Here is a 144,179-nt window from a genome sequence, read left to right as displayed (position 1 = left end):
ATATTTCTTCAACTTTCCTATTTCTAAGGTCACTTGGTCTGATTGAAACAGTTTGAATAGCCGATTGTATGCAACGCAGTGCTCGTGCGCGAACTAGCCACTGCGATCAGGATTGTGATAACAAAGGCTACGCAGACCCATGGCAGAGTGATTGACAGGTTTGTGGGTGGTGACGGGGGTGGTCGTGTGAACGCACGCCAGTGTGTTGGGACGGCATTGCAGGGGCATGCATTAACTATTCACTGTGATACCATACGCAGCCTGAGGCCTCATAGCGTGCGCTGAAGTATACAATTTCTGAGTGCGGTCTGACTTGCCTTACTGTGCGTATGTTCAATGTTACTTGATGTTACCGATTGTTTAGCTGTGTTGTTAAAGTATACGGATGTCAGTAAGGGGAAGTGGGCGTCCTTATGTCAGAGTGCGATCGCAATGCGAATGCAAACATTTACATATCACCGCTCATATTAGCAACTGTGTTGCGTGCGTATAAGCAGAATAGCGATCCCTGCTGAAATTGAATCAGGCCTTAGCAATGATACTTTATGCTCGCTGTGAACCTGATACTAGTATTAGAGGAAAAGTGCTGGATATTATAACTGTGTTCCACTATCTCTTTTTTATAGTGGCAGACAGGCTTAAAGAATTACACAGTCTATCCTTAAAATGGTTGGGGTCGTCATCTAGGGTAATAGCTGGCTTGTCACATTTCACTCATCCAGGGGTGTCCTGCGCTCTGGATTTGAATCGTAGTATGTTAGGGACCTACCCTACAGAGGTTACCTGGATATGGTGGGTAGGCCCATAACCTTGGCCAAGATAATGCTAAAAACCTCTATTGATTGCAAAATTGTATTGCATTTATATATTATTAATAATTTGGAGTTGTGCACCTGAGATTTGTCTGTTTTTGTGCCTGCAATTTGTCTCATCAGGTAGCACCTCCCATTATATATATAAATTCAGGGTGTGCAGTCCAGAAATCTTTCCCATACACTCATCCAGATAATCCTAGGTAGAAGGTTTGCTTCTCTGGTACCTGTGCTGCTTGTGCCAAAACTGACATTAGAGAAGAAAACAGGCAATAGAAGCTACCTTGGGTGTAAGATGTTACCTCAAAGCTCCCGCAGTTCCTGCGTTTCTACACTTGCCATGAGTCTCCTGCAGCAGCTTAATGGCTGAAGTACCTTCTCTCTGATGACAAGGAGGAAAGTTGAAGCATGACAGGACCAGAATATTGTCCCTCCAGCTGATTGACACCGCTATCTCACCCACTCCTCTGCTTCAGGGGTGGTCTCAGGGCTGCAGCCCGCCCTCCTTCACTGCTAGCCTCTCAGTGGCTGTTGAGACTCTGAGCACTACCCAGCGAATCTTCCTGTCTGTCAGGACATTAGTGCTGTCCCCAGTTAGCTGCAGCTGGGTAGCAGGTAGACAAGAGTACTTCATGTCCAGCCCTTAACTCTAGGCGGCAACTGCACTGCACCTCTATGGGATGGTGGCCCTGTTCAGCAGCACTGGTTGAATGCAGTGGCGTAACTTCATACCAGTTGCTGGGAGGCAAGATAAATGTTGGTGCCCCCCACAAAAATGTAAATTTACCACCCCCCCAACCCATGCCAGCCCCAGCCCCTGCCACCCCCTATGCAGTTCCTCTTATACAGTGCCCCCAGTAGTGCCCCATATACAGTGCCCCCAGTAGTGGTCCCCCTATGCAGTGGTGCCCCCAGTAGTGCCTCCTATTCAGTGCCCCCAATAGTGCCCCCAGTAGTGCCCCTTATACAGTGCCCCCAGTAGTAGTCCCCCTATGCAGTGTCCCAGTAGTGCCTCTTATACAGTGGCCCCATTTACAGTGCCCCCCTATGTAGTGCCCCCAGTAATAGTCCCCTTATGCAGTGCCTCCAGTAGTGCCGCTTATACAGTGCCCCCAGAAGGGGTCCCCCTATGCAGTGTCCTCAATAGTGCCTCTTATACAGTGCCCCCCTATGTAGTGCCCCCAGTAATGGTCCCCCTCTTCAGTGCCTCTAGTAGTGCCCCTTATACAGTGCCCCCAGTAGTGGTCCCCCTATGCAGTGCCCCCAGTAGTGCCCCTTATACAGTGCCCTCAGTAGTGGCCCTTCCTATGCAGTGGCCCCAGTAGTGCCCCCTTATGTAGTGTCCCCAGTAGTGGGTCCCCCCTATGCAGTGCCCCTTATACAGTGCCCCCTTATGTAGTGCCCCAAGTAGTGGGTCCCCCCTATGAAGTGCCCGTTATACAGTGCCCACAGTAGTGGTCCCCTTATGCTGTGCCCCTTACAGACAAGACACACACAGATTACTTACATTAATCCCAGTTCCTGCACCCGTCATCATCTGCTCCTCTCTCCTCCCGCTCTGCATTGTCTCTCCCATCACCACTGCGGGAGCTGGAAGGCGGAACTCGTGAGTGAGCTACCCCCCGGCTCCCTCAGTGGATACAGCAGCTAATGAGAGTCTGTTTGACTCTCATTGACTGCTAAAACAAACACATCGCTGGCGGCGTATTTGTTACTGATCAGCGGGCAGGGGGGTTTCTACTTAGAAACCCCTCCTGCTTGCGTGAATATGCCCAGATGGGCCGCGGCAGTCACATGCTACGTGATGTCTGCGACCATGGAGCACTCCGGCAGCAGCAGGTCATGGAGGTGGAGCGCCGATCAGTGCTCCTCCTCCATGTGGCTCATCTGCTCCCCAGCAGCATGTGGATACGGAATGGCCGGGTGACAATGGAGCCGGGTGTCCCCTTCAGGGCTGGCGCCCGGTGGAAAATGACTCCATTGTCTCTGGGAGTTCCGCCACTGGTTGAATGGCCCCCGAGCCGCCCCTATTCACTTGATGACAGGAGCCTTTTACCAGCACTGGTGTCCTGCTCTCTGACCATTACCTCATTCTTCCTGAACAACAGCTGCTCACTTCCATCTATCACTTGCCTGACACTGGTCATGTGACCTGCTCCTGACCTCTTAAGCAGCTGCAGAGACTGCAGGTAATTGTCTGTCTGTGTAATGACAGACATGCACTGTAATGCAATGCACACTGTCAGTCATAATATCTTGCATAACGGGGAATTACATATGTATGCAGAGACCTGAATATGATCCACGCCAACTGAAAAGAAAATTAATCTTAAAATCCATCCAGGTACTTGCATGGATATGGACTGTCAGTACAGCTGCAATGTGGAAGCCGCTACTCTGCCTTTTGCGCAGCCTTACAGGGCTTTTTGGGGCTGCAACCAATGCAGTCCCTAGAAGCTGGTGTTACGGGCATGTGTGGCACCACCGCCGCTCATACCCCGGTCCCAGTGCCCACTGCTGAACACTTCCAACAGATATTAGTCTGTAATACCACTGTCCAGCTCTTATGGACTTGATACAATACAAATGAGTTGGTGACCAAGCAGAGACAACATATGGATTTCTACTGGATAAGGGGACAGAAACATCTGGTATAGGTAAGTATGTGTGAATGGGTAGGTGTATGTAATAAACTTATACTGGGCACGGTGTGTGTGTTTTGTCTTTTTTTAACTATTTATTTTTCAGTGAAATTACAGGTGCCGCATGTCTGCTGGCACTTGTAGTTCCACAAGTACAAAATGGCAGGCATGCTGGCACTTGTAGTTCCACTGTAAAGTACAATAGTGTTACATTATTTGGCCCCCCTATTACCCCCATACCCACCAAGCAAGGGGTATGGAGAAGAGCCCCAGGCTTCAGCGTAAGCCTGTGGTGCTCGGGAGAGGGGGGACCCTTTTTGGGGGGGTCCCCGACTCCCCAATATCACCGGCTTGCGCTGACCGACTTGGGGTGTAATGCTTTGGACCTGGAGCCCCGGTGATTGGGTCTCCGGGCTGTGGCATTGCACCCCGGTCGGTTGGGTCTGGTGCTGGTCTTAAATATAGGGGGTACCCCACGTCGTTTTTGCCCCCTATATTTAAAACCAGCACTAGTCCCTGCAGCCTTGTGTTGGTTTCTAAAATTACGGTGGAACCCTACACATTTTGTCCCCGTATTTTTAGAAAACACCACTGGCTGGCTAGCCTGGGGCTGGTTTGGCTTTTGGGGGGGACCTTATGTCATTTTTTTTCTAAATTTTTACAATTTATTTTTTAAAGGTTAACAAAACCGTGAATTTTCGGAAAATATTCTAGGGATGCCCCCTAATGATGTCTAGACATGGGGGATCACTATGGGTACCCCCATTTTTAACTCCTGAAGGAAGTCGGGGTTTCTAATAGCCGCGGCAAGTGCATAAATGCGACTTTGAAGAAAGTGGTGCAGAAGAGCATTTAGAATTTTTTTTTGCGAAAAATAACTATGCCCAGCAAATTTGGGGTACTTGAAAATGGGGGTCAGCATATTTTATAGTTGCAAAAGAGACTTGAAAAAAACGTGAAAAACCCACTTGCGCAAGGAGCTGCAATGAAAAAAACACCTGGGCCATACTTGGGGACCCCCCCAGAGTCAAGTTCACTATTTTTTAACTTTGTTCCCCAACATTTTTTTTTTGGCCCCCAAATTCAAAGTGCTTTTTTTGGGGTGCCCCGATTTTTTTTTTTGACACAGATCGTTTCAAGGGGTCATTCTGAAGGGTGCAGGCTATTTTTTTTAAACCTGCACCCCTAAACCCCAATTATGCACTTTTTTTCGACACCTATTCAATGGTGAAAAGTTATCACCTTTTTTTATCAAAGACTTTTCAAAACTGCGATAAGTCTTTGAAATTGAATACAGTGTAAAACTAAAACCAGTGATATTAACGCAAAAAAGTTAAAAAGTGCGATATTAACGCAAAAAACGATGTTATCGCACCCATATACCCCTGTATATCTTTCACTACATATCACAGTTCTTAGTAAATACGGTTACTAATAGTATTTGTTTTTTTCTAACCACCCCCTGTTACCTGCCCCAAACACTGACTACCTGTCACTCACTTTACGAGTGAATCCTCTGTGTGAGCATAATAGTATTCAATCACTGTGGGTGCGCAATGCAACTGACACTCATGCACATTGGTTAACAATCGCTCAATGTGCGTAAATATCGGCATTGCGTCCCGGCTGAATCAGACCCAAACACATGTTGTTACTCAATGCCATTGTCCATCCCCATTGTTCAGTTAATAATTTCCATTCATCTTGTATCATTGTCAATGCATATCTTTTACACTTTATGGTTACTTCAATCTCAATCAGCTCACTTTCCTTGTGGCAAGCTGAGGTCCCCGTCGGCATAGGGGTTACAGATGATGTGGACAAGTTGGAGAGCAATGAAACTGTGATACATTTGCAAATTATTTTTACAAAACTATTACAGATGGGGGTAGAAAACACTCTGTGAGCATGTGACAGCCAGTAACCATATTGTGATGCCTACACCTTACTGACACATGAGAGAGAACATGACTAGAAGATATTAGTTCTTACAAAAAGGATCATTCGGCTGGACTGGGAGTATATAGAAGGACAAAAGGGTCAATGGTGTGATGATGGAGAATCATAGACCCCTGACATTACTGGGATCTTTAAATCATGATTGATGCAATATATACTAGCCCATCCATAAAAGTAGCCTACGCTGGAATTTAAAGATTGGCTTATATAGTCATTATTCAAATCAAACTCTTCATTTACTATATTTAAGTACATAGTTAGTTTTATTAAATTATAAAACTGCACTAGGAGTGCTTTCTTGTGTTACTAACTTAATTTCACAGATCGATCTGCTGCTGCTGGTTTTGGATCTTAAGCAAAAGAGAAATAAGCTGTTGTGCTGCCAACTTTTATATTATTTACATTTCTTGAGTGCTAGTTTTATGTGTGTGGGTTTGTGTATTTTATGTGTACATCTAACAGGGAATGATAGTTCCACATTTTGCAATATATGTTAAGCTGACAAACTCACGCCAAAGTATCTAGTCGGTCCTAGGTAAAAAAAAATCACTCAGAAATGTGAACATGACAATTGCTATGCTCTTTTTCTATACCAGATAGCACTAATACTGCTTTTGCACCGAAATTCCGGGTGTGACCCGGAATTGGAACAGATTTCCAACCAGGATCAGACCCGGAATTTCCCCGGTGCCAACCTAGGATATTCCCGAGTCGGCGCCGTTCACACCGGAGCCAAGTCTGCATAGACCTGGCTTTTCCTGCATTTATTTATTTATTTATTAACAGTTTCTTATATAGCGCAGCAAATTCCGTTGGCATTGAAGTGGACACTTGGAGCTGACGTCAACTCCAAGCACCACTGAAGCCGGACCAATCGGCCGGCATGCAGCGCGCTCCAGGTCATCGTTACCCGGATCGAGCCGTTCACACTGCAAGGTTTCACGGGTTACTCCTGTGTTAAACCCTGCAAGTTACCTGGGTTGGATTGCCGGGTCACTTGACCCAGCGATCCAACCCTCTCCCCTTTTACACCAAGGAGCTGCCCGGGTTAACCCTGCAATAACCTGAGATTTAGCTCTGGTGTAAAAGGGGTATAACATTTTAAACATGTTGGCTCTGCTTTTTATCTGGTTGCAGGCCTTCCTGAACACAGCCTTAAAAGTAGGTTTCTCCCCAATAGCAGCTAATGCATTAGACACCTATGGAATCACCTGACACAAATTGGAATTAATGAGTTTAAAAAGGATGCAAGAAAAATGTGACCACAAAAAAGTTGCATAAACAAAAAGCATTGATCCACTGATTTCACCACGAACACAACTAGGGTACAAGAAGTATGTGTCCACTTTGTAAAACCAAAAATCATGGTTATGGTGCGTACACACGTAGCGATAAAAATGCACGATTTGAACAATAACGATATTGTTATAGTTTAAATCGTTCAATTTTAAAGTCACCGATGACCAATGATGTGCGGCCACGTATGGACGATAGCGATATCGTCCATCGGCCGTGCATGCAGGTCAACTTGCTTGATGTCGTGCAATTTACTAGCTATAGTTGTCGGTGAGTAGGTGGTGTGCTGGATGATCGATATGATTGATATCGTCTCAGTCACGCTGGGTATCCCGCGCAGTATGGTGAGGACATATCCGTAGATGCCATACCACATACCTGGTGCGAAATTCACCACTGGCTGCTGACGGACCTGCTGCAGGAGGTCCTTGTATTTCATGGTCTGTGGGCTGTTTGGGTACATCTGATCCTCTGTTTGGTAACTTTTCTCCCAGATCAAAGTAGTCGTCCTTGACTACTAATATGAGTGCTTCCAAACAAGCCAACCATTCATGCAATATGTTAACTGCACACCATTATGGTGCTCCCAGTTGTATGGATAGTACTTAATAACACTTGGCTCCCCCACACCTGGAATCACTAATATTTCTTACTGCCATTATGTTGCTGCTGCAGCAGCCCTTTGAAAGTTTTCTCTGGAAGTATTCTACCTCACCTCTTACTGTGGCTTCTGGGTAGCTGTCAGAGCGCTGACTGGGAAATGCTGACCAGAATGGGGAGAAGGATGGGTTCAGATAATAGTCTTAATTTGTATTTTACAGGAATACAGCAGTGCAGGAACAGGCATAGCCAGGAACAATCAGAATCTATAATTAATTGTATTAATTCGCTTGCTTAGCTTTTTTTTTTTTTTATAAATTCTTTATTTCGAATGTTTGCATGAACCATACACAAGTCTATGAGCAATAAATGAAAATAAAGAGGAGAGGGCAAAAAGTAAAAAAAAAGTAAGGGAGGGTTGCAGGAATAATAACTGATTCCATGAACAAAACCCCTTTAATGTAACAGCACAAAATACTGTAAACAAGAAAAAATATAAAAAGAGGAAACAGAAAGCGAGAAGGGGTATTTGAGAGAAGGAAAGGAAAGGCAGGGGTTAGGGAAGGTGATCTAGGACTGGCAGAATAACTATGGAAGTCAGGGAAAGACAATCACCAATGAGGTAAATCTAAAGAAAACGTCACAGTCAACACCACAGCTTTTTATTAATGGCTAGGAGTAAGAAAGGAGCTAGAAGGTATAGGATAGCCCAAAATCTCTGAAGCCAAGGCTATAATTTAGTCCAGAAGAGGGTAATAAAATGTGAAATAATGAGCCCATTTCATGAAGGCATCTCCAATAGTGGTACAGTGGGAATATACTTATATATGATGTTAGAGCAGCAACACCATCTAGTTGACACTTCATATTGTGTCTTAAGCACCTCAACACTGAATGAGTAAGTGTTTTAACAACCTGAAATACCCGATCCAGTATCATTCTTGACCCTCTCAAAGCCAGATCCTATTGTGCCATACAGGAATGGGTGTCAGTGAAAAAAAGCAAACTTGTATGAGGATTTAAATATGCCAGAAATTATGTGAGTATGAGCCATCCTATGTCTACACATAATCACCAATAGAGGTAAATCCCACCACCAAGATGCCTCATATGGAAGACAGAAAATGATGGAGTTGGAGGAAGTGCCAATGGTCCTTCCCCATCAGAGATTGCTCAACTTGTAGTTCTGTGAAGGAATTAGAAGTTTTAGCTTTAGCAACCAGATGTCCCACTGTTTCCAAACCTACAGCCATCCATGATCCAAGTAGAAATCATAACATTCAATGTACCAGGTGATTAGAGGATTGTAAAGAGTTGGAGTAAGTGGTAAAACAACAGAGAAGATACCACTCTTAGTCAAATCTGATCTCCATACATCCAGTGTTGGATCAATACTAGGATGAACTGATCTAGGGATTTTTTGACACCAGGGTAGGTATTTTAGGGGAGTTCGGGAAGAGGTCCCCTCCAACTGCATCCACTGCTTTATTTTGGACCCCTTGGGTCCAGGACCCACTGCTATAATTTGGTCATAGGTCAAGATCTTGGGAAGCTGCTACCCTCCTGGAGTTTATGTCTACATACTGTTGCACTGAATTTTTAAATCTAGGTTTCCTTCCTCTTCACATGAAAAGGTGAATAACATTATGAAAATTGGCCAGGAAACTAGAGGGTACTCTTACAGGGTCCGTCTGCAAGAGATAAAATATAATTTTCATTCAACCAGACCCAAAGCTCCTTATGGATAGGACATGGTTAAGAGGAAAAATTTGCTTTATGTGACGCTTCAGAAAATTCCCAAATAATTAGTGTGATAGGAGTGACATTTGAAAGCAAAATATAGCTTTAAAGATGTACTCATTCTTTCTGAGGCAAGCAATAAACAAAATGAAGTGGCACTTTTTTATTCTTATTGGGCCTGACTAGCCCTTCTCAGTGGCAGCTAGAAATAACCACTCATTACAGCGCCTGTATCTAATCTTTTGGTATTTCTTTCTGAGGCAGTAATGTTTAATGCTGTAAACTTGGTGTAATTACTCTTAAAATGGGATAATAACTAAACCAATCAATTTTTTTTATCAAATTAGGACGTAACCCCAGTCTATGCTATCAAAAGTCTTCTTGGTAGAGAGGATTGACATGGGAAAAAAAGAGGTTGGACCCATGAAGGATTAGATCAATTACCTCTGTGGTATTATTCCTTGTCTCATGTCCAAGCACAAAGCCTACGTGGTCCTAGTAAACCAATGCTGGGAGGAGAGGCTTGAGGTAGTTAGCTATGACTTTAGTTTACATCCACATTAAGTAGGAAAATGGGGTGGTAATTAAAGCGAATGGTTGGGTCCTTGCCCTCCATTTGGAATGACTATTATGCAGGCATTAAGGGACTGGACAGAAAAAAGTATTTTACTCTGAAACCGCATTTAAGATTTTGGAGGAGTGTACCCTGGAAAGTTTAGTAATAAATAAAAAATAACCTGGGTGGGATGTACTAAGCATTGCAATAGCGATTCAGTACATCCCGCCTGTCTTCGGGTACATACCGCAATATGTACCAAGAATATCGCAAAGGACATCTCTCCCGATAACAGCTGTCCTTTTTGATGCTACCGGGCAGAGGGACTTCCAGGTTTAGCATCCAGCAGTCCACCTGGCATCCTTCTGCGCATGCGCAGAAGAACGCGGGCCACGGGGGCTCATGGGAGGGATCTGATCGGATCCCTCCCTAGGGGAAGCATCCCGAAAAGAGGCCCATAAGCTTCTATTGGGTAACACAACCTTCAGGGCATCAGGATGAAGCTGCTTTGTACATATGGGGAATGTGGTAAAACCCCCGAAAATGGCATTTTCGGGGGTTTTACCGCATTTTCCTATTTAGTACATCTCAGCCAACCTTCTAGTATGATATTGTGGCGAAACTCCTTGATGGACTGGTGACAGTGATAGCTGTGAACAATCCAGAGAGCAGCATGTGAGAACTGTTCGCATTGGTGCTTACAGAAGTGTATTGTCCAATGGAGATGAAATCAATAAGTGGATACTGATATTTCCTGACATTCATCGACTTCACAAGATTGACACGCATTTACTTTTTAAAGCTAAAACTGAAGTAGTAAACAAAATTGCAGACTACAAGAGGGGAGACTCAAACAGGTCAGAACCTGAAGATCTTGAGATCTGACAATGGCAGGGTATATGAAAATAAAAGTATAGCAATTTTCTTGAAGAAATATGGTATAGAGCACCAGCTAACCATTGCATACATGCCAGAACATAATGGTCACAGTGGGTGGGCCAATTTTACAATTGTGGAGAAAGTGCAAACTACTGTATGCAGAGTGATGCAGGCCTAGAAAATAGTTGTTGTGCAGAAGCAGTGTTTAATGCAGTACATATAAAAAAAACTACATGCCCACAGTTGCTGTGAAAGGAAAAACATTGCTAAATGCGTGGTCTGGAAGAAAGCCAAGTGTCAATCATCTCCGAGTCTTTGAGTGCAGAACATATACACACCCAAAGGGAGGGGTGGGAAATGGGCGACCCTCCAGGTGCTGTTGAACTACACATCCCAACATGCCCTGCAATAGATTTAGCATGGCCCAAAAGCAAAACTGTGGCATGGCATACTGGGCTGTGTAGTTCTACAACAGCTGGAGGGTTGCTTATTGCTCACCCCTGGCCTAAGGAGAACAGATATAAAGTGTAACCCTATCTTAACTGCTTTATTTACAATTTTAGGTCTGTAACCTTTACTTATAAATTGGTCTTTGATTGTGTTTTGCTTGTTTCTGAAATATATTACCATCTGTACACTTTCTCTTGACCCTTTTTAGTTGTTGTGGAATATTATGTGGGCATATTACCATAAATCCATAAATTGAGCTCAGAATTTTTTATACTAAAAGTCAACTTGATATTAAATTGATTGTTATTTAAGTAAGTTAATTATTTGCTATCCCCTTTCCAAACTGAAAAAGAATGTACCTTGCCCAAAATGCTATAAACCTCTCATACTTTTTGTTGCTCCAGATCTATGCATCTTAGCAGAAGACCATAAACATATTGTCATAACTGTGGGGCAATGCAAGTTCCCATTTCCGTGCCAGGCTTTTGCATGAAAATTTGTTGTTACATAATAAAGTCTTATTGGTAAATATAAAATTTATGTCTTCTTGTAAGAGCGTAATAATGTATAATGAGCAAATGTTGTAAGTTACTAAAAGATAGTTATCTTTCCATTAAATATATTTTTTAAATAATTTAAAAGGGTTATTGTGTCTTTTATATATAACTTGATCTTAATTATCTATGGCTATAAGTAGTTGCCAATAAGATGGGCAATGGCATCAATAGAATCAATTTTGTTGAAGCCTCTATGTGTCTTCCTAGTCTTTTGACAAAATCATTAGTAATTATTTGGTAGTATATGAAATATAATTTATTGTATAGTATAGTATATTGGTAGTATAGAAAATAATGGAATAGTTTGGTTATCAATCATGAAATTGTTGTTCCTCTTTTACAGTTGTTCTTCAATTTTCACAATAATTTCTAATTCATTAAGTTGTCAATAAATTTCCTAACAACTATGCAGGTTTGATAATAATGTTATTGTTACCGCTGTATTTCTTATTAAAGTTTCTTCTCTCTCCCTTTCTCTCTTTTATGTAAAACACGTACTATTAAATGTGGCTTTGTTCCTAAACAAACTTTTATTTTCCATCTTTTCCATTCCCTTTACCCCCTTATTAAAAAAAAAGTTTTGTTTTCAAAGTGTGTTCTCTCAGGAATTTCTGGATATCAATATAGGTTTAAAAGTTGTTCTTTAAAAAATATCAGTGGTAATAAAAAAAGATGAAAAACCATTGGAGAAACGTGGATACAGAAAAAATTTTAACTAACTTGAGATGAAGTGATTGTAATATTTGAAAACATGTAACCCCAATGGTTTGAATGCATCTTTTAGTTGAAATGTTTTTAGAATAAGTTTCCAAGGAATTCTTTCCATTTCTGTTTGTAACTGTTTATGTATGCAATGGGTTTAATGCATATAGCATGATGTTCTCTTTAATATAGCACAGTATACACTAATTTCATATAATTTCCCATATAGTATATTACATTTCAAACTATATGCTGTTGTAGATATTTAGATACATGCTATCACAGTCAAATATATTACAAATGAAAAAGAATCCTGCACTAAGAGATATAAATCATGGTAATCATGTTTAAAGGAAACTACAAACATTCACCACAACCAGGGTAAGGTTTAATACCTAGCTGTAATTTGCAGGTATTACCCACTAATTCAAAATATATGCACTAAACTCAGAAGAAAAAAGGAATCAGGGCCTGATTCAGAGCCGCTCGTAAGCGGCTGCTCGTTCGCTCCGAGCGATGTTCGCACATCTGTGCATGCATATGGATCGTAATGCGCATGCGCCAACCAGTCAGTGCGGTCGGAAATCGAGTGTTCGCAAAATAGCGAGTGCCTGCTAATTTGAGTGACAGGATGAGGCGTTTGTGGGTGGTAACAGGGGAAGGTGCTTGAAAACGGGGAGCTGAGATCCGAACGTAGGTGTGCCAAAGGGTCAAAATGGGCGTTTTAAGGGTGTGCATAATTAACAAAACAGCGTCATCGGCCACGTCACTTGGTTGTCTCTTAGCCTGAACTGTTCGCATGATTGCGGTAGGAAAATCCAACCACAAGCACTGCGAGCGGTTGAGACGCCTTTGGATGTACTCGATTAATCTAATAAATAGCGGAGATGACGTAGGATGCGAGCGGCCAGGGGGCGTCTTTACAAAATAGCGAGCGCATGTTTAGTTCGCTCGCTCAGACATAGAGGCATCAACAGACCACAAAGAGCGAGCGCTCAATTTAAATAGCTGGCCCCTTTTTCTGAACGAGCGAGCGCAAATAGCGTCCGGCTCTGAATCAGGCCCTCAGTTTACAGTGGGGTGCACTCAATCCCTTCTTAAATTAAACTTTATTAAAATAAACTTTTATTCGGTATGCTTTTAAAACACAGGTATTAAGTCTCTGAATGATATGAATTGTAACCATATGTTCATATTTTGGTATGTAATAATTAATCACAGTTACAAAATAACACCCATTCTCCACTATGAACTGTATCAAACAGATTAGCTACTTGGATATAGTTAAGTTACCTGCGTCTGAAATGCCGGCTGCCAGAATCCCGACGCGGAAAGCCCAATTTGGGATTAAAGATAGGTGTAGAAATACCGGCGCCTATCTTTATCCCGACGCTGAGATCCCGACAACCGGCATCCCGAGCGAAGGTAAGCGGGGACAGGTTAGCATTAGCCGCAGGGGGGAGGGTTAGGTTTAGGGACCCCCGGGGGAGATTATGGTTAGGCACCCCCAGGGAGGGTTGAGGTTAGGCTAGGGGAAGAGGGGGTTAGGATTTGGCACCATCAGGGGGGAAATTAGGGTTAGGCACCCCTCGGAGGGTTAGTTTTAGGGTGCGGGAAGGGGGGTTTAAGGTTAGGTATCACCGGGGGGAGGCTAGGGTTGGGCACCACCAGGTTAGTGTTAGGCACTACAAAGGGAGGGTTAGGGGGGAGACAGGGGAGGATTAGGGTACTTACCAGTCTCAGTCAGGATGTAGAGCCTTCGGTCTTCTGGCATCTGTATTTCATCCGGTGGCTAATCAGCCGCCGGCATTACATACTGATTCAAATCTACTGTAGACAATTTTCTACTGAGAGCTCACTATTCTAAAGTGTATATCATATTACACATAGATAAACCTGCATATTAAGTGTAGTTTATTTACATTGACAATTCTTATCATATGTGGATGACATGTAAGGACTAATGACTAATGATTCTTTTTACTTATAGAATGATCATATCCGTCATTTCTTATTCCTGCATTTTCCTTCCAAATCATACGTGCTTCTTACATATAAATATAAAGTGTTTAGTTTTCAATAAAGGATTTTGGATATATGCTTAAAGCCTTGTTAGTTTAGGGGATTTAAATACAGATGTCCTTTTTTTTTAGTTTTTAGTCCTGCTTATTAGACAATATCCAGCCGCATATAAAGATTGAGACATCTGTACTGTGAGCTATCAATGACATTATAACTGGAAAAAAAGAGGATACTGTATGTATTTAAATCCCCTAAACTAACAATGTTGTAAGCATATATCCAAAATCCTTGCGTTTGAAATGGCAGGTGGAGTGGCTCCCCTATTTGAATTTTGAACTGCACCGCAGCCCCACCTCTGGAGCCACCACTGGTTAAAATTCATATCACTCAATACCAGAGACTGGGAAACAATAAAATACATACACGTAAGACTTAAGCTGGCCACACACTACACCAACTTACATCCAACCAGCCAACTAGTTGATTGGTTGGAATGAAAATCTGGTAAGGTATGAAAGCAAATGACAATCAGCAAATTGCTCCCAAATGCCGGAAAATGAACAAAAACTGTTGTTTGAACAAATTGTTTAGATCAAACATTTAACAAACTTGTCAGAACGACCATTTTCATCTGTTTTCTGGCATTTAGGAGCAAATTGCTTATCATCATTTACTCCCATTCCTTACCAGATTTTCATTCCAACCAATCAACTAGTTGGCTGGTTGGATGAAAGTTGGTCTAGTGTGTGGCCAGCCTTATTCTATTCTCTTAACGTAAATTGTAAAAAAATACCGGGATGGATCCCTTCAATAATAATGCTCTCTGGTGATAGCGTTAAGCAAGCTTCCCCCTATTTCACCTACTCAAGCTTAGCATTCCCTACCTGCTGACTGGAAGAGTAGAGCCAGGAGTAAGGTTCCGTGATCAGCCTGTGTGTCTGATAGACCACAGGCTGATCTCAGTTAAAAAAAAATCTATACAGTGGCCCCAGTAGAGCCTCTTATGCAGTGCCTCCAGTAGTGCCCCTTATACAGTGCCCACAGTAGGGCCCTTATACACTGCCCCCCAGTAGTGCCCCTTAGACAGTGGCCCCAGTAGTGCCCCTTATACAGTACCCCAAGTAGTGCCCCGTATACAGTGCCCCCCAGTAGTGCCCCTTATACAGTGGCCCCAGTAGTGCTCCTTATACAGTACCCCAAGTAGTGCCCCTTATACAGTGCCCCCCAGTAGTACCCCTTATACAGTGCCCCAGTAGTGGTCCCCCCTATGCAGTGACCAAGTAGTGGTCCCCCTATGCAGTGCCCCCAGTAGTGGTGCCCCCTATAAATTGCCCCCAGTAGTGGTCCCCCTATGTAGTGCCACCAGTAGTGCCCCTTATACAGTGCCCCCAGTAGTGTCCCTTATACAGTGCCCCCAGTAGTGGTCCCCCCTATGCAGTGCCCCTTATACAGTGCCCTCAGTAGTGGTCTCCCCTTTGAAGTTCCCCAAGTTCTAGTCCCCCTATGCAGTGCCCCTTTTACAGTGCCCCAATAGTGGTACCCCCTATTCAGTGCCCCCTATACAGTGCCCCCAGTAGTGGTCTCCCCTATGCAGTGGCCCTTAAACAGAGACAACAAAAATAGCACAAAACCTACCTGAATCCTCGCTCATGCGCCCACCGCCATCTGCTCCTCCGTCCTCCCGCTAGGCACTATGGGAGAGACTCCTGAATTCGCATTGCGAATTCAGGCAATATCACAAAGATTTACTACAAATCCCTTGCAGGGACAGAGCTTGCGAGAAAGCTCTGTCCCTGCACATCCCATCTGTACACTAGTCACGGTATTTTGCAAAAAAATACCATGACCAGTGCCCCGTGCATGCGCCGACCGACCGTCGCTGCTACCCCCCCGGTGCTAAGCCCCGCCCCCATCATTAAGCCCCGGCCCCGCGAACGCAGACTCCCGCGACCCCCCCCTCAACCCCCCTCTCCCTTAATTACACTTACCTGCATGATCCGGGCTCCAGTGATGTCTTCCATGTCCTCCAGTCAGGTGATATCCCATACTGCACTGGGACCCGATCACCTGATAACAGGAAGGACATCACCCAGAGCCCCGACCACCGGTCCCTGTAGTCAGATAAGTAAAATTTGTTTTTACTTTTTTTTTTTCTTTTTTTGACAGTGTATCAGCTTGCGGTCTGTTTAGACCACACAGCTGATTACTGGGGCCGACTCCCGGCTCTGCTCTCCCCATTAGAGCAGGGCAGCAGTCTGATAACCAGGGGAAACCCTGGATAACGCCACCTCCAGGTGGTGTTATTATCACAGGGCTTTCCCCGGTATTTTTTTACAATTTATTTTTAGTAACTCTGATTGGATCACATTTCCCATTACAATAATGGGAAATGCGATCTGCTTACTAAAAATAAGCGATACTTAGGGGTTGGAGTAGAGTTTTACGAATTCTACTCCAATTGCCCTGTAATAACTATAGGTGATACTAAAATAATGTGAAAAGGGTGTGAAAACAAATAATGTTAATAAATAGAGCCATAAGTCCTAATAATATATATAAGAAATTTTAGGGTAGAAGGAGAATTATGATTATGATTTATGACAATATATGTTTATAATTATCCTTATGTTTAACAGGGGAATGGTTGGAGGAAGAGGATAGCCTCTGATTTTAAATATATGATTACTATACTCTGCTAAGAAAAGTGAGTTATAAATTCACAAACACCATATATCCAGGTAATACTCTTGGCTGACAGCTGGTTGCCAGCTGTCACATTTAACAGGTAGTTTACATTTACATTTAGTGACCGCGTGAGCTGGCTCTACACTATGGGCTTGATTCGGAGATGAACGCAATAGCGATTACAGATGCAGATTAAGTGATTGTTTGCCACTGTGCATGCGTATATGCGCACTGCACGTGCATAGCAATCTCATTGCGACTACGGATACACAGATGAATCCATTGCACAGTGAGTGACAGCCTGTCAGCCTGTCAGTGCTTGGGGATGATGACGGAGAGGTGGTCGGAAAAAGACAGGTGTGTTTGTCCATTTTAATGCCGTTTCATCGTGTGCATAAATTATCCCTTGTGATCTCCTTCGCAGCATAAGAATCCTCTGCGTATCAGGAGAGCTGCAGAGTCTGCAGCTGGTCAGACCTGCCACAAGGACAAGGTGGTCGCTCGATGTGCGTCAATGTTACTGATATTTACGCAAGTCAGCGATGTTGCATGCATATGGGAAGGCAACGGTGGGCGTCCTTATGCTCAGGCAAGTTTTTATACCATTAGCATATTTTCACAGCTGCATTGCGTACAAAATCGTAGCTGAAATCGCTGTTTACTCAATATGACCGGGGGAACCAGCTTTTACAACTGGAAGCAGTCACGCGGGGTTTGTTTACACCACATGACCGGGAAAGCTGCTGATCTGGAGTGAAGATAAATATAATGCCATCTCATTTATTAATCCTCTGGGAGAAGTTCTCCTTAAAAGTAAGTTCTTTGACAATGTGTAGTCCATTATACAGAGGACTAGTGCCACCAACTGGTCCACTCAGCATAGATGCTGTTTGTTTAGGTTGTATGACCATGGAAGTCATCACCTGGAGTTAACAATAAGGTAAAGAGGCTGTTGCCTCATACTATTATATTTGATTTTTTTATGTTATGGGTATGCCTCCTGTTTATAGCATAAGGCTATTTTAATGTTTACATGTAGAATGTTAATTATAAACTGCTGCTAATCCGCAGTTATATATTGACACAACCATAGTCAACATACCTTTGAAAAAGCTGTAAGTGGTTAACAGTGAAATGTGTCAATGGCCTCTTCTTACATGGATGACATTACAAAGACTTCTTTGTTAAATACTGTTTCTAATATCCATTGATTACCTGAAGTTTCAATAACGTCACGGTTCTTAAGGGGACCAATCCATCATGCGTTGTAAACCATCACTAAAAAGGACCCCACAACTCTTCATACAGAACTGGTAAAGATTACATTAGAATTAACAGAAATTATCCCAGACTGGTCTTAGAGAGCCCTTGTGCCCCATTGGAAACTGCTTTGTATTTTAAACAGATTTTTTCTGATGTACAAATAATTTCCACAGTCTAATACTATTCATTTTCTACTGTCAGTAATATTTAGTTTTTACGAAATATGTATATTGTTTATAAAAGTATATGGTTGTATGCATGTACAATATTTAAATTATTGTGTAAAATATTAAATGTGTATTTTTTTACTCTATCCGTATGTTGAGTTAGTGACCCTATTGAAGTTCACTCATTATTTTTGCACTGTATTTTTTGTTTTTATCACTTAAGACCTCACCTAGCACTCAATGCTAGGTGATTGTTCTGTGATCCTGAACTAGTGAACACCCAGCAAACATTTTGAGAGGCACATTGGTTTCTGACTTCTGTCACTTTCTGACTGTCTGCTTCCATATAGAATTAATCATGTACAAACTTAACTTGTGTACTGACCTTGGTTTGCAATATATTTGTCTGCTAACATCCCCCACTTTGTATCAAAAATTGCATCTGACCAACTGCCTGTTATTTGGACTTTGCTTCCTTAATTCTTGTCTCCCAATCTTTGCTGTTATGTCAATATGGGACTATCCTCCTATTAGTACTGATGAACAGAAACTACAAGACAGGTGAGCAACACTTACAGACATATATACTATTGTGGTTATGCACCATTTTGTCATAATAATGCTACAGTAAGTGTCCTTGCCACTAGGGTCCTACATTTGAATAGCTGATGGTAGAATGTAGTTGCATGTGACATATGCATGAAAGAGACCAACTACCTTTAGGAACAAGGGGTTGCATTTACCCTTATGGTGGCAATTTAAAAATAACCAGATTTCCCAAGCCCCTTATATAATGGTATCTAGGAATAAGGAGGAAGTAATTACTATGAAACATAAGGTTGTCATACCATTGTGTCAATATATTTATTGTATTCATCATATCTGCCTTTTACCTCTTCACTACAAAGGATGAGGGACTTGTCCTCTATATACATCCTAAAACTGTGGAGGTCCTCTATAGGCATGGTGGCTAGAAAACAGAAACAAAAAAGTTAAGTATTTTCTTACCACAGGTCCTGGAAGGGAGTGTGGAAGCCCAGCAATACGGGTATCGAAGTGAACTTTTTAAAGAAAAAATATGTGCCCTAATCAAATTTATTGCCTGGAGATCAGTGTGATCATTAGGCAATACATTGTAGAGTCCAGAAATGGCAAAACCTGGCTTCAAAAAATTAAGGACCACACACATTAAAAAGATGAGATCCCTTCTATCAGATGAAGGGTTATTATTATACCTATTGTGTGGTGACCACCTGTGATCACCATACAAAATTTACCTGCACTATGTAAAATACACTTTTTCCAGTTATGTGTGGAAGAGCACTTAGTGCCCTATCATCCCCATAATGACACCCGCCACTGTTGGGGCACACACATTTGAAAGAGGAGAGACTTATCACCCCCTCTATCAGCTATTGTCTGGTGTCACCTGCAATACAGATCACCCTGGTATGTTTTCTATTTATAGGGGGAAGAGAGTCCTCGCTTTCATATGATGTCCTCCTTTAGAGGCATATTTATCACAGTCCGCATCTCCGATGAGGAAAGGATATGATAATATTGTCCAAATTATCAATGCAATATTTGAATACATCACAAGGGTATTAAATATTACACGCAGGGACAGAGCTTACTTGAAAGCTCTGTCCCTGCGAATCCTCTCTGCACAATTCTCAGGGTACATTTTGCAAAAAAATACCCTGAGAGTGTAACTCTCAAAGCATGAAACACAAAGTATTTTTTTGTGGTATTTATAAAGTGCTTTTAGTCCACTTTATTGAAATATCAAGAAAAAAACACAAATGTAAATTTTGGTCACATTTTATTGATATGTTAGACTAAAGGGGCACATCCACTAGGCGTTATTAATGAGCAATTGCACGATTACGACATCATAATCATGCAATTGCTCATTAATCGTGCACAAATCGTGCACTGTTATATTGGAAACGACCAGCGATGCGCGCTCCCGCTGGTCATTTCCGACTTCAATCATCGCCCGAATATGCCTGTCAATCTGCCGATAAGGACAGATTGCCCATGTTCGAGGATGATGGAGGGTGCCTACACTGAACGACTAATCGTTCAGTGTAGGCACTGCAGGGGATGGGGATGTGCGCCTTAACAGTATTTTTGGAATATTCAATGTCTTTTGAAAATAAAATAAAAAGAAGTATAATTTGTGTTAGAGAGGTGTGCTGACCCCCGTGTTTTGGTTTTGTATCTGGATTAATCTTTGTGTTTTGGTTTAGCAAAACCACCCTCACATGGTTTTGGATCTGTATTTAAAAATTTATAAAAAACAGCTAAAATTATGTAATTTGCAGCTACTTTTGTTCCTACTGTATTATTATTAACCTCAATATTACAAATTTCCAGTAAATTTCAGTCAATTTTGACCAGCTTACAGTTCACAATATTGTTCACCAATATTGTCCAAACACTGGCTGGTTGGCTCAACTACGCAACAGAGCAGCGGCACAAACACATGGTAGTTTAAAAGACTATAACACATCTATGAAACATTACGGCACCGCAGTGGCAGACAGGATGGCAGTTTAATAAAATATACTGTATGTCCCCATAGAAACCAAAAATGTTTTCATTAATTAAGAACTATATCAGAGGCCCAAGAGTAGTACAGGGACATGGACGTGGAGTATTTATGTAGGAAGAAAGGTAAAGGAAGGAAGGATTTATTAGTTAGTTAATTTAGTTAAATTTTATGAGGGAGGAAATGGAGTAGTATGGCCAGCAGGTCAGCCTCCTAATATTTGTGATGTGGTCGGTAACCCTTTTTGGGAATCCTTGGCTATTAAGATTGTACAGTATTATTATTATTATTACGAATTGGGTCATTCCAGAACAACTATGTCGGTGGCTCTGTCTGGCATTCCCTATTTCTCAAAGCTTCATGACGCAACAGACCCAACCAAATTGTTTTTATTAACTAAAGCATCGAGGGGTTGGGCAAAGGAACGCCTCGTTTCAAGGGATTCGCGGAGACCTATTGATCCAACACTTTTGAGGGAGCTGATAGTTGCAGGGTCAGGAATCGCAAAGGACAATACGAGGCAGCAGTCTTAGTTTAGCAGTCTCATTAGCTTATTTCAGAGTATTCAGAATTGGAGAGTTGGTGACAATAGATAAGAATTCAACATCATCTATTTTATTGTTCAGTTATGAAGTTGTATAGCCGTACCTGATTTTATGCTATATACTGTACATACAGTAGTTTAAAAACTGATCAGCTTGCTAGGGGGCGGTGGATCTCTTTCCTGGCACATGCAGGCGATATCATTGATCCGGTGGGTTAAGACGAACGCTTTAATAAGGTTCGACCCTCAGCCGACGCCCAATGGCTAATCCACACCAACATGACCCCCCTTTCCAAGTTTCAATTTACAAAAGTGTTTCAAGATTGTTTGATTGTTTTGTATCAGTTTGGGATGCATTAATTCAGGATTGAGGCGGCAACTTGCGCAGCAGCTGCAGGCGCTTCCGTTAAAGACTTAGGGCCTGATTCAGACCCGCTCACAAGCGCTATGCGCTCACAAGCGTGCCGATGGCCGGGCAGTGCGCTAGCCCAGAGTGAGCGAGAAATCACTCGCTCCGGGGCTTGCAACAAGACGGGGTGGCTGTCGATGTTGATCGACAGCTCGCCATGTTTTGTAGGCAGGGAGGGGGGGTGGCTGGCCAAATGGAGTGGATCCCGAAGGAATGCCTGCCTTTTGAGGGTGGCCCTACAGACATCACCAGTGATGTTAGTAGTGAGCTTCCGGCTCTATTAGAGCCGGAAAATCACTGGGGCTTGTGGCAGACGAGACCCTACCACAAGGGTCTTGTCACAAGCCCAATGGTGCAATGGTCGCGACCATCGCTACCATCACCTGCCCGCTCGCAAAAGCTGTGGGTGGTCACCCACAGCTTAGCGAGTAGCCAGGAGGCCCGGTTTAAAAGAAAAAGTGTCCGCTTTTTGCGAGCGGCTCTGAATCAGGGCCTTAAAACGGTTAGGTCGATGGAAGTCATCAGCTTACAGGACCTACTTGCGGGGAGATATGTTGCATAGCTAGCAGCGCTTCTTGCGAATTTGTTGGGAACCCCAGGGGCATTATGCCTACTGCTGCTTTGGAGTTTTGAAGGGCTTTTCAGTTTTGCCCTCACCTTCATCTGGGTCACCCAACTATTGTTTTCCTCCCTTGGCTAGGCTGTTTCACATAGGTTTACCAATTCTGATGTGAGTAACCCCTTTTTACAGGTTCCTGGAAATTTCCTGGAAATTCTAACTGTAGGGTATGGTTTGTGTGGCACTCAAATATTTACGGGGTTAATAAGCATCCGTTAGCATTTCAAGCCCCCCAATTGTTAGGTACTAAAAAATTTGGTTGGGTTTCAGGGGCATGCGCAGGGGCGGCCTTCTGGTAGCTTTATGGGCGGCAGAGGCAAGATTTGGGTCCCCTGACTGGTTTGTCATACATTTGGAGGGTAACGATCTGGGCACTTGCAAAGGTGTCGAACAAATAATTGCCATTAAAAAGGACCTGCAATTAATCTGGAGGGTGTGTTATACGGCACCTCGATTTCGTTATGAGGAAGAGAGTTTTTATGGGCCCGATGGGGCACACCTCACGGGCACAGGTCAGGAATTGTTTATTAGGGACCTTTGAAGATTCCTTTGTAGTGCAGATGTTTCCTGATGGTTGGCGGGGCTTGTGTTCTTTGAACCGAGCTTTGGCGGGAAGCAGTGCTCCTGGGCCGCGTACTATTGGCGTAAGAGTGCCTGGGTAGCATTTTCGTTTTGATAGCGGCAAGTTGGTCATCTACCTTAGGGGGGACCTGGCCTTCATCTTAGGGAGGGGTCAAGGATGTGCCAATTAAGGGAGAGTGGTATTGCCCCAGGCCAGTTTACGTTGGGCGGGGATCCGTCCCTTTCTTATTAAGTCATATATGATATGCTGGGCTGTGGCCCCGGAAGCACTGCTTTCTTAATGCCACCATCTTACAATACAATTACAATCTGATTAATACATTTTGGCTGTGTCCTCTTTTAATTCCACATAAGTGTTCGAGTGTTTATTTCTAGTTAGTGGTTGTTATTTAGCATAATGTAAGGATTAAAAACAATGGGTGTCTTATTGCTCTCAATTGCCTCCAGAAAAATGGTGGGAGCAAAGAATATAAAATGAAGATATAGACTGAGGGCCTGATTCAGACCCGCTCGCGAGCGCCTACCATCTGGGTCCGGCTCCACTGACATCACTAGTGATGTCAGTGGCACTCCTGGGCTTGCGGCAGCGAGACCCTACCGCAGGCTCTCGTCGCAAGCCCTTATGCGAGTTGCCAAAAAGATGGTCGCTATGGTCAAGACCATCGCGACCATCTTTTTGGCCACTCGCATAAGCTGTGGGTGGTCACCCACAGCTATGCGAGCGGCCAGGAGGTCACTCCAATAATAGGTAGGACGGTGCTGATTCAGAGCAGGCGCTCTTGTCAGAGCGTCCGGCTCTGAATCAGGCCCATAGTTTGAAGCATTTTTGAATGCAGTGCTTAGGTATAGTCTATGCACAATAATTGAAATTGGAAATGCACCACATGCCTGGCAAGTAGGTAGGTGCGAAAAACATATTCTGTTCTCTTCTCTGTGGTTTCTGTGTTTTGTCTTTATGTAACATGCTGAGCGAATATTTTGGTCTTGATGTGCTAAAACAAGCTTGGTCTTGATTTTACTGTGTCAATATCTTTCTGTCTGTTGTGACAATCACCTGTACAGCAGTCTGAGTTCCAGTGTTGCCCCAGAGCTGAAGAAAGCTGCAATTTTGTAACTAACGCAGTGTATGCCAAAGGGGCATATGTATCAAAGTTTGATGTGAGATAAAATTGTGAGATATATATCACCAACCGATCAGCTTCTAACTTACATTTTGCTGGCTGTGTTTAAGAAATGATAGTTTGGAGCTGATTGGTTGGTGATAATATATTTCACAATTTTATCTCACATCAAGCTTTGATACATATGCTTCAAAATGCTTAACATCTGCTCAGGTTTCTCTGCAGTATATTAATAATATAAATTAACAGAAAGATTATATATGGAGTTTAATTTCCAGAGAGAGGTAATAGTTTGAAGTTACAAATCTAAACTAATTTTCTGCATGACACTACAGCACAGAGCTGAGAAGTTATCTTTATTCAACCCAGTGAGCAAATATGATATTAAGTGTGTCTCACATAATCAAAACAACGCCTCTCTCCTAGGCCTTCGTAATGTAATGAAATTCATGCACTGCTGAATTGTTATAAATTAAAGATTAGTATATGTTTTTGGTTTGGATTAAAATAAAAGGTGTCAGATGATGGAAAGATTTGGCAATTGTAAAGGTAAAATCATGTTAGTCAACACAGAGCATTAACTATTTAGTTTCTGCATGGAATGTGGGCCTGATTCTGACCCGCTCGCAAGCGGGTCGATGGCCGGGCAATGTGCACGCGTGGTATGCGCAGTGCGTATGCGCGAGCCCCGGAGCAAGTGAGAAATTCACTCGCTCCGTGGCTCGCTACAAACGGGGCAGCTGTCGATGTTGATCGACAGCTCGTCCCGTTTTGTAGGCGGGGTGGGGGGGTGGTTAGACAAACAGAGGCGTTCCTGAAGGAATGCCTACGGTATTAGGGCGGACTACTGACATCACATGATGTCAGTAGTGAGCTTCCTGCTCTATTAGAGCCGGAAGCTCACTGGGGCTTGTGGCAGACAAGACCCTACCACAAGGGTCAAGTCGCAAGCCTGAAGGTCGCGACCATCGCGACCATCACCTGGCCGCTCGCAAAAGCTGTGGGTGGTCACCCACAGCTTAGCGAGTGGTCAGGAAGCCGGACTCCAAAAAAAAAAAACGCCCTTCAGACCAGCGAGCGGGTCTGAATCAGGGCCTGTGTGTGCATGTGTGTGTACCACAAAGCAATACCTTATTGGGAACAGTTTGTACAGAGTACCAAAGCCTAGATGGGTACATTTTGGTAAATCTGTATACTACCACCAATAATTTTGTTTTGAGTTACTTTCCCACATGAAGAAACCTTTTTGTTGAAGTAAGTACTAGTGGTAAGTATTGTACTCATCATTTCTTGATGATAATTAAGATAGCACATGGCAAAACTTACATTTGTAATAGAGCACACAATACATACAAGCCATATAAATGTTTACATATATCCAGGTGAAAATAAAACTTTTAAAGGTATCTCGACCCACAAACTGTCACCACTATACATATCATCAGGGATGGAACTACCAGAGACAATGAAGGTGCCCACCTCTGGGCGCCAGACCTGAAGGGGACATCTCCTTCATTACTCCAGTGTCAAGGTCCGTTTCTCAACCGCTAGAGGGACTGTATGTACTGACAACAAAGTTGTCAGTACATACCCTAACCCTTGTTCTGCCATATGTGCTCCGTACGGCTGTCCAGTGGCAGGGTGTAGGGGGCCGGATCACCTGCAGAACCTGAAACATATTGAGAGATCAGTGCTTCCAGAAAAGGGGTGTAGTGTGGGCAGAGTGGCACTAGTGGCACCCACTACACCTACATCACGCCCCCAGTATGGAGGCACGAATCTCTCTATGAGCCTAAGGCTCAGCAGGTGAACCTCCCCATGGTGAGGTGATATCTTTGATAGTGAGGAGGGGACATTGGTGAAGAGGGGGGAGGTGATCTGTGTAAGGTGTTAAAATTGCCCAAATTTTATTTTGAAAATTTATTTAATTTAGTTTGAATTTAGGGCTCGATTCAGACCCGCTCGCTAGGCTATGTTTACATGTAGCCTGCTGATGTTTGCAATGTGCGCATGTGTATAAGACGCAGTGCGCATGCGCGAACTAGTCCATATGATCGGGAAGCGTTCGCACCCTGTACATAGACTCCTCGCTAGAATGAGTGACAGGATAAGACATTTGTGGGTGGTGACAGGGGGTGGTGTATTGAAATGGGGGTGTGGTGGTGTGAATGCAGGCGTGTCTGTGCATCTTAACGTCATTTCAGAGGCGTGCATAATTAAGACGCAGTATCATAATACACGTCACATGGCTGAATTACACACTGAAGCACGTGCAGTGCTGTGGTAGGGTATGGTAAGCCACAAGTGCTGCGTATGGGTCCAATGTTGAAAGTGAGCATCTTGTGTCAGGCTGGTGGGCATCTAAATACATACCGCGATCGCACGGCAAGATACCGCGATCGCACGGCAAGACATAGTGGGCATGCTAATGCCTTGCCTTGCAATTGTGGGATTTGCATACTTTAGCAGCTGACGGCTGCGTGCGAACGCATCTAGTGAGCAGCTCTAAAGAGGGCCCTTAGTTTGAAATGTAATGAAATACTGTACATATATATGGCAGTGGTATAAAAAACAGGCAGGGAAACAAAACAGACACATGCACACAACAAACCCACTTGCTGGTGTTCAACTCCCCTTCCAACTTGATACATTGGACCTATCCAGTTAGATAGTGTATTCAATATTATACACTTTTGCAGTTGTCTAGAGTCCAAGGGGTAAATTTACTAAGATTCGAGATGGTCCCGATTTGGAAAGTGATTCATCTTGCTGGAACTCGCCAAAACTCGGGTGATTTGATCCCTTTTTTTATTCCAAATTTACCAACAGGCGATTTGAGGCTAAACGAGTTTGCCGATGGTGAAGGAGAACGAGATATCTCTCCTGAGTAACTTGTTTTGCAGGAGATTACTCACCCGTGATTGCAGTGTTTTCTCTTTGCAAATCTCTCCCGAGCTAGCAGCCTGCACATATCAGTGAGATATGTGCTTGCTGCTTGTGTGTTAAGACTTGTAAAAAAGAGTTAAATGTTTTTTTTTTTTTAAATGACGTGAGGTCCCCCCCAAAAGACTTACCAGCCCTGGACTTGCCAGCCAGTTCTGGTTCTTAAAATTACAGGGAACAAAATGTGTAGGGTTCCACTGTTATTTAAGAACAAGCACCAGGCAGCAGGGAAAGAGCTGGTTTTAAATATACGACAAAAAAAATTGGCTGTATATTTAAAACCAGCCCTGGACTCTCTCTAATGGGGGACTGATGCCACAGCCAGGGGTGCCCTTTCACCAGGCCCCCCAGCCGCAGCATCAGCCCTGACCGCTAGTCAGCCCAGGCCAGGGATCCCTGGGGAATTGGGGACCCCCCAATAAAGGGGTCTCCCTCTCCAGTGCACTCCTGGCCTAGGCTGATAGCCTGGGGCTATCCCCGCCACCCCTGGGCGGTGGGTGGCTGGTTGGTAGTGTCTGTGTATTGTGTAAAACTTAGAATATTTCACATTGTCTATACAGTGGAACTACAGGTCCCAGCAAGCCACCCTCACATGCTGGTACTTGGAGAACCACAAGTACAAGCATGCGGGGCATTAAGGGATCGATGGTTAATGTAGTTCACCTGTAAAGAAATGTTTAAAAAAAACAACACACCGTGAAAATAAAATTTTATTACATACAGTACATACATACACATACATACTCACCTGGTCCCAGATGTTCACGTCCCCTTGTCAACATACAGTGGGCCTGATTCAGACCCGGTCGCAAGCACTGAGCGCTCGCAACCTGGTCGATGGTGGCCCAGAGCGCATGCGCACGATGGAGCCGGCTCCGTCGTGCGCATGCTTGAGACCCGGATAGCGACGGGCAATCCGTCGCTCCGGGTCTCATACCAAAGGGGGTGTGCTGTCGATGTTGAGTGACAGCACGCCCCCTTTGGTGGGCGGGCCGGGGGGGGTGGCTGCCTGCCCAGATGGAGGCATTCCCATGAGAACGCCTACCATCTGGGGGCGGCCCCACTGACATCACAAGTGATGTCAGTGGGAGAACTTTCGGCTCTGTTTGAGCCGAAAGCTCTCTGGGGCTTGCGGTAACGAGACCCTTGTGGTATCGTCTTGACCACCGCGACCATCTTCCTGGCCGCTCGCTATAGCTGTTGGTGGTCACCCACAGCTATGCGAGCGGCCAGGAGGCCATTCTAAAAAAAAAGACCGGCCCTGATTCAGATGGAGCGCTCTGTCAGAGCATCCGGCTCTGAATCAGGGCCAGTATCCAATGGAAGTACCTGTAAAAAAAGATCCAATACTCACCTTTTGTCTCACGATATTCTCCGCAGTAATCCAGAGGGGCCCGGATACTCTGTATCAACACACAATAGCATGTTGATACAGTAACAATAATGAGAACTCAGGGCCTGATTCAGAGCCGGACGCTCTGAAAGAGGGCTCGCTCTGAATCAGAGCGTTTTTTTTTTTGGAGCGCACACAGCTATAGCGAGCAGCCATGAAGATGGTCGCGATGATCAAGACCATCGTGACCATCGAGCTTGCGACGAGACCCTTGTGTTATGGTCTCATTCATCGCAAGCCCCAGAGAGCTTTCGGCTCTAACAGTGAGCGATGTCAGTGGGGCCGCCCCCAAATGCAAGCGTTCCCTCGGGAACGCCTCTGTTTGGGCAGCCAACCCCCCTGGCCCGCCCATCAATCGGGGCGAGCTGTCATTCAACATCGACAGCTCACCCCCTTTGGTGCAGGAGAGACGGATTGCCCATCGCTAGCCGGGTCTTGCGCATATGCACGACGGAGCCGGCTCCATCGTGCTCATGTGCTTTGGGCCACCATTGACCCGGTTGCGAGCGCTCAGCGCTTGCGACCGGGTCTGAATCAGGCCCAAAGGGCTTGAACTCTCATTATTGCCGGGACGTCAGCCATTCAGCGGCAGCTTACATTAGCGGCCTCTCATTGGCTGGGACCCACGTGGACTTAGCCAATGAGTGGCTACTCCACGTGGGTCCCAGCCAATGAGTAGCCGCTAATGTAAGCCGCCGCTGATTGCCTGACATCCCGGCAATAATAAGAGCTCAAGCCATGAGTTCTCATTATTGTTACTGCATCAACATGCTGATGCGTGTTGATACAGAGTATCCGGGCCCCTCTGGATTACTGCGGAGAACATTGTGGGACAAAAGGTGAGTATTGGAGCTTTTTTTACAGGTACTTCCATTGGATACTGTACGTTGACAAGGGGACGTGAACATCTGGGGCCAAGTGAGTATGTATGTGTATGTATGTAAGTAATAAAATTTTATTTTTACAGTGTGTGTTGTGGTTTTTTTAAACATTTCTTAACAGGTGAACTACATGTACCATTGTGCCCTTAATGCCCCGCATGCTTGTACGTGTGGTTCTCCAAGTACCAGCATGCAGGGGAGGCATGCTGGGACCTGTAGTTCCACTGTATAGACAATGTGAAATATTCTTATTTTTACACAATACACAGACACTACCAACCTGCCACCCACCGCCCAGGGGTGGCGGGGATAGTCCTGGGCTATCAGCTTAGGGTAGGGGTGCCCTGGAGAGGATCCCCAACTCCCCAGGGATCCCTGGCCTGGGCTGACTAGCAGTCAGGGCTGATGCTGTGGCTGGTGGGCCCGATGAAAGGGCACCCCTGGCTGTGGCATCAGTCCCCTGTTGGAAAGGGTCCAGGGCTGGTTTTAAATATACGGGGTACCTCACGTCAATTTTTTTCTCTGTATATTTAAAACCAGCTCTGTCCCTGCTGCCAGTTGCTGGTTCTTAAATTACAGTGGAACCCAACACATTTTGTTCCCTGTAATTTTAAGAACTAGGACTAGCTGCCTAGTCCGGGGTTGGATAGTGATTTGGGGGGGCCTCATGTCATTTTTTTTTTTTAATTAACCCTATTTTAACCATTTACAGAAAGAAACATACACAAATCACAATGATTTGTGTATGTTTCTGACCATTTCGCAGCTCAGGGGGTTGAGAGTTTGAAAAGTGATTTTGACAGAGAGTTTGCTCCTATCTCACCCGAGCTTGTCATCCCAATTCTTGAGAAATTTGAGACATGTATGTTTGAGGTGAAAAGTACTTCCGATTTGGCCCGATGGTGAGTTGATTCAAGATTGCTATCTCACCAGAGTTTTACAAGTGAGATGAGAGAAATCTCTCTCTAACTCACCCGACTTTTGCCTTTAGTAAATTTGCATGCAGGAAAAAAATAAATAAATCACCTGAGATGGGCATCTTGACCTATCTCGATTCTTAGTAAATTTACCCCCTGGAGTGATTTGCATACAGACCACTTTACGTGGTGTCAGAAGTTTGGCTGGAATGACACAAGGTCTCTGGTCTCTGAGGCATAGATCCACTGGTTTTTGACGATGCCCTTGCGGACACATGTATATCATGCTTATGACATATACTGCTGTGCAGGACTCTCAGACAAATCAATAAAGGTACAGGTATATACCTTGCTCAACCTAGCTGGGGCTGTTAATAAAGCAAACACATTTGTCTATTTGGAGGGACAGTATCAAGAGTATCCAGAGACACTAATAAAAAAGTTTGATGAGATATGCTTATCAGTGAAAAATAATGGATAGACATGCTTTTAACACTGTTGTGCAGAACACCTCTGAAAGTATCCAGTCATGCGCTGCCAGATTAAAACTTCTAGCAAATAAATGTGATTATGGTGAGTTTATCAGAGACAGCATAGTTTGTGGAATCATGTAACTCATGCACATTTATTAAACTCGGTCCTCAGGACCCCAAACAGTGCATGTTTTCCAGGTCTCCTCATAGAATCACAAGTAAAATAATTAGCTCCACCGGGGGATCTTTTAAAATGTGTCAGTGAGTAATGAATACACCTGTGCACCTGCTGGGTGACCTGGAAAACGTGACCTGTGTGGGGTCCCGAGGACCGAGTTTGAGAACCACTGCGTTAGAATGAATTAACACTGGACACTGCTATACACATAATTATGTATGCTGCATGAGCAGTCCAATAAAAGTGCAATGGAATTTAAAAGAGAGCCTGATGTATGTGACCTCCAGCAACATGTGCAGCAACATACTGTACACGCTGTGTGAATTGCAGCAGTCGACCATACCCATGAATGCCACAAACCTGCTTTCAATAAACACTGCAATGCACAGCACTACTGTACTAACAACCTAATAAATATGTCACCTGGCATAAACTATCACTATAACAATACACTGCCCTAACTATAACCGACCTAGTGTGAACAACAAAACAGTAACTTGGGTGTGATACATTATGCTAAAGGCTGAACCAGAGCCGTGACTGGGCACATCAGCATGCTGTGCCGGCCATGCCCTCTGAGCACATTACATCATGATGTTGTGCAAAGGTGGCGTGCCCTGCAGCTCCGGTAAGTGCAGCACTGACTGGGCGTCCTGAGGCCTGCATAGAGTGTGCAGGGTTCCCATCTGTAGCATCCACAGCACGCTCCATGGGTGATGCAGCATCAATCCTGGCTACAGGGTGCCATACCAGGAGCAATGGCCATTGGGCAGCGATGGTGCTGCCCACAGAGTTTCTGCACACTGTGCAATGGCACCGGTCACACATAGCTAACAAAGCAACAATATCATTAAACATATATTCAGAAACACAACATGGCAAACTATAACCATGTTCATAGTCCTTAATTCTGCTTAGTTGGCAGGGGACCTTCATACTACCTAATGCCGATTGGCTTGTGTCGCTACCTTGAAAATAGGGGCCTTGTGTCCAGAAGTTGAGATTGGCTCAAGTAGTAGTTTAACAAGGGCTGCATTACTCTAACTTAATGTAGGGAATTTGGCAGGAATACAGGGGGAGAAATTGGTGGTAAAAGGAGGGAGAAACTGGAAGTAAAACTGGAAAAATTGCTGGGGTAACAGGAAAAATTTAAATTTTACTGGCTAACGCCACACCATCCACAGTCTACATGCCAAGTACCCAAAACAATGCTGATGACACAGGCTTACAGTAGTGCCCAAATGTTATGCATGAGCCATGGGACTAGCGCATGAAAGTTACTTGCATGGGACATGTGCTGAGCCCCCAAAATTTTCTTGCACCCCCACTGGCTTCCAGACCATTCCATTTGATGGTCTTGGAGGATTTAAATATATGTGATAGTAGGCTAAGGCCACCTACCATTGGTGGAAGAGGTGACAGCAGGCAGGTTCACACAGCTCTTTTGCTTCCCAAGGCTGTCATTCCTTTCTGTATGACTCACTGACTATTCAGCTTGCCCGGTATCTTTGGCCTTCACAGAGGCGTCTTCCAGCTCTTCGATCCTCCAGAATCCTTCTTCCTCAATACTCTTCTCTCCACTGTCAGACATTGCTAACTCACGGCAGCCAACCGCAGATGATGCGGTTGCTGATGTAGCAAGCAGTGATTGGCTTGCTAGACTCGCAAGACTGAAGACAATTTTCTGTCAGATATCTGTCCTATCTGGCTGGTTGGAATGAAAACCTGGTAATGTATGGGAGCAAATGACAGTTGATCTTATGGTTGTAAACACTGAAAAAAGGACAAAAAAATGTTCAAATTGGATAAATTTGTATGTTTTAACCAATATGTCTGGAAAATAGCCAAAAATGGTTGTTCAGTCTTTGTGAGCAAATGTACGATTGTCATTTACTCCCATACATTACCCGGTTTTCATTCCAACCAGCCAGATTGGACAGGTATCTGACAGAAAACTGTATAGTGGATGGCCAGTTTTAGAATATGCTCAGTGAGTTGCAATTGGCTCACCACCCATCATCTTCACCAGACGGACCAGCGCTGGACCAAAGGAGCCAGATACTGGGACTACCAAGGCTTCCCTTGTTGGGTACCTGTGGCAACCTCTGCATAGGATTGCCCCAAACCCCAGTGCACATATCTTATGTTTGTGATTTAACCTTTTGTGGTTCAATGGCAAAAATAAATGATAAAATCTAAAAATGAATAAGAAATGCTACTGTATTTAACTGTTTAACAAGAAACTTGATTGTCAAACTGTGTTTTTTGGCCAGCAATTTTAGTCTTTCTTTGTATAGAGAATTTTAGTTATAGTGATATATCTTTATAACAATGCACAATGACATATTATAAGATGGACATGCACAGTCAGAACGGGGGGGGGGCTCTCCTTTGGTACGTGAAGTCTCCCTTTCCCACTAACGGCTTTCACTGCTGCGCCATGGGAAAGAGAGAAGACAGATGCAGTTGGGGTAAATGGGAAGGGATGGGGATACATCTAAGTACCTGATTCAAAGATGTACGCAGCAAATTATCCTAATGTCTTGTGTAAATAGACGCCTCCTGCCAGCTTCAGTGATCCGCTGCTGCGTCAGAGGACACAGCCATTGGAGCATTTGCGTGACCATTCACCAATTCTTGCAGCTAGAGCCTGTGAAACTGTTTCGGAAGATGCAGACACTGGTCTCAGCACACCCAGAGAAATAGAGCCCCCACTTTCAGGGACGCTGGCCTTCATTGCCCTTCCCCAAATGGCCACAGCATGTCAATCATTCTGCGGCTTAGAGAGCCTTACGACCGTCGTCGCAGACATTGATCGGCACATGCCCAGTACAGATCCTGCGCAGATCGGGAACCCTCAAGTTTGTGTACATTTCTGAATCAGGCCTTAACTTATCACAGTTATACCTACTGCCTTTCACATTTCATCATTTGCTATTATTTCTTCAGAATGCTACAATACAGCTCTCTAGACTTTCACTTTAATTAAATTACATTAGACGAGCCTCAACTGTGGCTGCTGGCCTGGATAATGTAAAAGCAGTGTAATAGAAACCAGTTTATGACAACAGTACCAAATTAGATTTAAAAATTCATAAAAATGTATATCATCAGATACATAAAATGTTTAATATGCAAGAAGACAGTCTTGTGACAATCACACACTCAAATCCTTCTAATAAGTAATCTGTACATCTTTTGGGTCTGCTAAATTCTCCATCATTCTCTTCTCAAAATAAACTGTTTTTATTAGCACGCATAAGTACTTTATTAGGCTGTTTAATGTCTGTTTTAATATTTCACTGTTTTCTTTGATGTTTTAAAGAACACCTTCTCTTTTGATACTGTTTTTATGATCTTAAATAAAGATTTGTGTGGTTGAATTCAGCATTTATTTATTATGGCTGCAGCTTTCTCTTTCGCTGGTTAGTATACATAATAGGCAAAGATAAAATGTTGAGAGCCTTGACTTGAGGTGCAATTTTAATTTCAGATTTAATGTGCAAACCATGACAAGATACTCAAAATGTTTTTGTTTGTCCATCGCACCGTTCAAATTGAGTACCGAGGTTACACCCCTTTGTTCTGTTTTTGTCTTATATTATCTTGATGGACATTACAATGACTATCACAGGCTCAAAATCCCACTATTATTGCTTGTTATAATTCTGGTGCCACGACAACCACAGTATCCTTTCAATGGACAAAACACTCACCTGCAATAACGATCCAGATGTGTGGAGAATATCAGGGACAGAGACCATCTATAAGCGCTCCTAAATATCCTGTGGACGGGAAGTGGAGAGACGCTAAGAGACTTGCTTGATGTGCTCATATATCCTAACCTTGATGTATGTGATTTATATATTTATATACAGTATACACTCTGCTTTGTCATGGCTCTGTCCTGCCCCCATTGCTCTGTTCCACCCACCACTCCTCTTCCCCGGATCTCAAACTTACCTTATTCATTGTGGACAGGCCTCCTCTACTAGGTCTGTCCCTTTTCCCTCACAGTGGGAGCTGTTGGGATGTGTGCCTAGGCTTCAACTGTGTTCTCATTGAGGAGACGGGGCCAAGTTTCTACAATTATTTATATATACTGTATATATATATGAATAGATAAACTGCCCGGCACTCCTGCGGTATTATCCAGCTGGTCCGGTGCCTCTCCTGTTTAATAATGTATGCCGACAATCGTGGACAGCACTCCGGGTCTAATATCTTATTTAAGAAAATAAAATCTCCAGCAGACTGGGATGCTGGAGATTTTTTTTCTTAAATAAGATATAAGACCCGGAGTGCCATCCACGATAGTTGGTATATACAGCATATATATATATATATATATATATATATATATATATATACAGTCAGGTTCATAAATATTGGGACATTGACAGAATTTTCATATTTTGCCCTCTATTCACCACCACAATGACTTTGAAATGAAATAAACAAGATGTGCTTTAACTGCAGACTTTCAGATTTAATTTGAGGGTAATTACATCCAAATCAGGTGAACGGTTTCTATATGTGCCTCCCACTTTTTAAGTGGCCAAAAGTAATGGTACAATCAACTCAAAAGCTATTTCATGGATAGCTGTGGGCTATTCCCTCGTTATTTCATTATCAATTAAACCGGTAAAAGGTCTGGAGTTGATTCTAGGTGTGACATTTGCATTTGGAATCAGTTGCTGTCGACTCTCAATATGAGATCCAAAGAGCTGTCACTATCAGTGAAGCAAGCCTGAAAAATCAAAACAAACCCATCAGAGAGATAGCAAAAACATTAGGTGTGGCCAAATCAACTTTATGGAACATTCTTAAAAAGAAAGAACGCAACACCAAAAGACCCGAAAGACCACAGAAAACAACTGTGGTGGATGACAGAAGAATTATTTCCCTGGTGAAGAAAAACCCCTTCACAACAGTTGGCCAAATCAAGAACACTCTCCAGGAGGTAGGTGTATATGTGTCAAAGTCAACAATCATGAGAAGACTTCACAAGAGTGAATATAGAGGGTTCACAACAAGATGTAAACCATTGGTGAGCCACAAAAACAGGAAGACCAGATTAGAGTTTGCCAAACAACATCTAAAAAAGCCATTACAGTTTTGGAACAACATCCTATGGACAGATGAGACAAAGATCAACTTGTAACAGAGTGATGGGAAGAGAAGAGTATGGAGAAGGAAAGGATCTGCTCATGATCCAAAACATACCACCTCATCAGTGAAGCATGGTGGTGGTAGTGTCATGGCGTGGGCATGTATGGCTGCCAATGGAACTGTTTCCCTTGGATTTATTGATGATGTGACTGCTGCTGTTGACAAAAGCAGCAGAATGAATTCTGAAGTGTTTCAGGCAATATTATATGCTCATATTCAGTCAAATGCTTCAGAACACATTGGACAGCACTTCACAGTGCAGATGGACAATGACCCGAAGCATACTGCCAAAGTGTCACGGCCAGGAGGGTATTTCAGCATGGCGCTAGGCGGGTCGTTGTGGCGCGGGCTGTCTGGTGTCTGGCGGGGGCTTTGGCTGCACGCGTTGTTGTGCGGGCCTGTTGTCACTCTGCGCTGGTAAGGCCTGGCGGCATCTCCGTTCCATTTGGCATGGGCGCCGCCATCTTGCCTTCTGGCCATGTGATGCGGCTGGCCAATCCTGGTGAGTCACATGTTCCCTCCGGCCAGTAACAGCACGGCATGGGGTATTTAGTAAGGGTCAGTGCCTTCCTTCTTTGCCAGTGTAACGTGTATCTCAGCCTAGCTGAGAGGGAGTTCTCTGTGCTTATCCTGTTCCTGTGAATTCGCTGTCTGCCAGTCTGCCTGTCAGCTCCTAGCTGCCGCTGGACTACCCCGCTTCCTCCATCACCCTTGCCCATACCTGAGTGCCTGAGCCTGCTGACATCCTGCTCATTGCCTTAGTTCACTACCTGCATACCTGGCTATTATTTTCCTGCATCACTACCTGCATACCTGGTTGATTATTTTCAGTCTCACTACCTGCACACCTGGACAGCTCTAATTGTTTCTACTTGGACATTAACCCATTACTCCCACCACAGAACTCTTGTGCACATTTATATACTCCTGGACTTTTATTTACTGTCATGTTTTATGTCTGCTCAAGCACTTATTAAAAAACCTAGTTTCTTATTCAAATCCGCTTCTGTGATCGCTCCTGCTACCACCCCGGGTAAACAAACAACCCAGAACATAACAGTTTGCACTGGCCCCATGGAGCCGGCCACGGATCAGGAGTCAGGAGTGGATTTGCTCCGGTGCATTTCTGGTCATTTAGAAAATCTGGAAAACATGCAGCATCAGATGGCTCAATTTCTGTAAGAAATGTCCAAGTGACAGGATAGTTTGCAAACTTCCTTTTCTACCCCTGTAGTACCAGCATCTACATCCGCATCAGCATCTGGGAATACAGGAGGCAGATAATCTCCCCGCTTACATCTTAATTTACCAAGTAAATTTGACGGCAACCCTAAACTCTGCCGAGGATTCATGAATCAGTATGACATACATTTTACCCTGCAGCCTGACAACTTTCTAACTGCAAGAACTAAAGTGGCTTATATAGTCTCTCTGTTATCCAGCCAGGCCTTAGAATGGGCTTCCCCACTCTGGGAGCGCTCAGATCTGTTGCTGGATAATTACGCAGGCTTTGTGTCATCTTTCAGGAGGATTTTCGATGAACCTGGGCGTACTGTATCAGCATCATCAAACATCATGACACTGAGACAAGGGGTCCGTCCTGTCAGTCAATATGCCGTGCAATTTCAAATTTTAGCATCAGAATTCAAATGGAATGAGGAAGCCCTCACCTCGGCCTTCTGGCATGGGTTGTCAGACCGACTAAAGGATGATCTAGTCACTCGAGAGCTTCCCACTAATCTGAACGACATGATTTCGTTGTGTATCAATGTTGACCTATGCTTCAGGGAACGTCAGGCTGAAAAACACAGAACTGACCGGCAAAGGTCATTTGCCCCCTCCATTTCTACCCATCCCATTCCTTCTCTTATTGAAGAGGAGCCTATGCAGGTGAATCATACACACCTCTCCAAAGAAGAACATCAGAGAAGAATGCAAAAAAACCTCTGTCTGTACTGCGGAGAGTCCGGACACCTGCTGATCTCCTGCTCCCGTAAACCGGGAAATGCCAAATCCTAACTGACCCTGGAGACATCAAGTTAGGAGTTATGAGCCCGTCTCCAAAAATTAAAGATTTCACGATTACCCTAGCGTTGGATCTTAAACCCAAACCTGTCTTTGCTACTGCTCTACTTGACTCGGGAGCAGCCGGAAATTTCATAACGTCTAGTTACATAGATAAATTTCAGATTCCCTGTTCGTCTCTCAACCATGCCATCTCTCTGACCTCTATAGACGGACGCCCTCTAACTAACGGGATAGTCACCAAGGAGACTCAACCAGTATTAGTCCGAATTGGGGCACTTCATTCTGAGTCCTTAAAATTTCTGGTGATATCAGAGGCCTCTTAAGAAATTGTTCTTGGTCTACCCTGGTAGCGTCAACATAATCCCAGGATTGATTGGAGTTCTATGCAGATTCTGTCATGGGGTGCGGACTGTCAGAAATCCTGTCTTCCAAAAATTTGACCTGTAAGAAAGACAGTTCCATTAGTTTCTTCTGCCATTCCCAAGGAATATCAGATGTTCGCCGACATGTTCTCTGAGCAGCAAGCAAATACCTTACCTCCTCATAGGGAATGGGATTGTCCAATTGAATTGATACCTGATAAGACACCACCTCGTGGTCATACCTATCCACTGTCCTTGCCTGAGACTCAAGCCATGACCGAGTACATCCGGGACAACCTGGCAAAGGGGTTCATTCGCCCCTCTACCTCACCTGCCGGAGCTGGGTTTTTCTTCTTTGGCAAGAACGATGGTGGTCTAAGACCATGTATCGATTATCGAGGCCTCAGTGACATTACTGTAAAGAACCAATACCCTCTTCCCCTGATTACTGAGTTGTTTGATAGGGTCAAGGGCTCTGTAATTAGATCTGAGAGGGGCTTACAACCTCATTCGTATCCGAGCTGGCGATGAATGGAAGACCGCTTTTAATACCAGAGATGGACATTTCAAATATTTAGTAATGCCTTTTGGATTGTGCAATGCCCCTGCTGTCTTTCAGAGTTTCGATAATGAGATTTTCCGGGATCTGTTATATGTTTCGGTTGTTGTCTATCTGGATGACATACTGATTTTTTTACCCTCCATGGCTAAACATCAAGAACATGTTAAAGAAGTTTTGACCCGTTTGAGAGAAAACCACCTTTACTGCAAACTGGAGAAGTGCGTCTTTGGTGTGCCCAGTGTACCTTTTCGCGGCTACGTTATTTCTGGCTCCAGTTTGGAAATGGACCCCAAGAAGGTACAAGCAATTCTGGATTGGACCCGACCTCAGACACTGAAAGCCATCCAGAGATTGTTGGGCTTCGCCAATTATTATAGACGCTTCATCAAGGGATTTTCTACATTGCTGGCTCCCATTACAGCCTTGACCCGCAAAGGTGCTAATACTTCCCAATGGTCACCTGAGGCAGAGTCTGCCTTTCATCTTCTAAAACAGGCCTTTATCACAGCACCAATTCTTCGACAACCAGATCTGGACAGGCCTTTTTTGTTGGAAGTAGATGCATCATCTGAAGCTGTGGGAGCAGTCTTGTCTCAACGTTATGAGGACAACCGAGTCCATCCTTGTGGGTTCTTTTCTAAAAAAATTCTCACCTGCCGAAAGGAACTACGCCATAGGTGAGCAAGAGCTACTAGCTGTTAAGTTGGCGATGAAGGAATGGAGATATTTACTAGAAGGTGCTAAGTTCCCATTTACTGTATTTACGGACCATAGAAATCTCCTATTTCTCAAAAACCTTCAATGTGTGAGTCCTCGTTTAGCCCGCTGGGCAATATTCTTTGCCAGGTTTCAGTTCACCCTGACCTTCCGGTCTGGCGCACTTAATCAGAAGGCTGATGCCCTATCGAGATCTCTCCTCTGTGATGATCAATCTGAAAATCAAAGCAATACCCCTGTCTTGGAATCAAGAGTCTTTGCCGCATTACAGCTTCAGCCTCCTATGGGAAAATCATTTGTGGCCCCGGAATTAAGGAAGCGGCTTCTCACTTGGGCACATTCCTCTCGTTTTGCAGGGCACTCAGGCACTCGGAAGACCTTGGAGTTCCTGAAAAGACACTATTGGTGGCCTTCTATGAAGGCAGATATAATGGAGTTCATCTCTTCCTGCTCCTCCTGTGCCCAGCATAAATCATCACGACAAGCTCCAGCTGGGGAATTGCTTCCACTACCTTCTCCATCACGTCCATGGACGCATCTCTCCATGGATTTCGTCACAGACCTGCCAGTCTCTCAAGGTTTCAACACTATCTGGATTGTAATAGACCGATTCTCTAAGATGGTCCACTATATACCGTTGAAGAAGTTACCTTCTGCCCCTGACCTGGCACAGTTGTTTGTCCAACACATATTTTGTCTACATGGCCTTCCTGCTGAAATAGTCTCTGACCGTGGTGTGCAGTTTACTGCAAAATTCTGGAGAGCTTTGTGTTCTGTTCTTCAAGTGAAGTTAAACTTTTCCACGGCCTACCATCCGCAAAGCAACGGCTCCACCGAGAGAGTTAATCAAGATCTAGAGACTTTCTTAAGAATTTTTATGTCATCTTCCCAGGACAATTGGGCTGTCTTGCTGCCATGGGCCGAGTTTGCACACAATGCTTCCTACCACTCGTCAACTAACCAAACGCCATGTCAGGTAGTTAATGGCCTTCATCCTCGTGTTCCCAAATTCCGAAGCCTGCCTGTTTTTGATGTTCCGGCCGTAGAGGACACGGTGCAGAATTTTGCTGCCATCTGGACTCAAGTACGGTCTGATTTGTTGAAGGCATCCTCTCGCTATAAGACCCAGGCCGATAAGAAGCGTAGAATAGTTCCACGCATGCAAGTAGGAAACCAGGTCTGGTTGTCTTAACGGAACCTTCGTCTAAGAGTTCCTTCAATGAAATTTGCACCCCGCTTCATCGGTCCCTTCACCATAACAGAAGTCATTAATCCAGTGGCTTACCGTTTACAGTTACCCCCATACCTAAAAATTCCTAATTCCTTCCATGTTTCCTTATTAAAGCCCCTGGTTCTGAATAAGTTCCATAATGCTCTACCTGCTTCTCCTCGAGTCCAGACGGAGAGAGGAGTTGAGTTTGAAGTCGCCCAGGTCTTGGACTCTCGTCTGCGCAGAGGTCATCTACAGTATTTGCTGGATTGGAAAGGTTACGGTCCAGAGGAACGTTGCTGGACCGATGCTCGTGATGTCCACGTCCCCATGCTCATCAGGAGATTCCATTCTGCCCATCCGGAGATGCCTGGCGAGTGTCCTGAGGCCACCCCAAAAGGGGGGGGTACTGTCACAGCCAGGGTATTTCAGCATGGCGCTAGTCGGGTGTTACCTGTGAGGTCATTGTGGCACGGGCTGTCTGGTGGCGGAGCTGGTGTCTGGCGGGGGGCTTTGGCTGCGAGCGTTGTTGTGCGGACCTGTTGTCACTCTGCGCTGGTAAGGCCTGGCGGCATCTCCGTTCCACTTGGCATGGGCGCCGCCATCTTGCCTTCTGGCCATGTGATGCGGCTGGCCAATCCTGGTGAGTCACATGTTCCCTCTGGCCAGTAACAGCATGGTATGGGGTATTTAGGAAGGGTCAGTGCCTTCCTTCTTTGCCAGTACAACGTGTATCTCAGCCTAGCTGAGAGGGAGTTCTCTGTGCTTATCCTGTTCCTGTGAATTCACTGTCTGCCAGTCTGCCTGTCAGCTCCTAGCTTCCGCTGGACTACCCCGCTTCCTCCATCACCCTTGCCCATACCTGAGTGCCTGAGCCTGCTGACATCCTGCTCATTGCCTTAGTTCACTACCTGCATACCTGGCTATTATTTTCCTGCATCACTACCTGCATACCTCGTTGATTATTTTCAGTCTCACTACCTGCACACCTGGACAGCTCTAATTGTTTCTACTTGGACATTAACCCATTACTCCCACAACAGAACTCTTGTGCACATTTATATATTCCTGGACTTTTATTTACTGTCATATTTTATGTCTACTCAAGCACTTATTAAAAAACCTAGTTTTTTATTCAAATCCGCTTCTGTGATCGCTCCTGCTACCACCCCGGGTCCACAAACAACCCAGAACATAACACAAAGCAACCAAAGAGTTTTTTAAGGCTAAAAAGTGGAATGTTATGCAATGGCCAAGTCAATCCCCTTACCTTAATCCGATTGAGCATGCATTTCACTTGATGAAGACAAAACTGAAGGAAAAATGCCCCAAGAACAAGTAGGAACTGAATACATTTGCAGTAGAGGCCTGGCAGAGCATCACCAGGGATGAAACCCAGCGTCTGGTGATGTCTATGCATTCCAGACTTCAGGCTGTAATTGCCTGCAAAGGATTTGCAACAAAGTATTAAAAAGTGAAAGTTAGATTTAGGATTGTTTAGTTAGTCCCATTACTTTTGGCCCCTTAAAAAGTGGGAGGCACATATAGAAACTGTTGTAATTCCTACACCGTTCACCTGATTTGGATGTAATTACCCTCAAATTAAATCTGAAAGTCTGCAGTTAAAGCAAATCTCGTTTGTTTCATTTCAAAGCCATTGTGGTGGTGAATAGAGGCCAAAATATGAAAATTCTGTCAATGGCCCAATATTTATGCACCTGACTGTATGTATATATATTAGGGGTGTGCACCGGCCACTTTTTGTGTTTTGTGTTTTGGTTTTGGATCTGGATCTTTCTTCGTGTTTTGGATCTGGGTTTTGTGTTTTGGATCTGTATTTTTTTGAAAAAAAGCATAAAAACAGCTTAAATCACAGAATTTGTGGGTTTTTCTGCTCCTATGCAATTATTAACCTCAATAACCTTCATTTCCAGTCTATTCTGAACACCTCACACCTCACAATATTGTTTTTATGGCCAAAAGATTGCACCGAAGTAGCTGGATGACTATGCTAAGCGACACGAGTGGGCGGCACAAACACGTGGCCCATCTAAGAGTGACACTGCAGTGGCAGACAGGATGGCAGTTTGAAAAACTAGGCCCCAAACAGTACATACTGCAAAGAAAAAAAAGAGGTGCAAGATTGAATTGTCCTTGGGCCCTCCCACCCACCCTTATGTTGTATAAAAAGGACATGCACACTTTAACAAACCAATCATTTCAGCGCCAGGGTCTGCCACATGACTGTGGCTGAAATGATTGGCTCATTTGGGCCCCCACAAAACAAGCTGGCAATTAATGTGTCCCTGCACAGACTGGCGCTACGGAGGCAAGATGTCGTCCTCATCCTCCTCATCCACCGATTCCTTGGATAAAACAGGAAAAAGGGATTTAGGTGTCCCTGGACTGCTTACGGTCTTAGCCAAAGTTTCTGAACTTGACAGTAACTTTTTATGAACGCCCTGCAGGTGCCGTATAAGGGAGGATGTTCCTAGGTGGTTAACGTCCCTACCCCTACTTATTTCACCTTTACATCTGGTACATATGGCAAGACAGCTGTTGTCCGGATTTGGATAGAAATATTGCCAGACCAAAGAGGTGGAATGTTTGGTCTTCTGCCCAGGCATGACCGTGATGGGCTTTTTCATCCCACGGACAACAACTGTCTCCCCCAGAGCCTGATTTAACCACATCACCATCAGAATCCTCCTCGCCAACTTCCTCCTCAGTGCCAGCTACACCAGTATCCTCATCCTGTTGTACTTCAACAGTGACATCTTCAATTTGCATATCAGCAAGTGGACTGTGGGTGCTCCTTTCAGCACTTGCAGGGGGCGTGCAAATGGTGGAAAGAGCCACCTCTTCCCGTCAAGTGCTGGGAAGGTCAGGCATCGCAACCGCCACCACACTTGGACTCTCCTTGGGGATTTGTGATATCTTCTTAGAACGCATAGTTCTTCGCTGTGCTTTTGCCAGCTTAACTCGTTTGATTTTTTTAGCGGGAGGAGGGCTTCCATCGTCATGTGAAGCTGAACCACTAGTCATGAACATAGGGAAAGACCTTAGCCTTTCCTTGCCACTCCGTGTCGTAAATGGCATATTGGCAAGTTTACGTTTCTCTTCAGATGATTTAAATGTTTTTTTCAAGGTAATTTTCCTGAACTTTGTCATTTGGGATTGTATGTGCCCTCTACTATGACATTGGGCATCGGCCTTGGCAGACGACGTTGATGGCATGTTATCGCCTATGTCATGACTAGTGGCAGCAGCTTCAGCACTAGGAGGAAGTGGTTCTTGATCTTTCCCTATTTTATTTTTATCGGAGAAAGTTTGGTCCTCCATTTATGTTATATTGATATATACGTGCGGCTAAGGCGCACACAAACACAGAAAATATTTTTTTATTTTTGTTGGAGACTAGAGCACTTTGTGGGTTACACCACCCTTTAAGAAATGAGCCAGCCGGACCTTTACTTATGGGACACAGGCGCACGCTTGGCGCTGCTCCTTCGTTGATGCATGTGCAGCCACAGCGCACACAATTCACAAACACAGAAAATATTTTTTTATTTTGTTTGGAGTGCACTTTGGGGGTTACAGCACCCTATAACGGACAAGCCAGCCGGCCCTTTACTTATGACACAGGTGCACACTTGGCACTACTTTGTTGATGCACGTGCGGCTACTGCGCACACAATTCACAAACACAGAAAATAATTTTTTATTTGGTTTGGAGTGTACTTTGGGGGTTACAGCACCCTTTAACGGTCAAGCCAGCCGGCCCTTTACTTATGACACAGGTGCACGCTTGGCACTACTTTGTTGATGCACGTGCGGCTACTGCGCACACAATTCACAAACACAGAAAATAATTTTTTATTTGGTTTGGAGTGTACTTTGGGGGTTACAGCACCCTTTAACGGTCAAGCCAGCCGGCCCTTTACTTATGACACAGGTGCACGCTTGGCACTACTTTGTTGATGCACGTGCGGCTACTGCGCACACAATTCACAAACACAGAAAATATTTTTTTATTTGGTTTGGAGTGTACTTTGGGGGTTACAGCACCCTTTAACGGTCAAGCCAGCCGGCCCTTTACTTATGACACAGGTGCACGCTTGGCACTACTTTGTTGATGCACGTGCGGCTACTGCGCACACAATTCACAAACACAGAAAATATTTTTTTATTTGGTTTGGAGTGTACTTTGGGGGTTACAGCACCCTTTAACGGTCAAGCCAGCCGGCCCTTTACTTATGACACAGGCGCATGCTTGGCACTACTTTGTTGATGCACGTGCGGCTACTGCACACACAATTCACAAACACAGAAAAAATATATTTTTTTTAGCACTTGGGGGGAGCACCCCTGACGGACAGAGCACCCCCTGGACAACACTACAGCACCCCTTTAGGACTGGGACACTGCACAGGACTTTGGAGTGGACACAGCCCCTATGGACAACTGACTGCACAACACAGTTCAGCCAGCCCCTATGGACTTTGAAGTACTGGACACAGCCCCTATGGACAACAGCAGCACAGCACAACACAGCCAGCCCCTATTGACTTTGAAGTAGTGGACACAGCCCCTATGGACAATAGCAGCACAGCGCAGCACAGCACAACACTACTCTGCACTACACTACACTACACTACACAGCCCAGCCAGCCCTAACTCCCACCCTCCCTCTTTACTGTCCACAGCCGAGTGAGAAAATGGCGCCGACGTGGGTACCTTATATAGGATCCAAAACCCGCGAGACCCGGAAGGCGGGATGATGACGTTTTGCCTCGATTTCAGATCCGAGTCAGGCGGGAAAAGTCGAGCCTGACTCGGATCGGCCTCGGATCGGGGGGGCTCGGGGGGGGTTCGGATTTCAGAAATCCGAACCCGCTCACCCCTAATATATATATATATATATATATATATATATATATATTTATATATAATTTGCAATATCTTTTAATTGTTTTCAGTCTGTTTATCAATGAAAACATACAGTATATTATAAAGCTCCTTTGAAGCCTATGTCTCTTCTCTCCAGTAAGCTTTCTTCAAGAGGCCAGCATTGATTTTTGTTAAGAGTGATACCATTTCAGAGAAAGCAGCTTGGCTGCTTCGCAGGATTCCTCCTTCTGATCCTGCAGGGAGAATTGATTTTTGATTGTCTAGAAATTAGTCCTGTTTTTTTATTTATTTATTTATTTTACTTTCAAAGAGAAAAAAAGCAACAGAAACGATTAGCAATAAAACTAGTTTTAAACACACGACACCAGCTTTATTCTTGCAATTGTGTATGTAGATTGCTAGATTGGGGAATTTAAAGATGATGCCTTATTTCCTCTCTCAAAACTTCATAGTTCTGTACAAATTGCTTTTCTTTTTTGTTTACCATCCTAGTCACGTATTTCTTCACAGTAATCTCAGAGGTGTACCGTTTAGGAACAATGGTCATGTCACATCCTCATTGTAAATACTTTTGTCTGATATTTGTTTTAGGGATAGTTGAAGAAAACGCTGTCTTAATTTGCATCAAGTCAAGCACATCACAAAATCTGTATTCTTTTTAAAGTTTTTAGTTCCTCCTTGTTTGGTGAGCGCCGCTTTTCATATTCCAGTCATTTGGAGTGCTTTCCAGAAGAGACCTCTGCAGTTTGCTCAATGCAGTAGAATTCTAATAATTACCATTAATGTGGATCTCTGCTACGCAATTCTGTGACTACCTTACACTAGTTCCTCTTGTGCCCTTTTTCCTCTAGATTGTAAGCTCTCACATATCCCATCCTATCCTATGCCCTCACATCAGCACTAATTTGTCTACATTGTATACTGTAATCATGTTTTATGTATCTTTTTCCCTACTGTCTCGGTGCTCTGTTGTATCTTTCAAATCAGTAACAACAATAATTATCTATGAGCACAGGATGGTCCAACTTAAGGTTAGAAATGGTTGCTGCTCGTGTTTCAATTACCAAGGTACTTATCCAATCCAAGCTGGCTGTTATTGTGTTTGATCCTCCTCTGTTGCTCATAATTCATTACAGAAGTTGACTGGCAGACTTTCTCACTGGTGCATATTGGTAAACTGCTGTATTGAGCCCCCCAAATGAAGTACTAACATAATGTAAACGGTTATATTGCTTCACCATGCAAGGTGGAATATTTTACTATATTACAAATAAATATATAGGAGTCACACACACATATGTCCTGGTTCGAATACAATATAGATCTCCTGAAATTTTGTGCTAGGAAAAAATTAGAAAATATTTTCTCACATTGAAACTTGTTGTTGAATACAGTCATCACTTGTTTCCTAGAACAACTGATCAAGGCAGATAATATGGATGACTTACAGTATGCCACCTCAAAAGTGACTGAGGATTCTAGTGGAAGGAAGAGATTTGAGCATAGTAGTAATAATCTAGTTACCTTACTTCATCTCACTACATGGACTGTTGTAAAGTATTATTAAGGGATCTATATGTATATAAAATTTAAAATGTTGAAATATTTGTAGCCTGCTGGGATGGTACCTTGGGATGGTCACAAGATGGTGGCAGCGAACAGGGCCGTAGCTAGGGTAGTGCGGCCGGTGCCATCGCACAGGGCACCACAGGTCAGGGGCGCTGTTTGGGCCTGTCATATTTCTGTTTATTATCATTCTTGCTCTTATTTCATCCCCAGCATCTCCAGGCCTCTCCTATCTCTTCCCTGGCCCTTTCCCATGAAGCCATGGCCCTTTTTTGGGTGCATTATGTCCCTTTGAAAAATGAGGGGGGCGCCAATGCTCTTTCTGGCACAGGGCACCAAAAAGCCTAGTTACGGTTCTGGCAGCGGATGTCAAAGTGAAATTTACTCCACACAGAGGACCTCATTCAGAGGCGGTTGTTAGTTGCAAGCGGTCGCTCTGAATCAGGGCGGCCGCTTGCATCCTGAACGACCGCCTTCTTGTCGATCACTAAGCTGTGGGTTAACACCCACAGCTCCTGCGACCGACATGGGTGATGGTCACGATGGTTAAGACCATCACGACCATCGGGGCTTACGACCAGACCCTAAGGTTGGGTCTGGGCACTCATAAGCCCCAGGGAGCTTCCTATTTCTACTGTCTGCTCCCCTCTATGAAGCCATACATGTACAACAGACAGCTGTTTATACTTTATAATGTGACCAGATTTCAGGTCTCCACAACCAAGAAATTGCTACCTTAACCAGACACTACACCCATACTGCGTATTTGTACCTTACATGGGCAAAAGTAGTATATGTAATTAGCATATTTGGTTATTTCAGCCACACCCATTTCTAACAGGTGCATAAAATCAAGCAATCACGACCATAACTAGGGGAGGGTAAGTGGTGCTGCTGCCCAGGATGCAGAGACTAGGGGTTGGCACCATCACTCTCCAATTGGCTCCAGCATTTGGCTTGCAGGGTGGCTGGAGTGGCACCCTGGATCCTAGAGAATTGCTCAGAATCCTGTGAGGTTGCGCCAATTAGGGCACTCAGCTCCTGGCTGGCGGTGGTGTCCCTACCGACTCTTTATGAAATCAAGACATCATTTGTATAGGAGTGGGCCGGCGCAGGGCAGAATATCACTCTATGGCCTACAAGTCAATTACACAAATGTCTGCCCTGCTGCTCTTGTCAACTGTATGTGCTGTTATTTTAAAGTGAAAGCCTCTGAGAGTAACAGCAATTCAGCTATGCGACGATAGTCCACAAAAGCTCATAGAATGGGATTGCAAAGTGCTGAAGTTTGTAGCATGTGAAAAACAATTGGCGGATCAGTACATGAATGCACGGCTACACTGTGACTAGCAATGGCTTTCCATTGGAAGCACTACCTGTCAGTCACACATAGGACAGGTACAGTAGTCCCAGAGGGAGTTTTTTTCTCTCCCTGGGTCAGCCCGTGGGAAGCCACACCCTGCCTTTTGGGCAGCCCTACCTGGCTTCTAGGGGCTGCAACTGATGCAGTCCCTAGAAGCCTGTGTTTTGCACGTGTGCTGCGCCACCACCGTTTGTATGCATGCACCGGGTCCAGCACCAGGCGCTGACTGGCCGGACTGTCCCCTTCTCACCTCAGACAGCAGCAGGCGAAGGGTTGAAGCCACCGCTGGCTGCAACACTCATTACAGAGTTCCAAACTGCATATGGAAGCAACATCAGCAGAAGATCCAATGGCGTATCTATAATGGGTGCAGCATGTGCAGGACACACAGGCCCCCGGGTCCAGGGGGGCCCCGCACCGCACACACTGCACCCATTTTTTTTTTAAACTTACCTGTCCGTGGTCCTGCATTGGATGATCATCAGACTTCTGGGTTTCCCTATGCTCATGTAGAATGGCCGCCGTGGCCATTTACCGGCGTTCTGCGCATGCGCCGTAGACTCTGGGCACGCTCTAGTGCCCGGAGTCTACTAAGGCTCCGGTGGCTGGTCAGTTGCGTCAGTCGGCTGCCAGCCACCATGGAGAGAGGAGGGGGCCCCGCACGGTGAGTGCACATGGGCCCAATCCTCCCTTAAGACGCCCCTGAGAAGAACTGTGTGTCAGAAGCTTCGTAGATTGGATTCCATAGTCGAGCAGACCCTAGCAGCAAGGCTCCAACATATAGCGGAAAGTCTTCCCATAAGAGTAGAGGCTGTTATGACAGCAAAGAGGGGACCAGTTTCATATTAATGTTCATGGTATAGGAATGAGATGTTCAACAATCACATATAGATGTGATGCTCGATGTGTCCATACACCATGTAGGTATTGATGCTGAGTTGAGCATATGCTTGTTTGTGGAGCGTGTCTTGTATTTTCATACTGCTCATGCTCCAGATATAAATGCATGCAAGCACGGGCAATGCAGTTTGGCATTTATTTTAATTGCATCTCTACTTCTAAGTAAAGAGGTGTAACTGGGCTGTCACAGGCTTCTCTAACATACTGTAGGAAAAGTTCAGTTCAGGGCATGTTGATGCAATTGCCTGCTATATACAGTTGGAAGTTAGCATAAATATGTCTGTTTCCAGGTGTATCTTTTACTCCTAGAGTAGTATATGGACAGTGCAAGTGCGCACTGATTATCATCTTGACCAGCATTAAACCAGGCATATAGGTATTGGGTGCACTGCAAGATGCAAATCTGCATAAGGACGAATATTCACATTTTTGTATGTGTGAGCAAATACAAGATTTACATCCAACTCTGCATCAGGTCAAAGTTTCCATAAACCATGAAACCCCTCATCCTTGAAGGTAACTTTTTCTATTTAAATTTATTTAAAATAGAATAAAAATAGAGTCATGAGTATACAGTAATTGATGCTATACTAATATGTGGCAAGGACTTTGGGCCTGATTCACGGATGGTAGCACATCCCTTTGTGACTGCGTCTACGTACGTAGTGGCTTTAGGAAATTCTACAAATGTAGCTGCCGCCAGGATTTGTATTGAGACACCCACTGGGGGAATCACAGATTCACCGCTTGCATACAAAGACGCAACCATCGGACGAACATCGGATGATCATCAGACTTCTGGGTTTCTCTATGCTCATGTAGAATGGCCGACGGAACTAAGAAGCCGGAGCCTTAAAAACGGTGTATGGTATTATGAGACCTTGGGAGTTTGCTTCTATGGGGGAACACACAAAAAGCGGTATAGCTGCGATAATTGTGAGAAGATGGTAGTGTGCCACAAGGTGCACAGATGCGTTGGCATGTTTGTACATTGCGTAGTGTGCAATAGGGTATATGGAGGTGTTGGCACTATTTGGATAGCGCATAGTGTGTAATGAGAAACATACCGGGTGGATTTGGCGCAACCAAATACCCTGTCGCGGAAGTTTGAGACTCACACCAGACTTCCCGATTAATCCCTGCAAGAGGATATGGACTTTATTAAGTGAAGGCCCGTGTCACAGCCCAGAGTAGTTGGTTCCCACCAAGAAAGCAACAGAATGCTTAGCTGGTATGAAGACTTCGCCTGGAAACAGCTCTGATGGAAATGTGTGGCTGTGACCCCCCCAGAAATATGGCTGTGTTTTAGTTGCCACCCAACTCCCCCACTACTACCCACAAATGGCCTATACCTGTCAATTACTTTGGGAATAAATCCTCCCTGAAACCACCATTGCAAGACCATCGTGGCACACGCTCTGTCCGAACTCTGGGCCTTATTCAGAGACGGAGGCTAATGCGATTGCAGCTACGATATCATATGCAACGGAGCAGCAGAATTATGCTAATGTTAGCAAAGATCACCCGAGCATAAAGTCGCCCATTGCTGCCTTCTTATCTGCGTGCGACGACGCATACCTCCGTAAATATCGGTAACATCAAAGCACATCGGCGGCCTTCTTACCCTTGCGGAAGGTCTGACCTGCCGCAGCCTTGGGAGCTCTTCTGACACGCAGAGCTGTGCATGCACTCGCAGTGGCTAATTTATTCACGCCCATGTAATGGTTTCTGATCACTCCCCGTTACTACCCCCAAACGGTGACAACCTGTCAGTCACTTTGTGATGGGATCCTCTGTGCATCTGTAATTGCAATGTGATCACGGCTTATACTTACTGTATCCAAACAATCGATCGATCTGCGTGAAAATCGCATTAACGTCCATCTCTGAATCAGACCCTCTGATACATATGCAGTAGAAAAAATATCGGACAGTTGCAAAATCATTGGCATCACATCCATCTCTGTATCAGGCATTAAGTATTGAAACTGCTTCTGTTTGTTTCCAGCCTGACACTCAGTATGAAGCATGTATTATAGATAGTGTAAGGAAAATAAACCTTATAATATTGCCAGTGATATGCCTGTTGGAGTTTAAACACCTTTCTCACAGAAATGGTTAACAGTCATTCTCTAGAAATGTGTTTAATTCTCAGCTGGCAACATTGACCATAAATTGCCATTACATTTGTCTTAAGTGCTTCTTATTGTAATCATTACCGCAATCTGCAGAGTAAATTAGGTTGACTGCTCTTTGAAAACTACAGATTGTTCCATTTTTGGTGTCTAGTCAGTAAAGTGGAGATCGATAAACCTGCCTGCTATCTCTGCTATCTGCTTCTAGGGAATAACCTCAAAATAAAGTAAATGATAAAATTATATTGCCATTTGTCTGCTAAAATGGAAGGCCTCATTTGGTCAACAGTAAATTAACTGGGCAATTCATATCTCATTTGTACTTTCTGAACTTGCAGTAGCTGTTCCTTTCTTATGTGTTGAGCATTTATATCATAATCAAAGAGGATACTTTAGGTGTTTAAAATCTCTACAGTGAAAAATGACACCGAAGGGAAAATTAAATGTGATCAGTGCATATACTATAGGTGATACTAAAAACAATGATGTAAGTGATTATGGGGGGAATTCAGCACAGGACGGAATTGCAAAGCTGCACGCATTTGCTGCATTTGCGATCCCAGGACTGCGACCAGGGGCAGATTGGGAAATTAAAGTGGCCCTGGAAAAAACTGTGGAAGAGGCCCCATGTGCGAGCGCCTTAGGCGCGGCCTAAAAAGTGGGTGTGGCTTAGTTGCAAGGGGTGTGTCCTAATGTAAAATGCCATGCTCGCAAGCCACTCCGCCCATTTTATCATGCTGGGGGCATGCCCACCGCTCCAGGAGCTGATAGCCATGCCCCAGTCCTAAGCACAGCGAGCATGTGAATGTGTATTTTCTTACCTGTATGATTTCTCTGCAGCTGGGAACCTCTGGAGAAATTGATCCTACCTGGACAGACAGAGGCCCTCATTCAGAGCCGTTCGCTGTTTGCGTTCGTTCGTTCGTTCAAAAACAAGGGGTGGCTATGCAAATGATCCGTTCGCACATTGCAGTCTGTTCACACCTCTAAGTCTGAACGAGCGAGCAAAACATACACTCGTTTATTTGATAAAAACGCCCCCTGGCTGCTCGCACCATACGTCATGTCCGCTATTTATTAGATTAATCGAGTACATCGAACAGGATATGAACTGCTCGCTATTCTTGTGGTTGGTTTTTTCAACCGCTATTTTGCGAGCAGTTCTGAGTTTTAAAAAACCAAGTGACGTGGTCATTGACGCTGCTGTATTAATTATGCACACCCATAAAACGCCCGTTTTGACCTTTAAGCACGCCTGCGTTCGGATCTCCACTCCCCGTTTTCAAGCACCTTCCCCTGTTACCACCCACATACGCCTCATTGTGTCACTCAAAATAGCAGGCACTCGCTATATTGCGTACAAATGATTTTCTGCCGCACTGACTGGTTCGCGCATGCGTACTAAAAACCGTACGCATGCGCAGATGTGCGAACATCGCTTGGAACGAGCGTACTGCCGCTAGCGAGTGGCTCTGAATGAGGGCCAGTGTCTTGAGTCGGTATTCATTATTCATGCAGGGGATCACATGGTCCGGAAGCCGCCTGTTTGCGTAGGAATAAAGCCAATGTCATCAACATGCAACCAGAATACATAGTAACAGAAGAAGGCCCCCTTTCTCTCACGTCATGTTCCCTTAGCACAGAATATCCCCACTTCCCAGACAGATCGTCCCTTAGAAAACAATATCACCCTCCCCCACAGACAGATCATCTCCCCCTAGTACAGCAGATGATCACCACAGACAGCTCATCTCCCCCTAGTACAGCAGATCCCCCCTTCCCCAGATCATCTCCCTTAGCACAAAATAGGGAATCGGTATGAAATACCAATGGATGGGGTGCCGGCTGTCAGTACACTGACAGCAGCATCCCGTTGTTTCAAATCCCGACAGGGGAACGGTGAGTACTGCTCCCCTGTCCTATTTACTCCCTAACCCTTGTTTTTTGTACCCTAATACAAACTCTCCCTACCCCGCACTCTAACCCTCCCGGTAAGTGCCTAAACCTAACCCTCCCCCTTAGTGCCTAACCCTCGCCCTTAGTGCCTAACCCTAACCTCCCCCTGTTGGTGCCTGAACCTAGCCAGGGCCGAAACTAGGATTTTTGTCACCAGGGGCAAGACAGTAATTTGGCGCCCCCCCTGGTAATTCCCTCTGCAGCAGTGCCCCTATAGTAATGCCCCCTGAGGTAATGTCCCTGTAGTAGTGCCCATATAGTAATGTCCCTGTAGTAGTGCCCATATGATAATGCCCCATAGCAATGCCCCTGTAGTAGTGCCCATATTGTAATGCCCATATGTTAATACCCCCATAGTAATGCCCCTGTAGTGCCCATGCTCCCATATTAATGCCCTTGTGGTAATGCCCCTGTAGTGCCCATGCTTTCATAGTAATGCCCCTGTATTGTCCATGCTCTCATAGTAATGCCCCTGTAGTGCCCATGCCCCCATAGTAATATCCCTGTAGTGCCCTTACAGTAATGTCCCTGTAGTGCCCATGCCCCCACAGTAATGCCCCTGTGGTAATGTCTCTGTAGTGCCCATGTCCCAATAGTAATGCCCCTGTAGTGCTCATGCCCCATTAGTAATGCCCATTATTGCCCATGCCCCCATAGTCCCTGTAGTGCAGCTTATTAAAAAAAAAAATACTTACCTTGAACCCTGCTCCTGCATCCAGCGGCGTGTCCGGTCCGCCGGCTGCTCGTCAGAACTATGGGGGAAACGTCATGATGTCTCTCCCATAGTGCCCGTGGGTAGAGCCAGAAGCTGGAGTTCGGGAGGGAACTCCAGCCTCCAGCTCCGGCTACACCGTGTCGCTGCAGAGAAGGAGCCGGGCGCCCGCTGGTAATAAATATTACCAGCGAGCGCCCGGCTTGGAGCCTCTCTGCAGCGCCAGGCTGGAGGTCACTGGCACTGGGTACAGCGGCTCACCCGGTGCACGTGCACCTCCAGCCCCCCCTAGTTGCGGCCCTGACCTAGCCCCCCCTGCTTGGAGCCTAACCCTAACCTCCCCCCTCCCGTAGCCCAAACCTAACCCTCCCGCCACCGCGTATGATACTTATTTTGACCCGGTGTCCTTGCGATTTGGATTCCAGCTGCGGGAATTCCAGCGTCTGCATCCCCAGTCATGTTGGGATTCCGGCGCCGGTCTTCTTTTGGTGATTGGGATTCCGTTGCCAGAATTTTGGCAGCCAGCATCCTGATTGTCGGGACATTAACTACATCCCCAAAACTGCCCCTCCCCCCCAGACAGAACATGTCCCCTTAGTACAGAATAACCCCCCCCCCACTCACAGACAGACAGACAGATGATCATTCTCCCACCCCCCCAGACTAGTACAGAATAGCCCCCTGCCCCCCATGCAGATGCAGATTTAGACCTCATCAGGCCCTAAGCAAGATATCACTTTGGGACCCCACTCCCTCAGCTGCATGCAATTTTATACACAGACACTGTCATTATAGCCTCCCACACACACTGCCATTATAGACGCAAACACACAGGGCCCCAATAGCCGCACACATGCAGGGCCCACATAGTCAAACACACACACAGGGCCCCATGGCTGCACACACACACACTGCCCCCATAGCCGCACACACATACGCGACACCCATAGCCGCACACACACCTGCACGACACCCATAGCCGCACAAAAACACAGATGACACCCATAGCCGCACACAAACACAGATGACACCCATAGCCGCACACACACGGGACACCCAAAGCCACACACACACAGGACACCCATAGCTGCACACACACAGGACACCCATAGCCGCACACACACACACAACACATATAGCCGCACACACACACACACACAGTGCCCTTACTGACAGATACCACTTTCTGACACAGATAAAGACACTTACTGACATCTACCCCTTACTGACACAGATACAACTTACTGGCACAGACACCACTTACTGACAGACAGTACTTACACCACTTACTGACAGACAGTACTTACACCACTTACTGACACAGACAGCACTTACACCACTTACAGACACAGACAGTACTTACTGACACAGACACCACTTACAGACACAGACACCACTTACAGACACAGACAGTACTTACTGACACAGACACCACTTACAGACACAGACACCACTTACAGACACAGACAGTACTTACAGACACAGACACCACTTACTGACACAGACAGCACTTAACACCACTTACAGGCACAGACAGTACTTACAGACACAGACACCACTTACAGACACAGACAGTACTTACTGACACAGACACCACTTACAGACACAGACACCACTTACACACACAGACACCACTTACAGACACAGACAGTACTTACAGACACAGACACCACTTACTGACACAGACACCACTTACTGACACAGACAGTACTTACAGACACAGACACCACTTACAGACACAGACAGTACTTACAGACACAGACAGTACTTACTGACACAGACACCACTTACTGACACAGACAGTACTTACAGACACAGACACCACTTACAGACACAGACAGTACTTACAACACTTACTGACACAGACACTAGACACACGACACACAGACTTATTTAATATGCATTCATAAAGCACACAGCCTTCATGACATACACAATACCCAACACCCCCCCACCCCTTTCCTTACCATTGGCACTCACCTTTCTGGGCTCCTCTCTCTGGTCACACACAACACAGAGCAGTGGAGAGGAGGGCTGGCTGTGAGACAGAGCAGATCCTGGCAGCTGTCCAACAATGTGCTGAGACAGTCTGCCGGGGCTGGAACTAGGTAAAAGACCTCCCCTCCTCCCCAGCCCCAATTGTCTCCTCTCCTGGCTAGCGGCTTCCCCTCTAATTGTACTAACCAGGTCCCTGAGGCTCCCAGGCAACCAGCCCCAATTGTTTCCTCTTCACTCTGTCCCCTCCCCAGGCTGTGAAGTTACAGTTTAACTTCACAACCTGTGGAGGGGACAGAGTGGAGAGGAGACAATCGGGGCTGGCAGGCAGGCATGGTGGCCCTCCCCTCCTCCTCCGTGATTCACTTACCGCCGCCGGCCACGGACCAGCTCCTCCTCTGTGATGCTTGATGTCTGTGATGAAGCAGCAGCAGCACCTTCCCCGGGTGGGTGGGGACTAAATGGAAAGCCTCACATGAGAGAGGCTGGCAGGCTGGCTGGCCGCTTTACTAGCTGTGACAGGCAGCCGACGGGCTACCTGTCATGCAAACACAGGGACAGCCTGTGACGTGATTCGGGGGGGGCGGGGCCACAGATCACAAGCGGCCCCACTGACCAATCGGCCCACCGGGATTTATCCCGCTGAATATAACGGCCAATCCGCCCCTGACTGTGACCCAGGTTGCTGGCTGGGATAACCATCGCGACCATCAGTCGCAATAGTAGACGGCGCCGGGCAGCTAAGTAATACCCCTTTTACACCGGAGCTAAAACCTGGGCAGCTCCCTGGTGTAAAAGGGGAGAGGGTTGGATCGCTGGGTTGAGTGACCCGGCAATCCAACCCAGGTAACTAGCACGGTTTAATACGGGCATAGCCCGTGAAACCCTGCTGTGAGAACAGCGCACTCCGGGTCACGATGACCTGGAGTGCGCTGCCAGCTGGCCGATTGGTCCAGCTTCAGTGGCGCTTGGAGATGACGTCATCTCCAAGCGATCACTTTCACTCCAGAAAAGCCGGGTCTATGCAGACCCGACTCGGCGCCGACAAAATTCCGGGTCTGATCCGGATAGGAACTTTGTTTCAACTCTGGGTCAGACCCGGAATTTAGGTGGAAAAGGGGTATAAGCCTCATTTTACGCAGGCTGGATGGCTTGCGAGATCCTGGCTTTGCCACTCCCGGAAAACGGGGTCAACATGCCCCCGTTTCTGGGAAAGCCGGCTGCCCCTGCTCCTTAAAAGCCTCTGCCTGTCAGTCAGGCAGAGTCATAGCAGGGGCTGCATGCGATCACGCACACGCAGATTCACAATATTTGGAAATCCGTGTTCAGCATTGCACTAGCATGCAATGCTGAATTAGCCACGATGATAACAAACATACCTTGAAATGTACATGATTTTAATTTTTAATTCAAATCGCTCAGCTGGGAATTTCTTCTGCCACAAGTGAAATGAGTGTCTTTTGCAGCAGCTGCTTCATGTTGAAACAGTTACAAACAGCCAGAAGTATTTGTCCTTCAACAAAGCTGTTTTCATGAGACAGAAATTGACTTAACTGCAATGTATTCTAAATACAAATATAATTTCTTTTTCCAGGATTACTAATCTTTCTTACATTTCCAAATATGTATCTAAATGTCAAGGCCGTGGGAAATATTTTAGCATTTTAATTAGTCCCGCTTTCTCTATTATTTATCAACACACTTCACATGTATATTGTATACTGCATTAGAGAAAGAAACTCAAGTGTGAATGATGATTATTAAAACATTCTTGTCTGTAAACTCTCTTCCGAGAGTAAATAATTTGTCAGTGTGAAACAAATATATATAGTATTAAAAATAAAAGATTTATGAATCTGTAAATTTAAAAACAGACAGGTACAATCAAAGTACATTTACCAATTAATATGGCACAATGCTCTAGCCTTGTGAAATAGAAATGGCTACGGAGAGTTGGCCACTGACAGATTCAATATTTTAATAAGCAATTTGATTCTAATGGAGAAAGTTCTAGATGCTTTACACCAGGAACACCGCAGACTCACTTTCATTTACTGGGGTAGATGCACTAAGCCTTGGAGAGAGATAAAGTGGAATGAGAGATAAAGTACCAACCAATCATCTCCTGTCACATTTCAAACACAGCCTGTTAAATGAGGTGCAGTGCCAGACTTTTGGAATATGTGTGTACTATTGGCTGTGGTATGGCAGAGTAGTTGTACACACGAGCGGTTGCCCTGAGTCAGTGAACAGTCAAGTACTTAACCAGTGGGGTGGTTTATTCAACAGTAATGTACAGCCGTACTCACAGTTATGCATATATACTAGGGGTGTGCACTGGCCACTTTTCGTGTTTTGTGTTTTGGTTTTGGATCTGGATCTTTCTTCGTGTTTTGGATCTGGATTGGTTTTGCCAAAACCACCCTTCCGAGTTTTGGGTTCTGGGTTTTGTGTTTTGGATCTGTATTTTTTTGAAAAAAAGCATAAAAACAGCTAAAATCACAGAATTTGTAGGTTTTTCTGCTCCTATGCTACTATTAACCTCAAAAACCTTAATTTCCACTCATTTCCAATCTATTCTGAACACCTCACACCTCACAATAGTGTTTTTATGTCCAAAAGGTTGCACCGAGGTAGCTGGATGACTATGCTAAGCGACACGAGTGGGCGGCACAAACACGTGACCCATCTAGGCGTGATACTGCAGTGGCAGACAGGATGGCAGTTTGAAAAACTAGGCCCCAAACTGTACATAATGCAAAGAAAAAAAAGAGGTGCAAGATGAAATTGTCCTTGGGCCCTCCCACCCACCCTTATGTTGTATAAACAGAACATGCACACTTTAACAAACCAATCATTTCAGCGCCAGGGTCTGCCACACAACTGTGGCTGAAATGATTGGTTCGTTTGGGCCCCCACAAAACAAGCTGGCAATTAATCTGTCCCTGCACAAACTGGCTCTACGGAGGCAAGATGTCATCCTCATCCCCCTCATCCACCGATTCCTCACCCTCTTCAGTGTGTACATCCTCATCCTCACAAAGTATTAACTCGTCCCCACTTGAATCCACCACCACAGGTCCCTCTGTACCTTCTGGAGGCTGGTCTCCCTGGAAGAGCTGATAATTCATTTTGATGAACATCATCTTCTCCACATTCTGTTGAAGCAACCTCCTACGCCTTTCGCTGACAAGGTTCCCGGCTGCACTAAACACTCTTTCGGAGTACACACTGGAGGGGGAGCAACTCAGGTAAAATAGAGCCAGTTTGTACAGGGGCCTCCAAATTGCCTCTTTTTCCTGCCAGTACAGGTACGGACTGTCTGACATGCCTACTTGGATGCTGTCACCGATGTAATCCTCCACCATTCTGTCAATGGTGACAGTATCATATGCAGAGACAGTAGACATGTCAGAAATTGTTGCCAGGTCCTTCAGTCCGGACCAGATGTCCAAACTTGGTCCTGCCTGCCCTGCATCACCGCCAGCGGGTTGCTTAGGATACCTAAGTTTTTTCCTGGCAGCCCCAGTTGCGGGAGAAAATGAAGAAGGAGCTGTTGACGTGTCACATTCCGCTTCAGCTGACAGTGTGTTCACCAGCAGGTCTTTGCACCTCTGCAGGCTTGTGTCGGCCGGAAAGAGAGACACCACATAGGCTTTAAACCTAGGATCGAGCACGGTGGCCAAAATGTAGTGGTACAGATTGACCACCCTGGAATCCTGGCAAAGCAAATGAAGGGCTTCATCCACAAGTCCCACATGCCGAGCGGAATCGCTCCGTCTTAGCTCCTCCTTCACTTTCTCCAGCTGCTTCTGCAAAAGCCTGATGAGGGGAATGACCTGACTCAAGCTGGCAGTGTCTGAACTGACTTCACGTGTGGCAAGTTCGAAGGGCTGGAGAACCTTGCACAACACGGAAATCATTCTCCACTGCGCTTGAGTCAGGTGCATACCCCCTCCTTTGCCTATGTCATAGGTGGATGTATAGGCTTGAATGGCCTTTTGCTGCTCCTCCATCCTCTGAAGCATATAGAGGGTTGAGTTCCAACGCGTCACAACCTCTTGCTTCAGGTGATGGTGGGGCAGGTTCAAGAGTGTTTGCAGGCGCTCCAGTCTTCGGCACGCATTTGCTGAATGGCGAAAGTGGGCAGAAATTTTTCGGGCCACCCAAAGCGTCTCCTGCACGCCCTTGTCGCTTTTCAGAAAATTCTCCACCACCAAGTTTATTGTGTGAGCAAAACATGGGACGTGCTGGAATTTGCCCAGATGTAATGCCCGCACAATATTGGTGGCGTTGTCAGATATCACAAATCCCCAGGAGAGTCTAAGTGGGGTAAGCCACTAGGCGATGATTTCCCTCAGTTTCTCTAAGAGGTTGTCGGCGGTGTGCCTCTTACTGAAACCGGGGATACACAGCGTAGCCTGCCTTGGAACGAGCTGGCGTTTCTGAGATGCTGCGACTGGTGACGCTGCTGCTGTTGCTGCGTAAGGTGATACATCTACCCAGTGGGCTGTCACAGTCATATAGTCCTTAGTCTGCACTGTTCCACTTGTCCACATGTCCGTGGTTAAGTGGACATTGGGTACAACCGCATTTTTCAGGACACTGAGGACACTTTTTCTGACGTTTCTGTACAGTCTCGGTATCGCCTGCCTAGTGAAGTGGAATCTAGACGGGATTTGGAACCGGGGACACACTACCTCCATCAATTGTCTAAATCCCACTGCACTAATGGCGGATACCGGATGCACGTCTAACACCAACATAGCAGTTAAGGCCTCAGTTATACGTTTTGCTTCAGGATGACTGCTGTCGTACTTCATCCTCCTCGCTAAGGACTGTTGGAGGGTCAATTGTTTAGTAAAAGTAGTGGTGTTCCTACTTCCTCTCTGGGATGATGAACGACTCCCAGCAGCAGCAACAGCAGCAGCGGCAGCAGGAGGCATAGCAATGCAGGATTCTCCGGAGGAATCCGGGATAGGAGAGAAATTCATGCCAGTGACATGGCCTGCAGGACTACTTCCGATCCTGACTAAGGAGGAAATTGACGAGGAGGGAGTTGACGGTGTGGTTTGCAGGCGCTTGGATACAACAGGACAACGGGATTTAGGTGTCCCTGGACTGCTTACGGTCTTAGCTAAAGTTTCTGAACTTGACAGTAACTTATTATGAATGCGCTGCAGGTGCCGTATAAGGGAGGATGTTCCTAGGTGGTTAACATCCCTACCCCTACTTATTCCACCTTTACATAAGGTACATATGGCAAGACAGTTGTTGTCCGGATTTGGATAGAAATATTGCCAGACCAAAGAGGTGGAATGTTTGGTCTTCTGCCCAGGCATGACCGTGATGGGCTTTTTCATCCCACGGACAACAACTGTCTCCCCCGGAGCCTGATTTAAACAAACCACATCACCATCAGAATCCTCCTCGCCAACTTCCTCCTCAGCGCCAGCTACACCAGTATCCTCATCCTGTTGTACTTCAACAGTGACATCTTCAATTTGCATATCAGACTGTGGGTGCTCCTTTCAGCACTTGCAGGGGGCGTGCAAATGGTGGAAAGAGCCACCTCTTCCCGTCCAGTGCTGGGAAGGTCAGGCATCGCAACCACCACCACACTTGGACTCTCCTTGGGGATTTGTGATATCTTCTTAGAAAGCACAGTTCTTCGCTGTGCTTTTGCCAGCTTAACTCTTTTGATTTTTTTAGTGGGAGGAGGGCTTCCATCATCATGTGAAGCTGAACCACTAGTCATGAACATACTAGGGATCGACCTTAGCCGTTCCTTGCCACTCCGAGTCGTAAATGGCATATTGGCAAGTTTACTTTTCTCTTCAGCTGATTTAAATGTTTTTTTCAAGGTCATTTTCCTGAACTTTGTCATTTGGGATTGTATGTGCCCTCTATTATGACATTGGGCATCGGCCTTGGCAAACGACGTTGATGGCATGTTATCGTCTATGTCATGACTAGTGGCAGCAGCTTCAGCACTAGGAGGAAGTGGTTCTTGATCTTTCTCTATTTTATTTTTATCGGAGAAAGTTTGGTCCTCCATTTATGTTATATCGATTTGATATATACGTGCGGCTAAACACAGAAAATATTTTTTTATTTTTGCTGGAGAGTAGTGCACTTTGTGGGTTACACCAGCCTTTAAGAAATGAGCCAGCCGGCTCTTTACTTATGGGACACAGGCGCACGCTTGGCACTTCTTTGTTGATGCACGTGCGGCTACTGCGCACACAATTCACAAACACAGAAAATAATTTTTTTTGGGTTTGGACTGGAGTGTACTTTGGGGGTTACAGCACCCTTTAACGGTCAAGCCAGCCGGCCCTTTACTTATGACACAGGCGCACGCTTGGCACTACTTTGTTGATGCACGTGCGGCTACTGCGCACACAATTCACAAGCACAGAAAATATATATTTTTTTGGTTTGGAGTGTACTTTGGGGGTTACAGCACCCTTTAACGGTCAAGCCAGCCGGCCCTTTACTTATGACACAGGCGCACGCTTGGCACTACTTTGTTGATGCACATGCGGCTACTGCGCACACAATTCACAAACACACATAAAATATTATTTTTTTAGCACTTGGGGGGAGCACCACTGATGGACAGAGCACCCCCTGGACAACACTACAGCACCCCTTTAGGACTGGGACACTGCACAGGACTTTGGAGTGGACACAGCCCCTATGGAGAAGTGACTGCACAACACAGTCCTGCCAGCCCCTATGGACTTTGAAGTAGTGGACACAGCCCCTATTAACAACAGCAGCACAGCACAACACAGCCAGCCCCTATGGACTTTGAAGTAGTGGACAACAGCAGCACAGCGCAGCACAGCACAGCACAACACTACTCTGCACTACACTACACTACACAGCCCAGCCAGCCCTAACTCCCACCCTCCCTCTTCACTGTCCACAGCTGAGTGAGAAAATGGCACCGACGCGGGTACCTTATATAGGATCCAAAACCCGCGAGACTCGGAAAGCGGGATGATGACGTTTTGCCTCGATTTCAGATCCGAGTCAGGCGGGAAAAGTCAAGCCTGACTCGGATCTGCCTCGGATCGGGGGGGCTCGGGAGGGTTCGGATTTCAGAAATCCGAACCCGCTCACCCCTAATATATACCCTTACTGCATGGAGCGGAGCTTAAGTGGAAAATACGGGTCATCAGCCGGTGACTGTAATTGGGTAAAAGTGCAAGATTCAAGCTGTACCAACAGATGTAACAGAATGGATCTAGCAGGGTCTTTCTGGAGCTAAGTTGGACATGTCCATGTCCCACTACAGCACTCCAATACAGTAAGGAACCACAGGATGGCGCCGCATATGCACAGAAGTACACACGTGACCATCTTGGTTAGAGTTAGCCTCCCTAAAGGAGCCAAAATGAAGTATGTGCAGTACCACTCTCTGGCTTTAACACAGACTAAGTTTAGTGATGGTGCCAGGGCAACTAACTTGTCAGGGGCAGAGGCGGAACTCCCGGAGGCAGTGAAGTCACTGGCCTCCGGGCGCCAGCTGTCAGGGGGGCACCAATCCATCTATAACCTCTGCCAGTGGTTATAGATGGATCTATTCATTGATTGGCCAATCGATGCTGGCCTGGACCTATAGCCCCCTCGGCCAAGCTGGCTCATACTGCTGGCCTCAGCCATGGTTTCGGTACTTGCGTTCCATTTGGAACACAAACCGGAAGTTACCATATGCTTCAGCTAGTGGGCACTTACAGATGCCACTAGCCGGGAGCAGCGATCCTTACACAGCACCAGCAGCTTCCAGCCATGGCCCCCACAGCTGTTGCTGTAATGTCTGCGAATTCCACGCTGCTGGGGATCTAATGGCCTGGGTGAAGCTGTTCCGATGATAGGCGGGGGCACGACCTGGGGAAGGTACTCTCTCTACGCCCAGCCAAAGGCTTCTTCAATGAGCCTGACCAGAACAGCTGCTGAACAGTGCCATGCAGATGAGCCGCCTCTCTGTACATGCTGTGTGCGTGCTGCTGTGCTTGCCACCCCTGGCCTCCCTGTGTCTGTATGTCATTCCTTGTGTGTGATCCTTCCCTGCTGCCATGTGTGTACTGTGCTGTGTGTACACCCTGCTGCCATGTATGTACTGTGCTGTATGTAGTGTGTGCACCCTGCTGCCATGTGTGTACTGTGCTGTATGTAGTGTGTGTGCTCCCGGCTGCCATGTGTGTACTGTGCTGTATGTAGTTTGTGCTCCCTGATGCCATGTGCGTATTGTGCTGTGGTGGTTGACTGGAGAGACAGAGGGGGCCTGGCTGGAGAGACAGAGGAGGGATGGCTTGAGAGACACTGGGAATGGATGAAGTTAGATACACACAGGGGCTAGAGCAAGTCGGAGCCTACGGGGGGAGGGGGGACACCACCACCTATTTTGCCTCCGGGGGCCTGGCATGAACTTAAGCCACTGGTCGGTGGCTCAACCATTAACATTCTCAGTATGGTATACTGACTACATTGAAAAGTAAATACTCTTAGCACCTCAAATGTGTTGAACACACTGTAGTGCCCCCAGTTCCCATTATGCATCCTCACTACTCCTCACCTCCCTGTGATCTTAAATCTTGGAACCTGCGGGCTTTAGCAGGATCTTTATAGGAGCAAACTGGTGCCACCCAGGGGCTGCTTGTTCCTCCTTCTTGCCCCTTACAATCAGCCCATGCAGACAATGTTGCCTATAGTGGTGTCATTTGATGCATCCTGTGCCCTACTCCTTGATGGGTCAGTTTGTCTGACGATGGTGCTGTAGCTATGTTAGCCTCCCCCATGTGTGTGAGCTTATGGGCGACTGTCCAGGCTGCCCTGTTGGTAATCCTGCATTATCGAGGTTCTACCATTCCTGCCCTGACATTAACTGTTGTCTCATATTAGATATCCAACCTCAACAACATATATAATGTTCCCCACACCCAATCTCTCAGTCATAACATGTGATGTTTTAACCATACTTTTCCCTTAATAACCATCAGTAAACATTGCAGGAGCCCATTTAAAATTCAAGGTGTTGGTGTGGGTACAGATAAGTTAGGTTTAAATGGAACAAATAGCGTCCCACAATGATGCTGCCAAAGGTTATCTAAAATCCAAATCACCATAAATAGTGCAGGAAACTTAAATATTCCTTACGTTTCAATATAGGGAAATTGTAATAAATTTCTTCCCTAACTGATTCCTTGACAGATAATTGAAACGATGTTGTGCTCACTTCTTCAATTTCATAACCTCAAAAAGTACAGAGAGGAAACATATATTGTCTAAAATAACATATAGCTTTTAACAACACATCGCACTCACATAACATAAAAATTAATCAGCATATATCACCATCACAATGGTGTAGCATCACTGGTTCATCAGCCCTCCAAGGGTATAGTCGACCGCCTTTTCACAGTGTGGAAATAGTGAAACAGGAAAAGCCTCTCAGTCCCGGATACAGTAGGTTTAACTGTTGGCCGGTGAGTCCCCGCTAAAATAAGAGTGATGTCCAGCGAGGTGGTGTCCTTGTGCTCAATGCATTTTGGACTGTTGTCCTTGTCTGATGAAGGTCAAAAGTCCGAAATGCGTTGAGCACAAGGACACCATCTAACGGCTGCAGCACCTCTTTGGCTATAACTATGGGACAAACAGTTACTCACTTACTTCAATACACTATACTCTAAACTAGAGATGAGCGGGTTCAGTTCTCAGAGAACCGAACCCACCCGAATTTAGCATAACCGAGTCAAATCCAAGCAGGCTCGGAGGTTCCCACTTTACTCGGTTCTCGAAACCGAGGCAAAACCATGGAGATGGAAATTGCGCGGTTCGCGAGCTTTCATCTCTATGATCAATGTAGTATATAAGGGACCATGCAACAGATGCCATTTCCACTCCAGCTGTGTAAAGTGAACAGGGAGGGTGGGTAGTGTAGGACTGGGAGAGTACTGGTGCTATCTGCTGTGTCCTGGGCTGGTGACTGCTGATCCATTCTGGTCTCTGGTCACGGTGCTGTCAGGTGATCCATCTGGGCTGCCTGCTGTGTCCTGGGCTTGTGCTGTATCCATCTCTGGGCCCAAGTTCTGGACTCCAAAAAAAAAAAAAAGGGTATTTTTAAGTTTTTATATTTCTCTGTGTGTGCATGTGTGTTAGACAGGCTTAACCACAGTAGCGCACAAGAGCCAACCAGCAACGCACGTTGCACTTGCAAACCTTGTGCTGCCCGACTCCAGTCGATCTTAAAAAAAAAAAAAACAGTACTGTACTACATGCATCAAAAAAAAACAATACAAGTGTCACTGTCTTATATATTTTTTTCTTCTGTGTGTGCGTGGGTGTTAGGCTTAACCACATTAGCGCACAAGATCCAGCGACTGCTGTCGTGTTCAATTTTAAAAAAAACAATTAAAGTGTCATATTTTTTTTTTGTTTGTGTGGGTGGGTTTTCGGCTTAACCCCATTAGTGGACAAGATCCAGCCAGCAACGCAAGGTGCATCCTTGTGCTGACAGACTCCAGTCGTGATCAATCATTACTCTGGGGCCAAGTTCTTCTGGAGCTGACAAAAAATATAAATCAACATTAGTCGTTTTTTCTAATATTTTTGTGTGTTCGCACGACTGCACGTGTATTAATTTTTTAACCGCACCTTGGCTACACTATTGTTGATTGTGACACTGCTTCTAGACTGCAGAAAAAATATGGAGGGCTGTCACATGACAGGAGAGCAAGGCCAAGAACCACATGTTGTAGCTGCCGCCAGCAGTGCAAGGCCGTCAACTTCCTCGACCTCTGGAAGGCCTATGCCCCAAGGCTTAAGTCATGCCATCGATATGATAAAGCAGGTTTTACTGAAATTAAGAAAAAAAATTGAAAGGATATTTGACTTTAGATAAACAAAAAATTGGCAATATGCCATTCACTACACAAAGTGCAAAGGAAAGGATAAGGCCTTGGCCTTCTTACTGTATGAAGAAGACTGCTGTTTCTGATAGCCCTTCTGCTTGTAGTGGTAATGGTGGTGGTCCAATTAAAAATGTGAAAGTTGTTAAGACAGCTCAGGAAAAACCAACTGTGTGCCATGAGAAATCAAAATCACAAATCCCCGAGGAGAGTGCAAGTGTGTCCGCCAGGTTGCCATGTGTGAGCCCGACCTAAATACTAGTGTGCTGGAGTATCCTCCAAGTTCCAACATTTGTGTGCCCTCTGTAAATGTGGGGAAGGGCAGTCAACATCTTGCACACATAGTCATTGAGGATGCTTCTGTGGAATTGCACATGGAGGAAGAGGATATTTTGGTGGATGAAGGCGCTAAGGATGATGAGGATGTTGATGATGAAGATGTTGGTGTTGGTAATGAGGATGTTGATGCCGAGGATATCCTTTGTGTAAGTAAGGCAACAGCTGTTGCCCATGGTTTGAAAAAGCCATAGCCTATTGTTGTCATGCCGGGACAAAAGACAAAAAAATTTACTTCTCACATGTGGAATTATTTCCATCCCGATCCAGACAACAGTTGTCAAGCCATATGTGCCCGTTGCCATGCAAGAGTGAGTAGATGGAGGGACCTAAACCACCTAGGAACCTCCTCCTTGTTACATCACTTGGAGTTAATTCATCAAATATCAAAGTGTACATTGCCAAGTTCCAAAACTCAAAACGTAGCAACAAGTCAACTGTCACCTACCTGCTCCCTCTCTGTGAGATCCAAGCGCCTTCAATCTCCAACATCAACACCTGTATCATCAACATCCTCATTCGTCATCGGGAGTAGTCCTGATGTATCCAATGTTGGTATTCCAAACATGATTGACTCCTCTCCTATCCGTGAGTCCTCAGAAGGATCCTTGATGACTACGCCTGTTTCACTAAGAGACATACCGCTGAGAACCTCTTAGAAAAACTCAGGGAAATCATTGCGAAATGGCTTACCCCACTTGGACTCTCCTCTGGATTTGTGATTTCGGACAATGTCACCAATATTGTGAGAGCATTACATCTGGGCGAATTCCAACACGTGTCATGTTTTGCTCACACAAAAATTTGGTGGTACAACATTTTTTAAAAAATGACAGGTGCAGGAGATGCTCTCGGTGGCACGCAAAATATCTGGACATTTTAGACATTCGGCAACCGCTTGTCGAAGATTGCATGACCAGCAGGTACAGTTAAATTTGCCCTTCCATCAGCTGAAGCAAGAGGTAGTAACTCGGTGGAATTCTACACTCTATATGCTTCAGCGGATGGAGGAACAGCAAAAGGCCATCCAGGCCTATAGAGCGGACTATGACATAGGCCATGGACGGGGAATGCACCTTACTCAAGCGCAGTGGAGAATAATTTCCGTGTTGTGCAAGGTTCTCAAACCCTTTGAACTTGCCACACGTGAAGTTAGTTCAGACACTGCCAGCTTGAGTCACGTCATTCCCCTCATCAGACTTTGGCAAAAACAGCTGGAGAAACTGAAGGAGGAGCTGAAATGGAGCGATTGCGCAAAGTATGTCGGACTGGTGGATCAAGCCCTTGATTCACTTCACCAGCATCCAAGAGTCGTCAATCTATTGAAATCTGAAAAATATATTTTGGCCACCATTCTGGATCCTAGGTTTAAGTCCTACCTTTTGAGTTTTTTTCCAAAAGACCAACATCTAAAACTATGCAAAGAGCTGTTGGTCAAAAAATTGTCAGCTTCAGCCGCATGTGAAATGCCTTCATCTCCTCCTTCAGTTTCAACAGCTGCCAGGAAAAAACTCAATTTTCCTTACATAATCCCTGCTGGTCATGCAGATCAGTCACCAAAAAATTACATCTGGTCGGGCCTGAGATAACTGCCTACTAGTGACATGTCTTCTACCATGATTATGTGTGATACGGTCTCCATTCACAGAATGGTGGAGGACTATTTCAGAGATAACATCCTAATAGACATGTCAGACAGTCCCTTTCAGTACTGGCAGGAAAAAGAGGCAATTTGGAGTCCCATACACAAATTGGTTTTGCATTACTTAAGTTGCCCACCCTCCAGTGTGTACTCCAAAAGAGTTTTCAGTGCAGCTGGCATCCTTGTCAGTGATCAGCGTAGGAGGTTACTTTCTCAAAATGTGGAAAAGATGTTCATTAAAATGAATTACAAATTCCACGAGGAAGACCTCGACCAACAATTACATCAAAAAATGACAGAGGCGCCTATGGTGGAATCCAGCGGGGATGAATTGATACTGTGTGAAGAAGAGGATGTACACACTGATGGGGAGGACGAGGATGATGACAACTTGTAATGTAAAGCCAGTTTGTGTATGGGATTATTTTCTTTTCCATGTCCAAAGCACATTGGCAACTTGTTTTATGGGGGTCCAAACAAACCAACCATTTCAGCCACAATTGGCAGTCCTTGTCACTGAAATGATTGGTTTGTTAAACTGTCCTGTTGCGTATACAACATAAGGGTGGGTGGGAGAGCCCAAGGACTATTCCATCTTGCACCTTTTTCCATTCCATTACGTGTTGATTGGGGCATTGCTGCCTGACATTTTAAATTAATGTTATGGTTGGTTTAGGAACCAATATTTTTTTTTCATTAATTTATGATCAATTTAACAGCCAGGGGCTGCAACCAATTAATTGTTTTTTTAATTAATTTATTATCAATTTAAAAGCCAGGGGTTGCAACCAATAAATTATTTTTTAATTAATTTATTATCAATTTAACAGCCAGGGCCTGCAACCAATTAATTGTTTTTTAATTAATTTATGATCAATTTAAAAGCCAGGGGCTGCAACCAATGAATTGTTTTAAATTAATTTATTATCAATTTAACAGCCAATGGCTGAAACCAATTAATTGTTTTTTAATTAATTTATGATCAATTTAACAGCCAGGGGCTGCAACCAATTAATTGTTTTTAATTAATTTATGATCAATTTAACAGCCAGGGGTTGCAACCAATGAATTGTTTTAAATTAATTTATTATCAATTTAACAGCCAATGGCTGAAACCAATTAATTGTTTTTTAATTAATTTATGATCAATTTAACAGCCAGGGGCTGCAACCAATTAATTGTTTTTAATTAATTTATGATCAAGTTAACAGCCAGGGGTTGCAACCAATGAATTGTTTTTAATTAATTTATTATCAATTTTACACCTGGCTGTCACTATCATTGGTGTAGCTGCGCAGGGGTGCTGTGCTCCTGTCTGTCGAGGGGCTGCTGCCCAAAATAATAATTAAACAATTTTTTTATGTGCATGTCAGCCACACCTGTCATCGGCATAGCTGTGCAGGGGTGCTGTGCTGCTGTCTGGCAAGGGGCTGCATGAATATTGCAATGAAAACTTTTTTTTTAAGTTACTGGGTTACAAAAAGTTTGTTTTGTTTTAATCTTAAACATAGCAGAAATGTTATCCTAACAGCTTATAAAGTTATATGCTCTAAAAAAACTAAAGCCTATATTTATAATATTTGTAAAAAAACTAAAGCCTAATTCAGCCAAAACAGAGACTGACACCGTGGCTAAACATAATAGTCACCTTCTGGATGTGAATGGTCTCATTTGCATGGGGAAAACACAACCTCAACCCTCAGATGAGATGGATCTCAGCCAGTGGACAACATTGAAATCACCATTAAAAAGTCACAATGGAAGACTACAGTGTGGAAAATCTTTCTTCACAGTCAGGAGAGGCCTCAGAGAACATGAAAAAAGATGCTCTAGGTGCTGAACTTCAAGGGATTTCTCCATCATGTTCTGCAGTATGGAAAGGTTTCATTCACATGTTTTCTATAAAGCAGTTCAAAGTTACAGCCTTCAAAGTGTCTGGTAATTCCTGGCAAAGGTGGGTGTTATAGATAAGCAAAGATTATTACAATCAAAGGATTCATCTGTCCGGAATCTGTCTGGGAATTCATGGATCGTATTTGGCCTGAATGCACTAAGACATCCAGTGATTCTGTCACTGAGTTCTGCAGCCCACTAGTTTATTCCTACCTGAATGGCAAACTGAAATACGGAATAGTAAGCACAGACAACATGGAGGCCTTTGTTATTCCGCTGCCTGCATGCCAACCAATACCTCCCAGACTACACCCACTTGGGGGACCAGGTCTTGATAATGACCATCCCCATCTGCTGCTAGGCCTTCTTCTTCCAAACCATCCATGCTGGACTTACTGTCTAAAAAGGGTAAGCAGGGTACAGAAAGAGGAGATAGATGTCCCCAATGACATTTTTTTCTGCTATCATAGATGATGTGGGCAGCACAGACGGTGTAATGGTTAGCGTTACTGCCTCACAGCACTGAGGTCATGGGTTCAATTCCCACCACGGCCCTAATTGTGTGGAGTTTGTATATTCTCCCTGTGCTTGCGTGGGTTTCCTTCGGGTACTCCGGTTTCCTCCCACACTCCAAAAATATACTGGTAGGTTAATTGGCTCCAAAACATAAAATTAACCCTAGTGTGTATGTCTGTGCGCATGTGAAAGGGAACATAGATTGTAAGCTCCACTGGGGCAGGTACTGATGTGAATGGCCAACTATTCTTTGTAAAGTGCTGCGGAATATGTGTGCGCTATATAAATAACTGGTAATAATAATAATAATAATGTGGAGAGAATAAGAGCTTCACATGTTGGATTTTGAACAGGGGCTCCCACCTATTTGGCTTCCGTCCAGAGAACAGAGCTCTGTTCCTCAGGAACTGTCTATGCCTGAGCTGATAGGTAGGTATTCTCTGTCTGTTGGTAAACACCCTTCAGGAGATGGAAACCCAGAATAACAAAAACTATAATTAATGTGTCCACTGATATAACCAACCTAATGCCTTAACAACATACCCCATATGGCCAACTCATAACATGACGCCCAGTTTGCAGCCTCCTCAAGTTATGACACTAATTCAGTCGCCATGGTTGCTCCAGTCCAAGTATAAGTGGACAGTGGGAACAATGGCAATTTGAAGGCCACTAACTTTTTTTATGTCCCTTTACAGGTTGGAAAAATTCCGTTACAGAACAGAAGATTTATTTTTGGAAAGCACGCTTCCTGGTCCCCTTCTGGGATGAAAAAAAATGCCAACAAGCAGGTATGGCACAGCCGCACAACATAATACTTAAACCTTAGGTCAGAAATGTTGCATTTACTGCTCAGTTTCCCTTGTTCACAAAATATCTCATATGGTTAAGTGAACAGTGGGAACAACAGCAGTTTGAACTAACTATGGGCCTGATTCAGAGAACTGCTAATATGAGTGACAGTAGGAGGCGTATGTGGGTGGTAAAAGGGGAAGGTGCTTGAAAACGGGGAGTGGAAATCAGAACGCAGGCGTGCTTAAAGGTAAAAACAGGCGTTTTAAGGGTGTGCATAATTAATACTGGAGCGTCATTGACCACGTCACTGGGTTATTTTATAGCCAGAACTGCTCGCAAATTTGTGGTAGCAAACACCAGCCACAAGAATAGCGAGCAGTTCATACGCTGTTCAATGTACTCGATTAATCTAATAAATATGGTGCGAGCGGCCAGCGGGCGTCTTTTTCAAAATTACAACCGCAAGTTTTGTTCGCTCGTTCAGACATAGAGGCGTCAACAGACCGCAAAGGGCGAACAGTTAATTTGAATAGCCACCCCTTTTTGTTGAACGAACGACCGCAAATAGCGACCGGCTCTGAATCAGGCCTTATGTTTTTTTTATGTCCCTCTACAGGTTGGGAAATGCCAGTTTATAGAAGATTTGCAAAGCATTATTTAAGTAATTTGTTTATTTATTTTTAGAAAGCACACTTCCTGGTCCCTTTGTGAGCTGTGAGATGGTTAAAATTGACTGGAAACGAGTGGAAATAAATGTTATTGAGGTTATTAATACTGTAAGAACAAAAAAAGACCCATTTTATGTGATTTTAGCTGTTTTTTTAATTTTTGAAGAAAAAATCCAGATCCAAAACCAAAACCAAAACACGAAAACAAAACTCTGAGGTGAGGTTTTGGCAAAACCAAACCAGATCCAAAACCAGGGGAGATCCAGATCCAAAACCAAAACACGGGGTCGGCGCACATCTCTACTCTAAACACGCAATAAGCTTTTCAAAGACCCATACATGAAGAAATAGCAAAACAGACTATTACTCAGCAGACTAGCAAAACCCCAGACAAATCAGTCATTGACTGTAAAGTGCACACAGAGGGCCTGATTCAGACCCGGTCGCAAGCGCTGAGCGCTCGCAACCGGGTCGATGGTGGCCCAGAGTGCATGTGCATGACGGAGCTAGCTCCATCGTGCGCATGCGCGATACCCGGATAGCAATGGGCAATCCGTCGCTCTGGGTCTTGCACCAAAGGGGGCGTGCTGTCGATGTTGAGTGACAGCACGCCCCCTTTGGTGGGCGGGCCGAGGGGGTGGCTTCCCAGACGGAGGTGTTCCCATGAGAACGCCTACTGTCTGCGGGCGGCCCCACTGACATCACCAGTGATATCAGTGGGAGAGCTTTTGGCTCTGTTTGAGCCGAAAGCTCTCTGGGGCTTGCGGCAATGAGACCCTACTACAAGGGTCTCGTCGCAAGCCCGATGGTCGCGATGGTCTTGACCATCACGACCATCATCCTGGCCGCTCGCATTAGCTGTGGGTGGCAACCCACAGCAATGCGAGCGGCCAGGAGGCTGCTCCATAAAAAAAAAAGACGCCCTGATTGAGAGCAAGCGCTCTGTCACAGTGTCCGGCTCTGAATCAGGGCCAGATTTCTTACTTTGGAGTACTCTTTTGCTAAGTAGTCACAGTTCTACAATATGCATTCACTTGTAATCCACAATAGGCATAAGTAACAGAGGCATGAGTAACCATCACGACCATCTTCCTGGCCACTCGCTATAGCTGTGGGTGGTCACCCACAGCTATACGAGCGGCCAGGAGGCCGCTCTAATAATGAAGAAGGATGGCCCTGATTCAGAGCGAGCGCTCTGTCAGAGCGTCCGGCTCTGAATCAGGGCCTCAGGGTCTCATTCAGACCTGCTCGCGAGCGCTGAGCCGTCGTTATGGGTCTCGCACCAAAGGTGGCGTGCTGTCGATGGTGATTGACAGCACGCCCCCTTTGGTGGGCGTGCCGGGGGCGTGGCTGCCCAGACGGAGGCGTTCCCATGGGAACGCCTACCGTCTGGGGCCGGCCCCACTGACATCACTAGTGATGTCAGTGGGAGTGATTTTGGCTCTGATAGAGCCAAAATCACTCCAGGGCTTGCGGCAATGAGAACCTACCGCAAGGGTCTCGTCGCAAGCCCGATGGTCGCGATGGTCTTGACCATCGCGACCATCATCATGGATGCTCGCATAAGCTGTGGGTGGTAACCCACAGCTATGTGAGCGTCCAAGAGGCCGCCTCGCAAAAAAAAAAAACACGCCCTGATTCAGAGCGGGCGCTCGTTCAGAGCGTCCGGCTCTGAATCAGGCCCTCAGTCCCAAGTGCACTCTTAATCAGCTCTTACCTGTACATCAATCTTTCTCACAAAATGGCTTATTCTGTCTTTATACTAATAGACTCAGGGCCTGATTCACTACCGATCGCAACTGCGATTATGCACGCAATTGGCCTATTGTTGCTTTCTGCGCATGCGTATGCATCACACTGCATGTAGACTCATCGCAGAGTGATTGACAGGAAGTACTGTTTGGAGGTGGTGATGGATGAAACGCAGATGTGCCAGTGTGTTGAACGCTGTTACAGGGGTGTGCATGAATTAGCCATTGCGATGCCATACGCAGCTTGGGCATTCACTGCATGCGATGAGGTTAGCAATTTCTGATTAAGGTCAGACCTTGTGCAAGTGTGCGTGATGGTTGCTACGGCATTGCGATTGCAATCATTAGTATATCTTTACAGTGAGACAGCATGCATAATCGCTATTGTGATTGCAATAGCGATCCTTACTGAATCAGGCCCTCAGTCCATTGGTTCAATGTTAACTCCATCAGCACATAAGTCACGCAGTCAATATAAATATATATACAGTATATATATATATATATATATATATATATATAAAGCCATCACTTTACAATAATATACAGAAACTGCCCTGTTGCCCTCTGTGGTATAAGGATGGCTCACATGTATGTCAGGAAGCAGCAGCACTCACGGGTTTTGAACTGCAGGATGACTCAACAACTGTGGGCCTGATTCAGCAAGGATTGCAACTGCTAATATGCATGCAATCAGTGATTGTTGCATACTGCACAAACCAGCCACTGCGATTGGGACTGCGATCGCAGTGACAACACAGACCCCTCACAGACTGATTGACAGGATGTGCCATTTGTGGGTGGTGACGGGGGGGTTCGTCTGAGAAACGCAGGCGTGCCAGTGTGTTCAAACGCCGTTGCATGGGCGTGCATATATTATCCACAACGATGCCATAAGCAGCTTGAGTACTCATAGCATGCAACGAGGTTAGCAATTTCAGAGTAAGGTCAGAGCTTGTGCAAGTGGGCGTGAGGCTGCGAAGGTACTCGATGTTACCGATGAATTCACAGATTCAGTCTTGCTAAGGATTACAGATGTGTGTAAGGTAAATGGGCATCCTTATGTTGAGCTGCGACGGCATCGCAATGGATTAGCATACTATCGCAGTGAGATTGCATGAGTGATAACTATTGCATTCGCAGTTGCGATCGGTAGTGTTTGTTTGTTCACCTTTTCAGTGAAATATTCTTTTATCAAGAATGGTTCTTGATAAAAGTCTATTCAACTGAAATGTTGAATGAACTAACACAGTTGTTGAATAATTTTTCAGTTGGAGACTGGTGAGTGCCGCTGCTTTCTATCATAGATAGATAGATAGATAGATAGATAGATAGATAGATAGATAGATAGATAGATAGATAGATAGATAGATAGAGCTCAGGGCCTGATTCAGAGCCGGACGCTATTTGCGCTCGCTCGTTCAGAAAAAGGGACTGGCTATTTAAATTGAGAGCTCGCTCTTTGCGGTCTGTTGACGCCTCTATGTCTGAGCGAGCTAACTAAATATGCGCTCGCTATTTTGTAAAGACGCCCCCTGGCCGCTCGCATCCTACATCATCTCTGCTATTTATTAGATTAATCGAGTACATCGAAAGGCGTCTGAACTGCTCGCAGTGCTTGTGGTTGGATTTTCAAGAGACAACCAAGTGACATGGCCAATGACGCTGCTTTGTTAATTATGCACACCCTTAAAACACCCGTTTTGACCGTTTGGCACGCCTGCGTTCGGATCTCCACTCCCCGTTTTCAAGCACCTTCCCCTGTTACCACAAACAAACGCCTCATCCTGTCACTCAAATTAGCAGGCATTCGCTATTTTGCGAACACACGATTTCCGACCGCACTGACTGGTTGGCGCAAGCGCATTACGATCCATATGCATGCGCAGATGTGCGAACATCGCTCGGAGCGAACGAGCGGCCGCTTACGAGCGGCTCTGAATCAGGCCCTCAGTCTCTTGCAGGTGTTAGAGTTACTTACTGTTGCAATACACTTTCAGTAGGGACATTTCCCTTTATTATCATTTTAACTCATACACCTCCATGTCTTTGCTGGTGCTCCCAGCACTGACATACTGCCTACCCGGATCTCTACCGCAGTCCCCCTCAGTACTCTATCAGTGGGTACTGGACCTGTTGTACGCTATGCAGATGTTTTTGCAACTAGGAAGATTTTATTACTTCGCATGCATCTGAGTGGCATTGTGCATGTGTCAAGATATATTATTGTAGTCACACACTGCGAGTATTTATTCACAGTATGCGTGACAGGCAAGGAGCTTTTGAGGGAGTCAACAGGGAGTGTTGGCTAAAAATGCAGGCATGTTTCGACTGCTTCAGGGGCATGTCACATCCATAGACTTAATCGAGGAGTCGATGTTTGCCTTATCTGCGTCTTAGTACGCAGTTGCGGACAGCTGCGATGGCTCAGGTGGGCATCTCGGTACAACGCTGTTGCATTAGCATATTTTTGCACATCCAAAAATCGCAGCTACTGCAGCAATAGTATACAACTCTGAATCAGGCACCACCTCAGCATCATCGCTTGCCTAGTCTTGGCTCACAGAATTGCGACACCTCACCTCGCTCTCCAGCTACACTCTTTGGTGTTTCTCTCACTGCATTCAGCATACCACAAATCCCTTTCTTTGCCAGCTTGTCCCTTCCTGGCGCTCTTTGGCTTCACCTAGTGGTAGCCTTCCACATACAGTAACAGTGTCCTTTGGCTCATAAATGAGCCAGGTGTATCATACAAGTCTTGTTCATGTCTGTATCTAAATTTTCTAAAGCAGTTCTCTTTGGATTTGTTTCATCCATTTACCTTGCCTCCCTAGCAATATAGTAGAGCTTAGAAGTAAGTAAGGATCTCTTTGAATATGTTTCAAAGTATAGTGTTTAAAGGACATAATGGTTTCCTGAGTCATACATATCCTTCAATGATTTTACTTAACCCTGCCTTCCTGGTTGTAAAGCATGTGTATTAAAGAGATCGATTATTTTAATATCTTTTGTTGTGTTGAACCTGAAATAAATCTTTCATATTCCACTAGACTGGCTAGCAGTGAAACTGCAATATAGTCTATAGTTCACATGGAGTCTACAGATCACGTGGTCTATAGGACAGTCCTATCAGAAACGCAAACAGTAATATTGCTTACTTTACAATATATTCACATGGAGTTTTATGCATAAACTCTAAGGGGAATATTTATTATTTCTTGCAGTGTTCCCTGTTTATCAAAATTTTTCATGTTAATTAGGAATTTTTGATCACCTGGATGTATCATTATTGACCAGCATATGCAATTACTTTACTTCCTCCTTCTGCCCCCTTTCGCTCTAGCACTACCGCTACTGAGCATGTGCATGCTGACGTCATCTGGAAGGGTCCCTAAGGATCCCTTTCCTGAAGAAATATGCGGAAAGTAGCTCACAGTCTTCTCATTCTGGAGCTTATAAATTCACCATTGGATCAGCCAAATTGGTGCTGTTTTTGCAAATGTACAGTATATAAGGGGGACCCCAGCATATGTCCCCTCATATGCATTCAAGGGATACTTAATATTAGTGGGTACACCCAAACACAGGGGCTGATAAAAAACCCTTACAGACAATAGGCCTAATGCAACATTGGACATACTGTAATTGCTCCCACATTGTGTGCATGGAACTAAGGGGGTCGATGTTCCCCCACTGCGCATGCGCACGACGACGAGGGAGCTCCGTCATGCACATGCGCGAGACCCGGCGAGCGACGGGCTCTCCATCGCTCTGGGTCTCGCACCAAAGGGGGCGTGCTGTCGATGTTGATTGACAGCACGCCCCCTTTGGTGGGCGTGCCGGGGGCGTGGCTGCCAGACGGAGGCGTTCCCATGGGAACGCCTACCGTCTGAAGCCGGCCCCACTGACATCACTAGTGATGTCAGTGGGAGTGATTTTGGCTCTGATAGAGCCAAAATCAGTCCAGGGCTTGCGGTAGCGAGACCCTACCACAGGGTCTCTGTTGCAAGCCCGATGGTCGCGATGGTCAAGAACATCGTGACCATCATCATGGACGCTCGCATATGCTGTGGGTGGTCACCCATAGCTATGCGAGCGGCCAGGAGGCCGCTCCATTTTCATGGAGGAGGGCACTGATTCAGAGCGAGCACTCTGGTCAGAGTGTTCGGCTCTGAATCAGGCCCTAAGTGTATATATTTGCCCATAGGCAAAAATGTACACAACTTTGTGGCTGGGCCGCCCCTATTCTTACACTTGGGGCCTGATTCAGACCCACTCGCGAGCGGCTGTCCGCCCGCAAGTGGGTCGATGTTCTGGACTGAGCATGCGCACGATGGAGGGAGCTCCGTCGTGTGCATGCGCCAGACGCGACGAGCGAAGGAAAGCTCGTTGTGTCCGATCAAAGGGGGCGTGCTGTCAATGTTGATTGACAGCACGCCCCCTTTGGTAGGCGTGCCGGGGGTGTGCCTCCCTGACGGGGGCGTTCCCACGGGAACGCCTCCCATCAAAAGCCGGCCCACTGACATCACTAGTGATGTCAGTGGGAGTGATTTTGGCTCTGATAGAGCCAAAATCACTCCGGAGCTTGCGGTTGAAAACCTCAACCGCAGGCTCCGGCTCGCAATTTCGATGGTCGCGATGGTCTCGACCATCGCGGCCATCAAAATGCACGCTCGTATAGCCTGTGGGTGGTGACCCACAGCTATACGAGCGTCCAGAAGGACGCTCCATTTTCATGGAGGCCGGCCCTCATTCAGAGCGTGCGCTCTGCTCAGAGCGTACGGCTCTGAATGAGGGCCTTGGTTTGATACCTACCATAATTCTCAGTGGGCATTTACACCAGCTGTCCTTGGTGCAAAAGATCCTTATGAAAAATGGGTAATTGTGCATATATTCAACTTTGCATAGGCCATTATTCTTTGGCACACCATCACTTTGCCTATGTGAAAATGTCCCATTACAGCCCAGTTATGTCCCTTCAGACACAAGAGTAGATTAATTCTGTTTGCGCAATACCCCTATTTCTTACTTTTGGTTCTGCACATTCACAGTGTGAAAACTCGCAATTAACTGTTAGACATGTGTCATTTTGATATAGCAACCACTGTTCTCAACTGTGTTTATTATACATGCATTTAGCTGCTGAGTAGGTTGTAGAAAAAAAAAGATAGTTAGGGCTGTTTTTCATCCAGATACAAAAGAAGGTGTGCTTTCTTTCCTTCCATCATGTTTAGTTTGCATCATATGCTTAGTCCTGTTTATACATACATAGAGTTCTTGTTTGTTTATACTTTTTGTTGCTCCTTTATAGCATGTATGCTAACATGTTATCGCCCCAGGAGTGCAGAAAGAACAGTTATAAAAGCTCAGAACCTCAGTGAAACAAAAGACAGAGCTCAGAGGAAATAGCTTCTGCTACCAATGCTTCAACCAAAGTCACATTGATGAGTCTGACTATCCAGAACTATCAGACATGAAAATTCAAATGCTGCTTATAAGAGAAGGTATGTATAAATGTATACAAGATGCTAAGCCTGACCCAATCGCAGAGGATTGGACTGAGAAAGTTTAGAAAACCAAAGTACAATGAGGTAGATGTATGAAAGCGGCACGTTAAGTGCAACTATAACGCTTCCTGCTTTGCCTATTTACCAAGGCGAAGCAGGAAGCACTACCGATGAGCTGTATAAACATCTCATCAGCCGGAGATGGGGAGCGTTAACTCCCCCCTCTGGCGCTACCCGTTAGAGACCACAGCGCATCAGCCTAGTGCTGATGCGCTGTGTCTCTGTCCCGGCAGGCTCCACTGAGCATGCGTGGGATCTCGCAAGTATCACAAGATCCCCTGTGTGCAGCCTGGAGCCGGCAGCAGCCCCAGCAGGGACAGCTGTGGGCATAGGCTAGCGCCAGGCTGTAGCTGTCGATAACGACAGCTACAGCCGGTGAACGGTCATGCAGTATGACCGTTCATACATGGCCCTGCCGCTCGGCTCTGCATAGCGCCCCTGTCATTTACCGCCCAAACCAAATCATACATCGGGGAGAAGCGGTATCAGCGCACCTAACGTATGCTGATACCGTTTCTCGGCTTCATACATCTCCCCCAATATCTCTTAATGTAAATGATGATCAGATTATGCGTATATGTAACTGTGAATCTGCAAGAAAAATGTGGGATGTGCTGCAGAATGTGAATGAGAGAGCTAATTTAAAAAATAAGGTGTATTTGATTAAAAAAATTGTAACAGACTAAATTGCTTAAAGGCCTGCATTGGCAGAACTATATAAGTTGTATTCTAGAAAAGGTTGTGCATCTGAATTGCTTTGCAGAAGAAATAAAAGTCTTTCATATAGTAGCCCTGCTACTCAGTTGTTTCCCAGACAGCTATGAAAACAAGAAAAATTGTGGATGAATTTAATGGCAAGATAGAAAGTACAAATAAGCATGATATAGCATTGAAAGTTCAGGACTGTATTTATAAAAGCACTAGTCAGAGACCAGAAATATGTGAATATTTTGTGTGCATGAAAACTGGTCACTTAAAGGCAGATTGCAGAGTCTGGAAAGCCAGAATGATTCAGCTAAAGAAACAAGATGCAAAGCAAAAAAAAACAAAGAGTGGTAAAAAAAGAGCTAGAAAATACTTCTAATGTGGAATTTTCTCTCACTATAAATGCATGCAGAGTGTTAAATGTTTGGTTCAATGACTCAGAAGCTACTCATCATATGACAAAAAATAAGTATTTATTTACTCAGTTAGACCAAAGTTATTTAGAAAGAATAGCCACAGCTAATGGTCATTATATGGTCTCAGTAGAAATAAAATGTTGTATTTACTGTCCAGTCTCTCCAACATTTACCAGAAATATACTTATAAAAAATGTCATATATGTACCTAATCTTGAAACCAATCTGCTGTCTGTTAAAAGACTTACCAAGTTTGAGTAAACCTCTTCAATGAAATTGGAATGCAATTAAGAGTGTAATGCAGTGTTTTAAACACACACAGGACTTGAACTTGATATTGTCAGAAGAAGGTAAACTTGAATTGCAAGGATATGTAGATGCAGATTGGGCAGGTGATTCCAGGGGTCACCAGTCAACAAGTGGTTGCTTTATCATTCGAATACATTTCAGTTGCCTACACCAGTCAAGAAGTTATTTGGTTAAGTCAGCTGCTGCAGGATTTTTAGAGTCAGTAGCTCATCCAACAGTATTGATTGAGGACAAGCAAGAATGTATAAAACTAGCAAACAGTAAAAAGATAAACACTAGATGCAAATATGTAGATGTGATGAAGCATCATTACCTTTGTGATCTACTGGAGCAAGGTGTGATTCTGCTTACATTTTTTGAGATACGTTGGCAGATGTTTTGACAAAGCCAATCCCAAGGCCAAAGTTTGAGGACATTAGATCCAAATAGGACAGGTTTGAGAAACAGCTGTTGAGTGGAGGTGTTATAAGTGTATTTTTGATATTGCAACCACTATTCTATTACACACACACAGATGTCATCAGTGTTCAGCTGCTGATAAAGTTATAGAAAAAAATAAATTAGATAAGAGGTGTGTTTTTCATCCAGACTCTGATATAAAAAAATGTGTTCTATCGTCCTCCATGTTAAATTTGCAGCGTGTTTGTTCCTGTTTATACATAAAAAAGAATTCCTGTGTGTTTATACTTTCTTTTTCTATATAGTCAATCTGCTAGGAAGACCTAGACAATCTGTGGATCTCCAACCATTGTTAAACTACAAGTCCCAGCATGCTTTACCAGCTGAATGGTGGGTTGGGATGTTGGGACTTATAGTTTCACAACAGATGGAGAGCCACATGTTGACTAGGCCTGTGCTAACAGACAGGGGCATAGCTAGACCTTTGTGGGCCCCATAGCAAAACTTTTAAAGGGCACCCCAGTGCCAGCAGCTACATGTTTTGTCATCCAGGACTCTGAGGGGTATGTTTACTAAAGTGCAGGTTTCTAGAAGTCAAGTTGTTGTCCATAGAAACCAATCAGATTCTAGTTATTATATTCTAGAAGGTACTATAATCTGATTGGTTGCTATGGGTAACAACTCCACTTCTGAAAACCTGCGCTTTAGTAAATATAACCCGCAATCTCTCTACCCCAGCCAAACAGCATTATCCCCTCAGCTCTAATTTTATCTGTGTACTCTTCTCCATCATGTACCTCCTTCTTTCCTTTATTTATCTTTCTGTTTACTTTCAATTCTCCCTATTTGTCCTACTTAGTTATCCCTACCCACCCTACCTCCCTACTAACCCTCTCTATTCTGACTGTATATGTCCTTTTGATGTCCCTCTCTTCCATCAGCTAACTCTCTCTCTTCTTCGAAGCCCCTTGCTGCTGTTCTTCTCTACCCCCCAGCTCACTCTCTCTTTGTTTAAGTCCCCTGGGCTCCTGAAGTTTTCCATCTCTCACCCCCCTGCTTACTCTCTCTCTTCTCCTAAGCCATCTGGGCCCTTGCTGCTTTGTTTCTCTCCCCCCAGCTAAAGGTGGGTACACACTGCAAATATATATCTGCAGATCGAGTGATCTGCAGATATATCTGTAAATGATGGTCATTCATATACACTGAACGACCATATCCTTCCAGGCAACCATGGGTCTCGCTAGCCATGCGACCCCCTCCATGTGGCTGCTGCTGCATGTGTATGGGTGATCAGCTTATCGCCTGTACATACTTGCTGATGGACCGATATACAGTCAGGTCCATAAATATTGGGACATTGACAGAATTTTCAGATTTTGGCCTCTATTCACCACCACAATGGTTTTGAAATTAAACAAACAAGATGTGCTTTAACTGCGGACTTTCAGATTTAATTTGAGGATAATTACATCCAAATCGGGTGAACGGTGTAGGAATTACAACAGTTTCAATATGTGCCTCCCACTTTTTAAGGGGCCAAAAGTAATGGGACTATCAACTCAAAAGCTATTTCATGGACAGGTGTGGGCTATTCCCTCATTATTGCATTATCAATTAAGCAGGTCAAAGGTCTGGAGTTGATTCTAGGAGTGACATTTGCATTTGGAATCAGTTGCTGTCAACTCTCAATATGAGATCCAAAGAGCTGTCACTATCAGTGAAGCAAGCCATCATTAGGCTGAAAAATGAAAACAAACCCATCAGAGAGATTGGAAAAACATTAGGTGTGGCCAAATCAACTGTTTGGAACATTCTTAAAAAGAAAAAACGCACTGGAGAGCTCAGCAACACCAAAAGACCCGGAAGACCACGGAAAACAACTGTGGTGGATGACAAAATAATTATTTCCCTGGTGAAGAAAAACCCCTTCACAACAGTTGGCCAAATCAAGAACACTCTCCAGGAGGTAGATGTATATGTGTCAAAGTCAACAATCATGAGAAGACTTCACAAGAGTGAATATAGAGGGTTCACCACAAGATGCAAACCATTGGTGAGCCACAAAAACAGGAAGACCAGATTAGAGTTTGCCAAACAACATCTAAAAAAGCCATTACAGTTCTGGAACAACATCCTATTGACAGATGAAACAAAGATCAACTTGTACCAGAGTGATGGGAAGAGAAGAGAAGGAAAGGAACTGCTCATGATCCAAAACATACCACCTCATCTGTGAAGCATGGTGGTGGTAGTGTCATGGCGTGGGGATGTATGGCTGCCAATTGAACTGGTTCCCTTGTATTTATTAATGATGTGACTGCTGACAAAAGCAGCAGAATGAATTCTGAAGTGTTTCAGGCAATATTATATGCTCATATTCAGTCAAATGCTTCAGAACTCATTGGACAGTGCTTCACAGTACAGATGGACAATGACCCGAAGCATACTGCAAAAGCAACCAAAGAGTTTTTTAAGGCTAAAAAGTGGAATGTTATGCAATGGCCAAGTCAACCCCTGACCTGAATCCAATTGAGCATGCATTTCACTTGATGAAGACAAAACTGAAGGGAAAATGCCCCAAGAACAAGCAGGAACTGAAGACATTTGCAGTAGAGGCCTGGCAGAGCATCACCAGAGATGAAACCCAACATCTGGTGAAGTCTATGCACTCCAGACTTCAGGCTGTAATTGCCTGCAAAGAATTTGCAACAAAGTATTAAAAAGTGAAAGTTAGATTTTGGATTGTTTAGTTTGTCCCATTACTTTTGGCCCCTTAAAAAGTGGGAGGCACATATTGAAATTGTTGTAATTCCTACACCGTTTACCCGATTTGGATGTAATTACCCTCAAATTAAATCTGAAAGTCTGCAGTTAAATCACATCTTGTTTGTTTAATTTCAAAACCATTGTGGTGGTGAATAGAGGCCAAAATCTGAAAATTCTGTCAATGTCCCAATATTTATGGACCTGACTGTATATCTGCAGATATATCTGTCCATCGACTGTGCAGCACAACTGATGCAATATCTCTGTGAATGACATCATTCACAGACATATTGCTGATACACACTTGCCGACGGGCACCAGATATATTGGCCGTACAATTGATCAGCCAATATGTCTGTCAGTGTGTACCCAGCTTAACTCTCTCACTTCTGTAAGCCCCATGGGCCCCTGCTGCAATCCTACTTAAGCCCCCCCAGCACACACTCTCTCTTCTCTTGTAAACCCACCTCTGCTACTCATAGAGCCTTGTCTGGCCCACCTATCTGCTATTCCAGCCTGCCCATCTTATCCCCTTCTAATCTGGCCTGCCCCCTCTCCTAATCCAGCCTGCCCCTCTCATCTGGCCCACTCCCTCTCTCCTCATCTGATCCACCACTTCTCCTCGTCCAGCCCGCCACCTCTCCTCTTGCTTTGCTGTGCATAATAGCAGCAGGGAAAGGCACGCTTGCAAGGGGGTGGTTGGAGGACCTAAAAGAGGGGAGCTCAGAACACATGCCGCAGCACCACCCCTTAACCTGACTCTGCTGTGGTGCTGCCTGCCCTGCTGGGATGTCCATGCTTCCACCCATGGATGTCCCACCTGGGCAGGCAGCACTGCAACAGCTAGTATTGTTTTGTGAGTGTGACTGTTACAGGCAGTGCTTTGTACCTGGGTGCAGGGGGATCAGTGGGCCCTAGAGGCAACCAGGGCCCCGTAGCAGCTGCACCCCCTGCACCAACAGCCTATGTTGACAGATATGCTCTACAAATGGACTTGCAATCAGCCACCATATGAATCCAAGTACAGATATTTTCTAACTGAGCATCTCAATATGTGTTCTCCCTGAGTAGTTTATATAAATGAGTTTATTCTACTGAAATAGGGGAAACATTTTTTGACACACAAGGCAATCACTTTTAGCCTTGACATTTCTGGTTCCAGTTGAAATTAAGAGCACTATTACTGTTCCTTTTCCTGCAGACAAGACCAAGAAAAAGCTCTACGTATGTATCAGTCTCCGCTGGGACAGCTCAAATATCAGTTCAGTGGTTCAGATCTAAATGCTAAAAACACAGGTATTTTGCAGTAACTGCAAAGAAAGCAGCCATTAGGAGTTTCTATCAGGAGTATTCTCAATTGAATGCTCTATATGTTTAAAGGGCAAATGTTTCATTTTACTTCTATCCCAGTGTTCATTTGTGCAATTGAAAAACAAATTCTACCATTGAAACTGGCCACCAAGTATATTAGGATTAAATCTTTCAGTTGTACTCTTACACAGTGCTACAGAAAGCTCGTTTTACGGAAAGGTTGTAATTCCACATTTAAAAAGTAATTCATTTATTATTATTTTCAATTGCCTTGGAATGGGTCACTTTGTCAGCATATTCTTTGGAAGCTGATGTGCATTTCAATGAAAATACAGAACATAGCATAATATAAACCACCACTGTTAAGGATGGAATAAATAGGTAATGTTACTTGGTGCTGGTCAGGCTGGAGTTAGTCAGTAACATGACTCAGTAAACAATTTACCTTTTAAGACATGAAGGGGATTCAATCCTGTGCCATGGCTGAGATGTGTTTGTGGAATGGCACATCATGACCAGTAACAATGCTGAATTTGCCTCGCACCCCATAAAAGAGTACAGGAAAATTGCCAATGTTAGGCTTAATTATGAACCAACATTGTGCAGAATTGAAAATCCCCAAATACTCAAAAACTCAAATACAGTATTTTCATAGAATTTTACAACAAAATGGTTTCCCTGCAATAGTGAAAACCTGTTCCATGCTAGTCAGTGTAGTACTGATGTCCCTATGGAGAGGGGGCAGTGGGTAGCAAGGTTATGAATAAGATTGGCATCCATTGACCTAATTTTGATATAAACTTTATTTACATAAAATACTCCAGGCTGTTGTTTAACACGTTAATCAATTTTTAAAAAAATATTTTTATGTCACATCTTTTATCTCGATCTGATAGATCAAATACAAAATCCAGCAACATCCCCATAAAAGTGAACCCCTCAAACAAGCACAGACTTGAGGAAGTAGTTAATGATTAGCTGGAAGTATCCAGGACACCACAGAGAGGGGAATTGATTTGCCCAATTTGATTACTTAAAATCACTCACTGGATTCACATGATGTATTAAAACAGCAGGGGTGTCTGATTAATTACTAAAAATGGAATTCCAGAGCAGGAACTAAGATAAATGAATAGGATAGGTAGTTTGGGTGGCAGAGACGTAACTCAACTTTTTGGTGCCCTGTGCCAGAGAGAGCATTGGCGCCCCCCCTCCTCCATTTTTTAAATAGGGACATAAGATAGTGCACCAGAAAAAGGTCCATGGCCTTATGGGGAAGGGCCATGGAAGAGATAGAGGAGGCCAGGAAATGCTGGGGATAAAAGAAGAGGAAGCTACAAGTGAGAATGATAATAACAGGAAAATTGACAGGCCCAAACAGCGCCCGCTGCCCTGCAGTGCCCTGTGCCATGGCACTGGTCACACTACCCTAGTTACGGCCCTGTTGGGAGGGCTTACTTATAGACATACAGCAACAATACTAGATTACCAATTGGAAGGAATAGACAATAGTCACACATGCCAGGGTCATGAGGGCAGTGATATACTGTCAATGTGGGTAGCCAAGAAGGCAGGTTTACGTAAGACAGGTTAGATGTTATAAAAAAGAGAAACTTAACTAAATAATCAGACTAGACTGAGCCAGGAGTAATAGAATCTGTCACCTAGATTCCTACAAGAAATTGCTTTCTGTGTCACTGCAAACTTTAATTTTTTAACCTATAGAATCTGATCTTCCCCTCAGCACTGAGGATAAACAATGGAACAGGGAGACCAGGATACACAAGATGCAAATACAAAAGCAGATGGCAATATACCACTGATACTTATTAGCAGAATAATATGCTGTGTGTTATAGTACAATGGGCATGATCATGATACTGGCAGCGGTGAATGGTAGCACTGGTGGTCTAGTGTACAACGTTGGTGCTACAGTGTACTTGCCAGTAATACAGCGGCACTACTAGGCTCCTGAGAGTCTCCTGGGTCCGACCGTCCATGCAGAATGCCAGGTCCTAGTGACCTGCGACTCAGTCCTATCTGTCAGATGCTGGAGGGAGGCAGCGCAGGAGCGCACTCTTTCCAACAATACTAAGAACTTAGTCAAGCTGCGCTATTAGTAATTTGATTTCCAAGTATATCAAGATGATTGACACAGTGAGGAGCCACAATATTCTCCTGCAAGCTCCAGTGGTCTTACAGGCCTTGTAGCTTAGAAGCCTTGGCCGCCCTGGAGGTCACTAGTAACTCATTACAGTTTGGCTTATTAGACACAGAGAGGAGACACAAAAGGTAGAGACAGTTACACATAAATTGAAAATATATTTAAAGAGAGATTTCCAACAGCAACTGCTCCACTAGGCATGAGCTTAAGGAGAAGGCACTAAAGCACAGAGACCAGGGTCAGAAACTGAGCATAACCTTACAAACAGACAGCATGTAACCTTTCCAAGTTATTAACTAGAGAGGGCCTGATTCAGAGATGTACACAATGCTGATGTCTATGCAGCTAAGTGATTATCGGTGGTCTGTGTATGCAGCTGAGTTGCACTAAGCATGTGTAAACTTTCATCACTGTCGGCAGTTGCAGCGCATATTTGCCAGCGGTATGAATGACAGTCAGGGAGCATTTGGGGGAGGTAACGGGGGAATGGCAGCTTAAATGCAGGCATGTCGCCACTGTTTTTTGGGGGACGTGTCTCAGTCAGCGACTGAAATCCCATATGCAGTAAAAATGGCTCATTTACCGCAGGCCAATCTGCACAACCTTAGGATTACTCAGAAGGCTGATTACAGACTGATCTGTGACCAATGCTGAGTCTTTGCACGCCGATTTGCAAACGCATTAGTAGGCATCTCAAAACAAATCCCGGTGGTTACGACAGTCGCATATTTTTGCACAGCCGTTGCATACACATTTGCAGTAGCGGCGGTGGCATTAGCATACATCTCTGATCAGGCCCAAAGTCTGGACTGGTTTCACTATAACAAAGAAATCACAAATGTGAGCTCCCTCTAAAACAGTGAAAACCAGCTCTCCCTGTCTCTCCAATCCCCCAGGCTGTGGACGGGCGACTTTGCCTAATACCATTGTCCATTACATCAAAAACATTTAAAACAAATACACAATTTTGAAATAATCTTGTTTTGAATAAAATACTCCAGACTCCCATCCTTACTTGCAAAGAAAAAGGGCAAATTAATAGCACCCAGCCTAATACAATTATTATGCTTTATTCTCACCTGACACCAGAATACTTATACTGTATGTTAGATAAGTACTAGTCACTGTGAAGAAGGGAATGGGAATGAGGCAGCAGAGTATGGCAGATAGATATGTATGGAGTCTTAAATGATGAAAACATGGCAGAATAAAGGTAACAACAATTTCTAAACTAGGAGTTTGTAACATATACAGTGGGTAAAATAAGTAATGAACACATCAACATTTTTCAGTAAATATATATTTGTAATGGTGCTATTGTAATGAAATTTTCACCATATGTCAGCAACAATCCATGCAATCCACACATGCAAAGAAATCAAACCATAGATATCCATAAATTGTTATGTGTAATAATATGAAATGACACATGGAAAAAGTATTGAACATGCTTACTGAAATGTATTTAATACTTCGTATAAAAGCCTTTGTTGGTAATGACAGCTTCAAGACGCCTCCTGTATGGAGAAACTAGTCGCATGCATTGCTCAGGAGTGATTTGGACCCATTCTTCCACACAAACAATCTTCAAATCTTGAAAGTTCCGTGGGCCTCTTCTATGAACTCTGGGCCCAATTCAGACCCGCTCGCGAGCGGTGAGCACTCGCAAGCGGGTCGATGTTGGCCAAGTGCGCATGCGCACGAGGGACCCGGCTCCATCGTGCGCATGCGCAAGACTCGGATAGCGACAGCCAAGCCGTCGCTATTTATCTCGCTACAAAGGGGACGTGCTGTCGACGGTGAGTGACAGCACACCCCCTTTGGTGGGTGTGCCAGGGGCGTGGCTGCCCAGACAGAGGCGTTCCCATGGGAACACCTACCATCTGGGGCCGGCCCCACTGACATCACAAGTGATGTCAGTGGGAGTACTCTCGGCTCTGATAGAGCCAAAAGCACCCCAGGGCTTGCGGCAGACAAGACCCTACCACAAGGGTCTTGTCGCAAGCCCAATGGTCGCAATGGTCTTGACCATCGCGACAATCTTTTTGGCCGCTCGCTATAGTTGTGGGTGGTCACCCACAGCTATGCGAGTGGCTAGGAGGCCACTCTAAAATTCAGAGAGATGGCCCTGATTCAAAGCGAGCGCCCTGAAAGAGCGTCCGGCTCTTAATCAGGGTCTCTGATCTTTAGTTCTTTCCATAGATTTTCAATTGGATTCAAGTCAGGTGATTGGCTGGGCTATTCTAGCAGTTTTATTTTCTTTCTCTAAAACCAATTGAGAGTGTCTTTGGCTGTGTGATTGGGATCATTGTCTTGCTAAAATGTATACCCTTGTTTCATCTTCAGAATCCTGGTAGATGGCAGCAGATTTTTGTCAAGAATGTCTCGGTACATTTTTCCATGCATCCTTCCCTCAAACACATGAAGTATGCCAGTACCGTATGCTGAAAAACAGCCCCACACCATGATGTTCCCACCTCCAAACTTCACTGTTGGTATGGTGTTTTTGGGGTGATGTGCAGTGCCATTTCTCCTCCAAACATGGTGTGTATTATGGCATCCAAAGAGTTCAATTTTGGTCTCATCTGCCCAGACTATATTCTCCCAGTATTTCACAGGCTTGTCCAAATGTTGTGCAGCAAACTCTAAATGAGCTTCAACATGCTTTTTCTTCAGCAATGGAGTCTTGCATGGTGAGCGTGTATACAGGCCATGCTGGTTGAGTGCATTGCTTATTGTTTTCTTTGAAACAATTGTACCTGCTAATTACAGGAATTCTGAAGCTCTCCACAAGTGGTCCACGGCTCTTGGACAACTCTTCTGATAATTATTTTCACTCCTCGCAGAAACTCCTCGCTGAAATCTTGCGAGGAGCACTTGGCAGTGGCCGGTTTATGGTGAAATGATGTTCTTTCTACTTCTGGATTATGGCCCCAACAGTGCTCACTGGAACATTGAGAAGTTTAGAAATCTTTCTGTAACCAATGCCATCAGTATGTTTTGCAACAGTAAAGTTGTAAAGGTCTTGAGCGAGCTCTTTGCTTTTACCCATCATGAGATGTTTCTTGTGTGACACCTTGGTAATGAGACAACTTTTTATAGGCCATCAGTTGGGTTTGAACCAGCTTATATTAATTTGCCCTGACAAGGGGCAGAATTGCTTTCTAATTACTGCTAGATTTCAGATAGTGTCTTGGCTTTCCATGCCGTTTTGCACCTCACTATCTTCATGTGTTCAATACTTTTTCCCTGTGTCATTTCACATTTTTACACATAACTTATTTTATGGACATCTATGATTTGATTTATTTGCATGTGTGGATTGCATGGGTTGTTGCTGACATTTGTAATTTCATTACAATAGCCCCATTAAAAAATGTATTTACTGAAAAAAATGTTGATGTGTTCAATATTTATTTTATCGGCTTTATCTACAAGTGCACCTACAACAAATATAAAAGAAACATAAGTGACTATAGCCAATGAACCACAATTATATAATGCATTTTACTACAAGTGTGTTTTTCAGTACAGATTGGGGAGTAATGATACAATCTTAGAAATTCCTCTCAGTCTGAGCTCTCTTGCTATATTAGTCATTGTTACCTACTGTAGGTCTTACTCACATATACAATTGTACAGTAGTTCTATCATCCATTAATCATAAAATAATGTGTTCTGTTCTGAAAGGGATCAGGTATTTATCTTGAAAAATGGAGAGTATTAATCAAATTTCATAAATTCCCCATTTGTTTCTTAGGATTCTTTCCTCATGGTGCCTACCCAAATTGCTCTTTAACCCCAATTGATTTTCTGTGGAATGAACCTTCTAGGGACCTCACAAACTATAATTCATTGTTATTGCCTATAATCGTTACAGAAGCTGCAGTAGTGTCTATTCCTAAAACATCTTAACATTAGAGATTCAGAAACACCCGTTCATCTCACCACTGCGAGATGACACCTTTGTCAAGGCTAAATGTAGAGGCAGCCAATTGGCATGTTCTAAATCATTGATCGGATTAACATATCATACTGCTGATTTGTTCTGTGGTCTATTCTGAGGGCTAGCATTTCTGTATGCCTATCAGTTCCTTATAGCCTATTTCTTATCCCATCCATTTGTTTTGAGTTCAGTACTTTAAGACAATAAGCCTAATGTAATAGGGTGTGAGTTTTTTGTGCATGTCAAACTCGGACCTTCTTGCACATTTGGAGTTCACCTGTAAAATGACAGGACACAGACACCAAAGGTTTTATTCATTTATTACACATGAACTCACTCATTCACTCACACTCACCTGAACTCACACTATATATTTACCTTGTCCCTAGCACCGGTCTGTCCCCTTCTCCAGTAGAATCCTGTGATCGGGACCTGTAGAAAAAATACCATACTCACCTACCCCTTGTTCACATTCTCTTCTGTCCAGGCAAGCATCCATCGTCTTCAGAAAAAACTCCTCTAAGGATACCATCCTCTAAGGACAGTATTTCCCGAATGATGGCCCGGCCATGGCATTTCACAAAGAAATGTATTGGCTGAGCGTTCATTGGCTGAGAGAGACACAAGCCTCCACCTCTCTCAGTCAATGAGCGGTGTTGAAGTCAACAACCAGTCTTAAGAATCTACTTCAGAGTAGATGTCTTAGTTGATTAGTTGATTCTAAAACCTTATCTTTGCAGTATCAAAAAAAATATAATCTTTCCACAAAGATCTTCTTCTGCTTGAGATTATTGGCGGCTCTTCCCTTACTTCAGAAATAATTATTACTGTAGTGAAACAATTCCATTGATGATCATGACCATTGATGGATATTAGGAGATGCTTGAGTTGCATTTACAGTAGGGGTGTGCACCGGCCACTTTTCGTGTTTTGTGTTTTGGTTTTGGATCTGGATCTTTCTTCGTGTTTTGGATCTGGATTGGTTTTGCCAAAACCACCCTTCCGTGTTTTGGGTTCTGGGTTTTGTGTTTTGGATCTGTATTTTTTTGAAAAAAAAGCATAAAAACAGCTTAAATCACAGAATTTGTGGGTTTTTCTGCTCCTATGCAATTATTAACCTCAATAACCTTCATTTCCACTCATTTCCAGTCTATTCTGAACACCTCACACCTCACAATATTGTTTTTATGGCCAAAAGATTGCACCGAGGTAGCTGGATGACTATGCTAAGCGACACGAGTGGGCGGCACAAATACATGGCCCATCTAGGAGTGACACTGCAGTGGCAGACAGGATGGCAGTTTGAAAAACTAGGCCCCAAACAGTACATACTGCAAAGAAAAAAAAGAGGTGCAAGATGGAATTGTCCTTGGGCCCTCCCACCCACCCTTATGTTGTATAAATAGGACATGCACACTTTAACAAACCAATCATTTCAGCGCCAGGGTCTGCCACATGACTGTGGCTGAAATGATTGGTTCATTTGAGCCCCCACAAAACAAGCTGGCAATTAATGTGTCCCTGCACAAACTGGCTCTACGGAGGCAAGATGTCGTCCTCATCCTCCTCATCCACCGATTCCTTGGATAAAACAGGAAAAAGGGGTTTAGGTGTCCCTGGACTGCTTACGGTCTTAGCCAAAGTTTCTGAACTTGACAGTAACTGTTTATGAATGCGCTGCAGGTGCCGTATAAGGGAGGATGTTCCTAGGTGGTTAACGTCCCTACCCCTACTTATTTCACCTTTACATATGGTACATATGGCAAGACAGTTGTTGTCCGGATTTGGATAAAAATATTGCCAGACCAAAGAGGTGGAATGTTTGGTCTTCTGCCCAGGCATGACCGTGATGGGCTTTTTCATCCCACGGACAACAACTGTCTCCCCCAGAGCCTGATTTAAACAAACCACATCACCATCAGAATCCTCCTCGCCAACTTCCTCCTCAGTGCCAGCTACACCAGTATCCTCATCCTGTTGTACTTCAACAGTGACATCTTCAATTTGCATATCAGCAAGTGGACTGTGGGTGCTCCTTTCAGCACTTGCAGGGGGCATGCAAATGGTGGAAAGAGCCACCTCTTCCCGTCCAGTGCTGGGAAGGTCAGGCATCGCAACCGCCACCACACTTGGACTCTCCTTGGGGATTTGTGATATCTTCTTAGAAAGCACAGTTCTTCGCTGTGCTTTTGCCAGCTTAACTCATTTGATTTTTTTAGCGGGAGGAGGGCTTCCATCGTCATGTGAAGCTGAACCACTAGTCATGAACATAGGAAAAGACCTTAGCCGTTCCTTGCCACTGTCGTAAATAGCATATTGGCAAGTTTACGTTTCTCTTCAGATGATTTAAATGTTTTTTTCAAGGTCATTTTCCAGAACTTTGTCATTTGGGATTGTATATGCCCTCTACTATGACATTGGGCATCGGCTTTGGCAGACGACGTTGATGGCATGTTATCGTCTATGTCATGACTAGTGGCAGCAGCTTCAGCACTAGGAGGAAGTGGTTCTTGATCTTTCCCTATTTTATTTTTATCGGAGAAAGTTTGGTCCTCCATTTATGTTATATTGATATATACGTGCGGCTAAAGCGCACACAAACACAGAAAATAATTTTTTATTTTTGTTGGAGACTAGTGCACTTTGTGGGTTACACAACCCTTTAAGAAATGAGCCAGCTGGCCTTTTACTTATGGGGCACAGGCGCACGCTTGGCGCTGCTTCTTTGTTGATGTATGTGCAGCCACAGTGCACACAATTCACAAACACAGAAAAAAAAAATTTATTTTGTTTGGAGTGCCCTTTGGGGGTTACAGCGCCCTTTAGCGGTCAATCTAGCCGGCCCTTTATTTATGGGACAAAGGGCACACGCTTGGCACTACTTTGTTGATGCACGTGCGGCTACTGCGCACACAATTCACAAACACAAAAAAATATTTTTTTTAATTTTGTTTGGAGTGCCCTTTGGGGGTTACAGCACCCTTTAACGGACAAGCCAGCCGGCCTTTTACTTATGGGACACAGGCGCACGCTTGGCACTTCTTTGTTGATGCACGTGCGGCTACTGCGCACACAATTCACAAACACAGAAAATATTTTTTGATTTGGTTTGGAGTGTACTTTGGGGGTTACAGCACCCTTTAACGGTCAAGCCAGCCGGACCTTTACTTATGACACAGGCGCACGCTTGGCACTACTTTGTTGATGCACGTGCGGCTACTGCGCACACAATTCACAAACACAGAAAATATTTTTTTATTTGGTTTGGAGTGTACTTTGGGGGTTACAGCACCCTTTAACGGTCAAGCCAACCAGCCCATTACTTATGACACAGGCGCACGCTTGGCACTACTTTGTTGATGCACGTGCGGCTACTGCGCACACAATTCACAAACACAGAAAAAATATTTTTTTTTTAGCACTTGGGGGGAGCACCCCTGATGGGCAGAGCACCCCCTGGACAACACTACAGCACCCCTTTAGGACTGGGACACTGCACAGGACTTTGGAGTGGACACAGCCCCTATGGACAACTGACTGCACAACACAGTCCAGCCAGCCCCTATGGACTTTGAAGTAGTGGACACAGCCCCTATTGACAACAGCAGCACAGCACAACACAGCCAGCCCCTATGGACTTTGAAGTAGTGGACACAGCCCCTATGGACAACAGCAGCACAGCGCAGCACAGCACAGCACAACACTAGTCTGCACTACACTACACTACACAGCCCAGCCAGCCCTCACTCCCACCCTCCCTCTTCACTGTCCACAGCCGAGTGAGAAAATGGCGCCGACGCGGGTACCTTATATAGGATCCAAAACCCGCGAGACCCGGAAGGCAGGATGATGACGTTTTGCCTCGATTTCAGATCCGCGTCAGATGGGAAAAGTCGAGCCTGACTCGGATCGGCCTCGGATCGAGGGGGTTCGGGGGGGTTCAGATTTCAGAAATCCGAACCTGCTCACCCCTAATTTACAGTAATGGATGCTATACATTAATGGGTTGATGGTTCTATCTATCAAGTCCACTTTCTGCAGTATTAGTTTTCCCTAAGGTTTCAGCAAGTTATCTAGTTCTACAGCTTGCTCAGACAATGTTCCATCAGCCTAACAGTGATGCTACATACTCTGTGCTGTCCATGTCACTTGCTCATCCTCAAGTCATTGGAGCCCTTATGCTTCCAACCAATGCACAGTTACATCACAGAACCTGCAATTTGAATTAGGGGTGTGCAGCTAAAATCACAGAATTTGTGGGTTTTTCTGCTCCTATGCTATTATTAACCTCAATAACCTTAATTTCCACTAATTTCCAATCTATTCTGAACACCTCACACCTCACAATAGTGTTTTTTTGTCAAAAAGGTTGCACCGAGGTAGCTGGATGACTATGCTAAGCGAGACGAGTTGGCGGCACAAACACATGGCCCATCTAGGAGTGACACTGCAGTGGCACACAGGATGGCAGTTTGAAAAACTAGGTCCCAAACAGTACATAATGCAAAGAAAAAAAAGAGGTGCAAGATGGAATTGTCCTTGGGCCCTCCCACCCACCCTTATGTTGTATAAACAGGACATGCACACTTTAGCAAACCAATCTTTTCAGTGCCAGGGTCTGCCACACGACTGTGGCTGAAATTATTGGTTCGTTTGGGCCCCCAAAAACAAGCTGGCAATTAATCTGTCCCTGCACAAACTGGCTCTACGGAGGCAAGATGTCGTCCTCATCCTCCTCATCCACCAATTCCTCACCCTCTTCAGTGTTGTGCACATCCTCATCCTCACAGAGTATTAATTCGTCCCCGCTGGAATCCACCACCACAGGTCCCTCTGTACATTCTGGAGGCTGGTCTCCCTGGAAGAGTTGATAATTCATTTTTATGAACATCATCTTCTCCAAATTTTGTGGAAGCAATCTCCTACGTCTTTCACTGACAAGGTTCTTGGCTGCACTAAACACTCTTTCAGGGTACACGCAGGAGGTAAAATAGAGCCAGTGTGAACAGGGGCCTCCAAATTGCCTCTTTTTCCTGCCAGTACAGGTACGGACTGTCTGACATGCCTACTTGGATGCTGTCACCGATGTAATCCTCCACCATTCTGTCAATGGTGACAGTATCATATGCAGTGACAGTAGACATGTCAGAAATTGTTGCCAGGTCCTTCAGTCCAGACCAGATGTCCAAACTTGGTCCTGCCTGCATGCATCACCACAAGCGGGTTACTTAGGATAACTAAGTTTTTTCTGGCAGCCCCAGTTGCAGGAGAAAATGAAGAAGGAGCTGTTGACGTGTCACGTTCTGCTTCAGCTGACAGTGTTTTCACCAGCAGGTCTTTGCACCTCTGCAGGCTTGTGTTGGCCGGAAAGAGAGACACCACATAGGCTTTAAACCTAGGATCAAGCATGGTGGCCAGAATGTAGTGGTCTGATTTCAACAGATTGACCACCCTGGAATCCTGGCAAAGCGAATGAAGGACTTCATCCACAAGTCCCACATGCCGAGCTGAATCACTCCGTCTTAGCTCCGCCTTCACTTTCTCCAGCTGCTTCTGCAGAAGCCAGATTAGGGGAATGACCTGACTCAAGCTGGCAGTGTCTGAACTGACTTTCCGTGTGGCAAGTTCGAAGGGCTGGAGAACCTTGCACAACATGGAAATCATTCTCCACTGCACTTGAGTCAGGTGCATACCCCTTCCTTTGCCTATGTCATAGGTGGATGTATAGGCTTGAATGGCCTTTTGCTGCTCCTCCATCCTCTGAAGCATATAGAGAGTTGAGTTCCACCGCGTCACAACCTCTTGCTTCAGGTGATGGCTGGGCAGGTTCAAGAGTGTTTGTTGGCGCTCCAGTCTTTGGCATGACGTCGCTGAATGGCGAAAGTGGGCAGAAATTTTTTGGGCCACACAAAGTGTCTCCTGCACGCCTTTGTCGCTTTTCAGAAAATTCTGCAGCACCAAGTTTATTGTGAGAGCAAAACATGGGACGTGCTGGAATTTGCCCAGTTGTAATGCCCGCACAATATTGGTGGCGTTGTCAGATATCAAAAATCCCCAGGAGAGTCTAAGTGGGGTAAGCCACTGGGCGATGATTTCCCTCAGTTTCTCTAAGAGGTTGTCGGCAGTGTGCCTCTTACTGAAACTGGTGATACACAGCGTAGCATGCCTTGGAACGAGCTGGCATTTCTGAGATGTTGCTACTGGTGACACTGCTGTTGTTGCTGCGTAAGGTGAAACATCTACCAAGTGGGCTGTCACAGTCATATAGTCCTTAGTTTGCCCTGTTCCACTTGTCCACATGTCCGTGGTTAAGTGGACATTGTGTATAACCGCATTTTTCAAGACACTTTTTCTGAAGTTTCTGTACAGTCTCAGTATCGCCTGCCTAGTGAAGTGGAATCCAGACGGGATTTGGAACCGGGGACACACTACCTCCATTAATTGTCTAAATCCCAATGCACTAATGGCGGATACCGGGCACACGTCTAACACCAACATAGCAGTCAAGGCCTCAGTTATACGTTTTGCTTCAGGATGACTGCTGTCGTACTTCATCCTCCTTGCTAAGGACTGTTGGAGGGTCAATTGTTTAGTAAAAGTAGTGGTGTTCCTACTTCCTCTCTGGGATGATGAACGACTCCCAGCAGCAGCAACAGCAGCAGCGGCAGCAGTAGGCGTAGCAATGCAGGATCCTCCGGAAGAATCCCGGATAGAAGAGTCAGTCATGCCAGTGACATGGCCTGCAGGACTACTTCCAATCCTGACTAAGGAGGAAATTGATGAGGAGGGAGTTGACGGTGTGGTTTGCAGGTGCTTGGATACAACAGGACAACGTGATTTAGGTGTCCCTGTACTGCTTACGGTCTTAGCCAAAGTTTCTGAACTTGACAGTAACTTTTTATGAACGCACTGCAGGTGCCGTGTAAGGGAGGATGTTCCTAGGTGGTTAACGTCCCTACCCCTACTTATTTCACCTTTACATATGGTACATATGGCAAGACAGTTGTTGTCCGGATTTGGATAAAAATATTGCCAGACCAAAGAGGTGGAATGTTTGGTCTTCTGCCCAGGCATGACCGTGATGGGCTTTTTCATCCCACCGGCAACAACTGTCTCACCCGGAGCCTGATTTAACAAACCACATCACCATCAGAATCCTCCTCGCCAACTTCTTCCTCAGCGCTAGCTACACCAGTATCCTCATCCTGTTGTACTTCAACAGTGACATCTTCAATTTGCATATCAGCAAGTGGACTGTGGGTGCTCCTTTCAGCACTTGCAGGGGACGTGCAAATGGTGGAAAGAGCCACCTCTTCCCGTCCAGTGCTGGGAAGGTCAGGCATCGCAACCGCCACCACACTTGGACTCTCCTTGGGGATTTGTGATATCTTCTTAGAACGCACAGTTCTTCGCTGTGCTTTTGCCAGCTTAACTCGTTTGATTTTTTTAGCAGGAGGAGGGCTTCCATCGTCATGTGAAGCTGAACCACTAGTCATGAACATAGGGAAAGACCTTAGCCATTCCTTGCCACTCCATGTCGTAAATGGCATATTGGCAAGTTTACGTTTCTCTTCAGATGATTTAAATGTTTTTTTCAAGGTCATTTTCCTGAACTTTGTCATTTGGGATTGTATGTGCCCTCTACTATGACATTGGGCATCGGCTTTGGCAGACGACGTTGATGGCATGTTATCGTCTATGTCATGACTAGTGGCAGCAGCTTCAGCACTAGGAGGAAATGGTTCTTGATCTTTCCCTATTTTATTTTTATCGGAGAAAGTTTGGTCCTCCATTTATGTTATATTGATATATACGTGCAGCTAAGGCGCACACAAACACAGAATTTTTTTTTTTTTTTTTGTTGGAGACTAGTGCACTTGGTGGGTTACACCACCCTTTAAGAAATGAGCCAGCCGGCCCTTTACTTATGGGACACAGGCGCACGCTTGGCGCTGCTCCTTTGTTGATGCACATGCAGCTACAGCCCACACAATTCACAAACACAGAAAATATTTTTTTATTTTGTTTGGAGTGCCCTTTGGGGGTCACAGCACCCTTTAACGGACAAGCCAGTTGGCCTTTTACTTATGGGGCACAGGCGCACGCTTGGCGCTGCTCCTTCGTTGATGCACGTGCAGCCACAGTGCACACAATTCACAAACACAGAAATTGTTTTTTTATTTTGTTTGGAGTGCCCTTTGGGGGTTACAGCACCCTTTAGCGGTCAATCCAGCCGGCCCTTTATTTATGGGACACAGGCGCACGCTTGGCACTACTTTGTTGATGCACGTGCGGCTATTGCGCACACAATTCACAAACACAAAAAAATATTTTTTTTATTTTGTTTGGAGTGCCCTTTGGGGTTTACAGCACCCTTTAACGGACAAGCCAGCTGGCCTTTTACTTATGGGACAGAGGTGCACGCTTGCCGCTACTTTGTTGATGCTCGTGCGGCTACTGCGCACACAATTCTCAAACACAGAAAAAATATTTATTTTTTTGCACTAGGGGGGAGCACCCCTGATGAACAGAGCACCCCCTGGACAACACTACAGCACCCCTTTAGGAATGGGACACTGCACAGGACTTTGGAGTGGACACAGCCCCTATGGACAACTGACTGCACAACACAGTACAGCCAGCCCCTATGGACTTTGGAGGAGTGGACACAGCCCCTATGGACAACAGCAGCACAGCACAACACAGCCAGTCCCTATGGACTTTGGAGGAGTGGACACAGCCCCTATGGACAACAGCAGCACAGCACAACACAGCCAGCCCCTATGGACTTTGGAGGAGTGGACACAGCCACTATGGACAACAGCAGCACAGCACAACACTCCACTGCACTACACTACACAGCCCAGCCAGCCCTAACTCCCACCCTCCCTCTTCACTGTCCACAGCCAAGTGAGAAAATGGCGCTGATCTGGGTACCTTATATAGAATCCAAAACCCAGGAGACCCGGAAGGCGGGATGATGATGTTTTGCCTCGATTTCAGATCCGGGTCAGGCGGGAAAAGTCGAGCCTGACTCGGATCGGCCTCGGATCGGGGGGCTCGGGGGGGTTCGGATTTCAGAAATCCGAACCCGCTCACCCCTAATTTGAATAGGGATTTGTCGTTCTAAGTTAACATATGTGTTTGATAAACAAAAAGCAAACACTTTGCCCTCTCGTGAGCTATATGACTATCTCATTAATGTTTTTGCAGAGACAGAAATTCTTTTTGGGAAAATTAACTCTACTGTAAGTCTTGTTTGATTTATATTGAAGATAAACATTACATGTTAAATTGATCCTAAATCATATATGTCAGAACCAAATTTTTGTAAAATTCTGGAAATGTTTATTCACATCCTTTTTCTAAGCCATGTAATACAGGCTTGCCTACCCTTCCGATTTGATCGAGAGCCTCCCGAATATCAGGTGCAGCTCCCGACTCCCTGGAAAGGCAGGTAAGCCTGGCTGCCTCCTGCCCTCCCAACTACCTGCTAGAAACCCCCGCAGATTCGTGCTGAATCGCGTCATCGTGGCTCCGCCACCCGGTTTCACAATGCCTTTATTTATTTTCATTCCACCATTTCTGAACCCCCTGCAAATGTAAGGATAAGTACTAGTAAAATTATCATGATGGTTTAGACGTAGACATTGAGGATGTTATTGTGAAGGTGCAAAAGGATTAGGCTGCAACACACGGTACGATCTGCACCACCAACGACTTGAAAGATATCTTTCAAAGATATATTTCAGGGAAGTCATCCTGCCACCTCTCTGAACAGGCAAAGTTGACAATATCATGCAAGTTGGCCTGCATGTACGGACGATCATAGATATCATTATCGTTAATATCGTTCATAGATATATTGTTCATATCATTTATTTTTATGCAGTGAACGACCAACGATGCGGGTTCGCACATGAATGATAACGATATCTATGATCGTCCGTACATGCAATCCAACTTGTACGATATTGTCAACTTTGCCTGTTCAGAGATGTGGCAGGATGACTTCACTGAAAGATGTCTTTGAAAGATCTTTGAAAGATATCTTTCAAGTCATTGGTGGTGCAGATCGTACTGTGTGTATGTAGCTTTAAGGTGCATACACACGGTACGATCTGTACCACCAATGACTTGAAAGATATCTTTCAAAAATATCTTTCAAAGATATTGTTCATAGACATAGTTATTGTTCATATTGTTCAGGAAAATTGTCCTGTGTGTATGCAACATTAGAAGGATAATTGTGTATCTGACACTGAGGATGCTGATGATGAATGAGTTGGGCAAGATCAAGTCGATAAATTTCAGGAGGATGATGTCGATTGTGTCAAAGTAAGTCATCCACCAGTTGCAGCAGTTCTTGCCAAGAAGGACATCGGCATGCCTGGGTACAAAACCAAAAAAGCCACCTCTTCTGTGTGGAATAATTTTTACACAAATCCTGACAACAGATGTCCAAGAATCGGTATCAGCTGTAGTACCAAAGTAAGAAGAGGTAGGTATGTTAACTATCTAGGCACCTCCTCCCTGTTACTGTAAATCATTTGCAGCGAGTTCATGCAAATTATTTATCAAAATCTGGAAAATCATGTAAAAACAAAAAACAAGCAGTTCAGCACTAGCATCAGCATGGATAGATCTCAGCATATGCAATCTCCATCACCAACACCTTCATCATCAACCTCCTCATTAAAGTTCAGAGGTAATCCTAAATCCAATTTGCACAGGAAAACTGATTCTTCCCTTATTCAGGATTCCCAAGAAGAATCCTTGCAGGCTAGGGCTGCTGCTGCAGGGGGTGTATCTTCATCACAGCAGGACATCAAGAAGACTAGTTTCAAACAACAATTAACTGTGAAACAATAATTTGGAAGACAAACCAAGTAGGACAGTTGCCATCATGTTGCACAGTGGGTCACTAAAGCCATGAGGGCTATGTTAACATTAGATCTGCGTCCAATATCCACCATCAATGCATATGACAATTAGTTGAGGTCATGTGTCCATGCTACCAAATTCCATCTCGATTCTATTTTACCAGAACAGCAATTCCTCACCTGTACCGGGACATTAACAAAATATATTCTTGGCATAGAAAATGTAATTATACCAATTATCCACTTAACTACAAACATGAGGACAAGCAGTATTGGTCAAAATAAAGATTTCATGACTGTGACAGCCCACTGGGTGGGTGTATCGCCATCAGCAGCATTTAACACATAATCCCAGCTCATTCACATGCAGGCTACTCTCTGTATTGCTGGTATCACTAAGAGGTATACCAGTGTCAATCTGTTGGAAAAACACAGGAATGTGATAGCAAAATGGCTTACCCCACTAGGACTCTCCTGAGGGTTTGTAATTTCCGATAATGTAAGTAACATTGTACTAACATTACAACTGGGTGAATTTCAACACGTATCATGTTTTGGTTCAGAATTTCTTAAAAAATAACAGGTCAGTGCAGGACATGCTGACTGTGGCCTGCAAAATTTCTGGGCATTTTTTTGCATTTTGCAACCACATGTAGAACATTGCAGCAGCTGCAAGAACAGTTCCATTTGCCATGCCACCAACTGAAGCAATAGGTAGTAACCAGGTTGAATTCCACCCTTTATATGCTTCAGCCACTAAAGTAACAGCAACAAGCCATCCAAACCTACTCAACAAGCCATGACAGGGAAAGGAGGGTTGTGGTACCTTAGTATAGCACACTGCAAGCTACTAAAACAAATGTTCAGACACTGCCAGCTTGAGTTAGGTCATACCCTTAATAGACTTCTTGTGAGCTAGTTGTCAGATCAAGTTGCACATTACCACAACAATGCCTCCTGCTTCAGTGTGTGACTTTTTGCAAGAGACCCACTGGTGATGACGATGGGTCAACTCAGCACACCAGAGTGAAACATCAAGTCAGGCTTAAAAGAATTGTCCACATATTGACACTTCTACCATAATTCAGATACAGTTAGCATCAATGGAATGGTGGAGGATTACTGTAATGATGATTTACAAAGTAACATCTCACAGTCCCTTTGAATAGTCCACTGTCCACCCTCCAGTGTGTACTTGGAAAGAGTGTTTAGCACAGGCGGGAACCTTGTTTTTGCTTGAAGCCTGTGATTTGCTGTTTGGAGAAGTGTGTTGGTAATATATTATATTTTCTACAAGGCTTTTACTTTTAGGCTATTAGTTCTTGAATAATGAAAACATTCAATCGAGTCATACAATTTATTAAGCTGCCATCCTGTCTGCCACTTCTGTGCCACTATGTTTCAGAGATGTACTATATTTCTTTAAACTGCCATATATTTGTGCCACTGCTCTGTTGCTTTACATGATTTTAGCTGTTTTTGTAAATTTTTAAGGAAATCTAAAACCAAACCAATTGAGAGTGGTTTTGCCAAAACACAATGATTTAGAAACAAAACCAAAACATGAGAGTCTACGCATATCTCTAATAGAGATGAGCGGATCCGGTTCTCAGGGAACCGGACCCACCCAAACTTTCAGAACCAAGGTGAAAACCGAGCTAGTCTTGGGTTTTTCCGCATGACTCGGATCTCAAAATGAGGCAAAACGTTATCCTCCAGCTGTCGGATTCTCGTGGGTTTTGGATTATGTAAAGGTCCACTCCGGCTGTGGAGAGTGTAGTGATTGGATGTGCTGTGTCCATCCAAGAGCTGCTGTATCTGTCCAGGGCAGGGACTGATGTGTCCATCCAGGGGTTGCTGTGTCCATCCAGGGCAGGACTGCTGTGTCCATCCAGGGGTTGCTGTGTCCATCCATCCATGGGCTGCTGTGTCCAATCAGGGGTGCTCTCTCCATCCAAGGGTGCCCAGTGTATACAAAAATAAAAGCTAATAATATAATTAAAAAAATATATTATATTTTTTTTTGTGCTGTACCCCAGTGTACTATATTATTATTATTTTTTTTTACTGTGAAACTGTGCTGTACCCCAGTGTACTATATTATTATAATTTTTTTTTACCGTGAAACTGTTGGTCAGACCACAGTGTAATATTCATACACGTATTGTTTGTGACACTGTAAGTGGTAGCGCAGTGTATATTAAAAATTGTGACACTGTGAGTGGAAAATGCAGTGTATTTGTTAAAAATATTGTGACACTTAGTGGAAACACAGTGTATTCTTAAAAAATATTGTGACACTGTTAGTGGAAACGCAGTGTATTTGTGAAAATATTGTGACACTGTTAGTAGAAACGCTGAATGCATTCATAAAAGATATTATGACACTGTTAGTGGAAATGCAGTGCATTTGTTAAAACTATTGTGACAGTGTAAGTGGAAAACACAGTGTATTTGTAAAAAATATTGTGACACAGTTAGTGAAAACGCAGTGTATTCATAAAAAATATTGTGACATTGTTAGTGTTAACGCCGCAGTGTATTCATAAAAAATATTGTGACACTGTAAGTGGAAAACTCAATGTATTCGTTAGCACAGAACATCTTCCTGCAAGGATGTGTGCAATAAAGTGCAAATACTGTACATTTAATAAAAAAATTAGTTGTGTATATTGGTCACATACATACATACATATTTAAGTGTGGAAAGTAGGCTGAGGTAACCTGCTTGCACGCTATCTGTTGTTGACAAATAACTTCCAGTAGGCCCAGCAAACATCACAGATGCTGGGAGTTCTAGTTCAGCCGGAGAACTACAGGATACTTTCCACTGATGTAAACAGCAAGTCTTGGTCCCATTATCCCTAACAACGTCTCTGAGTACAAACTAGTAAACTACTGATGTTCATCAAGATGAACTACAAATTCTGAGGAAGACTTTTAACGCTAATTACAACAAAGTGCAGGGAATTCTGTAACAGCGGATTCCAGAGAGGATGAGTTAATATTGTGTTATGATAAAATGAACACAGCTGATCAGGGTGATGCTGAGGATGATGACATCTTCCAACTGTGAGGATGATTAACAACACTTTCTGTAGCTGCCTTAAGCTCATTGATAGCTTGGTTAAATTAAACCGCCATGTTTTTTTGTGTGGGCCCAAACAAACCAAGCACTTCAGCCACAATAAGTGGCAGTCTTTGTTGCTGAAGTGCTTGGTTTGTTAAATTGTGCTTGTACTTTTTAATATACAACATAACCCTAAGGGCAGTTACATCATGCACCACATTTTATTATAGCCTTTGCCAAGATTGTGTGTGTTTGACAGGCAGTGTATATTACTTTATTGTACTGATGTTCTGTAGCTTGCAAGATAATCCATCACCAGCTTCTCATCCAGGCGTACAGTATAGGGCCTGTTTCCTGCAGCTTTTCCACAGATACAGAGTAGTGCCATTCTCCTTACCATCCTCTCTTGTGTGTGTTTGAAGGCAGTGTCAATTGACTATGATGAGGACAGATCATCCAAGATGCTTATATCAGCTTTTCCTCCTTTAGTAGTAGTTGAAGCTCCTTTAGTAGAAGTTGAAGCTTCTAAACTGTTTTTCTAATGGCCACGGCAGCAGCACGTCATTCTGGACAGCTACTTGTCATAGGTGTTGATCAGTGGCGTAACTAGGGTATTTGATACCTGAAGCAAGATGAAAAATGTCCCCCAAATGTGTGCATGCACCAAAAAAGTGGGCATGATCACATGCCACACAGGGTATGGTTACTGGAAAATGGGGACATGTAAACATGACATGCCACCATTTCTTGTCACTCTGGAAACATTCCTTTCCATTCCATATGCACCATAATGCCACCAGTTGTAGTGCTCTTATGCAGTATCCCCAGTAGTACCCCTTATACAGTGCCACAATACTGCCCCTTAAGCAGTGCCCCCAGTAGAGCCCCTTATGCAGTGCCCCCAGTAGTAGTGCCCCTTACACATAAAACACAGACACACAAAATTATACTTACCTTAATCCCAGTTTCTGTACCTGCCACCACCAGCTCCTCCTGTCCTACTCGGCACTATGGGAGAAACGCCATGACAGGAGCCACAAGGCGGAGCTTATGAGTGAGCTCCAGCTCGGCGCTGGCTTTTGGTGCAGCACCAAGAAGAGTCTGCCTGACTCTTATTAGCTGCTACAACAAACCACCCCGGGTAGTATTGACCTGGACGGTAGCCGGTGGCACCCCACGTCCAACAGTGCCCAGAGCACGTGCCACACTCGACCCCCCCATAGTTAAGCCACTGGTGTTGATGTTCTGTATCTTGTATCTTCTATTTTGCATCTTGTATCCATATGATTTTGTTTGATTTTATTTGATTGGGCCTGTGATTCGCTGGTTGGATTCTGTGTGATTGGAAACACACATTTTGATACTTGTTTTTTTAATACTTTTTTCTATGTCACTAGATAATTAGTACTCCAATTTATATCACTTGTTTTTGCTTGAAGCCTGTGATTTGCTGTTTGGAGAAGTGTGTTGGTAATATATTATATTTTCTACAAGGCTTTTACTTTTAGGCTATTAGTTCTTGAATAATGAAAACATTCAATTGAGTCATACAATTTATTAAGCTGCCATCCTGTCTGCCACTTCTGTGCCACTATGTTTCAGAGATGTACTATATTTCTTTAAACTGCCATATATTTGTGCCACTGCTCTGTTGCTTTACATGATTTTAGCTGTTTTTGTAAATTTTTAAGGAAATCTAAAACCAAACCAATTGAGAGTGGTTTTGCCAAAACACAATGATTTAGAAACAAAACCAAAACATGAGAGTCTGCGCATATCTCTAATAGAGATGAGCGGATCCGGTTCTCAGGGAACCGGACCCACCCAAACTTTCAGAACCAAGGTGAAAACCGAGCTAGTCTTGGGTTTTTCCGCATGACTCGGATCTCAAAACGAGGCAAAACGTTATCCTCCAGCTGTCGGATTCTCGTGGGTTTTGGATTATGTAAAGGTCCACTCCGGCTGTGGAGAGTGTAGTGATCGGATGTGCTGTGTCCATCCAAGAGCTGCTGTATCTGTCCAGGGCAGGGACTGATGTGTCCATCCAGGGGTTGCTATGTCCATCCAGGGCAGGACTGCTGTGTCCATCCAGGGGTTGCTGTGTCCATCCATCCATGGGCTGCTGTGTCCAATCAGGGGTGCTCTCTCCATCCAAGGGTGCCCAGTGTATACAAAAATAAAAGCTAATAATATAATTAAAAAAATATATTATATTTTTTTTTGTGCTGTACCCCAGTGTACTATATTATTATTTTTTTTTTTTACTGTGAAACTGTTGGTCAGACCACAGTGTAATATTCATACACGTATTGTTTGTGACACTGTAAGTGGTAGCGCAGTGTATATTAAAAATTGTGACACTGTGAGTGGAAAATGCAGTGTATTTGTTAAAAATATTGTGACACTTAGTGGAAACACAGTGTATTCTTAAAAAATATTGTGACACTGTTAGTGGAAACACAGTGTATTTGTGAAAATATTGTGACACTGTTAGTAGAAACGCTGAGTGTATTCATAAAAGACATTATGACACTGTTAGTGGAAATGCAGTGTATTTGTTAAAACTATTGTGACAGTGTAAGTGGAAAACACAGTGTATTCATAAAAAATATTGTGACATTGTTAGTGGAAACGCAGTGTATTCATAAAAAATATTGTGACACTGTAAGTGGAAAACTCAATGTATTCGTTAGCACAGAACATCTTCCTGCCAGGATGTGTGTAATAAAGTGCAAATACTGTACGTTTAAGAAAAAAATTAGTTGTGTATATTGGTCATATACATACATATTTAAGTGTGGAAAGCAGGCTGAGGTAACCTGCTTGCACACTATCTGTTGTTGACAAATAACTTCCAGTAGGCCCAGCAAACATCACAGATGCTGGGAGTTCTAGTTCAGCCGGAGAACTATAGGATGCTTTCCTCTGATGTAAACAGCAAGTCTTGGTCCCATTATCCCTAACAACCTCTCTGAGTACAAACTAGTAAACATCTGTTTACAGTATGTTCTAGCTGCAACTCCACAAGCAAGGCCACCTCATTTTTATTAGATGTATAAAAGAATAAAAAACCTCCACCAGATTAAAGATGTCTGTTAGGAACTGAATAACTTGATCCTAGTTTGATCTTCCCTCATAATTTTTTTAAGAATCAAAACATTAAATTAAATAAATTAAATAAAAACTAATCAATCCTTCCGTCTTTTCCCTGTCTTCAGTCCATAAACATATTCTCCGTTGGGCATCTGACCTAGTTAAGGAAAACATTTTTGGTTTTTAAAATTCCTAGGGGACTACCACTGCAATGCTACTCTGTGCCATGTTGGAAGCTGAACTGTCACATGTTAGTGCCACCCACTACTGTCACTTAGCTTAATCAGCCAGCTTGCTGGATGCAACCTTTTGGCCTTAAACTAGATGATAAAATCAATATTGTGAGCTGTGAGGTGGTCAGAATTGACTGGAAATGACTATAAATAAATGTTATTGAGGTTAATAATACTGTAGGAACAAAAACAGGCCCAAATTATGTGATTTTTGCTGTTTTTATGATTAAAAAATAAATAAATACAGATCCAAAAGCAAACCCAAAACACAGATCATCAATATTATGTGAGTCCACCTCTAGCACTCCTCTGAACACAGATTCACATAGGTCAGTGTAGAAAATATATTAAAAATAATCACCATAAATGATTCCACTTGATAATGAGGAAATGCATAATAAATCCAATAGTAACTTCTTATAGACAGATGGTTGATGGCATCTATATAGAAAAAAAATCTCCTATGTTTGTGTGTTAATAAAAATAACACCAATAGGGAGAATAAGAAGAGAAACAAAAAATAGTGCAGATTAAACTTGGACACATACATTTTAATGGCAAATTGCACTTACAAAGTGTAGGTTTAAACAAGCATTTGTTTAAAATCATCAAACGCTTCTGATGAAGGACTGATTGTCTGAAATGCGTTAAGCGTGGGCTAAGTGGTTGAGCGCTGTCTAAAGTTATTGCCTTCTTCTACTGTCATCTAGGAGGAAAAGGACGGAGTCTTTGGGAGTGCTGTCAGTTTGCCACCATTGATGATTTTAAACAAATGTTCAAAGTAGTTTACACATAACTTGTAGACATTATTTCAGCCCCTTTACCATTGCTGTTGCACTCGCTGCCAGCAACATTCCCTTTAGTTGGTTATTGTTAAATAATATTTCTATATGTAACAAAACCACAAACAATAGAGTAATAAGTCTATGTAGTGTATGTGAATTCTGCAAAACAATTCTTATTAAAAAAAATAAACAAATTCAAAAAGAGAAAAAAATTACGAGAAATGATCCACATTTATCATTATTCAGGTACCATATTGTGTTTGTAAGAAACTGTATCTAAACAGTTTTTAATGTTAATGTATAATGTTAACTCTATAAGGGCTCTATTTATTAACATTTATTTTTACTAAAATAAGTGAAAAAGGTGTTTTCACACCCTTTTCACATTATTTTAGTATCACCTAAGTATCACTTATTTTTAGTAATCAGATCGTATTTCCCATAATTGTAATGGGAAATGTGATCTGACCAAAGTTACTAAAAATAAATTGTAAAAACATATCGGGGAAAGCCCTGTGATAATAACGCCACCTGGAGGTGGCATTATCCAGGGTCTCCCCCAGTTACCGGCCTCCTACTCTTCTCTAACGGGGAGAGCAAAGCCTGGATCCGGTCCCAGTGATCAGCTGTGTGGTCTAAACAGACCGCAAGCTGATTACTGTAAAAAAAAGAAAAAAAATTGTCGAAAATTTTTTTACTTACCTGACTCCAGGGACCGGTGATCGGGCCTCCAGTGATGTCTCCCCTCCGGTCAGCTGGTCTCCCATAGTGCACTGCGGCCCGGTCATCAGGTGATCGGGTCCCAGTGCAGTATGGGAGATCACCTAATCGGAGGCATGGAGGACATCACCAGAGGCCCGGATCATGCAGGTAAGTGTAATTAAGGGAGAGGGGGGTCGCGGGGGTGGTCCACGATTGTGGGGGGCAGGGCTTAGCACCGGGGGTGGAGCTTAGCACCAGGGGGGATAGCACCGGCGGCCGGTCAGAGCATGCGTGGGCAATTTGTCACAGTATTTTTTGCAAAAATACTGTGACTAGTGTGCGGAGGGGATTCGCAGGGACAGAGCTTTATCGCAAGCTCTGTCCCTGCAAGGGATTTGTAGTAAATCCCTGTGATATTGCCTGAATTCGCAATGCGAATTCAGTCGATAATATCACACTACAATCTGCATTCAATATGCGGATTGTAGTAAATAGAGCCCTAAGTGAGCAAAGTTGCTGTGATTTACAGGGAAGTGTAGTTCTGCAGAAAGAGGAGTCCATGCAGAATTGAGCATACTCAAGTACTCTTGTGTGAATTTGCCCTGCGCATGACCAGAAAATGACCACATGCAAACTGAAGAATGCAGAGTCAAACACAGGGATGTAGCTAGACCAAGTGAGGCCCCATAGCAAAATGTTTACGCCTCCCCCTGCAGCTCACCTTCTGATCCCCGTGGACGGCTTCTCATTAGCTATCTGCAGGCACATCTGCTCTTGCGACCGCCTCCGTCTCTCCTCACTAACTGATGCTGGGAGGAGGCATGGCCATGGTCAGCCATGCCCCGCCTCCCAGCCTGCAGCAGCACACTGCACAGCCGTGCCCCGCCTCCCAGCATTAGTAAGAAGAGACGGAGCCAGCTGGGAAAGTTGCTGCGCCTGCAGTAGCAGCACACTGCTAAGAAAGAAGAAGCCACCCACGGAAATCAGGAGGTGAGTGCATGGCTGGGAGCGTGACTGAGTGCAGGGGGAGCACCAGGCCAAATAACAGCTGCAACCCCTGCACCTACTGTAGCTACACCTTTGGTCAAACATATTCTGAACATATCAATGCTTATGCAGAACAGGGGTGTTATGGGAGATGTTTTACAAAGTCAAAGTTCAGTAAGTGTGTGCTCATACAATTGCATCCCATACACATATTCTACTGTTAGTAGGCATATATTTTGACCCTAGTACAGGGTAAGTAACAGAGCTGTAAGCAGACTTTTTGGTGCCCTGTGCCAGAGAGAGCATTGCCCCACCCCCACCCATTTTTAAATAGGGTTATAAGATAGTGCACCTGAAAAGGGCCATGGCCTCATGGAGAAGGGCCAGGGAAGAGATAGGGGAGGCCAGGAGATGCTGGGGATAAAGGAAGAGGAAGCTACAAGTGAGAATGATAATAAACAAGAAAATTGACAGGCCCAAACAGCGCCCCCTGCAGTGCCCTGTGCCACTACCCTAGTTACGGCCCTGGTAAGTACATACTGATGACTTGTAGAAGGCAAGCACCTAGAGTGCGTACAGTTCTGCATATGTACAGAAATACGCTAATTTTGCAGAATTTATATTCTAGAGACCAACTAATTAATTCTGCTGTGTAGTGTGGCTGAGACCAGGCAGGGAACCCTCCTAGCCAAATTCCATAAATACAAATATTGCAGCCAAATACAGAATGAAGGTGACTACTTCTCTAACTTTTTTTTTTCTTTCAAACCCATCTCAAGATGTAACCTTCTGACTCCAAGTGGATTTTTCATGTTTGGTGTAAACATATTAGCAATGTGATTAAGCGAGTTTTTAACTACCTATGCACTTTGCACTCATGTAACTTCCGCTTCATTCCATTGCATTAGGCACATCGTGCACAGGGAAAACAATAAAAGCATTTCTGTCTATGGAGACATTTATGTTCAATCACTATAGAGGCAAACATTGAACCTTTCCTTTAAATAACATGAGCCAAGCACTTGTGTGAATGATCCCATATGGATCAATAGTCCGCCTACTGTATCCCTTCAGTATAGGGCATAGAAAGAAACATTGTACCAATTGCTTGAAGGAAGAACCCTTAAGCTATTATTTACAAAATATATTTTACATATTATATGTTTCATGCTCCGTGTGTATTGTATTGCTAAGCTTTCATTAACTACATGTTGCAATGACAGAACATAATATATTATTTTTTATTGTCAATGCCATAATAAAAATAGTTGTATGTGATGTTACATACACGAACCTCATGACATCTAATGGCTCAGCAAGAGAACTGCATCTTCACATATAAAAAATACTAACCTTATAGTGCAAAGCCATACCTGAATTTTTTTTATGCTCTAATCATTGCTAAGAGCCACTAACCCAACTTTTAATGATGGACCCATAGGATATAGAGGTAATTAAATTTAAACTATACTGTTCACTGTGACTTAATAAAAATATAGATTTATCATAAGTAATGGGATATTAAAATTCTTATTCCTATTAAGACATGTGGCATACTGAGTTCTCTGCTTTAATTACACATGCTATAATATAATGATAAAATATTTAAAAAAAAAAAAACTACTCTTAAAGAATAAGAGAAGATTCTTAATTTAAAACTATAACAAATATGGTAATCGCTAAAATATAACAAACTTTCTCATTATTCAAATGATTGTGATGTCTACAGGTTCATAGCTCTACATGTAAGGAAAAGTCATAAGAAGATCATACAATTTGCTGTAATATAACTGTATGTAATGCAAATTAAGAAATATATATTATTATTTACAAGCTAGCAAAAGGTAGGCATTTCAATCCATGTCCTATCAGTGAATGAATATGAATAGAGATCATATAGCAAAATTAAGATATTAACATTTGTGGTCTCGCCAGTGGATGAATAAAGATTTAACATTGGCAGATTATAGCGAAGCCATTACCTCTCCTACGGCTGCAACCCTGCCCTAAGGAATATCGTGACTTACTGGTTTCATGTTCACTATCTTTCATCCGGTCCAAACAGACTGCTAATTATACATGACTGTTCTATACCAGCAGGGACTAGCTGGCAACTTTCAGCCTGTGGGGCAACATAAGCAAGTGGCCCCGGCTTTCTAGCTCTACAAAAATATAACTCAGACAAAAAATGGGCATCGTGTGTGTATGGGTTGGGTACGGGATCTCGGCAGTCATAATATCGGCAGCGGCATTCTCCACAGTCAGAATCCCAACAGTATCCTAACCCTAACCCACCTTTCCTGCAGCCTAACCCTAACCCTCCCTCCTCTCAGCCTAACCCTAACCCGCCCTAGTACCTAACCCTAACCCGCCCTAATGCCTAACCCTAACCCACCCTTGTGCCTAACCCTAACCCTCCCCTGCAGCCTAACCCTAACCCGCCCTAGTTCCTAACTCTAACCCGCCCTAGTGCCTAAACCTAATATGTACCAATGGGATGTCAGCGGTCAGGATTCTGGAGCCAGGACTCTGATTGCTGGAGGGATTACGGTGCCGGCATTCTGTCCACCGGCATCCCAACCGCTGGGATGCTGACTACATCCCATGTAAATATATATATACAGTATATATATATATATATATATATATATAATTATATATACACACACACACTGTACATTCAGTGAAATATATTGAACATGATATGATTATGAATACGCAAGAGATATTGGATAAACATATACTTAGCTACCGTCATAATGAGTAATAGTGTACAAATAGTAAAGAACTGGATCTGAACTCAAATCTTTGGTGCACACAAATGTTCCGTTGGTAATAGGAAATATGGATTTATGTATATATCTAAAATATATTATTTTTTTAATATTTTGTTTTTAAATGATCATTTAGAAACACTTGCAAACATACACTGAACACTCAATATCAATAAGTATATATGGAGTAAATTCCTTTCTCTATATATAGATGAGCGTTTTGGTTTTACTGGAAAACGAACACACACGAACTTTGGGGTCCCGAGTCGAACTGAGTCGCAGCTCAAATCACTTTGAGTTTCCAAGCAGAACCGAGTCCGGACTCGGGTTTTCTTGCCAAGTTCGGAATACTGATCTAAAAACTGATTTCCAGTGCTGTGAAAATTGACTGAAAATTACTGGAAATGAATGCTATTGAAATTAATAACACTATAGAAACAAAAATAGGTCCAAGTAACATTACATGAGGGTCTCCACATGCAGCCACAACATTGCAACGTCTAAGAGGTGAACTAGGTGCCATGGGGCAAGGGCAATGTCCACTCTGGGCTCAGCATCCTGGATGACTGCCCTAGTCACATGTCTGGCAGCCAGAAGACATGCAGAGGAAGCCCTCCTGGCTACTCAGTTTTTAAATACTTGTTTTTGCACAACATTAATTGTAACTATTGGTACCAATATTATTGTTTACCTTTATTGTTTTAATAAAATACCTTTTTTAACGTATTTATATTTTTTTCGCTTGTGGTTAAAATATTTTTCAAGGTTACATATACAAAGATAAACCTTAATCAGTACTCGGTATCTTTCACTATGCAACCTAGGAGCCGCAACAAAAAAAGTGGCAATAATGTGTCACTACATAAATAGAAAATACAGCTTGATAATGACTCTGTGTTGAAACGCATAGGTAGATGAAGCAGGACATACCTTCCTACATGACATCACTTCTGAACAACTAGACATTTTTATGGGACAATCTGAAAAAAAAAATCACTTTTTAAAACTTTTTACCAAACACCCATCTCCCCAGAGATGTTTGTGAAGAGTCCCTAGTGCTATTTCAGCATGGGGTTTTTCTCATCTGAGGAGATATCCATTTCCCGGAGGGAATCCAGTTCCTTGCTAGACGGGCTACTGTAGGTCTGGATGATATAATGACAGGGGGACCCCATGTTGCTGTTTTTTTTAGTTATAGTGTCACCATCCCAGAATATCATTGCAATTTTTGAGGGGCATCCTACACTGTTTGTCTCTCCGATTGGTGATGGTGCATCATGTTACAGTATTAGTGTATTCAGTGGCGTATCTATGGATGCAGTGTGTGTGGTGCTTATGGGTCCAAGAGTGAAGGGGGACCTTTGTAGCACATCATGAACCTATAACAAACTCCTCCATGGTTACCAGGCTACCATATATTAGTGTCATTGGAAAGATGGTGTCGGCATACAACATAGCACTGTGCCAGATCTTTGCTATCTTCGGCCCAGGCATCATAATAAATAAGATATAGCCGGAAAGATGGTGCCATTGGCACCCAGATAACCTAGATGGGGGAATGCAATGGTTAAGCTGGAGCCAATAAATACAATTGCACACATGCCTATTTCCTTGTTAAAATGCCCCTGAGAGAATCTTTGTGCCTTACTGATACATATGTGTAGATGCTGATGAAGATCTGTGTGACTCAGCATTCTGTATGAGCAAAAATACTCAACTTTTGTGCCTTTTTTGTAATTTATTCTCATTTTGCGCATATTAGGGTGAACCCCTAGACAAGGTTCTCTTCTAAGTTCATGTTGGGCATGATCCAGTCCATAGGCACATGTAAGGATTGATTTGCATGCCTTCACCCACAATTATTTAAATAGGGAATAAATCCAAATTTTTGTAAGTTAATGCTATTTAAAAAAACAGATACGAAAATACCTTCTGATTTAAGATGCTTTTGGGCATGTGTGACGTAGAACGTGCCGTCACTTAAGAAGACAAAAGAAAATACAGAATTCATAGTTTTATTTACTATCGCATGAATAATTTATTCAATCGAGCCCAAAGCTGCTAAAAATAATTACAGGCCAAAAATTAAGCATTGCATTTTAGCCATCGAGTGCTGACCTTTGCAATTAGCATTTCTGAACTAAAGGTTTTTTGCTTATCTCAAGAGTTTCATGAAAGTAAATCAGTCGGGATTGGCAGAAGGAAGCTATACCGGTTTAATAGTAAGATAATCTACTCACAATGACAGTAACACATCACAAAGAGAAAGCTCAGAGCAGGGAGATTTGCTTCTGAATAGCAATTAAGAAACATGCACATGTAGCATTCACTATCTTCGGAAAGAGACAGTAGCAGTACTGATAAGGCGGTGTGGACCCAGCCAGCTCTGCCGATGATTAAGTGACCTTGTCAGAAAGTTTAGATATTTATTGATGCAGCTGGGATTTTTTTTTCTCAATAGAAAGAGACAATTGCCTTTAGAAATGATCTGTATGCTAAGGGATTTTAAATATTGAAACAATTTAAATTGAATTAAATTGATAGTGTTCTTGACTTTTTCCTAAAACATAGTTATATGGATATCTTAAAAGAAATTATATCACAAATCCAAGGCATAATAGCTGGATGAATGGTATAGATTACAGTATTAAGCACCTAGTCTAAAGTGGGTGGAACAGATGTATGAAATGTAAAGGGAATAATTAATTGGTAACTGCAAAGTAAGTGTTAGATAACATAGCACTGATTGGGTAATGGAGACTAATCATTATTAAATTCTGGGTCTATATTCCCAATTAAACTGTTTAGCATTAGATAACCTGCAATCTATAACTACTAATTTATTCTAAGGGATAGAATACATCAGTGTTCTTTTCATTAGTTTTCAGCCTCTTTTTAAATTACAAAGAGTAAGACATATAACATATGTAGTGTACACTAACAGCAACCTTTTTTGTGATTTTCTGTATTATTTTTCCTGTTAATTTCAGCGGTTATCGGTTGGAAGATGAAGAAGAGTAGAAAGTATTGGAGCCAGAAAATGTCAGGGGGAGGGGGCACAGTCACATCCTCAACATGCTGTGGCCCGGGGGAAGGATGGGGGGGGGGCACAGTCACATCCTCAACATGCTGTGGCCTGGGGAAGGGGGAGGGGCCACAGTCACATCCTCAACATGCTGTGGCCAAATCCCCTTCCCCTTTAACATTTGTTGCTGTAGCTGAATACAAATTCACTCATAAATACAACAGGTATAATGCTCTCCACCATGCAGGTAAAGAAAAACTTGCTACAGTGCATTCACGAAGTCATATAATATATACACGATTAATGAAGAATGTGCCTATCAGCTTCCACAATACATATATTTCAAATGGTGAATTATTTTTTTTATCAATATTGTAAATGCACAATGTAAATGTTTTCATTCTTAAACATTTTCCATATCAAAAGTTATGTATTATTTGATGAGATGTGCGCTGACCCTCGTGTTTTGGTTTTGGATCTTGATCTCCCCTGGTTTTGGATCTGGATTGGCTTTGCCAAAACCTCACCTCCGTGTTTTGTTTTCGTGTTTTGGTTTTGGATCTGGATTTTTTCTTAAAATATCATAAGAACAGCTAAAATCGCATAAAATGGGCCTGTTTTTGTTCCTACAGTATAATTTACCTCAATAACATTTATTTCCAGAAATTTCCAATCAATTTTGACCACCTCACAATATTATTTGCTTCATCTAGTTAAGGCCAAAAGGTTACATCCAGTTAGCTGGCTGACTATGCTAAGTAACACAGTGGGCAATACTAACATGTGGCAGTTCAGCTTCTAATTTCCAACACGGATACAGTGTGTTATACAGTGTGGGTTGGATACACCAATAGTGCACTTACTGTGGCAGCAGTGTTGGCAGAGCGGGGTTGCTGACGGTGTCCTCAGTACATGGAATGGCAGTGCTGCGGTGCTGGTAGTGTCCTCAGTGAAGGGTACCAGTGATGTCAGCAGTGCGGGGGTGCCAGTGGTGTCTTTAGTGCAGGTTTGCTGGCTGTGTCGGCAGTGTAGGGGTTGCTGGCGGTGTCCTCAGAACATGGAATGGCAGTGCTGTGGTACTGGCAGTGTCCTCAGTGAAGCGTACCAGTGATATCGGCAGTGCGGGGGTGCCAGCAGTGTCTTTACTGCAGGTTTGCTGGCTGTGTCGGCAGTGCGGGGGTTGCTGGCGGTGTCCTCAGTACATGGAATGGCAGTGCTGCAGTGCTGGCAGTGATCTCAGTGAAGGGTACCGGCGATGTCAGCAGAGCGGGGGTGCCAGCAGTGTCCTCAGTGCAGGTTAGCTGACTGTGTTGGCAGTGCAGGGGTGTTCTCAATGCAGGGTGCCGCTGGTGTCGGCAGAGCAGGGGTGCCAGCGGTGTCCTAGTGCATGTGTGCTGACAGTGTCGGCAGTGCAGGGGTGCTGGTGGTGTCCTCAGTGTGGGAGTGTCGGCAGTGTCAGGGTTGCTGATGGTATCCTCAGTACGTGGGGCAGCAGTGCAAGGGTGCCGGCAGTGTCGGCAGTGGTGGTGTTGGCAGTGGGGGATGCTGCCAGAGGGGGTGCCGGCGGTTTCGGCAGCGGGGGCTGCCGGCTGTGTCAGGCGGCATTGGATGGCGGGCGCCACCTTCTTTTTCTTCTGTATGCATTTTCAATGGGCTTAATGCTGATAGGCTGAGAGCCGTGACAGACGGCTCTTTCACCCAATCAGCGTTAAGCCCGTTCGATACAAAACCTTGTGACCCGACAGCGGGGTCACGAGGTTTTGCCTCGGGTGAGGGATCCGGGGCAAGCAGGGAGATCCGAGCTTGGCTCGGATCGCCTCGGATCCCCGAAATTTGGGTGGGCTCGGATCTCTGAGATCCGAACCCGCTCATCTCTAATTATTTGTAGAGAGGTGCGCTGACCCTCGTGTTTTGGTTTTGACAAAACCACCCTCAAATGTTTTGGTTTTGGATTTCTTTAAAATGGATAAAAACAGCGAAAGTCATGTAATTTCAAACTAACATTTGAGGGTGGTTTTGTCAAAACCAAAAGACAGGGTCCGTACACATCTCTAGTAGCAAACGCATACATTATATCCATAATGGGTTGAGAAAATAAATCCTTATCACAATCCTGAGTTTATTTTATATTTTATTCCAAAAAGTTCCTAATGTACACATGGGCGGTAACATTGCTCGTTAGCTAAAATCCTTCAACTACCTTATATATATGGGCCTATTTATCAAAGATAATTTGCTGGGAAACCCTCCTAAAATCCCATATTGGTGGGATATCTGCAAATCTACAGTATCCCCTGTATGTATCATGGGGGGGGGGGGACCGCAGCATATATCCAAGATATCTGCTGCAATCTCCAATTTTCGATCTCAAGAGCAGTCCCCATAGGATTCCTGGAGTTTCTAAACGCCAGAAGCTTAGCCATTGTATCCTATGGGCTAAAATAAACTGTATTTCAACACTCACGGCGCAAATGTCAGAAAGGTTCCAGCTCCAAAACTCTATCACGTCTTGCCCAAATACAAGAAAATAAATACAATAAAAACAAATTTTAGATAGTGTCTCAGGAGCGCTACCTATATATACTTATTAGAAAAGTCCTTATGTGGCTTGTCACTTTCTTCACAAAAATCCTTTTCAAGTACTCGGTATATAAAACGAAAAGAAAACAACGAAAAGCACATATGTGTAGAATCGTTAAGATGCTTGTGAAGATATATTTCTCTGTAAAGGCGGTTCTATGAGGAATCAATATTTTCTTCTTAGTTGGAAGGTATAATTACGTACCATACTCACTTAAATTGTGTATGGTATAAAACATGTAATGGTTTCTTTATACACAGATTCCTACCGATACAACACAACATACAGCGAATAAAATTAACACGTACCCTACTCACATAAATTAGAGTGGGGTCAATCATATAAAGGATTCTTTCTCAAAATAATCACGTACCACAACTCACTTCAAATAGGTTTGGCACCAACATATCAAGGTTTCTTTTTATCCAATTCTCCAAAAAACTCCCAAAAATTTTTGCTTGACAATTGTTAGTGTTTATTTAAATATACAAAAATTAAAAGGCAAATTGCCAGTCTTATATGGGAAACATCCAAGATAAGGGACAATTTACAAAAACTCCCAGGTATAGTTGTTGTAAAGGTGTGTGATCTCAGAGACAGCCCGGACCAGTCTCTAAAATGGTACTAGGTGTGTTTATTTTAGAGACTGGTCTGATAGGAATCTGTGTATAAAGAAACCATTACATGTTTTATACCATACACAATTTAAGTGAGTATGGTACGTAATTATACCTTCCAACTAAGAAGAAAATATTGATTCCTCATAGAACTGCCTTTAAAGAGAAATATATCTTCATAAGCATCTTAACGATTCTACACATATGTGCTTTTCGTTGTTTTCTTTTCGTTTTATATACCGAGTACTCGAAAAGGATTTTTGTGAAGAAAGTGACAAGCCACATAAGGACTTTTGTAATAAGTATATATAGGAAGCGCTCCTGAGACACTATCTAAAATTTGTTTTTATTGTATCCTATGGGCTATTTATTGCAAAAGTTACTGGGAGAGGGATCCCTCCCCAGTAATGACCACTCGCATTTGTGGTCTTCAGACCTTGCAATAGCGCAGCCGGCACCTGAACAAGAAAGTAAAGGAATCACATCAGTAATCACTTTACTCTTTTACTGTTACACATAGCAGAGACTGGCTCCTTTCAAACCTCCTTCCAAGGATGTGTTTGAAGAAACAAGTGAACAATCTTTAATTTCTTATTGCCGCGATAAGCACGGATAAGAAATTATAATTATTGGGTCGAAAACCCAATAAGTAATACATATGCCACATAGAATTCTATCTGACTGGCTGCTGAGAAAATAACCACCATTTTCTATCCTAATCATTCAGGGCCTGATTATGGGAGTGCCAGGTGTGTGTCAGTGAAAATGGTTGTATTCTCAGATGCAGAGCCGCAGCAACAGAGAACATGCTCAGATGAAATTCAGAAGAAGACACTGCGTCGGCCATAGGCTAGTTCAAGGGTTGATAGTGCTCCGATGGCGGAGTATTCAGAACCATCGGCAGAGTTGCACCTTCCACGGGCATTGAAAGTGGGAATCCCAGTGCTTGCACTGTCCAGCATGTGCCAGGGACGTGCAGTCATATAGGCAGGGTATGCAGAACCTCCCCTGTCATATTCTTGAGATTTGATCTAATAATTCAGAAACATCTTTTTTTGTTTATTGTAATTATTTATACAGTAATGTTAACACTAAACCAGCTGTGTGGAGCTCCCTGGGACTGCTGCAGGAAGAAACATTATGAGGCAGCAACAGCTCAGCCTTGCTTCTGTATAGTCAGACATGGCTTGCAGAGCTAGAGGCGGGCCACACCACGGGTAGTAAGCTGCTCAGAAAATTAACTAATGGAAGCATGCCTCTGAGGGGGTCTATTTATCAAACTGAAAAGTGTGAAGAAGAAAACCAGTGAAGAAGTTGACCATAGTAACCAAACAGCTCCTACCTTTTATTTTATAGACTGTATTTGATAAATGCTACTTGAAAGCTGATTGGTTGCTATGGGCAACTTCTTCACTGGTTCACTTCTCCATACTTTTAATTTCTTGATAAATAAACCCCTGAGTATGGTGGGGGGGGGGGGGGGGCTTTGATGCTTTGAGCACTGTTAGACACCTTGGATGTGTCATGTGACCAGGAAGTGCACTGCAGTGTTTAGAGATCAGAGCTCAGCAGCAAGAGAAGACACAATTATGCAGGTAGGAAAATCAATGGAGGCTGACGCTTAGTGTAGTGAGGAGAGAGTTACAGTGAGTAGGGGTTGAGGCAGGCTCCCAGCACTCAGATCATATACATGTTTGCCTCCCCAGCCATTGACCTCACCGCACGTCACTGGCGTGCGTTAATACACAAGGACAAGGCCGAATATAACATTTGCATTAGAGATGTGCGCGGACCCCTGTGTTTTGGCTTTGGTTCTAATTCATCATAGTATTTTGGTTTTAGTTTTTGTACGGATTTGCTTTTGGTTCAGTTTTGGATTCGAGAGACCACCTAAAATTATGTCATTTGGACCTGTTTACATGCAATCCAAAACCCGAGTTCGATTTTTAAATCCAAGTTCCGAACTGACTGCAGAACCAACCAGGACTCGGTTCCACTCGGGACCCCAAAGTGCTTTTGAACTAGAACTTGATTTGATGTATCATAAATGATTATCATAAATAAATGATAATAATAATTCGCAACCCATAAGTGCAGGTTTGTTCGTATTTCCAGAAAACTGAACCACACATCTCTAATTTGCATATTATCGCTACTGCGATCCCGCAAAAAGCTGCAATCGTGGCTGCAATAGCATCCACCTCTGAACCAGGCCCAAAGCTAACTTCTACAGTAATGGACAATCGTTTGTTAACCATATGCAACGTGATATCTGGAAACTTTTCAGAAACAATACATAACGGAAACCAGTTGTACTAATAAAATAACTTGTAGCAGACATGGGCTATTTTAATCAGTGATTACCATGTAAAGACATGTAAAATAAAGTAAATTTACAGAGAGACATAAGTGAGTACAAACTTTACACCAATTGTGTAACAGATTATAACAATTTCACAGTAATGGTGCATACACACGTAGCGATCTGCCAGCAATACAATATCGCTGACAGATCGTACTGCACCTTCCCTGGTGTGTTGGATGATCTATATAGATCATCCAACACACCACCAACTTGCCAACAACTATAGCGACCCGCGATCAGAGATCCCGGGTCCCTATAGTAACCTGCTTGATATCGAGCAGGTTGTCCAGCATTCAGGGACGATGAGCGATAGCAATATTGCCCATTCGTGCCCGCGCATTGCTGATCATTCAGCAGTTGGCAGGGGCCAAAACCTGAATGATCAATGAATGATTTGAACGATAACGTTATGCACGATATCGTTATCGTACAAATCGGGTAGTATTAATGCTGCGTGTGTACGCAGCATAAGTAATGTACTGTTACACATCTATTGAAATGAATAAAATAATTATAGCCTCCTGTTTTTTACATTAAGCCATGGGTACGTCCAACCATTCATAACATCTTTCCTCTGATTTTTCAGCATTAATATTATATAAATAATTTGTGCTCTCCTTCCCACAGCAACCACGGAAAAAGAAAAATATCTTTAAAAGTTAATTATGTAACAGAATAAACCCACTTTAAACTTGTGAAAAAACAACCCTGAAGCTAGAATCAAATGATATAAATATTTTCTTATTGATGCTTAAAGCTAGAATAATGTACTTGGTAACTCAAGGGTGTGAAAGAGTTTTTCATTTAAAAGGAACAGAGAAAGGCTTTTACAATGCCAGAATGATATGGAACTAGAAAATGTCAATTTCACAGCCAGCTTAAAGCTTCGGGAGAAACATGCACAAGTTCAAATTAGCAGACTGCATGGCTGTGGGCTGTCGCTGTCACTCATAAGACCTTCAGTTATCCATCTTGTCACTGTTATTTCTTATTAAAGTGCAGTGAACATTTTCATATAAGTTCCCACAACGTGTGCAAGCACACACATGTCCGTGCTTTGATTTGTTGTTTTGTAACTAATGTGGTTTAAAGTACATACAGAATTAGATCAACACTGACATTTATGAGGATAGACACATAGGGGTTTATGGGCCTGATTCAGCAGTGCATGTTAGTGCACTGCTGAGCACAGATTCCTGATGTTCGGGAACCCGCACAGGCACCAGACCCATTTTGCATATGTGCAGAAAGGGTCTGCGAGCCCGCACATAAACTGGCAGTAGACTGTCAGTGATTGACTGTCTGCTGCCGTTTGGGGTTGGGGAGAGGGCGGCGATGGCGTCCGTTTCCTGAAATTGCGGTGTGTCGCCACCATTGGGGTGGAGGGAAGAGGCCAAGATCTCCGTCGACTGATGGAGATTTCCTGGCCTCTTCCTCACAGCTGCGATGGCTGGCAGAGTATCCGATGCTGTGTTGAACACAGCTGCGATTTTGCACGGTACATAGCGGCGAAAATATGCTAAAGCTTGCCAAAGCTCATCTGGAGTAAAGACGCCCACTGCTGCTTTCTCATATCTGTCCACTGTCACTTTTCTGCATAAACATCGGTGCCATCGGAGCACATCGACCACTCATGCAGCATTTACACCAGGTACGACCTGTCACAGACACTGCAAGTCTCTTCATACGCATTTGGCTCTTAAGACGCGTATGCAATCACAGTGGCTAATTTATGCATGCAGGAAAGATTTCTGGACTGCACACCCAGAATATATATAAATAATGGGAGGTGCTACCCGATGAGACTAATTGCAGGCACAAAAACAGACAAATCTCAGGTGCACAACTCCAAATTAGTAATAATATATAAATGCAATAAAATTTTGCAATCAATAGAGGTTTTTAGCATAATCTTGGCCAAGGCTATGGGCCTACCCACCATATCCAGGTAACCTCTGTAGGGTAGGTCCCTAACATACTACGATTCAAATCCAGAGCGCAGGATACCCCCAAACTAGCCCAGCTAAGCCACCCCAGGGCACCGCCATAGTAAGAAAAGTGCAGTGTGAAAGAGATAGTTAGGAGCAGCTACTGCTGCATATAAAGAATGAAATTAAAAAGTGAGGTACGTATATAATAAACAAACAGTGAAGGGTTAAAATGTGTTATAAAAGAAAAATGTGTTATATTGCGGTGCCCTGAAACAGATCAACAAAGGCAATCGAGGGGGACCCACGCCCCAAAAATGAACCAAAGTTGCACTACAGTATATAAAACTTGTAGGACTTACCTAGAATTGTGCCTAATACCAGTGTGCATAATCATTACAAGACTCCATACTTTTAAACCAATAAGGTAGGGGTGCTAATCCAGACTGAGGTAGCACCCCTACCTTATTGGTTTAAAAGCATGGAGTCTTGCTGCACTAAACCTCTTTCGGGGTACACACTGGAGGGGGGGCAACTCAGGTAAAATAGAGCCAGTTTGTACAAGGGCCTCAGCAGGTCTTTGCACCTCTGCAGGCTTGTGTTGGCCGGAGAGACACCACATAGGCTTTAAACCTAGGATCGAGCACGGTGGCCAACATATAGTGGTCTGATTTCAACAGATTGACCACCCTGGAATCCTGGAAAAGCGAATGAAGGGCTTCATCCACAAGTCCCACATGCCGAGCGGAATCGCTCCGTCTTAGCTCCTCCTACACTTTCTCCAGCTGCTTCTGCAAAAGCCTGATGAGGGGAATGACCTGACTCAAGCTGGCAGTGTCTGAACTGACTTCACGTGTGGCAAGTTCGAAGGGCTGGAGAACCTTGCACAACACGGAAATCATTCTCCACTTGAGTCAGGTGCATACCCCCTCCTTTGTCTATGTCATAGGTGGATGTATAGGCTTGAATGGCATTTTGCTGCTCCTCCATCCTCTGAAGCATATAGAGGGTTGAGTTCCACCGCGTCACAACCTCTTGCTTCAGGTGATGGCTGGGCAGATTCAAGAGTGTTTGCTGGCGCTCCAGTCTTCGGGACACACAGTCGCTGAATGGCGAAAGTGGACAGAAATTTTTCGGGCAACCAAAGCATCTCCTGCACGCCCCTGTCGCTTTTCAGAAAATTCTGCACCACCAAGTTTATTGTGTGAGCAAAACATGGGACGTGCTGGAATTTACCCAGATGTAATGCCCGCACAATATTGGTGGCGTTGTCAGATATCACAAATCCCCTGGAGAGTCTAAGTGGGGTAAGCCACTGGGTGATGATTTCCGTCAGTTTCTCTAAGAGGTTGTCGGCAGTGTGCCTCTTACTGAAACCAGTGATACACAGCGTAGCATGCCTTGGAGCGAGCTTGCATTTCTGACGCAGCTGTTGTTGCTGCGTAAGGTGATACATCTACCCAGTGGGCTGTCACAGTCATATTGTCCTTAGTTTGCCCTGTTCCACTTGTCCACATGTCCGTGGTTAAGTGGACATTGGGTACAACCGCATTTTTCAGGACACTGAAGACGCTTTTTCTGATGTTTCTGTACAGTCTCGGTATCGCCTACCTAGTGAAGTGGAATCTAGACGGGATTTGGAACTGGGGACACACTATCTCCATCAATTGTCTAAATCCCACTGCACTAATGGCGGATAATGGACGCACGTCTAACACCAACATAGCAGTCAAGGCCTCAGTTATACGTTTTGCTTCAGGATGACTGCTGTCGTACTTCATCCTCCTCGCTAAGGACTGTTGGAGGGTCAATTGTTTAGTAAAAGTAGTGGTGTTCCTACTTCCTCTCATGACTCCCAGCAGCAGCAGCAGTAGGCGTAGCAATGCAGGATCCGCCGGAGGAATCCCGGATAGGAGAGTCAGTCATGCCAGTGACATGGCTAAGATGGATATCTACTTCCGATCCTGACTAAAGAGGAAATTCAATAGGAGGGAGTTGACGGTGTGGTTTGCAGGTGCTTGGATACAAAAGGACAAAGTTATTTAGGTGTCCCTGGACTGCTTACGTTCTTAGCCAAAGTTTCTGAACTTGACAGTAACTTTTTATGAACGCGCTGCAGGTGCCGTATAAGGGAGGATGTTCCTAGGTGGTTAACGTCCCTACCCCTACTTATTTCACCTTTACATATGGTACATATGGCAAGACAGTTGTTGTCCGGATTTGGATAGAAATATTGCCAGACCAAAGAGGTGGAATGTTTGGTCTTCTGCCCAGGCATGGCCGTGATGGGATTTTTCATCCCACGGACAACAACTGTCTCCCCCGGAGCCTGATTTAAACAAACCACATCACCATCAGAATACTCCTCGCCAACTTCCTCCTCAACGCCAGCTACACCAGTATCCTCATCCTGTTGTACTTCAACAGTGACATCTTCAATTTGCATATCAGCAGGTGGAATGTGGTTGCTCCTTTCAGCACTTGCAGGGGGCGTGCAAATGGTGGAAAGAACCACCTCTTCCCGTCCAGTGCAGGGAAGGTCAGTCATCGCAACCGCCACCACACTTGGACTCTCCTTGGGGATTTGTGATATCTTCTTAGAATGCACAGTTCTTCGCTGTGCTTTTGCCAGCTTAACTCGTTTGATTTTTTTAGCGGGAGGAGGGCTTCCATCGTCATGTGAAGCTGAACCACTAGTCATGAACATAGGGAAAGACCTTAGCCGTTCCTTGCCACTCCGTGTCGTAAATGGCATATTGGCAAGTTTACGTTTCTCCTCAGATGATTTAAATGTTTTTTTAAAGGTAATTTTCCTGAACTTTGTCATTTGGGATTGTATGTGCCCTCTACTATGACATTGGGCATCAGCCTTGGCAGACGACGTTGATGGCATGTTATCGTCTATGTCATGACTAAAGGCAGCAGCTTCAGCACTAGGAGGAAGTTGTTCTTGATCTTTCCCTATTTTATTTTTATCAGAGAAAGTTTGGTCCTCCATTTATGTTATATTGATATATACGTGCGGCTAAGGCGCACACAAACACAGAAAATAATTTTTTATTTTTGTTGGAGACTAATGCACGTTGTGGGTTACACCACCCTTTAAGAAATGAATCAGCCGGCCCTTTACTTATGGGACACAGGCGCACACTTGGCGCTGCTCCTTTGTTGATGCACGTGCAGCTACAGCCCACACAATTCACAAACACAGAAAATATTTTTTTATTTGGTTTGGAGTGCACTTTGGGGGTTACAGCACCCTTTAATGGTCAAGCCAGCCGGCCCTTTACTTGTGACACAGGCGCACGCTTGGTGCTACTTTGTTGATGCACGTGCGGCTACTGCGCACACAATTCACAAACACAGAAAAATATATATTTTTATTTTTTTTGGAGTGCCCTTTGGGGGTTACAGCACCCTTTAACAGACAAGCCAGTCGACCCTTTACTTATGGGATACAGGCGCACACTTGGCGCTGCTCCTTTGTTGATGCACGTGCAGCCACAATGCACACAATTCACAAACACAGAAAAAATATATTTTTTTATTTTGTTTGGAGTGCACTTTGGGGGTTACAGCACCCTTTAATGGTCAAGCCAGCCGGCCCTTTACTTATGACACAGGCGCACGCTTGGTGCTACTTTGTTGATGCACGTGCGGCTACTGCGCACACAATTCACAAACACAAAAAAATTTATTTTTTATTTTTTTTGGAGTGCACTTTGGGGGTTACAGCACCCTTTAATGGACAAGCCAGCCGACCCTTTACTTATGGGACACAGGCGCACGCTTGGTGCTGCTCCTTTGTTGATGCACGTGCAGCCACAATGCACACAATTCACAAACACAGAAAAAATATATTTTTTTATTTTGTTTGGAGTGCACTTTGGGGGATACAGCACCCTTCAACGGTCAAGACAGCTGGCCCTTTACTTATGACACAGGCGCACGCTTGGCACTACTTTGTTGATGCACGTGCGGCTACTGCGCACACAATTCACAAACACAAAAAAAATATTTTTTTAGGAGTGCACTTTGGGGGTTACAGCACCCTTTAACGGACAAGCCAACCAGCCCTTTACTAATGGGAAACAGGCGCACGCTTGGCGCAGCTCCTTTGTTGATGCACGTGCAGCCACAGTGCACACAATTCACAAACACAGAAAATATTTTTTTATTTGGTTTGGAGTGCACTTTGGGGTTTACAGCACCCTTTAACAGTCAAGCCAGCCGGCTCTTTCCTTATGACACAGGCGCATGCTTGCCGCTACTTTGTTGATGAACTTGCGGCTACTCCTCACACAATTCACAAACACAGAAAAAATATATATTTTTATTTTTTTTGGAGTGCACTTTTGGGTTTACAGCACCCTTTAACGGTCAAGCCAGCGGGCCCTTTTCTTATGACACAGGCACACGCTTGGCGCTACTTTGTTGATGCACGTGCGGCTACTGCGCACACAATTCACAAACACAAAAAAATATTTTTTTTTATTTTTTTTGGAGTGCACTTTGGGGGTTAAAGCACCCTTTAACGGACAAGCAAGCTGGCCCTTTACTTATGGGACACAGGCGCACGCTTGGCACTGCTCCTTTGTTGATGCACGTGCAGCCACAGTGCACACAGGGCCTGATTCAGAGCCGCTCGTAAGCGGTCGCTCATTCGCTCCGAGCGATGTTTGCACAACTGCGCATGTGTATGGGTTGTAATACGCATGCGCGAACCAGTCATTGCAGTCGGAAATTGTGTGCTCGCAAAATATTATTATTATTATTATTATCCTTTATTTATATGGCGCCACAAGTGTTCCGCAGCGCCTTACATAGTATATAGAACATAGAACTAATAGGTGAACAAGAAACAAGTAACATACAGTACATTACAGTACAGTACAAGGATACAACTTATATACATTGCTGAAATAGTGATTAAAGCACTCACAATAAGCTGCCGGGAATTGGCGGTCCCGTGTTAGGTGCCCTAATGGGGAGTAGAGAGTAGAAGAAAATGTAAAGAGAAGCACATGAAGGAAGAGGTCCCTGCTCGTGAGAGCTTACATTCTTAGGGGAGGGGCAGACAGACAGGCGTGACACAGAAGGGGAAGATGGGAAGGAAAGAGCATGAGGTGGGTTAGGATGAGTGCTGGAAGGCCTTGGTGAAGTAGTGGGTCTTGAGAGCCCGTTTGAAGATTTGTAGAGAGGTGGAGAGTCTGATGGGGAGAGGGAGAGCATTCCAAAGGTAGGGAGCAGCACGGGCAAAATCTCGGATGCGGGAGTGGGAGGAAGTAATCAGTTGGCAAGAGAGGCGGCATGCATTAGTTGAGCGAAGTGGGCGGGCGGGAGTGTGAAGGGAGAGAAGGTCAGAAATGTATGCGGGAGAGGATTTGGTGAGGGCTTTGTAGGCGAATGTAAGAACCTTGAATTGGCATCTGAAGGGGAAGGGGAGCCAGTGTAGGGCTTGAAGGAGAGGGGAAGCAGATGTAGAACATCTGGAGAGGAAGATGAGGCGAGCAGCAGCATTAAGAACCGATTGTAGTGGAGAGAGGTGAGAGACTGGGAGGCCAGCTAGGAGAAGGTTACAGTAGTCCAATCTGGATATGACCAGTGAGTGGATGAGGGTTTTAGTGGCATCCTGGGTGAGGAAGGGTCTAATCCTGGAGATATTTTTTAGGTGAAAATGGCAGGACTGCGAGAGGTGCTGAATGTGCGGTTTAAACGAGAGTGAGGAGTCTAGGATAACTCCAAGACAGCGCACTTTGGGGCTAGAGGAGATAGTTGTGCCATCAATAGATAATGAAATTGTGGAAAGTGATGTAGTGGAAGAGGGTGGGAAGATGATCAGCTCAGTCTTAGACATGTTAAGTTTAAGAAAGCGCTGGGACATCCACAAAGAGACAGCAGAGAGACAGTTGGAGATACGGTTAAGGAGCTCAGGGGTGAGCTCAGGGGTGGAAAGGTAAATTTGAGTATCATCTGCATAGAGATGATATTGGAGGTCAAAGGAGTTAATGAGTTCACCCAAAGAGGATGTATATAGGGAGAAAAGGAGAGGTCCAAGAACAGAACCTTGGGGAACTCCTACCTTTAGTGGAAGTGGAGGGGAAGAGGAGTCATGAGAGGACACAGTGAAGGAATGATCAGAGAGGTAGGAGGAAAGCCAGGAGAGGGCAGTGTCACGTAGACCGAGAGAGTAAAGGATTTGCAGGAGGAGAGGGTGGTCTACAGTGTCAAATGCAGCAGAGAGGTCAAGGAGAATGAGCAGATAGTGGCCCTTGGATTTGGCAGCAAGGAGGTCGTTGCTGACTTTTGTGAGGGCAGTTTCAGTGGAGTGGAGAGATCGGAAGCCAGATTGAAATGAGTCAAGGAGGGAGTAGGAAGAAAGAAAGGTGGTAAGGCGGTTGTAGACAATACGCTCAAGGAGTTTGGAAGCAAAAGGGAGAAGAGAGATGGGTCGATAGTTGGAAAGTATGTTAGGATCAAGGGTAGGTTTTTTAAGAATTGGGGAGACAAGAGCATGTTTGAATACAGAAGGGACAGTGTCAGATGATAGGGAGAGATTAAGGAGGTGAGCCAGATGGGAACAGGAAGAAGGAGACAGGTGGGAGAGGAGACGGGAAGGGATAGGGTCAAGAGTGGAGGTGGAAGGGGGGGAGGACCGGATGAGGGCCATGACTTCCTCTCCAGAAGCAGGGGAGAAGGATGTCAGAGTTGGTGAGACAGAAGGGGAGGGGTGGTAAGGGCAAGGAGGGGGAGGAGTGCTGAGGGTCTGATGGGATATGATGTCCTCACGTATGGAGTCAATTTTAGATGTAAAGTAGGTGGCAAAGTCGAGGGCAGAGAGCGAGGAGGGAAGGCAAGGAGGGGAAGGGCAGAGTAGGGAGTTGAAAGTGGCAAAGAGATGCCGGGGGTTTGAGGACTGGGAGGAGATGAGGTTCTTGAAATATGTTTGTTTGGAGAGAGACAAGGCAGCACTGTAGAAAGAGAGAATAAATTTGAAATGGAGGAAGTCAGCCTTAGAGCGTGACTTTCTCCACTGACGCTCTGCAATTCTTGAACACTTTTGTAGGTATCTGGTGCATTTGGAATGCCTGGGTTGTGGTGTGGATCTGCGAGGGTGAGTGGTTATTGCAGGAGCAAAAGAATCAAGAGCAGAAGTAAGGGAGGAATTGTACAGGGAAGTAGCTTGTTCAGGACAGGAGAGAGAAATGATAGGGGAGAGAAGAGAGTCCAGCAGGGAGGAAAAGGCAACAGTGTCAATAGCCTCAATATTACGCTTAGTAATTGTAGCTTTAGGAGTTAGAGGAGGGGAAGGAGAGAGGGATAGGTTAAAAGAGAGAAGGTGATGGTCAGAGAGGGGGAATGGGCAATTGGAGTAATCAGAAATATCACAACGGTGCGTAAAGACCAGGTCAAGTGAGTGCCCACTCAAATGGGAGGGTGAGGAGGTCCATTGGGCGAGACCAAATGAAGAGGTGAGGGTAAGGAGTTTAGCTGCAGAGGATTCTGTGGGAATGTCAATAGGAATATTAAAATCACCTAGGATAATGGAGGGAAGGTCTGAGGAGAGAAAGTTAGGGAGCCAGGAAGCGAAGTTGTCAAGGAATTTGGAGGGAGAGCCAGGGGGACGGTAAATGACAGCTACTCTGAGGTTTACTGGTTGGAAGACGCGTATAGCATGAACCTCAAATGTGGGGAATGTAAGGGATGGTTCAGAGGGTATTAGCTGGTAGGAGTAACTGGTGGCGAATGTCTGCTATTTTGAGTGACAGGATGAGGCGTTTGTGGGTGGTGGGTGGCATATTGGCAAGTTTATGTTTCTCCTCAGATGATTTAAATGTTTTTCTAAGGTCATTTTCCTGAACTTTGTCATTTGGGATTGTATGTGCCTTCTACTATGACATTGGGCATCAGCCTTGGCAGACGACGTTGATGGCATGTTATCGTCTATGTCATGACTATAGGCAGCAGCTTCAGCACTAGGAGGAAGTGGTTCTTGATCTTTCCCTATTTTATTTTTATCAGAGAAAGTTTGGTCCTCCATTTATGTTATATTGATATATACGTGCGGATAAGGTGCACACAAACACAGAAAATAATTTTTTATTTTTGTTGGAGACTAGTGCACTTTGTGGGTTACACCACCCTTTAAGAAATGAGCCAGCCGGCTCTTTACTTATGGGACACAGGCGCACGCTTGGCGCTGCTCCTTTGTTGATGCACGTGCAGCTACAGCACACACAATTCACAAACACAGAAAATATTTTTTTATTTGGTTTGGAGTGCACTTTGGGGGTCACAGCACCCTTTAACGGTCAAGCCAGCCGGCCCTTTACTTATGACACAGGCACACGCTTGGTGCTACTTTGTTGATGCACGTGCGGCTACTAAGCACACAATTCACAAACACAAAAAAATATATTTTTTTATTTTTTTTGGAGTGCACTTTGGGGGTTAAAGCACCCTTTAAGAAATGAGCCAGCCGGCCCTTTACTTATGGGACACAGGCGCACGCTTGGCACTGCTCCTTTGTTGATGCACGTGCAGCCACAGTGCACACAGGGCCTGATTCAGAGCCGCTCGTAAGCGGTCGCTCATTCGCTCCGAGCGATGTTTGCACAACTGCGCATGTGTATGGGTTGTAATACGCATGTGCGAACCAGTCATTACGGTCGGAAATTGTGTGCTCGCAAAATAGCGAATGCCTGCTATTTTGAGTGACAGGATGAGGCGTTTGTGGGTGGTAACAGGGGAAGGTGCTTGAAAACGGGGAGTGGAGATCCGAACGCAGGTGTGCCAAACGGTCAAAACGGGTGTTTTAAGGGTGTGCATAATTAACAAAGCAGCGTCATCAACCACGTCACTTGGTTGTCTTTTAGCCTGAACTGCTCGCATGATTGCGGTAGGAAAATCCTACCACAAGCACTGCGAGCAGTTTATATGCCTTTCGATGTACTCGATTATTCTAATAAATAGCGGACATGACGTAGGATGCGAACGGCCAGGGGGCGTTTTTTAAAAAATAGCGAGCGCATGTTTCGTTCGCTCGTTCAGACATAGAGGCGTCAACAGACCGCAAAGAGCGAGAGCTCTATTTAAATATCCGGCCCCTTTTTCTGAACGAGCGAGCGCAAATAGCGTCCGGCTCTGAATCAGGCCCACAATTCACAAACACAGAAAAAAATTTTTTTATCTGGTTTGGAGTGCACTTTGGGGGTTACAGCACCCTTTTAACGGTCAAGCCAGCCGGCCTTTTACTTATGACACAGGCGCACGCTTGGTGCCACTTTGTTGATGCATGTGTGGCTACTGCCCACACAATTCCCAATCACAAAAAAATATTTTTTTTTATTTTTTTTGGAGTGCACTTTGGGGGTTACAGCACCCTTTAATGGACAAGCCAGCCAGCCATTTACTTATGGGACACAGGTGCACGCTTGGCGCTGCTCCTTTGTTGATGCACGTGCAGCCACAATGCACACAATTCACAAACACAGTAAATATTTTTTTATTTGGTTTGGAGTGCACTTTGGGGGTTACAGCACCCTTTAACGGTCAAGCCAGCCGGTCCCTTACTTATGACACAGGCGCACGCTTGGCGCTACTTTGTTGATGCACGTGCGGCTACTGCGCACACAATTCACAAACACAGAAAAAATATTTATTTTTTTGCACTTGGGGTAGCACCCCTGATGGACAGAGCACCCCCTGGACAACACTACAGCACCCCTTTAGGACTGGAACACTGCACAGGACTTTGGAGTGGACACAGGTCCTGATTCAGAGCCTGACGCTATTTGCGCTCGCTCGTTCAGAAAAAGGGGCCGGCTATTTAAATTGAGCGCTCACTCTTTGCTGTCTGTTGACGCCTCTATGTCTGAGCGAGCGAACGAAACATGCGCTCGCTATTTTGTAAAGATGCTGGCCCCTGGCCGCTTGCATCGTACGTCATCTCCGCTATTTGTTAGATTAATCGAGTACATCGAAAGGCGTCTGAACTGCTCGCAGTGCTTGTGGTTGGATTTTCCTACCGCAATCATGCGAACAGTTCAGGCTAAGAAACAACCAAGTGACGTGGTCGATGACGCTGCTTTGTTAATTATGCACACCCTTAAAACGCCCGTTTTGACCGTTTGGCACGCCTGCGTTCGGATCTCCACTCCCCGTTTTCAAGCACCTTCCTCTGTTACCACCCACAAACGCCTCATCCTGTCACTCAAATTAGCAGGCACTCGCAATTTTGTGAACTTCCGACGGCACTGACTGGTTGGCGCATGCGCATTACGACCCATAAGCATGCGCAGATGTGCGAACACCGCTCGGAGCGAACGAGCGGTCGCTTATGAGCGGCTCTGAATCAGGCCCACAGCCCCTATGGACAACTGACTGCACAACACAGTCCAGCCAGCCCCTATGGACTTTGGAGGAGTGGACACAGCCGCTATGGACAACAACAGCACAGCACAACACAGCCAGCCCCTAAGGACTTTGGAGGAGTGGACACAGCCCCTATGGACAATAGCAGCACAGCACAACACAGACAGTCCCTATGGACTTTGGAGGAGTGGACACAGGGCCTGATTCAGAGCCGGACGCTCTGACCAGAGCGCTCGCTCTGAATCAGGGCCCTCCTACATGAAAATGGAGCGGCCTCTTGGACGCTCGCATAGCTGTGGGTGACCACTCACAGCTATAGCGAGCGTCCATGATGATGGTCGCGATGGTCAAGACCATCGCAACCATCGGGCTTGCGACGGAGACCCTGCGGTAGGGTCTCACTGCCGCAAGCCCAGGAGTGATTTTGGCTCTGTCAGAGCCAAAATCACTCCCACTGACATCACTAGTGATGTCAGTGGGGCCGGCTTCAGACGGTAGGCATTCCCATGGGAAATCCTCCGTCTGGCAGCCACGCCCCCAGCACACCCACCAAAGGGGGCGTGCTGTCAATCAACATCGACAGCACGCCCCCTTTGGTGCGAGACCCGAAGCGACGGCTACCCCGTCGCTAGCCGGGTCTCACGCATGCGCACGACGGAGCTCCCTCCATCGTGCGCATGCGCATTGGGGTAACATCGACCCACTTGCGAGCGTCCTGCGCTCGCGAGTGGGTCTGAATGACCCCCACAGCCCCAATGGACAACAGCAGCACAGCACAACACAGCAAGCCCCTATGGACTTTGGAGGTGTGGACACAGTCCCTATGGACAACAGCAGCACAGCGCAGCACAGCACTACACTGCACTACACTACACTACACAGCCCAGCCAGCCCTAACTCCCACCCTCCCTCTTCACTGTCCACAGCCGAGTGAGAAAATGGCGCCGACGCGGGTACCTTATATAGAATCCAAAACCTGCGAGAACCGGAAGGCGGGATGATGACGTTTTACCTCGATTTCAGATCCGAGTCAGGTGGGAAAAGTCGAGCATGACTCGGATCTGCCTCGGATCGGGGGGGCTCAGGGGGGTTTCGGATTTCAGAAATCCGAACCCGCTCACCCCTACTTTAAACACTATCATTGGTCGCACCACCGAAACTTGTCCCAGCCCCATGCTAGGTGCGGATTCTCCATCAGAGTATGGACTCCAATGTGAGTGACCGTCTGTCTGTGTTTGCAACCAGTTCTGTGACACACTCACTACAGTACCATATCACGCCCATAAGATAGACCACCTTAGTCACCGCCCAGGAATGCCTATTACATTCACAATACATTTCTCATCCAATACTCCAATACTGCGACTCAGTATGCACACACCATTTCACGCATATAGTACGGTGTGCGGCTTTTTCGTCATTTAGACACATGCACAGTTAAAGTACATGGCCCGGCTCTGTGATCATTGGCATTGTATCTGACTCAGAATCAGGTCCTAATGTTGCCCCAAGCCAAATTGGTTATTGAATACTCTCTCTTGCTGTCAGCACTGAACCTTCTTATTTTACCAGACACAAGCAGAAGTAGGATGGGGTGATTAGAACCAATACAGTCCCCATTATTTAACCGTATAACTATTATAAGTTACAAAACACATCATGTAAAAGGGTCAGACTGAAATTTGCTAAATCACCATTTGCATGATTACACTAATACCATGAAAAGTCTGTTTGACTAACACAGACCCAGAAAATGAACAGTGAGCAGAGCTGTTTTTGGTCTAATGTTATTTCTGCAGTGCTATAAATAATAGCAGAGCCTTGGAAACAGGAGTATTGAATGAAATGGCTGATTGCGCTACATGTGTTATTTCATTAAAACATAATTAAACATTGTTCAAAGTATGCTAAAATGGCACCCTTCCTGACAACTCTGTATTCATTCCGATGGCTTGCAGCAGTACGTATTCATGCTTTTGTGTGGGACTTAAACAGGTTTAACAAGTACAGTAAGCAACTGTTTTTTTAAAATAGCTGTGTAGACCAGTTACTCAGCTACAATGTTGATTTAATTCCAAAGTATCTCAGTATCTCCCTGGAGAGTTTATAAGTGCTACTTGCCCTATACTTTCTGCTACAAATAAACAGCCGTTACTCATCCATTGCACGTCTTCCATGAACATTTCCCTGCAGCCCAGAACATGCAGCAATTGTCACTTTTCTCTCCTCAGTTTACACATAAGAGACAGTTACAATATGGACCTCATGCAATTCTCTAATGATTTATACTAATGCTTTGCATGATGATATTTTTGAGGAACATCGGCAGTTGTCCTTTGTACCACAAGGGAGATGCACATTACCTTTGCAGATCACACTGTGTGGCTGATGCAGAGTTGACTGCCATAATTGTTCCCACACTACATGCATGGAATTAAGGGCCTGATTCAGCTTGGGACGGAATTGCAAAGCTGCACGTTATTCTACGTTCACGCAGTTGAGCGATTATTGGTGGTTTGCGCATGCGTCACAGCCGCATTGCGCACGTGCTGCAAATGAATTGTGATCGCGCTCACTTTGAGGATTCACTCACAATTGATTGACAGGAAGAGAACGTTATGTGGGTGGTTACGGGGAATTCCGGCCAAAACGCGGGTGTGTCAGGGTCGTTTACTGGGCGTGTACTAGCCAGCGTCTGCGATCGCACATGCAGAGAAAAAAGCGTCTGAATTATCACCTCCATTTTGAGTGACCATAGAATTACTCGAGGAGTCAGTGTTTTAAGGATCTGAGTCCAATGGTGCGCATGTGTGCGCAGTTGCGGGCAGCTACGAGGGCTCCGGTGGGCGTCTCAATATAGATTCTGCCGCCTGATGCATTAGCATATTTTTAGCCCTTGCTAAGCAGAAAAATGTGCTAATGCGTTTGCACTAGCGTAAGACTCTGAATCAGGCACTATATTTGTAACTAACAAAACATCTAAAACCGGATTTTACAGTGGTGGTTAATTATAACCTTTTACAAGACGGAACTGAACAAATTAAAAAAGCATTCTTCATATATATAGCATACTGTACATATAAGAATCCTAATTATTACACCCATGTTGTATTAGAATAGGTAAATAGGAAATAGAATAAAAAATGAAATAAATATCACAGACTACAAAACCCCCCCTTACAAAAACAGGGCAATGAATGAATAAAAATCTACATTGTTTTCTGATTATAAACCACAATCAAATGGTAAAGCACCAGCACAACAGTAGTAAGTTTTCTTCTTGATGTAAAAAGGGAAATGATGAAAGAAATTGAGGGTGGGGGCATAAATGATGTATCCCCTGCAGTTCAATAAACAAATTACAAATGATCATACACAATATTTGTTATTATATAGGTGAATGAACTCTTTGTGGTAGTGTAAAAAATGTGATCAGCACACTGAATGACGGGCGATTGGTCATGCTAATGTCATTGCTGCACCGTAGCAACCACAGTTTTCAGTACATTGTTCACAGACATATTGGGGGCACACACACTCCGATGCGCTCATGATATATCAGCCATTCAATTTAAAGGCCGGTATATCGCCCAGTGTGTACCCAGCTTTACACATCATCTGAAGTCATCATTAAACAAGCGCCATTGTTAAGGATAGAAATCTGCCACAACATGTTATGTAAGGTGCTGCTTGAGAGGTAAACTGACCTTTCTATTTAATCGTATACCAGGCTAATCTATGCATTGTTGTTATGTCTGGCCATCATTTACAGATGGATTGTTAATATTCATTGTCTTCCTTAACATTCTAAGCAAGATCATATCGATGTTGCGGATTTGATATTTTACAGAGTTAATATGTTGGTGTCTACAGTAGGGGTGAGCGGGTTCGGATTTCTGAAATCCGAACCCCCCCGATCCGAGGCCGATCCGAGTCAGGCTCGACTTTTTCCGCCTGACTCGGATCTGAAATCGAGGCAAAACGTCATCATCCCGCCTTCCGGGTCTCGCGGGTTTTGGATCCTATATAAGGTACCCGCGTCGGCGTCATTTTCTCACTCGGCTGTGGACAGTGAAGAGGGAGGGTGGGAGTTAGGGCTGGCTGGGCTGTGTAGTGTAGTGTAGTGCTGTGCTGTGCTGTGCTGTGCTGCTGTTGTCCATAGGGGCTGTGTCCACTCCTTTAAAGTCCATAGGGGCTGGCTGGACTGTGTTGTGCAGTCAGTTGTCCATAGGGGCTGTGTCCACTCCAAAGTCCTGTGCAGTGTCCCAGTCCTAAAGGGGTGCTGTAGCGTTGTCCAGGGGGTGCTCTGTCCATCAGGGGTGCTCCCCCCAAGTGCAAAAAAATATATATTTTTTCTGTGTTTGTAAATTGAGTGCACTGTGGCTGCACGTGCATCAACAAAGGAGCAGCGGTAAGCGTGCGCCTGTGTCCCATAAGTAAAAGGCCGGCTGGATTGACCGCTAAAGGGTACTGTAACCCCCAAAGGGCACTCCAAACAAAATAAAAATATATATTTTTTTGTGTTTGTGAATTGTGTGCGCAGTAGCCGCACGTGCATCAACAAAGTAGTGCCAAGCGTGCGCCTGTGTCCCATAAATAAAGGGCCAGCTGGATTGACCACTAAAGGGTGCTGTAACCCCCAAAGGGCACTCCAAACAAAATAAAAAAAATTTTCTGTGTTTGTGAATTGTGTGCACTGTGGCTGCACGTGCATCAACAAAGGAGCAGCGCCAAGCGTGCGCCTGTGTCCCATAAGTAAAAGGCCGGCTGGCTTGTCCCTTAAAGGGTGCTGTGACCCACAAAGTGCACTAGTCTCCAACAAAAATAAAAAATTATTTTCTGTGTTTGTGTGCGCCTTAGCCGCACGTATATATCAATATAATATAAATGGAGGACCAAACTTTCTCCGATAAAAATAAAATAGGGAAAGATCAAGAACCACTTCCTCCTAGTGCTGGAGCTGCTGCCACTAGTCATGACGTAGACGATAACATGCCATCAACGTCGTCTGCCAAGGCCGATGCCCAATGTCATAGTAGAGGGCACATACAATCCCAAATGACAAAGTTCAGGAAAATTACCTTGAAAAAAACATTTAAATCATCTGTAGAGAAACGTAAACTTGCCAATATGCCATTTACGACACGGAGTGGCAAGGAACGGCTAAGGTCTTTCCCTATGTTCATGACTAGTGGTTCATCTTCACATGACGATGGAAGCCCTCCTCCCGCTAAAAAAATCAAATGAGTTAAGCTGGCAAAAGCACAGCGAAGAACTGTGCGTTCTAAGAAGATCTCACAAATCCCCAAGGAGAGTCCAAGTGTGGTGGTGGTTGCGATGCCTGACCTTCCCAGCACTGGACGGGAAGAGGTGGCTCTTTCCACCATTTGCACGCCCCCTGCAAGTGCTGAAAGGAGCACCCACAGTCCACTTGCTGATATGCAAATTGAAGATGTCACTGTTGAAGTACAACAGGATGAGGATACTGGTGTAGCTGGCACTGTGGAGGAAGTTGGCGAGGAGGATTCTGATGGTGATGTGGTTTGTTTAAATCAGGCTCTGGGGGAGACAGTTGTTGTCCGTGGGATGAAAAAGCCCATCATGGTCATGCCTGGGCAGAAGACCAAACATTCCACCTCTTTGATCTGGCAATATTTCTATCCAAATCCGGACAACAACTGTCTTGCCATATGTACCATATGTAAAGGTGAAATAAGTAGGGGTACGGACGTTAACCACCTAGGAACATCCTCCCTTATACGGCACCTGCAGCGCGTTCATAAAAAGTTACTGTCAAGTTCAGAAACTTGGCTAAGACCGTAAGCAGTCCAGGGACACCTAAATCCCTTTTTCCTGTTTTATCCAAGGAATCGGTGGATGAGGAGGATGAGGACGACATCTTGCCTCCGTAGAGCCAGTTTGTGCAGGGACACATTAATTGCCAGCTTGTTTTGTGGGGGCCCAAACGAATCAATCATTTCAGCCACAGTCATGTGGCAGACCCTGGCACTGAAATGATAGGTTTGTTAAAGTGTGCATGTCCTATTTATACAACATAAGGGTGGGTGGGAGGGCCCAAGGACAATTCCATCTTGCACCTCTTTTTTTCTTTGCAGTATGTACTGTTTGGGGCCTAGTTTTTCAAACTGCCATCCTGTCTGCCACTGCAATGTCACTCCTAGATTGGCCACGTGTTTGTGCCGCCCACTCGTGTCGCTTAGCATAGTCATCCAGCTTCCTCGGTGCAACCTTTTGGCCATAAAAACGATATCGTGGAAATGAAGGTTATTGAGGTTAATAATTGAATAGGAGCATAAAAACCCACAAATTCTGTGATTTTAGCTGTTTTTATGCTTTTTTTCAAAAAAATACAGATCCAAAACACAAAACCCAGAACCCCAGACACGGAAGGGTGGTTTTGGCAAAACCAAACCAGATCCAAAACACGAAGAAAGATCCAGATCCAAAACCAAAACACAAAACACGAAAAGTGGCCGGTGCACACCCCTAGTCTACAGTAACATAATGTACAGTACTGCTCAATGAAATGCTCTTAGAGAATAACACAGCGGCAAGAACGGTAATGCTTTCGGCAGTGAATTGGTATCTACTCTATTATAAATACCCTGCTTGTCTAATAGCTGCCAGTTTCTCGCTGTCAGATCGCTGTGTGCCTTCCAGCAGAGACAGAGTTACATGAAGACTGAGTTCTGGTGGTTGATATCTTCCTGATAATGATTTCACACTACACAGATGAAAATTTGCCTCATATGAAACCACAGCTGTGTTTTGATTTGCAGTTCTGCACATTCTGCTGCTGTCATGCTCAAACAACTTCTATCATTACCAAGTGATACTTTTCTTACAGTCTGTAGACATGTACTATATACTTTATACACATTTTTGCTCATGGTACAAGATTCTAATATAGGTACATTGTGCTGTGGAAGGGCTGACATTTTGCTCCACTTAATGTGTAAAACAATGCTATTCCAATTTATGAGAAATGTCCGCAATTGAGAAGTAATTGAATATATTTCATTATCTACCCATATAGGTATAGTTACTCTTGTTTGCTATGCCATTACAAAATGTAACTATGGGTCATTTGGTAAAACAGAAAAGTGGAGAGGTCCAGGAAACTTGGGTGAGCAGGCACCTTCTCAGGAATCATGCTGACTGAATAAACTAGGTGGATCAGGGGATCCCATTCTGAACATAAGCTAGTTGCATTAATACTATGGGCAAATTAAAAAAATATATTTTGCTTAGCTGGATGAAAGTACTGGAGACTGTACAGTAAGGGGCTTGTGCAAAGTTAGGAGCAATGCAAAAACAGGAGTGAATTGGAACATTGGCAACGCCATGTTACACCACAGAGGGGGTAAATTCAGGGCTGGTTCTAGACTTTGTGGAGCTCAGGGCGAAAATTTCCTTTGGCACCCTGACCTTTGGCCTGATTGGGTGGCGTGGTCATGGGTGCCAAAATAAAAGACTTAAAGAAAATACTAATTGCAGGACTGCTTATTGGCCCTGTGCGCTGCACAAGGGAGGTGCCATTTCCAGGAGGAAGGGGACGTTTGCCAGGGGGAGCACCGTTTACCAAGGTGGAGACATTTTTCCTAATTCTTACCTTGTGAAGGCAGACATGTATCTCGTCCTTGCTGCTGCTGCTCCCCCATCTTCTCTATCCCACGGCCACTCCCAGAATGCCATGCGAGATGGCACTGGCATTCTGGGAGACTGGGACTACCAGTGGGAGGGAGCAACAGCAGCAATGTTTGTAAATATGGCATCAGGCAAGAGCTGGCGCTGTCAGATTAGGTGGCAGTGGTGGGTTGACTGCACGCCCCTAGAATCACCACTGGGTAAATTAAGGGCTTAAGTCCGGGTCACACACTGCCTTATCATATTTTGCTAAAGTCATATCTGCAATTTTATGCTAATGCAACTATCAGCCCTTCCCCTAGTGTATAAGCGTGGGTCTGTATGTGCAAGGACTGAGGCACCCACTTTGAGCATCTATAGATGCTGTAATGCCACCTGGTGCATCTTCAGATGCCACCACCTTTCGCACCACCAAAACTTTCAACAGCTTTATGGTAGGTGCAAATTTTAAATATGAG

Source organism: Taudactylus pleione, unplaced genomic scaffold (assembly GCF_031769625.1).
Source record: "Taudactylus pleione unplaced genomic scaffold, aTauple2 ptg000282l, whole genome shotgun sequence".
Taxonomy (NCBI): domain Eukaryota; kingdom Metazoa; phylum Chordata; class Amphibia; order Anura; family Myobatrachidae; genus Taudactylus; species Taudactylus pleione.
This window is presented reverse-complemented; position numbering follows the sequence as displayed.